Here is a 144,179-nt window from a genome sequence, read left to right on the forward strand (position 1 = left end):
AGAAGGAAAAGCCATATTTAATGTTTATTATTATTATTATTATTATTATTATTATTATTATTACTATTATTATTTCATACTGTAATTGCATGCCCAGAACCATAACAGCTACAATAAAAACAGGGTGCCATGTATTCCTATAATAACACTTCATGTATCGATGACTGGGACTGTTCTCCACAAAAACTTATGCCACAATGAAATGTAATCATATTTAAAGGTGCCATATGACTCTGTTGGCTTTCCCCACCCCCACCCCCGCTCCTGTGGGGTAGCTTTATTAATCTGCTGCAGTAAAAAAAGTGATCCCTTAATTCTCAGACCAAACAATGAGAAATTGCCCTCAATCATGAAATAACGGAAGTGCTTTAATTGGTAGGGCATGTAGCATAGACAAAATCCAAATAATACTATTTGTATACCAAGATGACTGAACAGGGAAATTAAGTTCGCTGATTCACTCTTTCCCAATATTTCAAACTGTCATTTCCGTTTGACCTATCAGAATGAGAGACAATTGCATCCTTTTTTAAACCAAAGTCTGCACCCTACAAGATGATAATAGTTATTATCAGCAGTAGTATTGCATACCGTTTTTAATATATATTAGCTATGGTTTTCCCAGTAGTGATGTATGGAAGTGAGGGCTGGACCATCAAGAAGGCTGATCGCCGAAGAATTGATGCTTTTGAATTATGGTGCTGGAGGAGACTCTTGAGAGTCCCATGGACTGCAAGAAGATCAAACCTATCCGTTCTTAAAGAAATCAGCCCTGAGTTCTCACTGGAAGGACAGATCCTGAAGCTGAGACTCCAATACTTTGGCCACCTCATGAGAAGAGAAGACTCCCTGGAAAAGCCCCTGATGTTGGGAAAGATGGAGGGCACAAGGAGAAGGGGACGACAGAGGACGAGATGGTTGGATTGTATTCTCGAAGCTACCAGCATGAGTTTGACTAAACTGCAGGAGGTAGTGGAAGACAGACGTGCCTGGCATGCTCTGGTCCATGGGGTCACGAAGTGTCGGACACGACTAAACAACTAAACAACAACATCACCATCATCACTGATTTATTAATTGTCTTCTAAATGAACGCCATAAGGTATACATGCATACATTGAACGAAATAAATTATTTCCAAATATAAACCAGCCAAGCCAACTACTATGAGCCCAAAAAGCCCTGAGCTGATGCAACAGAAAAACAAAGAACAATTAATGTTCATGCTATGATGTGAAATTTTTCACAAGCCCCTGGAAATGCTCATTTTTTAATAATAGGTTTATCTACCTATCTTTTTTTTTACTAATTCTAACGTCTGATCTGCACTGCAGTATGAAAGGATGTTTCGTTGTGAATCCTTTCACCTTATCTGTATTGTAGCATGAACAAAAATGTTCAAATCAAACGTGCTCTCTTATCTTTGATCCTCTTTTATATTTATTTTTATATTTATTCTTAGAACCATAGAATTGTAGAGCTGGAAGGGACCGCAAGTGTCATCTAGCCCAACCCCTTGCAATGCCCCAATAAAATTCATCTCAGAGGCCCTCCCTACAGAGATGGACAAGTGAGAAGACTTGCTTTTACATTCTAAGAACCCAAAGCATTGCAAATATTTTCTTTCTCCAATAATCATAATAATTTATTATTTATACTCTTCCCATCTAGCTGGGCTTCCCCAGCCACTCTGGGCGGCTTCCAACAAAATATTAAAATACAGTAATGCATCAAACATTAAAAGCTTCCCTAAACAGGGCTGCCTTCAGATGTCTTCTAAAAGTCTGGTAGTTGTTGTTCTCTTTGACATCTGGTTGGAGGGCGTTCCACAGGGTGGGTGCCACTACCAAGAAGGTCCAAGGCAAGATCTTACTGCCTTTTATGCAATTTCATAACAAAAATTGGGAAGCATGTGGAGATCCACAGCCGTTCTGATTTGTTACCACTTCCCATGATCTTTTTTTCTTTCTTGTGTTGGCTACACAGCAAACTGCAGCAGAGGACCGAGTACATATAAAATATAGATTTCAAGCTTTAGAAGAGAAGAATTCACAGACCTTTCACTGAAGATGCTGCTAATACAACATTGTTGCAGTGCAGCAGGAACATAATACAGTGGTACCTCTGGTTTACGAACTTAATTCGTTCCGGAAGTCTGTTCTTAACCTGAAACCGTTCTTAACCTGAGGTACCACTTTAGCTAATGGGGCCTCCCGCTGTTGCTGCGTGATTTCTGTTCTCATCCTGAAGCAAAGTTCTTAACCCGAGGTACTATTTCTGGGTTAGCAGAGTCTGTAACCTGAAGCGTATTTAACCTAAAGCATATGTAACCCGAGGTACCGCTGTATTCTTAAACACAGTTATACCTCAGGTTAAATGTGCTTCATGTTGAGTGTTTTCAGGTTATGCTCCACGGCGACCTGGAAGTGACGGAGTGTGTTACTTCCGGGTTTCACCGCTCGCACATGCACAGATGCTCAAAATGACATCACGTGCATGCACGGAAGTGGTGAATCGCAACCCACGCACACACAGATGCGGATTGTGTTCGCTTCAGGATGCGAATGGGGCTCCGGAACGGATCCCGTTTGCATGCAGAGGTACCACTGTACTTAACTACTTCAGTTGTAACCTGAAGCACCTGTAATCTGAAGCGCCTGTAACCCGAGGTACCACTGTAATACTGTAATACAGTGTAATACTGTAATACACTGTAATACAGTGGTACCTCTGGTTACAAACTTAATTCGTTCTGGAGGTCCGTTCTTAACCTGAAACCATTCTTAACCTGAGGTAACCTGAGCTAATGGGACCTCCTGCTGCCACCGCGCCATCACACAATTTCTGTTCTCATCCTGAAGCAAAATTCTTAACCCGAGGTACTATTTCTGGGTTAGCAAAATCTATTACCACTGTAACCTGATCTCTCTCTCTCTCTCTCTCTCTCTCTCACACACACACACACACACACACACACACACAGTATGCATGATCTACACTTTGACCACTAGGTCATACTACTGTGTTATCTGAGGGGCAAAGAGAAGAGAGAATGGACTGAAAGACCTATGACTCACAAATGCCCAGCTCACTATCCTGAGTGAGGACTCAGAATACTTATAAAAGTCATGTGAATTAATTTTCAGATCTGAACTAGCCTTAATCCACCTCCCTTGCAGAACATGCTGGGTGCATGCTGATGGGTCATAGAAAAGTTAATTTGCTGCTGTTGCTGTTGCTGCTGCTGCTGCTGACATTTAACAGAAGCAGAAGCTAGATAATAGTATTTGTATACAGGGATGATTAAACAGGAAAATCAAGATTGCAGTTCCACTCTTTCCCAATGTTCAGAACTGTCATTTCATTTGACTTGTCGGAATGTCAGGCAAGCACGTCCTCCTTTTAACCTATTTAAAACTGAAATGGCTTAACCTCTGTTCCTTTAGATCTGCTAATCCCACAGGGGAAATGCTACAAAGCCCAAAGCAAGCAGCACTAACAGGGAATGCTTACGTCATTTCCCTCCTGGAGGCAAGAGGATCCACTTGCAACACTGACGCCATGGGCTGAGCAACAGCAGTTAGTCATCAAGAAGTAAATGATTAAATGGAAGCCTCAGGGGTGATAGATAGATATATAAAAAAACACAGAACATATACTTTGTTAAACTACAGTACATTGTGCCCTGAATTCTACAACAGGAGCTGAAAGTGTGTTACTAATTTCATTAGCTTTTTGTAAACAGAATTTTCCATTCTGAGTTGTTGGCTCGCATTATTCTTATTTTTATTTGCAGTATTAGATAGATATTGCTTAATTAAGGGCGTGGGGAGGGAGGTGGAAAATAATATCGCGATGGAAAAGCCCTTTGGGTTGCCATTTTTATACACCAGCTAAACAGATAGTAAAACTGAGCCCAAGATTTCACTGAGATTACTTGACGTAATCATGGGTTCTGTTTCTTGCACAATCTTAGGATTTCTGACTGCTAGTATAGGTCTTCCCCAAGCCCTGATTGATATAATGGGCAGGAACTGTTGACAGTTTAGGAAGGTCACTGCCCTGGTAGCTCTAATATCCTTTCCTGATCTCATCTGTCTTCAGTGATTACCCAGACTTTAAATGCCCACTTAAAAAAACCAGGAACTGGTTCAAATTTGCAAGTGTTGTCAAGCCTAATTGGGGCTTGACAGGAAAAAAAATGACTTCATCTTCTGTAAATATTCACTTGAAAAAGCGATGTTTGGCCTACGGAGAGGCCTCAAACATTGGTTTTCCAAGATGTCTCACATAAAAGGATGTGAGTATGAGGGTTACTATAAACACATGTGTTGTTGTTGTATTTTTTTTAACCAGCCCTTAGCTAGAAGATGGTAGGGTGTGTTACAGCATATTGTTAGAGATTTGGGGTAAACCCTAGAAATTAATAAAGGCCAGGGATTTGATTATTTAAAAGCAAACAAACTGGTAACCACAGAACAATAATTCTATAAAGCACATTACAGGGAAGACACCAAAATCAATTTCTTCAATTTTCACGGTAAAGAGGTGCCTCTTCAACAACTGATGAAAGCTATAAAGAGATGGTGTCAGACACACCTCTATAGAAAGGGAGTTCCATATTTATTGAGTCACTCTCACAAGCTGCCGCTGCTACCACCGTCCACTGAGAGTGGCAGAACCACCATGAGGGCCTCCTTCACTGGGCTGGTTTGTATAGAAGGAGGCACTCTTTCAGCTAGTCTGACTTAAAACTGATATGAGAGCCTTAAGGCTTGGAATCTAATAGACAACCAGTGCAACTGCTTTAAATCAGGTGTTTGGTGCATTTTTGCAGCTGACCACCGCCAACAACCTAGCTGCTACATTCTGCAGCAGTTGCAGCTTCCAAACAGTCTTTAAGTGCAGCCTTGAACAGAGGTCATTGCAACGGTCTTGGAGCCAGCTTGAATGAACATCGATGCAAAACTACACTACAAAAGTTGGATTCCCACCCCCGGAAATTGTTTTCCTTCCCTTTCCAAATTGCCCCTTTGTACCTATGTGCTTCGGGGGACGCGGGTGGCGCTGTGGGTTAAACCACAGAGCCTAGGACTTGCCAATCAGAAGGTTGGCGGTTTGAATCCCCGTGACAGGGTGAGCTCCTGTTGCCTGGTCCCTGCTCCTGCCAACCTAGCAGTTCAAAAGCATGAAGTGCAAGCAGATAAATAGGTACCGCTCCGGCGGGAAGGTGAATGGCGTTTCCGTGCGCTGCTCTGGTTCGCCAGAAGCGGCTTAGTCATGCTGGCCACATGACCCGGAAGCTGTATGCCAGCTCCCTCGGCCAATAAAGCGAGATGAGCACCGCAACCCCAGAGTCGGCCACGACTGGACCTAATGGTCAGGGATCCCTTTTACCTTTACCTTTACCTATGTGCTTCACTTATAAATAAATAAATAAGAATCCCTTTTTGTTTTCACTTCTGTGACAGATGTTAAACTGGAGCCTAACAATCATGCCTAGATGTTCTGCAACATGACATAACATTTAGATAAAATAAGAAAAGATGCTAGGGGGGTTGGGAAGACCAGCACCGAGACAATGTGGTGGTGGGAGGGCATAAGTCTCATTATTGTCTACTCCCTTGGTCTTCCCTCAAAATGTACCTTAGAACAGAGAAACAGTCCACAGGGGGCTGTTGGCAGCAACCACTGAAGCATTGTGCAAAGTAGTTGTTTTATTCAGAATTTAAAGACATTGTGTAAAAGTGGGGAGGGACAAATTCCCTCAGGTGAGGCGTCAATTACAACATAAATAGGCAAACATAAAGGGAATAAAGCTGTCTGGAGAACAAAAAAATTAAAACTATTTTTTTTTCCCCTTAGGGACTGACTTCCCTTGAAAATTGCATCAACAGAAAACCACAGTGAGTCATGTTAAGGAACACAAGGCTGACCATAATCACGCAGTCGTGGCAAAATGGTTTTACCTTAAAACCAACTTGAAACAACATTGGACATGACTGGTCCTATCCCTATCACCAGAGTTGCTCTTTGCTGTTCTGATAAAAAGGGTTCCGCCACCCCCACCCCACACACAATGGTGCTTGTCAACTAGAGGTGTGTAAATAAGCCTTCTCCAAAAACCTGCTTGGAACAACAGAACTTCAAAGGTGGTTATTATTAAAATGCTAATATGGTGGAACAGCAAGCAGTGACACAGAGAGCACTGCCAAGGAGAAAAACAAGGTACTGAAAGTTTTGTTTTCCTCATTCAGGACTGGATCTGTCACTCTTGCATTAAGAGATGAACAAAATAAAAGGGCAACTCAGGAGCCCAAGCAATGCATGTAAGGAGCTTTTTCAGATTCTATCCCATTTGTCTCTACCCCAGATTACTCCACCTTATAACAAGCAAGAAACTGTGTAAGCAACCAAAGTAAAAACAAAACACAAAACCTGACTTGCATTATTTATTATTACAGTGGTAACCTCGGGTTAAGTACTTAATTCGTTCCAGAGGTCCATTCTTAACCTGAAACTGTTCTTAACCTGAAGCACCACTTTAGCTAATGGGGCCTCCTGCTGCTGCCACGCCACCAGAGCACGATTTCTGTTCTCATCCTGAAGCAAAGTTCTTAACCCGAGGTACTATTTCTGGGTTAGCGGAGTCTGTAACCTGAAGCGTATGTAACCTGAAGCATATGTAACCCGAGGTACCACTGTATTATTATTATTATTATTATTATTATTATTATTATTATTATTATTCTATTATTATTATTATTATTATTATTATTATTATTATTATTATTATAGTGCCCTTCACCTGAAGATCCCAGGCTGGTTCACAACAGAAAAATACAAAATGAGAATACAAAATACATCATAAAACAAAAACAAACCCAATAAACTCTCTCCCACAAACACATTTTAAAAGCCACAAAATGTTAATGAGCCAAACTCATGGTTGAAGAGAAACGTTTTCTCCTGATGCCTAAAGATACAGAATGAAGGCACCAAGTGAGCAGGGGCGTCATACCCATAGAGGCTAGTGGCATAGGGCGCCAGGAAAGAAACAGAGGCTGCACGCAGTGCCTCCTGGCATCGCCCCGCCAGCAGCGCCATCCTCCCTAAAAAAAGGTAAACAACTCGGGGAAACGGGGGGGGGGGGTTGGGCGCCGGAGGGAGCTTTGCACCACGGCAATGGATATGCTTAAGATGGCCCTGCAGGTGAGCCTCCCTGGGAAGAGTCTATCAAAACATTAAACTTGGGCTACAGGTTGCTAAAGTGATATAGTGGCATCTTGAGCAACATAGATTTCCAAAGACGCTCTGCTATAAATTGATTATATCACAAGGATTATGTTTGCACAGACACAATGAATGCTTTACTTCTCTCGTGACAGAAAGCTGAAGTCGAACAATAGGAAGGGAATAATTACAGGGCCTAAGCATGTATTGCAACTTCTGTTCAATACGGAGTTATGCTGAGGTGTGTCCTTGAAGTAATAGGCACACCCATGCTGCCAATTAATACTTTTACATGCTGCCAGCTTCCATGGTTGGTGAAAGAACTTCTAGGGACAGCATCACCTAGGTTTGTTTTCTTCAGGTGAGGGAGCACTGGAGACACATCAGGTGTGACTTCATAACAAACATACTGTAACACGCCACCCCACTCTCTGAGCAGTGTAAAATTCTGGAAGTCTTGGCACTTACCTAGAACTACATATTAGATTCAAAGTGATTTATATTCAGCCAGCTATCAGGCTTTCTTCTCTGTTTCTGCCCTAAACTACTATGCTTGAATACAATCTGCTATGCCTTTGTCTCAGGCCTCACCTCTGCAGGTAAATTGCCCCTTTTAGCAAACATCCATTAAGAAACATTAACATTCTTTTTAATCCAGGAAGTGAACAGCCAATTCACAGTAACCAGCAAAGTCAGTAAACTCTTATTGAAATGTTATCCCATTTCACTGTGCCATGAGGGGAGGCATTTTTTTAAAACACAATGAATGTTTCCTTTTAAATACTACAAAACATTGTAAATAAAACTCCAGAGGTATCAATAAATTGGAGGAAGATTTAGCAATTGACAAAACAGCCGTTGACTACTTTGCCATTGTCACCGTGTGACTTTGAAACTGAAAAACACAGATGCGAGGAGAAAGCAATCGGCTGTGTCAGGATAATAGCTCTCAAGACTTTTAACAGGTAGCTTATTACCTGGAACGTTTCCTGTTGTTGTTCTTTTCAGACAATGAAGAAAGCTAAAAGCAAATTATTAAACCATAGATCTTGAAAAGAGGTCACTTGGCTCATTGCTGTTTAATGCCCCTTTGGCATTCCTGAGCACAGAGCTGTAAACTTTGCCACCTATTTAAAATGAGAAACAGTTGCTATGGGGGTTTTCCTCTCATTTTTTTTATGTATAAAAGTCAGTGTTACAAAGTGGTCACATTGCCTTTCTGATGTACCCTTATATCACATAGATAATGTGTGGGCGTCAGATGGCCTAGTTTAAGCAGCAGTCTGTAACTACTGTCCACCAAAACAGGAAGAATGAGGGAATAATGCATTTTTCTTTTATTCTTCTTGAGATGCTGAGAAGAGCTATCTTCCTTCTGTGTGGGGACCCTGGTCTAAGTAGCTTCAGGATTTTGAGGGGTTCTCTGGCATGAAACCCCTGAACCTGGTAGAGACAGGACATGAACCCTGAGAATTCTCTTAAGTTGTATCTGATCTTCTAGAATGTTCTGTGCAAAGTGGAAATGGCAGCACTTTTAAGATAGTGGGACTTCTGATATTATTGTGACAAGTCCAGTCCAGCATTTGTCACCCTCTGGAGCTGGTCCTGGAGCTAAGTCTAATGTGTTGAGTGTTTCGGTTTACATTTTGTACGCAAGACAACTTATTTCATTTCTCATATACAAGTTTTTAACAGGATACTTTTCCTGTCAGGAGCTATCAGCTATTTAATGTGGGTGAAAATCAGCACCATCTGTTTAATTCTGAACATGCATGTGCCAACTTGCATGTCTCGTTCAAGAAGATTCGTCCAGTCAACTACAGTAGAGCTGGGGTTGAGGGATCAAAATAAATACATAAGCAGCCTTTAACACATTAATCCAAATGTCTCCACCGACGTCAGGAGGTGCTTCCTCGCGTAGCAGTGTGGCTGCCAAGCACTTATGTAAATACAGGTTTTTTTAATTAAATCCAATGATATAATAGCAAGAAACAATTAATAGTGTGAATAATGAATGTTTGTTTAATCATAACCTGTGCTTAGTGTATAATTCAATATTAATAGCATTAAAATGCAAGCTATATACAAAGTATTCCAGAGTAAACTAGATAGCCAGGGAGACAATCAGGACTCAAGAATGGGGCCAATAATATACTCACACTCATTTTTACTTTAAAATATATAAACTGAATATCTAAACACGTTCCCAAGGCTAAACACATTAACAATAAAAATGAGAAACATTATAAAATCAGTATACTAGAAACACAGAGACAAGTTTTTAAAAAAGAAATGGATAAAATATTTCACTCTCCTCAAGAGATCCAAAACACTAGTAGAGCAATGCTATAAGAGAGAAACCATTGTTTCCTTAGCCCTGGTCACGAGTGGCAGCTTGAATAAAATATGGGGGAGGCAGGTAAGCTCCACACTGCATAATCAATCACATGATGCAGTGCATGTCCACAATTTGAATGGTAACGCCCATCAACTTGGTGGGGCTGGACCCCCTCAAATACTTTTTTGGGGGCCCCAAAGACCCCTCAGCCTCTAGGAGTTGGCTCCTATGGCCCTGGTGAACTTGTGCCACCAGATTAGAAGGTGGAGGAAGCAGCTTTCCTCCCTGTTCCTATTTTTTAAAAACTTATTTAATCCTTTCTTTTAAAACAAAAAACAAAACACCCTCCCATAGGAGGAAAATTAACAATGCAAGAGGGAGGGACATTTTTAATTGGGAAAATGGTGCAAAACAGAAAGTCTTCAAAATAATCCTTCTCTAGCATTATGGTCTTATAGCTGCTACTAACTTTAAAACAAACAAAAACCCAAGGGACATCCTGCATGTTATCTCCTGCATCCCTAAGGAAGTGGCCTGGTGGGCCTTCTTGGGGAGAAAGTATTCTTAATGGTAGAGGTGCTCCTGGGAAGTCCCTGCTCAAAATCATGAAGTCTCTCACATCTTGCCTAAAACGGACCTGGGGGGGGGGTGAAATCCCTTCCCACCCAATCCTTGCACAGATGTTTCTCAAGTTTATGACCAGTGCAGGGCCAGGATGAATAAGTGTCGTGTCTTTATGAAGTGCTTGTTGCTGATAAGTGTTGCAGAACATCATGAAGAAAGGACATCTAACCCTAAACTCACTGTCTGTTCCTTCCGTATTTCATAACCAAAATATGTATTAGGAATCAATTTGTATGCTTCAAGCATACATGTGGGTGGAACTTGGTTATAACAATGGGTAAATGGGAAATTGTCAGAACTGTGCAAGGACTTGCAAATTTCTTAAATTAAACTGCAGAGAATCCTGTGATTCTCCTGTTTGAGACGTGCACTTAGACTTGAGTCTTGACTAGTCTTGTGTATTTCTCAATATTAGATGGGCAGTTCTGAGTACTGCCAAAGAGGTCATGCCACTAAGTGAGTAAGTCTATTAGGCAAGAAATATTCATAGAACTCTTTCAGGAAGAGCAGAACAGATGTTTCTTCAGAATTCCCTATGTCATAAAAAGTTTCCCACTTGTGACGTTCTTGGCTGCTAGTTGCATAGATTTTTGCATTGTTGTAGATGTTTCGCATTTCTGTCCCCTAGAAGAAAATACAAAAAACTACATTTCAAGACTCTATATATAACAATATTACTTAACATGATTTGAAACTATTTTTACGTATGAAAGTGTTTCTAAATGTTGTAATTTTTTTAAATATACAAAACTGTGATTGTTTTTATTGCAGATGTTTTTAATTGTGAAATTGCTTCTGGATATTTTATGGGAAGCAATTCATAAATGAAATAACTACCGTATATATGTAACTATATATTAGAAACTACCATAAGGCTAACATTCTGTGATGAATGGATGGGTCATGGACAGAGCCCGACAAAAAGCAGTGAAGCTTTTCAGATCATTCTCACGTGATTACCCATTTAAAAGACACAGTTTAAGCAAGAAAGAACACCCCTCCCCAAATTTTATAGCCATGTGTCCTTGTAATCCCTTAATCTGGTCCTGATTACAATGTAAACTGAAACAATGTTGTCCTCTGATCTAGTTCAGATAAAAACAGCAGCTGTAGAATGTGCATGTTCCTCCCATTCATGAAAGTTAACTTTGAAGTCCTGTTATTGCCTCTTATATGATAACGCTGTTAACTATCTCACAGCCCATATTTATATAATAACAAGCCAATTTATTAAGCAAGCAAGACACACCTGTTAAGTAAATCCTCCCTGTTACATTCCTTTGAAGGGGCATTCAGACTAAGTACACTCCTATATGCTTTACCTGATACAGATTGCACTGTTAAAGCCCCTTTAACAGAGCAGATCTTTCTGCAACCTAGATATTTTATTTTATTTTACAATTTACCCTTGAAACTAGCAAAAAGGCAAACTGAATGTATGCACATTTAATTCATTTAATATGTACAGTTATTAAATAATTACAAATCCTGGCAAATATACTAGGATTTTACACACACATACAAATATAAAACAAAAGAAGCATTGGAAATTGGTTTATTGTCAAAGTTGCCATTATTATTATTATTATTATTATTATTATTATTATTATTAGAATATATACACCACCCTATACCAGGTGGATTTGTTATATCATCTGTAAAGAAAGACATCGATAAAAATTCTGGGACCAGTGGTTAAACTCTCTGATTTCAACCTAGAAGGTTTAGGAATGTGAGCTAAAGCTAAGTGGTTTTAACAATCAATCCCTCTTAACAGGGGACTCTTGGGATTGTACTTCTGCATGGGAAACACTGTAGGGGCCTCAGACCAACTCTCAGCACCCTTCCGAAACTGCAGCTCCCAATATTCTTTGTTTAAAGTATATAGTGTGAATATGGCCTCAAAGAGGCTAGGCTAGCCTGCTTCAGTTTGCATCCTTGCTAGAGATTAAGTCCTATTGATCTTAACTGGGTTTACCAGAGCAGACATGTATAAGGTGAACACTTGCAGTGTGAGCAGTTTTTGCTTACTGTAAAGAGGCAGACCTAAAATTGTATTGAAAACTTCACACAAATCTTATCTTCAGCAATTGGTTGGCTAAACATATTTCAAGATTCTGAGATATCCATTATGAATTAAATACTGGTTGCTAATAACAGCAAAACATCTAATTCCCTAAACCTATAAGATCTAGAAGAAAAAGCAAAGTTACACTGAAAGGAAAGCTAAAAGATCAGATTTAGCTGTGGAAGCAGAGACACACATCTGCAGCATGCAGGTTTTGCTTTAATATCTGGTGTCCTTGCATGGGCAAGGTTCTTATCTTAAGTAAACTTTCTGGTCGGAGCACTTCTGACAATCCCTCCAAGTTAACACCACAAAGTTAATTAGAGTCACTTCTCAGTTGCTAAAATTCTGAACAAGGGTTACTTAGCTATTGGATTTGCTTGCAGTCAATTACAGTACTTTGCAAGAATCAGGTGAGATACCTTAGGGATTTTACATTGTCCAAGGCAGGCTATGCAATTCATTGCATAAATACCCTACATCATCAATTTCAAATTAGTGATCCATGGATCCCAGGGCCTCTGCATAACCCACCCAGGGGGTTTGTGACACAATTCACATTTAAAAAAACCTACCAGGGAGATATCAAATTTTTCGTAAGTAGGGGGTCCACGGCTTGGCTTTTGAAAAGCAGGGGGTCTGCAGTACTTAGCTATCTGGGAACCACTGTCCTACATGATGAAAATGTGCAATATTGATGTAGGTGAAAGTCTGCAAGCATAGCGTAGGGAAAAACCACCAACATTCAATATTGTAGCAAGTGGTTAAATTGAAGTGCAAGGTTGCAATTGCTTAAGCCTGGGAGTCATTCCATGGAGCTTCAACTCAGTAGGACTTACTTTCATGAAGAAGCACATAGGATAATGGTGGAAGGGCAGCCTATCCCAACCTGTTGCCCTCTAGAAGTTTTGTACTACAAATCCCATCATCCTGGTCATTAGCAGTGCTGACTGGGGCTGAAGGGAGTTGAAGTCCAAAATGTCTGGAAGGCATCAGGTTGGGGAAGGCTGGGATTTGTTCAGATATTAAGCCCCCCCACACACACACACATACTTAATAGGCATTAGGGGAGCCTAATATATAGAACACTCAATACACTTGTAGTGGCTGCCAAGTTTCAAGAGTGAGTACAAGTGTCTGTAGCTTCAAGGAGAGACTAACAAAGAGACCCAACTTTGGCACTGTTTGGGTCCTCAATAACAAGAAAATGCAAAGCTAATGCCAAAGTGAGCAAATGCTAAACTCTGTCCTTCCTGGGAGCACAGAGCAAGAGATAGCTAGAGGGAGGCTTCTGTAGTATTGAAACTAGTGGCCATTACAGGTGCATGGAGGCTCTCCCCATATAGTGCATCCTTAAGAGACTTAACATTCAGCATATCTGTCAGTGAATCAGCTCTAATATACAATATTTCATTCACATAACCTTCCCTAGCCTCCTGAAAGACAACAGCCTGACTCTAGATTCCTCAGCTGACAAGTCAGCTGTTGCACATAGATAGCAGGCTTTTTGAACGATATTCCACTGATATTTGTGTGCCAGTGGTGCAGTCTGCAATGATTTATATGATATTACTAAGTGCTCCACTTGCAGCCTGAAGAAGTACAAACCTTTCTGTGTTTTGCTGTCTGTCTTCCGTGCCATCGTCTCATCCCTCTTCTTTAAATCATCAGACCCATTCCTATTATGAGTTTGCACTATTGTCCCATGCAGAAATTTCACCCGGCCCATCTGAAGTCTCCCCATCTCCCATTTTTTCCACAATGTGCAGTGCATCAGACTCATCTGGCACACATCTCCTGAGGATGCAAATGCAATTGCACAAACTCAGTGTTGTTGTTTTAAAAACAAAACAAAACAAAAACCCTGAGCCAACATTGTCAAGTGGTGAAAGCATGTTTATATTCATAAGAACAAAAAGTGAAAGCGCTGCCTTGGATGCATCCAGAGTTTTAATATGTTTGGAGCCTCTTAACCTAATTTCAAAATTGTTTCTCAAACTTCTGTACACTTGGGCTGTGCAAAACTCTTAACGTTTGCTAGATGAACTTTGATATATTTGTTTTACATTAAGTGAGACATAGTTGGCTAGTGAGTAAGCCTTAGCTAAGGGCTCCAACGGCTGAAAAATTTAGAAAGCCTTATTTTGAAATACATATTTCCGCACAAGTCAAGAAAGAAATGACATTAAAATATCACAAATCTCCATATTTGTATACCTGGCATACACAACGATTAGATCCAGCATTAAATCTTGAAAAGTGGTATTCCTCAAGTCAAAGGGAGTATTTTTGGATAACATACTTCAAGCTTTTTGAGTACACAAACATTGTGCAAATGGTAGGGCTGCCATACATCTGAATTTCCCCAGACACTTCCAAGGTTTCAAAGGCGGAATTGATGTCTGAGGGGAATTTCCGAAAGGTGGTGTTTCATCCAGGATCTTAGGCAAGTCAACTGAAAAATTGTGGGGGTTTTTGGCGTTTTTGTAACATAAAGCTCAACAACTTTTGGGGTGTCCTGGTTTTTCCTTTTTGAAATATAGCAACCCTACAAATACAGTAGTTAATTAATTACAAAATCACCTTGGAATCACTTTATGTAGGCATATAGCCCAGATGAGGGCAGAACTTCGGTGCAAAGGCATGTCATAAAGCTGCATAAAGTCTACATATGCACATTTAGATGTATACACAATGTATATGTATAGATTGTCTCTGGGATAGTGAAATGCTAGATTCTGGGTGTTAGATGGTTTGTGTTTTATCAACACAATAGTTTGCAGTGCACACAGCTAAACTATAAGCAACTTTAAAAAAATTAATGCCACACTTGCAACTTACATTTTAAGTAGGTATTGTACCACTGTCATGGCTTCCCCCAAAGAATCCTGGGAACTGTAGTTTGTTAAGTGTGGCGAGAATTGTTAAGCAACTCCTATTCCCTTCACAGAGCTATAATTCTCAGAGTTCCCTGTGAAGAGGGATTGATGGTTAAAAGGCCAATTTGTGAGGCATGGAAAGGTGGGATTTAGAAGTTAGTCCCACTGCATTCAGTGGTCTTAGAAAGTGCATTTAAAGACTGTGGCCTAACAGCACAATCCTATAGATATTTTAGTATGGCTCACTCCCAAGTAAGTGTGTACAAGATTGCAGCCTAAACTTCACTCCGGTGTAATAAAATATTCACATAAAAGGTCTACATTTTATTTTCAAGTACTCCATTTTGCTGGCTACTGTGTTCATAGTGTTTATGAAAGATAAGAAATGCCCCATTTACAAGCTTCGGTTCTATAAATAATGGCAAAACTTCGTCTTCCTAGAAAACACAGCAGTTATGGTGTTTTGACAGAACTAATGAAGGCTTAAGTGGTGGCTACAACTTCTTCCAGCAAAAGAAACAAAAATTCTATTGCTTCCACAACAACAGAGACTTTAAAATACAAAACCAGAACGGCAGGGCTCCTATTTAAGGAACAATATCTAAACACTGGGCACAATTATATATTTTAAAATGGAATAGTAAACTGAACCTGTTGCTACATGCTAAATTACCTACATGCAGTCCACCAGACTTAAGCAATTATAGTTTTAAACAAATTCCTTGCCCTCTAATTTGTTTAATGATTTTCTGGTGGGGACACATTGTACCGAAAAAAACAAATTCGCATTTTTGATCCAGAGGGCTGAGGAATGTACAAGGTTTTTTTTAAAGGCTACAATCCTAGCCTGGTCCTCATGGCATGCTAAACCAAGCCTTGGCTGGACAACATACCTGTGGGCCCTTAGAAAGGAGCTTGCATCTGCTTCGCTGCTCCCAAGCCCTTTTGCCACCACACCATGATGTCATGAACTGGCTGGATGCAGAAGAGTGGTGGGAGGCACCAGCAGAGGAACCCCCAGGGGAAGAAGACTCAGAGCCAGGGGATTGGTGGAGGGACGATGATGAGTGGTCAGAAGGAGAAGACGGGGGGGGGGGGAGAGGTGTTGGAAGATGGAGGGGCAACAGGGTTTAGTGAGCAGGAAGAGTCTGTGGCTGAATGCAGTTCAAACTCTGAGGCAGAAGCAGAGGCTGGAGAGGAGGGGGTCAAGAGGCTCCTGAAGAATCCAGGGATTCTCCGCTTCCTGCAGTGCCAAGCTCCCCAAGAAGGCACAGAATAATGAGGAGAGCAGAACAGAGGTCAGAGGTGTGCAGACACCTCTGCAGTCACTGTTTGAGACTGTGTGGGGAAAACCCTGGAGGAGCCTTAGAGAGAGGTAGTGTTGTAAACAAAAATTGCCCTTTTCCCTTATGGGGTATCCAAGAGCCCATATAGAGCACTTACATAGGTTCCCTATTGGTAGGAGAAGATAACAGAGGCCAACCAGAGAATATTGAGAAGCAAAGCAGCTAGTAAGCTTGATCTTTATTGATCTGTTGCAACAGGGTGCTCCCCTCACCTGCAGGAGAGGAGGAAGAACCCTGAAAAATTGTGCACAAGGCCTTATAAAGACTTTTGAAATTGCCACCCTGTAGATCAAGACTACCCCCACAAACATCATACATACATCACAGAAAGGGTGTAACCTAAGACCACCCCTCAGATACACCATACCTACATCACAGAAAAGGCGATCTAAACAGAAATTTGAATGTTGTTTTTCTCCTGTCGTTGTTTATCTCCTGTCTGGCAGGTTACTTGATTGAATTGCCTGGGGAGCCTGGACATTCTTTTGTAGTGCTAAATACTTAGTTCCTGGGCCAGGTCACAGGCTCACACCCTATTCATATCTTAAATGTGCCCTTAAGACAGGATTTGTGAGGAAAGAGACATTGGGGAGATTTCCCACTTTGACCTTGCAGAGAAAACATTTCTCAGTTTAGGAGTCAAAATGGTTCCAGATCAGTCTTCTTGTGCTGATCTATGTACGTGCTTGGTTGGTACGCTTATGAACATTACCATATATCTAAGACCTCAAAGGACGCGGGTGGCGCTGTGGGTAAAAGCCTCAGCGCCTAGGGCTTGCCAATCGAAAGGTCGGCGGTTCGAATCCCTGCGGCGGGGTGCGCTCCCGTTGCTCGGTCCCAGCGCCTGCCAACCTAGCAGTTCGAAAGCACCCCCGGGGGCAAGTAGATAAATAGGGACCGCTTACTAGCGGGAAGGTAAACGGCGTTTCCGTGTGCGGCTCTGGCTCACCAGAGCAGCGATGTCACGCTGGCCACGTGACCCGGAAGTGTCTCCAGACAGCACTGGCACCTGGCCTCTTGAGTGAGATGGGCGCACAACCCCAGAGTCTGTCAAGACTGCCCCGTATGGGCAGGGGTACCTTTACCTTTACCTTTAAGACCTCAAAATTCCTATCACAGTAGGAAGGCGGGGCCCTTCAGTCCTCGCAACTATGTCATTGGGACAAGATTTCCAAGAAAGAGTTGCTGAGACTACAGGGCCTGATCTGTGGTTTGTTTCCATGGATAAAGATTTAACTTCACTGGCCCTGGGTGATTTATTGGTTTTGATTGCTGACCTACGCCTTCCTCAAGCCCTGACAGCTAAGTCAAGCTCAGAGGCAGATTTAAGAGCAGCATGACTGTCTTCCCCACACTGGGCACTGAGTCTAAGAGGCACTTCAGAGCACTGCAACTATGGCATAGTGAAGTGAACAGAATGGAAGGCCTGAGGCAGGACGGGGCGCCAAATTTTGGCCATGAACAGGGTGCCGCTTTAATTTGAAAGACCCAAGTCCGCCCCAGCTAAGCTATGGCTGAGCACATTATCCAAACCTGGGCTTATGGTTAAGCTGTGTCCTCACCAACTACAAGCCAAAGTTTGTTCTAGGTTGCACCTCAAAAAGTGACATCTTGTCTGATAAGGTCGGTTATAAGGATCTAGCAAAGTAAGACAAAGTGAAGATCCAGCTGTTGGTTTTTGGTGTACCTAAGGAGGGGAACCACTGATCCAAATTTGGCCCGGGAGGCAATTTTCCCAAACCACACCCAACTGCCCTACACTTTACATCATATGTGAACAGGGAGAGACACAGCTGGATTGGCTGCCCAGCCATTAGTCTTCCTAATGATGGCAGATTGATAGGTGAATTGTTACATCCAACTGTCCAAGTTGGCCCACCTTACACCATGTTCATATTTCCACGAAGACCGGTATGTAGTACAGGAAATAGACCAAGCTTTTCCCCAACCTTAGGGCATGAGCTTCTCCAGGGTGGCGGCAGTCTACCTTACAACCTAGAGGGTCAACAGAGTGAGATGCAAATGAGCTCCAGCAGTAGTCTAATATGCATTTATCATTTTATTCCCTGGAATAGCTTGTGAGGGCTGCTCCATGGAAACCCTTTTCACCTTTGGTGTGAACCCTCCACAAGAACGTTGCACAAGGAAAATAAACAAAACAACAGCAACACTGCATTGTATTTTGTGTAGCAGGTGTTTCACATGTTTAAAATACGATTAACCTCTCAAATCTAAGCCTAAAACCTGTGTGTATGGACACTTTGCTGGTGACCTTGGTGAGAGAAGACTCCTATCAAATGGTCTCCATTGTAAAAGTTCTTTGTATTCATTGTCTGACTTTTGAAGGTTAAATTGATCTCTTTTGTAGCCCTTATCATTGCACTTTCTGGCACCAGTGTGACTTTAACAATGCTCCCCTCCAGATGGGACCTCTCCAAATCAGATGCTAAAGTACTTTAGGAAATCCCTTTCTACAGACAAAACATGTTTCCAAAGCAGGATTCTAAGCCTTTTGTCCTGTTCTGAACAAAGTCATCCTGATTTGCAGCCATGGGACAAATGGACCACAGCAACTGCAGCCTGTTTTCAGTAAAAAAATAAATAAAATCAAGCGGTCTAGCAAGAAACACACATGATATAAACAGGGATGCAGCGCAATGGACACTTCTGCCTGTTCATTAAGCTTTTACTCTTTCAAAGTCAGTGAAAGTTTTAAAAAACGGTGCTCACTTCAGTACTTAGGAGAATTAAGGAGAAGTTGTCAGGAGGAATAAATCACAATGGCTGTAATCTAGCATGCAACTATGCATGATTCAGTCCCACTGATTGAAGTTTTTCTATCAATCTGAATGGGACTTAAGTGCGCATAATTGGATGCAAGGCTGCTTTCATCCTATTTCAATTCTAGGAAGTGTGGTGGTGGTGGTGGTGGTATCACTGTGTACACCTAAGACTGCAGCCCTATGCACATTTACGGTACTTGAACAGAGCAGAACTTCCTTCCTGGAAAATCAGCATGCTGGTCAGGCTGTGAACTGGATCCATTTCTCTTTCAGTTATCTCAGAGGCTGCGGACAGAGACCATACAATTAAAACACATTCCCAGCACCACTCAAAGAATCCTGGGAACTGTAGTTTAGCCCTCACAGAGCCACCATTCCAAGCACCCTTGACCAGTGCCTTTGTTTCTATTTTTAAAAAATGTACTCTCATTTTGACTCAAGAAAATCACCATTTTATAGTTCAAATCGGGGGAAATAAATACAGTAAATGGACAAAAGTACAAAAAACATGCATTACACAGGGAAAGGAAAGGAAGCCACCATCGGAGGTGGTAACAACGAAACTGACCAATCACCATGCTAGATTGCAACTCCTGCTTCACACATTAAATGCTCACTTCTGTCCAAGACTCAGGAAACACCCTCATAGGAAATGAGGCCACCATCGGGGGTGGCAACAGAACTGACAATTCACCATGCTAGAGAATAAACTATTTAAAAATAGATTCACAAAATGTTTAGGGGTATATGTACCCCTGCGTACCCCCAGAAAAAAACACTGCCCTTAACAGACTAGTTCTCAGGATTCTTCTTGCTCTCTGAGCACAGGTGTTATATGGTGACAAGACCTCACTCCTGTCAGCAATGGTGCTGCAGCATTCTTTGTTAAATAGCAGTTTCAGGGGTGCCTCAGACAGGAGGAGAGGGCTTAAAAACAGCAGCAGCAGCCTTCTCTGTGTTTCACAGATGTCCCAATCCTGACTAGATACTAATAGCAAACAGCAATGTTACCTGTAGTTTAGCCTTTGGAAGCCAGAGAACAAGGCTCCAGTGTCCTCCAGTGCTCCTGGACTATTCCCTCACAAGCAGAATAATCTTACATTAAAACACTAGCATCACAGAAACCATTCAAATGTGTTTATTTTTCCTGTAGTGGAATGTGAATAACCTGGCACAGGCTTTTGGAAACTGAGTACATGCAGCTCTGAAGGCTACCAACTTCAGCATGAACAATTCTCTGTGATTCTTCCTTTGTTTTAACCATTGTCTGTGCCATATGCCATTATCGTCACAGAGAGAGAGGCAGCCTTTTATCCTGGGAAGAAAATAGTGCAAAATAGTTCATCCAACTGTTTAAGACTTCATATTAAAAAGAAAACAAAAACCCTGGCAAGGAGAAATAGTACCTGACCCTGGAAGAATGGAGACAAACAGGATTATGCAACCATCTGTTGCAACCCGCCACCAAATCACACATCCTCCCTTTCTCAGTATGTGTATCAAATGCTGGAATGTACTGAATTTGTATTAAAACAGTAGCTGATTCCCCAAACGCAGCTATTGCTAGTAGTAATCTGCCATCTTCCTTTAACACCAGAACATAAATATTAGCTAGCACGTTAGTTGTCAAACAAACAAACAAAAACATGCAGAATTTCAAAACAAGGACAACAAAACATGGTGCTGATAATGCCAATGTTGCAGGTTCAATCCCCACATGGGACAACTGCATATTCCTGCATTGCAAAGTGTTGGACTAGATGATTCTCAGGGCCCCTTCCAACTCTACAATTCTAGGATTCTAACATTACACACAGTCCTGATTTCTCGAGATATTTCCAGTTTTGGGATAAGCACACTGATGTCTCCAAAAATATGTTCCATCTGCTTTTTTTCTTAGCTATCATCTATGCCTTTATATGGCAAATGTAAGAAGACTACATGACATAATAAACATTTGGGATTAAATTTGTAACCCCCATTGGGATTACATTCATAACACTCTTCCTGCCTTTATCCCAGATCTGAATAGAGTCACAGTAGTATATGGCTTCAGCTTCAGAGGAGGACCTGAGAGACCAGGGTTTAAATCCCCACTCGGCCATAAAGTTTGCTGGGTGACCTTGGGCCAATCATCTCTCAGTCTATAACCTACCTCAAAGAATTGTTGAGAAGAAGATTAAAAAATGGGGAGGGGAGAACCATGAATGTCCCCTTGAGAAGAGGAAAGCTACAAGCATAGACCATGAGTGGAGAAACTGCTCCTGGACCTGTAGAGGTTTGCACTCAGTGCATGGATGTCAAGGAAAGCAGCCAGGGAACTGCACACTTTCACAGCCAGCCACACTGCCCCTTTCACACAAGGGGGATTAAGCCCTCAGTCACAGGTTTGATACCAGAGAAAGGGCTTTAGGTGTGATTGCCACATCCCCAATGCACGAAGTGCAATGCTAGGAAAGCAAGGAGCTAGCCAGGCATGGGCACCTCTCACATATCCCTTGAACTCATGGAAGGGAGGGATGTCTTCCAAACTCCCTGAGATGAGTGCATGAAGGGAGCTAAACTGAATAGTTAAAATGTCACTAAATGATTAACTCTAAGCCTCTTTCAATGCCTGCTTACGGATACAGTGGAGATTTTTATCTGTACAGTATATGGAACAGCATGGAAACAGTAAATGATACGTAATATAAGAATTATGAAGTGTTTTGCACAATTAAAAAATGAACTATATAAATCACTCAATAATATATTTATTATTTCAGATTACTTTGAGAGTTACATTTGGAGGGATGGCATCAAGCATCAAGGGTTTGCCCTGCCCGATGTGCTGCACCAATGCCCATCTGAGATAGCCCCATGGTTGTCATGAAGGCCATGAAGTCTTTAAATATATACAATCAAATATAAGAGACTCTCTGCTTCAGACATTTGGCCAGCATCTTGTCGAGACTGACTGGTAATGGGCAAAGGAAGTACATTCATTCTAGCTGCCCCCACCACACATTTCCTTCACTGATATTTAGACTTTCAACGAAGAACAAATCAGGCATAAGGAAACTCCTGATTTCACCCACCTAAAACTAAATTCTGTGCCACCTAGCAAGTCACTTGGCTAAGCAGTGAGGATGGGAATCCTCTGATCCTCCAAACCAGCCTTCCCTCACCCAGTGCTCTCCAGTTGTTTCAAATTCCAGCACCCATCAATCCCAACCAGCATAGCTTAGATTTAGTAGTTCAAAACAGCTGAAGGTCACCAGCTTGGAGAAGGCTCGCCTCCAGAGGCTTATTTGATTTTTATCCCATATTTTCTGAAAGGAGCTCAATGTGGTATCCCCCCTCCAGAGGCTTATTTGATTTTTATCCCATCTTTCCTGACAGGAGCTCAATGTGGTTCCCCCCCCCACTTTATCCTAACAACAACCCTGTGAGGCAGGTCGTTGGACTCCAAATCCTATCAGCCCCAGCCAGCACGCATGGCCAATGGTCTGGGACAAGGGAGGTTGAAAGCCTCAACATCTGGAGAACCCCAGCCTCCCTAGCCCTGCAATATAAGAGCACAAGCCACACACACAGAGAGATATGCAGCCTCGTGGATCCAGATGTGGGGAGAAATAGCATCCTGGAGGAGAGCAAACACTGATGTGGGTAAACAGGCGGTACAGAGCACGGCCGCTGACAGCCCAGGGTACATAATGGTCCTACAGGTGACTCAACCCTAAGCGTCAATAATGATATAAACGCGCTTGAACGCCGCCTGCGCTGACGTCAGCGTGCTGCCCCGCCCCCCTCCTCTCCGGCTGACCTCGGGTAAGCCTCTTTCGCGCGGATCCCGGCTGGGGAAGCTTCGGCCAATCAGCGAGGCCGGCGGCGCGAGGCGTCTTCGCGCGAGGAGGGGGGCGTGGCGTGCGTGTCGCGGCCTGGCAGCGGGCCTGTCGCGTGGGGGGAAGAAAGGGGGCGTGGCTAAGGTGTGCGGAGAGGGAGGAGGAGGAGGAGAGGGAAGGGCGGCCGTTGCGCTGAGTGGGCGGGGTGCCGCGGCGGCGGCGGCGGCGCGGCGCTGGCGGCGTCTGCGCGCTGGCGGGCTTGGCTGGTACGTCAGCGGCAGGATGGCTGTAGCTGTTGACCCAGCAGCAGCAACAGTAGCAGGCTCCGGTGGCGGCTTGGCGGCCCCAGCGGTGGCAGTGGTGGCTGTGGGGCGGGAGGTGGCGGCGGCGGCGTTGGCGGCGGCTTGGTAAGATGGCGGCGCTGCAGGAAGGGGGCAGGTATGGCGTGTCCTGCGGCAGAGTCACCCAGGACAACATCACGGTGCTACATGTCAAGCTGACCGAGACCGCCTTCCGAGCGCTGGAGAGCTACCAGGGGAGCAAGGTGAGGGGCGCCCCGGGGTCGACGGTCGTCCTCACTCGCCCGGGCTGGGACGCCCGGGAAGGGAAGAGGGACAGGCAGCCGGCGCAAGGGGCGTGGAGGGGCTGCTTCCTCGAGGAATTCCACGCACCCCACTCATCCCAGGGCGTGAAATCTCGCCCCACACTCTGCTCTGGGTCCGGCTGAGGATCCCTTAGAAAAGTCTCCTCTTCTCCCCCCCCCCCCCTTTCCATGGGACCGTCTCTCCATATGGTTCGTGCCTATTTATAGGCATGGGGGTGGGAATAAGAATACTAATTCCACATTCTTCCTTCTCACCAACTTTTGATCCCCCTCTCTTTTTTCTTTCCCTTCCGCGTAAGAGAAGGGGGGAAAAAGTTTTGCGGGGCAACAAATGCCCCCAGCTGCCCTGTATGTATGTACCTCACGCAGAAGGGAGGAGGAGGAGGAGGTTGGCCGTGGCAGAGGGCGATCCTTTGAAAATGGCATTTACACAAGAAAGTCATTTTTCTCGGTGTCGGTGCCAGCTAGTGCCTCTGGAGCTGGCCGTGACCGGAGCCAGCCGTTCCCAGATGAGGCCGATTCTGCTGAGCTGTCATTTATTTATGGGCTTAGTTCTTCTGCCTGCTGATCTCGCTCGCTCTCCCTCCCCGGGGCAGGGAGAGAGGGATGGGCTGAGCTTTTCCCTAGGCCCAGCTTCTCAGCCTGCCCACCCCGAAAATGTGAAGTGGCCCTGGTTGTTTTTTTTAAGGGACAATGGCAACTATGACAGTTTTATTGTACATCTTTATCATGCTGTCAGGAAAACTGTTTCTCACTGTCTTCCTGTGTCCCCCACCACCAATACCTTGTCCCTCTCCCACCCCCATCCGTAACAGCTGCCTTGTGAGAAATCCTGATGGGGACAAGTTCCACAGCACATTCCAGTGGTAACAGCAGCTGTATAAATTGTTCAGCACATCGGGGATAATGTAGAAATATTTTAAATCGGTTTATATCTGGATTGTGTTCCCCTTTTCATTTATATTCTGGAGATATGTTGGATTCATGCAATGTTGTCTTTGTTTGGGGGTTTAACACCCTACACCCCCCAAAAAAAAAAAACAGCGTAAGGGAAGGGCATTTTAGACTCAGGGGAATGGGTCAGTTTAAAAGAACATATGATAGATCTCTGTCAGGCTTCACTTGCAAAAGTAGGGGACAGGAGAATTGATAGTCTTCTTTAGTTTTTCCTTACTGTAGCTTTCCATTGGAAACTTGAGCCTCCGCTTGTGTTTGTTCGGGGCACATTAAAAGTGGCTATATGTCCCAGCAAGGAGGATTAAGCTCTAATTAGCTGGTGTTTTAACATGGAATTTCAAATTAAATGTTGCTTGTCTCATTTTTTCCCCTAAGGCCCATTTGTTACTCTCTCCCCTCTCCCTTACTGTTCTGAGAAATCTTGGAGGATTGTTACTTTGAGTACAATGAATCCCAAGAAAAGGTGCTGATCGACTCTTCTTTTTTCTTTTCTTTAAAAAAATAAATAAATTCTATGTCTTTTGTAGTGCCAGCAGGCTTTCTTCCAAAAGATTTCCTTTGAAACAGTTCTAGGAGCAATTCTTAAAAGATAAGCCAGGAACATACTAAAACCAGACAGAATTTAAATAACAGGTTATTGACAGACAACAGTCTCTCTTCTCAGAGTCTCAGTGCTGCTTTCCTTATGTAGTTCTTCATGTAAAAAGATGACTCAGACATGGTTTTCCCAGAATTGACCTCCAAATTGTGCCTTTTCTTATGACTAATGGTTGTTTTTCATAATAAGTAGGTGAATCTAAAATAGAGTAAGCGAGTAAGCTTCCTTCACTGAGTTTGCCCCTTCTATTCTAGCGTGTCTGGGCCATCATTCTCTCTGCCCCTTAGCCATTGAACAGTGTATTATAGCCACTCTGGGTTTTGTACTGCACAATTATGCAGTACATCAGCTGTTTCCCTTGTTAAACCTGAGTGGAAATCATTACTTCTGCCAAATGATCCTTCGAAATCAACTTCAAATTGCAGCTTTCCACTGCATATGTTTCTTGAAGAACTGCAAACTCTTATTGCTATGTCAAGGCTGCTCAAAGGCTCATATTCTGGAATGTGATAGTTTTAAACACTATTGATTTCTTCTTTAAATGTAGAGAGTTGCTTGTGTTCCCCTCCCCCATCTTTTAATAATTAAGAAAAGTTAGAATTTTGGAGTAAGCAGCGTGTGGTTGGAGGTATAATTATTTTTCATACTCTGTGTTTTTTTAAAAATAAACTCATTAACTTGTCAACCAAACTGCTTATAAAGAAAGTTTTAGAGTAAATATCTTCAGAGGATTTTTTGTTGTTCAGACTTAACCTAATTAAAGTGAGATTGAGTTATAGCAGTTCTTTAATATAAAAAATTGAGTTGCATAGTATACCAATTTTATGTTCAGTTTTAAATATAATTCTTCTCCTGTCTTGAAACTAACTTCGGTCAATATTTAGAACATAAAAAGTAGTCATATTGAATAATTTTTGCCTATTTTGTAGAGTTTAAAGAAACCAAAGGCTTGTTGAGGCTGAAATTGCTAGCTTTTAAAATTCCGTAATGCTATAGGTCTCCATAATGTAAGACATATTACTTGTGGCACAGAATAAACTGTTTCTGAAGTTGTAATTGTAAAATACATAATTTTCACATCAACTTAATTTCTTATAAAATGTAAAATATATATAAAACTGTAGATTTGAGTTTAATTTTAAGCATTCTTCTGGAGTCTCTTATGAATAGGGTCTCATGTACGTAATACCTAATTTAACCTAAATGTAGTGACACTCTTGCATGTTACAACACATGACTATTTAAAATTTGTGCTGAGTTCAGCTAGTCTGCATTTTGTAGGTAAATGCATCATCAAGAAAGATAATTGCCCTAGCGTTGTAAAATCAAATGTGAGTAACTTAAAAACAGGAGCCTAGCTGCAACTTTTTTAGTGATTTAGAATGTGAAATATCAGTTACATAAGAATAAATATAATTTAATTTCCTGGAGTTTACTTTACATACAGAATTATTGTGTGTATACAGATGTTATTTACCTATAATTGAGATAAATAAAATTTGAAGTAACAAAGCTAGTTGCTGTTTCCTTGTCTGGTAAAATACTACTGTGCAAATATGTTCAAAGTCAGTTCTGCAATATGCAACATACCGGGAATTTGTAACGGAAGGGAACAGTACTTGCCCACCATTTGATCAGCTGCCTGCAGAGTCATAAAGTAGCTATTAAAGTGACAGTTTGATGAACAAAAGTCAGTTTGGCTTTTAGCTTGCCTGCATTGGTAATCTTCACCAGCTTTCCCTATGCCCATTTCCCTAATTAATTAAACAGCAAAACATCTCTAACTTGAACAGTTCTTCCAGCCGTCCAAAACACAGGGAAATTTGTAGTTAATTTCTTTTTATTTTTGCTATATCACAGTAGTTAGATATTATTGTCATTGAATTCATCCAAAAAGCACAGGGCAGTTTTACAATATGAAAACAAAACAATACTTGCCATAAAAACAAAAACAATAACAAGTGCACACACATACAGTTTAAAAAGCCATAGGTTGTTTAATTAGCTAAAGGCCTGGGAGAAGAGGAATGTTTTTGCCTGGCATTTAAAAATATGTAACATGCATGAATAGCCTCCTGAAAAATAAATTAATTAAAATATTGTAAGAAGCCATAGGCACTGTGTAAGGGATTTAAGAAATATTATCTTCAAATGCTTATAGTCATAAACATGATGTGGGTGCAAAGCATTTGCTGTGTAATGTATGTATCATTTATAGGTACTGTCAAAACGTTTAGCTAAGCCGAAACGTCATATATGCAATAAAATCTTATTATGGTAGAAACACATCTTGTACCTTTTTAATCAGATCATTCCAGCAGCCTGTCTTTTTATTTTATTTCTTTAGTTTGAATAGGAAATTCAGAATAGTTCATGAAGGGAGTTCTTCAGAGGACCAGATTGGCTCCTGCTGCAGATCGGTGATCAGACTTTGTATAACTGCTTACAAGCTGGCACTATTCTGAATGTGACCACTCTCTTGAAGGATGGCCTCACAACTAATACTGCAGGAATCTGATTTGTGTCAAGGCCAGCTTTTTATGTGCCCATAAATAACCAGTAGGAACTTTGGGGTCAGGGCAGGTGTTAATAGTTCTTCTAATCTACTAAAAGTCTGATCACTGTGCTAGTCCCTTTTTCTCTTCACATAACATTTTTAGAATTGTAACACTTTAATAATGTTGATGTCAAGCTTTGGTGCTTGTTGCTGATTATTTATTTATTATAAATGCTCCTAGGGTGCCCTTCATCTACAGAGATACCTGGATGGCGTACAAAGGTTAATTAAAAAAAATTAAAACAATACAATACTATGAAAGATAAAACAACAACATAAAAACAATGGAGACAGTTTTAAAAGAAAGCAACAGGCTGGATACTGATCAACTTTAAAACTTTGGACTTTAAATTGCCCAGGCAAATAAATGAGTTTTAACCTGGCGCCAAAATGATTGTACCATTGTGTCATGTAGATCCTTTGGGTTCAGGCAACTGGCTTATTAGTATATAAACTCTACATGCAGAAGTCTTAAGGTGACCCTTTTAATACAAGTTTGGGGGTGGTGTTGCACTTTGTAATATATATCGTTCTTCTAGGTTGATTATGGAGCACCTAAAAATATACTGAGAGCTTTACAAAAGGTAATACAGACAGACCTCTGCCCAAAGCAGCTTACAATCTAAAAATAAATAGGCAACAGAGTACAGGAAAATGAAGGGAATTGAGAACAATAGTATGGAGATTAAGGGGACACTTGGTTTAAAAGGTGCTTGGTTTTACTATACTATGAAGAGCTGTTTTTCATTTAATGCCTACCTATGTAACACAGTAAGAATACAGTAGTTTTAAGGCAACAGAATTAAGCAATCAAGCTGTGGCTGATTTTTATTGTATAGTTTTTCAATATTTAATATGTTGCTAATATGTAGGTAGTTTGACATTTCACACAGGTCAAGGTTTGCAAAATGTTTTCCCATTTCAACTCCTAGGCTGATGTCTTCATTTTTCTTAATCAAAAAGTTATTTGAGTTCCTAATCAACTCAAGTGATGTAACACACCCCTTGAAGCATCAAATATAATTACAGTTTATATTGTGAATCTGAATGGAATAGAGTCTGAAAACTCTAAACAAGCATACTTGAGTTGTCATTTCATATTTAACAAATATTTGAATATGCTTCATGAATTTAAGAATTATAACGAAAGTATATTTTGTATTGTTGTGCTTTCCTCAAAACATGCTCCACTGAACACAGTGAGCCTTATTTCTGAGTAAGCTCTAGTATTGCTTGTGTTGAAATTAAACATGCGTAGAAGAAGATTAGGAAAATGAAGGTGGAAGCAGGTACCTGCTTGACGCACAAGGCATTTAGCATCAGCTGTCTTAGCAAGCACATACATTTCTGGAAACAAATCTGCAATGCTTCAAGTCACTATGAAACTGATGCAGATATTGGTCTTGTTTGACTGTGACATTAAACTCCACATTAGTGTTATGCAAAAGAATCTTATTTCATCAAGTCTCTTGTACAGCAGGGAAAGGGGAGCCAAAGCTTTCATTTTGATTTTTAGATAAATACATTTTAGTGTTTGGTTGAATCTGGACAAACTCTGGTTAGCCAAGCTATGGTTTATGGAAATAAGCCAACTTCAAGCCATGGTTTATTAAGTTGACTTGTTTCAATAAAATATAGTTAAAAGATGAACTATAGCTTGAGGCTCAAACATAATTATAAAATGCCGTTAATTGAAAACTTCCCTGAAAGCTTCCAGTCTCCTTATGGCCACAGCATATATAATAGGGCAGTGCACACGCTTGAGGATTTTGAATTTCACATAAACCATAGTTTATGCATCCACACCAGAGCAATGAATAGTGAGGTGCTTGTTGAGGAATGCAAATATGTACAGAAGAGTTGCTCTTTTTAAAATGACTATTCCATGGCATAACCAACAGAACTGCAGAACTAGAACCTAAATTGTTTTGTCATATACAACCTAATTTCAGTTGTTGGCAGTGTTTGTTGAGGTGTCTTGGACTTGTCCACTGAGGTGCTTTTAGATTAAAGCTAAGGAGCTCTTTTCAGTTTGATGGCCACATTTCCTCCTAGTCAACCTCAAATATTTCTACACAACCCCCCCCCCCCCAAGCATATCCCTCCATCCATGCAACCAGGAGGTATTATCATCAAGCAGACAAAAGGGCTGAAATGAGTTAGGGCTTAAAGCAGAGCTGGCAAAGGGTGTAGCCCAGGAAAAGAGGGTGTAGCTTGGGGAGAGTTGCAAAGACCAGATAAAAAGGTCTAGAGGGCCACATTCAATCCTGGGCCTGAGTTTCCCCATTGGTGTTGCAAAAACAATTGCCTAAGCTGCTAAATTAGTTTGATGCAACATTGTCAAAACCAAATCTAGTTAGGTTTGGTTGTTGTTACAAAACATCAAATAGAAAGATCCAGCGGTAGGAACCATTTTGAGCAATTTGGGATTGGGCTGTAGAAATTCTTTTCTTCAGTTCCTCTGCCTTTTTATGGCCTAAAGCCGAGTATTGCAACAGTAAAGCTGTAATTCATCTTATATGAAGCACCATCAAATTAGATCTTTAACAATTAGTAAAGTATCACTGTTTTTGTCGCTTTCTGCAAAGCATGTTCAGTATCCTTACAATAAAGCCATTCATTCAATTTTATTGTATTTGGATAATTTCCAAAGGTTCCATTCGCAGTCGTAGGTTTTTCTTGTACCAAAACAAATTGGGAATAGCAGACGACTTTTTGTTTGTATATATTAAATAAGCCTGCTGAAAGGTAACAAACCATTCACTATTAAATGCTTTAAATGCTATTCATAGTCTGCCCCCCCCCCCCAATTAGTGGAAAGGGATATGTGTCCCACAGTTATGTCTTGTTTTAGTTTTTTGTGAAGAACTTTACCTGATTCATTCTGTTTTCATTTTTGTGGGATCTAATGCTTTCCCAGCTAAGTTAGCTGAATCAAATTACATTTGTGTTAGACCAGCTGAGATAAAGATAATGGGTGATGTTCAGTGTGGCTATTCTGCTAAGGAGAGAGAAGGCGAGGAAGTGCTTTTCTGCTGCAGACCCTGAAAGCCTATTCAGAGCAGTGGAGATGGTCGTGCAGGGGGCTTCAGAGGGCAGAAGGAATGACTGAGAACTGTTTTCCCTTCACTTACATTAGTTCCACTTGTTGCTGCAAGTGGAACAACATTGTTTCATTCAGAGCGCATACTATGGGTGTAATGCTAAGCCATGGTTTAGTACTACATGAATGAGCCATGGTGGGCTTCAGCCTTGCTCCCTCTTCTTCTTTCCATGAAGCTAGAAGGCGGACCCATGTTTTGAAGTTGCCTTTATTTCAAACTGACCATAGGTGGGGATAAACCATAATACTGGGTTTGAGTGTAGTGGAAGTCAGGGTTCAAGAAAACTATAAGTGAGTACTGCAGAAGTCCTCTTGACAGCATGGGAGGCAGGGATGGGCAGAATGCAGAAACCCAAGCCTTGCTGCAACTCATTCCTGTAACACTAAGCCATGGTTTGACATTGCATCTGACCCTAGCCAATGCCATTTCAGAGATCAGACTTAATGTGCATTAACCATTGATTCTTTGTACAATAATTACAAGCATGAACAAAATACTTAAGATGATTGTTGAAGTAGCTTTGATTTTTTTCTTTTCTTTGAGAGCTCATTGTTCCTTGTTCTTCTTTAGAATCTGGTTCCTTCTCGACCTTCCATCCAATTTCAAGGACTCCAAGGGGTGAGTATTTACTTTTTTTAAAAAATAACTTTTATCATGTTAACAAAAGCTTCTCTCTTCTGGCGTGTGTAGTGCCACCATAAACTGACTTTCTGGGATATGTGAGACGAGCACTCTCAGAACAGAGTGACATAAAACTTAACATGTGAACATGTTTGGAAGAAACAGGGAGGGGAGATATTAATATATGGAAAACTGAAATATGTGAAAGTGCATTTTTCATAGTTACCTAATATTTTTGCTATAATGTTTTTCATTTAACTTTTTTGGAAATGTGGAAGGATAGACTTGGGAGGGAAGATGTATAGAGGCTTTTCCTTAGTATGACAGAGAAGTTTTGAAGTCTAAGGCAAACAGGAAGGGACAGGGAGGAAAGCTTTTATAAGTAATCTTGCTCTTAATGATATTGAGTGTTAGACTTCTAAAAATGCATATTTAGTATACATTACTAAAGGCAAATCTGGGTCAGGTCAGTGCTTGGATTGGAACTTGGGAGCCTTAAGTGTGTCTTTCTGGACGAAAGGTGGAGTACATATACATGCAATCAATAAAGGTGTTTCCTGAAGTAAACTGGTCTTACGGTCAGTGTACTTACTATTCTAAACCACCAACATTGCTCTAAATGCCAGTTTGCTTTGGACTCTCCTAGTCAAGTGATGGAAGGGGAAAAAACTAAATTAAATAGGAAGGCAAGGCACAGGGAAGATTTAATAGGTGTGTTTGCTAGAATTCATGACACTCCAGTTTCAATATAAATTCTAGGCTGAGAAGTGACAGCTCAGCTGTTGGTTATTCAGTGCTTCGGGGTAGGGAGCATGGGGCCCTTCAGACATTGTTGGACAATAGCTCCCATCAACACTGCCAGCGGTAAGGAATGATGGGAGTTTTAGTCTAACAACATCTGGAGAGCACTATGATGGCTACCCCTGGATAAGTCAGGTGGCATTCTCTGATCTCTGGGACTGGTTGTTAACACAACAATACAGGCCATAATTTTAAACAGACTAGAGGGCATTCTTATATTGTGGTACCTTGGGTTACGAACTTCCAGAGTTCCGTTCTTAACCTGAAACTGTTCTTAACCTGAGGTGCGCTTTCGCTAATGGGGTCTCACACTGCCGCCGCACAATTTCCGTTCTCATACTGGGGCAAAGTTTGCAACCCAAGGTACTACTTCCAGATTAGCGAAGTTTGTAACCCAAAGTGTTTGTAACCCGAGGTGTTTGTAACCTGAGGGACCACTGTATTATAACTGTGGCTGCTTCATGTGATTACCTCTTATAATAGGTATGAACACTTGGAAAAATAAGGCAATACAAAATTGAATTCTTTGCTGGCAATATCTAGAAACTCTGTATGAAACTCTGTAGATTTTGTGAATTTGCATCTTAAATTTTAGCATGCAAAGCTAAAACTGCTCTGCTTCTCCATAAGCCACTAGACTGTTGGCAAGTATTTTCTTTCTTTAGTGCGTCTTATCTTAAATTTTGGATTGAGTCTGAAGTTGACTTTTCTGTCCGTCTCTCTGCTTGCACATCTGGTTACTGTTTAACCACATTGGTTGGTTAGCTGAACTAAGCAGGCCACAGTACCTAAATGCCTTCCTCAGAATCGGCAGACTTACTGATGATCTATTTACAAAGATGATGCCATCTGCTATTTTACAGCCTTCAGAGTTTCATTAGGTTTAAAGCCAGATTTTGAGGACTGGACTGCCCTGTATATACCCAAATATTGGAAGTCTAAGAACAACTGAAGAAGTTAAGTACAGTGGTACCTCTGCATGCAAACGGGATCCATTCCAGAGCCCCATTCGCATCCTGAAGCGAACGCAATCCGCATCTGTGTGTGCACGGGTCACGATTCACTGCTTCCGTGCATGTGCGTGATGTCATTTTGAGCACCTGCGCATGCGCGAGCAGTGAAACCCGGAAGTAACACGCTCCATTACTTCCAGGTCGCCGCGGAGCGTAACCTGAAAACACTCAACCTGAAGCACATTTAACCTGAGGCATGACTGTATTTAAGAATACAGTGGTACCTCGGGTTACATATGCTTCAGATTACATACACTTCAGGTTACAGACTCTGCTAACCCAGAAATAGTACCTTGGGTTAAGAACTTTGCTTCAGGATGAGAACAGAAATCGTGCTTTGGCGGCGCGGTGGCAGCACGAGGCCCCATTAGCTAAAGTGGTGCTTCAGGTTAAGAACAGTTTCAGGTTAAGAATGGACCTCCGGAATGAATTAAGTACTTAACCCGAGGTACCACTGTAGTAACTAGATACAGTTCCAATGTTGGTTCTGTTTCGACTGGCATGGATTCCTCTCAGTGGTAGATAAGATACATCTGAAGAATTACACATACTATTTGTGAGTCATACCAATTATTATATTTGGCAATGCCACTTCTAAAATGGTGGTAATGTATAAAGAAACTTCAAAAATTAAAAACTTTTTGAAAATTACACCTTCTGCTATAATTAAAGAAGTGACGTGTGAATCTCCCTTTAACGTGGTGACTAATAAACTACTTCATTTTTGCTGGTATGTCAGCCCCTAGCCATCCAGTTTATTGTGCCTGGCAGAAATATAAGGAATGTTGCCTTTCTCTTGCCAAAGGATATACTTCTGAAAATTTCTTAACCGACCTGAAACAGTCTGTAGCATATTCACGGCGTGTTGCTACCCCCTCCCTTTTTAAAATGAATATCAGTCTGTCTAGTGCAGCATTGTCTTCATTGACTAGCAGTGACTTTCCAGGGTCTCAAACAAGGTGGGATCTTCCTACAGATCTCCCTGGAAATGGAAATTTAGCATAACACACTCTGCCACTAAGCTGTGGCCTCTCCCCATCTCAACACAAGCCTGGATCTAGCCCTATATTTATCTACTTAGAAGTAAGTTGAGTACAGAGGGTCTTACTCCAATAAATGTATATAGGATTACAGTTATACATGGAAGGTTTCCATACTCTCTTCCTCCTATGCCATTTTGCATTTTTCAAGAGAACATACACACACACATATTCCTATGTAGATGTTATTCAGAGGGTTGCCGTGGGGATGAAGGAATGGAAAGCTTTCCTCCCTTATCATTGGATCCAAGCCATTGATATTAAAAGGGGCAATACATCAATTCAGTCATCGAAGCCCATTAATATCTACCATATTTTGCAAAGTTGTTCTTTTACTGTGCATTTGAACACCCCTTAAGGTGTCATAACCAAATTGTGCATGATGATTCCCAAGATCAAGGAGCAGGTTTTTGTCTCTGCTTGGATACAGTTGGGTACCATTTTGAATCAAAATGATGGACTGCACAATTGAAAACTCTACCGCCTTTAACCATTCATTAAACTGCACTGCACGAATAGTAGGAGTGTAGAATTCCAGTGCAACACTGGGTACAAAACTGCTAGTTCCAAATAAAAAATGCTTCCAAATGGTGTCTAGGTCTGGTCTTCAGCAAGTTACCTAGAGGACTGGGGCAAACAGGCACATAGAGTTCTTCTCTATATATTCAGTCCTTGTTGCATGGATGCTAATGCCTTAGAGTGCAGAGAATTACAGGAACTAGAAACATTTCCTTACATATGTTATGCCCAAACTGTATGGGAGTTTGTAAGCAAGCACATTTAGTTGCTACTTATTCTTCCTTGTTTTTGGAAGACTTCAGTGACTATGCAGAGAACTCGAACCTTTAGGAAAATACCTTAGGAAGCAAAAAGAAAAGAGGTCCTCGGAAAGAATTTTCCAAATATGCAAATTCTACACAATCATTTAAGTTACCTTAAAGCTAAATTTTATCACTTACAATGTCTTATTTTACACACACAATTTTTCCATTTGGTCGTAGTCATATCAAATGCCACTTTATATCATCTCTGATCTCCAGGAACACCTTTTGGGGAGGCAGAAGGAGCTTAATTAGGGAGGGGGCTGAAATGCCTTCATGTACTCATGGACTGTTGTGCCCTCCCCACCTTAATTAATTATTACATTTACATCCCATTTTCCTTGGAGGAAAAAGGAGGTCAAGGTGGCATACATGGTTTCTCTCATCTCACAATGTTATCCTCCGAAGAACCCTGTGAGGTATTTTAGGTTAAGACAGTGACTGGCGCGAGGTCACCCAGTGAGCATCCTGACTGGGTTGCAGCCAACACTCTAAGCAGTGCACCACATTGGCTGTCATCCATAATACTTTATAATTATAAATATTACAGGAGCAAAATCAGATTTAACCCCAAAGATCAATGTATTGAAGAACCTGTTTGAATGTAAACCAGTAGGTGCAACTATTTACTTATAAATCTGTTTATAAAGACATCTTTATACCACCTTTTGGTCCCATTAAAAAAACCCTGTTATCTTAAAGAGCAGTCTACAATAGTAATATTGAATGGAATTGAATCTAAAACACACATAGACTTTTTGGAAAAAGAACACACATGCAAGAAAAATATTTCAGTTGGGAATACTGCATAAAGGTTCCAAAATGAGGAGCCACAAACACAGAGAACTATGCAACCACTGTTGTAGTTATATTCTCATAGAGTAGTTTGAAGCTGACATTCAGAAGGCTCCCTGACCCTGCCTTCCGCTCCAATAAAAGCCCCAGCATATCTGCATTGTGAGGGGATTCTGGGTGAAGTCTTTTTGCCTGACACCCCAAAGAAGGGGTCTCACTCCACACCCAATTTCTGTTTCCCTTAAGAAGAGGAGCAGCCAGGGTGAACCTACTGTGGGTCTCCCTTCTCCTGCTTCTGTTTAGGGCACATGGTTGTGCACACTCTTCTTGCCAAGCTGTGCTTAAGTGTACAGGAAAACTGCTGGTGTGATACGCCAGGTATGGAAGAAACCCTAGATAGATCACTCTTGTTGGACATAGACATCATCTTTGAACTAGATCCCCTTTGCTTAATTTATTTAGACATTTTCTAGTGTTGCTTACCTATTCAAAAATACTTGCTCCATAAGATATGCCTTTGTATAGTGGGCCACATGACAGAGTGTCTCCCCCCCCCCCTTTTGTATACGTTATCTGTGCTTGCACAGTACAGTACTTTATAATCTCTACTAGAATACAGTATCAGTTGCAGTCAGTGGAACAGCACAGCTGCATTATGCTGGCCCCATTATGCTTTTGTACAAAAGCTGTTGATAGAAGTTGCTGGGTCCTCAGAGTGATTTTGAAGCCAACTTTAGTAGCAGGGTTACTTGTGAACCCACTGGAATGTTTGCTGTAGTGGGCAGGTATCAATGTTTGTATCGGCCTCATTTTCATTTCTTGAATCTCTTGCTGTTTACCTTTTGACAATAGCAACAGCTACAGAGCAAGAAAGAAGATGCAATTATAGTCCTCACCCCACTGAACTTCTGTTGGAAATACCTATCTAATTAGGCTTATAAATACTGAATGAAATACTGGCCTATAATTGTATGAAATGTACTGCATTAATGAAAAATATTTCAAAAATAAAGTACCGGTAATACTGTTGACATTTATGCTAGACAAGATTTGGACCATAGTTATCCCTATTTTATCCTAACTATATCTTCAGTTTTTATAAAGAAGAAAATCCTAGCAACTTTAGCTTGGCACCTGAGTGGACATATAATATGTCAAGTCCAAAATGGCCCTCTGGACCCAAATATAATACTCTGGGTTTGTAGATAATGCTGAGTGGCCAAGCTGCCTGGCATCGCTACTGCTGTGTCCTATAGCCAATAAATTTGGAAGAAGTCTGTTGTGCCTGCATTTATTCATTTATTTTTATTTGTTAAATTTGTATACCACCCTTCATCTGAAGATCTCAGGCAGTTCACAGCATAAACCTACATGATCAAAATACATAATAAAAACAAGAACAAAACAATTACACACACCCCACCCTTGTGTGTACACATGAGATTATTGAGACTTTAAATGTAAATGAATTATGTAAAGGTGCATTTAGGGCTACTATACCTTGCAAGAAATGTCTAGTTTGTTGTATGCCTTATTATGGATTAATAAACCAGTGAAAGGAAAATATATTGTGAACTCTAAAATATTTCTATGTGTAGCAATATTTTTGCTTGTGCTTTTGTGATTAGAATGCAGTTCTTTCTTAGACTCAGTGTGTGGGCTATAGTGTTATTCATACTCGGAATAAATCTATTGAAATCAGTGAACTTCAGTCCATTGATTTCGGAAGACCTACTCTATGACTTGGTTGGATATCACCCAGTGGGTGTCCCTTTGGCAAATTGTCATCTTTCAGTTGCATCTGTTACATGATAATAAGCGGCTGGCATTGCAGGTTTGCTGTATTATTCATTACAGTATTAATGATCAGATATGGTACTTTTCCATAAAGTAAGCATTTCTGAGTCTTTTTTTAATTGCTTTTTCAGCTTGTCAAGATTCCCAAAACTGATCTCCCAAATGAAGTGCATACCTTTAATTTCTATTTGTCAAATGTTGGCAAAGATAATCCTCAGGGAAGCTTTGACTGCGTCCAGCAAACTGTTTCAAGGTAATGTTTATGAAAGGGAAATGAAATTGTTTTTAATTGCTGCTATGATCAGAAGAGTAATTGCCATGAACTATTGATGAGGAATCCCTCTCCTAATTTAAACATTACTTTAAAATGTGCTACAATCTGCTGCAGAATGCAGTTACCTGTCTGTGGGAAATAATCTTGTTGAGACTTAGTGTTTGACAAAAAAATGCCACTTCTTCCCCTTCTGCTATTTGATATGAAGTGTCTTCCACTCTTTATCCTATAAATGTGCCAAAGTATCCTGCCCAATTTATATTAGCGAGTTTCTTTCTACCAGGCATACACGTGTGATGCTTAGAGATGATCCACGGTGCTCACACATTTAATAAAGAGCAGACAGAAAGAGCTGTTTACTTTTGTTACTCAGCCTGCTAAATATGGCAGATGCACCCAGGATACTACTGATGAATCATGCCTTTGCTATAGAATGGAATGAAAGGAATGTTAATATGTATTCTTGGCACAATTGCTTTGTGTGTATTATAGAAATTCAGTACAAATTTCTTTAAGGCTACAGCCTCTTAGAAACTACTTATTGTGGCCTCTTCTGTAGGCACCAGAATATTTAATCTAATAATCAGTGGGGATTGAGCAGATAAGTGTCTATTTACACACGTTTTGCCTTTTTGTAAATTCTTGATCTTGAAGCACCTGTAAATATTACTGTGATTTGGTGGAATATGGAGAAGTCTGCACTTCTAAGTTTACTAATTTCTGAGTAAAAATGTTTAGGATCATTTTTGTAAATTTTAAGTGTCAAATCTAGTTCTTAAGTCTGGCTCAAATGGCCTCTTCATAATGGGCAGCTAACTAAAAACATTGGCCCAGTTCTGCTAAACCATAGGTTAGCTATGTGCAGATCAGGGAGAAGCTGCTATGAGTCTTGGGCTCTGGCTCCCACTCTCCTCTCTTCATTCTATAAAGCCAAGTGGAAGAAGAGTTCCTCAACCCTGGCTTTCAGTCACCAGGGAGGAATGAGCATCGTGTGAGACCAAGACTCATGGTGAATCTATCCTCTTTATACACAGAGCACTTAACCATGGTTTAGCATTATGTACAAACTAGACCACTAAGAATTGTCTAGGATCAACAACAGGAGAGGACTTTTGTTTTCTAGCCCTGATTATGGGGTGTCCTGAGGCATCTGATTGGCCAAAACTGGATGTTAGACTGATTCAATTTTTGATCTGATCCATCAAGGCTGCTCTTAATTTTTTCACCATATTCATTGCTTTTGCTTTAAGAAATCACAATTCATTTCACTTCCCTGCTGCAGTATATTTGTATAAACCACTATGCTGTTTTATGTCGTTGCCTGAGTTCTCTGTTACAAAAACATCTATTACAGATTTATATACAAAACTGGCAAACAGATGAATATGTTACAGTCCATAACTTGGCTTTAAATGACCAGAAGGAAATAAAATAGTATCTTTTCATACTTAGCGTAATTATCGCTCTATAAGACGCACCAGACCACAAGACGCGCCTAGTTTTTGGAGGAGGAAAACAAGAAAAAAAATATTCTGAGTCTCAGAAGCCAGACGCAGTGAAAGCAGTGATCCCTCTTGCTGTTCTGGCTTCTGGGATAGCTGCGCAGCCTGCATTCGCTCCATAAGACGCACACACATTTCCCCTTACTTTTTAGGATGGAAAAAGTGAGTCTTATAGAGCAAAAAATACGGTAGTTTTGCTATATCTTTGTATCTACATCCAAATGTTTTAAATAAGGATTTTTTCCTCTCATTATTGCTTAGTACCGGATCTTCCCAGCTCAGTTGCTTGGGGTTTATACAGGACAAAATCACAGTATGTGCAACAAATGATTCTTACCAAATGACTAGAGAACGTATGACCCAAGCAGAAGAGGAGTCTCGCAATCGAAGTACAAAGGTCATAAAACCTGGTGGACCATATGTAGGTATGACTGTCATCTTCTTTTTTCTCCCCCTCTGTAACAGCCTGATGCTAACTGTTGTAATGGTTGAAGTATAACCTGTTGGTTTCAGTGAACCTTACTGCTATGTAAACATATATAGGACTGCAACATTCATACGTTGCCTTTTTTTGAAAGCATCCATATGGCACCAGAATACATTGTTTGAGAGGAAACGATGGTTGACATTTGTGCTATGGCAATGACTATCTGTTAGTGATGTATCTCTTGATCCTGATGGCATCATGTCAGGTTCATCTGAATTCTGCTGCTGAATTACCGTAGTTACTGAATTACCATAGTTACCGTTTGAACAATATTTTTAATTCATTTCAGGACTCTGCAGTAGATATAAGTTGCTGTTTTGATATCTTTCTGATTTTAAGGAGTAGAACATTAGTATCTTAAAATCATAGAACTGGATTTAGAAGGGATCTCAGAGGTTATTTAGTTCAGTGTCCAAATTTATGTTGGAGGCAGTATTTTAACAGGATTTTAGATGGCACTAGCAGCTACAGTGTACAGTGATGGAAGAGAGATATGAAGAAGAGAGATTAATTGAGACACCAGTTTTGCCAATTTATATTCTGTCAGATGTGTTACATAAGTTAAACCATAATATGCAGAGATACTTTGATCCAGACATTTCTGTGTGCATTAAATAAAAAAAAAGGATGTCCAGTGTCTGCAGAAGTTGTGCCAGCTGATGTTTTTGACAGCTGCAGCTGACATACCAAGTGCGTAGGTATTAAAGCTAGAATATTTATGCTGCTGAATATTTATGTCTGCTAGTTCTTATACCAGTGGTATCTACAGGATTGCTAATGATGGTAATTGTAATAATAGGTGGATTGGCATTCAGTTGTTGTGATATGGCTTCCTTCACAATCCAAAATAGGTCTATTCAGGAGTAAGACTTACTGAATTCAGTGGGGGTTGTTCTCAAGCAAGGGAGTATAGGATTTGTAGCCTGAGTAAAGGAAAATGGAGAGACTCCATATGTAATCTATACTATTTGATACTCTTTGGTTGTTGGGTAATGTGCCAGGGAAGGCTCAGCTTCCTGAAGAGCCATAGAGATAAGGTAGGACAGAGAAGGAAGAGTCCTTTTCTATCCTACCTTATCTCTATAGCTCTTCAGGAGTTTGAAGAAACACAGTAGTGAGGATTAAGGTGCATAGGATAATAGGAATCAACTGCAGTTAATTCATTTGGATTAGTTCTTTTAATTTTTTTTCTCTTTATGTGTCTATTTTAATGTTTTGTAGCAGGAATTCAAGTTGCTGCATGTTGTATATGAGCTTCAAGTTATCTTTTACTTTATTGACTTTAGAAACTTGGGTTGTACATGCTCAGAATGGCAATCTTTGTAATGCGCTGTCCTCTTGGCAAATCATTAAACGTCTTTTGGAAGAAAAGCTAAATTTTATAAAATTAGCCAAATAATTTTTTTGTAGCTCTCTTAATTTCTAGTTGCATTATTCTTCTTTTATTTTTTTCTTTGGCAATCTGTAAGGTAGATGGCTTTGATTCTCACTTCACAGATGGGCAAAGGATGCCAAAACTCCAGACTTGTTCATGCAAACATATTTTTGCCAAGTGAAACCTAGAGGAATAGTAATTTTCTAGCAGTTCTCAAGCAAGCTGTGTCATGATGTAAACAGATCATTTAATCTGTATTCACTATTAGCAGTAAACATTTAACTTCCAAAGAATGTTTTGGTTCTGGTGAATTTGTTGTTTGCAGTAGATTAGAATTAGAGAAGCATTTGGGTCTTTTTTGCAATAGTAAAATGCTAGACAAGTTGCCAATATATTTTATAATAACTGGGAAGCTATTATGTTAACTGGGAGGAAGCTGTTTCTAAAACAGGAAAATAACAACCTGATTTATGAGAGAATACCTACTGAAGTGTTATCACAGGATGGCTGAAATAAGATAATAGTTTCTTTAAATAACATAGGTTTTACCTGTGTTTGGTTAAAGTCTGTTAGATTTTCTATAAAAACTAACAAAGGTTTTAGTAAAGCAGTAATAAAACCATATAGTTTTCTGTCTTTTACCTTTAGTTGGCCTCCAAAGCAGTGAGTTTCCTAGTATAATCCAGTTCTACAAAACATTGTCACCCGCTTTCTCAGCCAGTCATCTCCTCACGACACCAAAGAACTCTTAAATAGCCATATTCCGAAGCATTAGTAGCTGTTGTTGAAACCACGTCATCCCTTGTTCAAATCTGGGATCTGTGTGTATATGGAATGAGTTCAGGTGGTTTTCATTAGAACTCCTCCTTCCACACAGTTACCAAGATTTACAGAAGGCATGAAGCCCTGCAGAACTTTTTTAAAAGACACAGCTCTTGCCAAATAATTTTGAATGCTTGTGGTGATGCAAAGCTCTTTTCCTGGAAAGATACAGCAAAGCTCCAGAACCAAAACATGCTAGTTGTGGGTTCTTCAGAGAAACTTCATAGCAACCATGTTGACTGGCTGTGGAAATAACTAGTCATATTGGATCCTGCAATATTAACCAGAAACATATTTGCTTATCATCTTTAGTGCTCTGTTGTAACTCTGTGTGGCATAGGTTAGAGTGAGCAATATCATAGCGGTCTTTTGTAGTAATATAGTTCACCACTTTGGGGGCCTTTGGACTAAAAACTGTATATAAATAAACCATATCCCACAATAAACTTGTTCAGAGCAACCGGGTGAGTTCAGCCATGCATAGCTTTGAATTTGGGTGTTTCACTGACATGGAAAACTCTTATTTCCTAGAAATAGCTTATTAGCATCTCCTTCTAGTGTAAAATGAAGCAGTTGAAAGTCTTTGAGGAGTATCTATCAGGTGTCAAAAGATCAATTATTTTATTTCTAGCTGCCAAGAAACTGCTAGTAAAATTAGATTATCTCTTCTACTAAATTTTGAATCCATTTTATTTAGAATTTGTAAAGCGCAATAGCAAGGGTACCAGTCAGTGATTCTTGGACTTAGTTTCATTAAAAAGAACAGTTGAGAGCAGAGGATATGCACACACACCAGAGAAAATTTAATACCAGCAGAAAATAATACCGACAAAAAAAAGAGAATGGTTCCATTTCATCAACTAGCACATAGTTGGACTCACCTAGTCTGTTCACTAGCAGGATGCCACAGTTAAATTTTACAGAATAAAAAGAGATGGGTTGATGATCACCCCTTCACACAAATTACATAGCCTTAACATTGACCAAACTTGCCCGTTGGAAATATATTGCAGGGATTTACTTGAGTCTTAATTTATAAGATAATGAAATTACATCCATTGTTACTGATATTAATGTAGGCTATCGGAACAAAGAAGGAACAAATCTCTAAAGCGGTTGGAAATCCTTTAAAAAAAAAAAAATCCCCAGTATGTCATAAAAACTTGAGTCAATGAATCTGTTTTCTCCAACAGTCAGTTTGGAAGTAAATTTTGGGTAACTCTTTTGTGTCTAAGGTGGAGAGAAATGAAAACGGTTGTTTATCTTGCATATAGGTAAAAGAGTACAAATTCGGAAAGCGCCACAAAGTATTCCAGATGCAGTGCCTGAGAGGAAAAGGTCCACTCCCATCAACCCAGCAAGTACAATACGCAAGACGCATACAAACAACAGTATTTCTCAGCGGCCATATAGGGATAGAGTGATTCACTTATTGGCACTGAAAACCTATAAAAAACCAGAGCTTCTTGCTCGCTTACTCAAAGATGGTGTTAGTCAAAAAGACAGGAATTCCCTTGCAATTATTCTTCAACAGGTGAGATTCTTTGTTTTACTCTCCTATCCTTTCTCATGTTTTTGTTTTCAGTGGTTATGGTATTGCCATGCTCAAACTAGCAAGCCTTCAAAGTGGGATGATGAAGTAATTCCATGTGTGTAAAAATGTAGACTCTTCTTTCTGCAGAAACTACAAGGTAGCTGAGAAGTATATTTCAGAAGTCTTGACTGAGTAGAATATCTGAAGTTAACTCCTACTGATGCAGCATTGTTGTATTCCTACTCTCACTGCCAGAGAGGCAACCTGGTTTTTAAGCTAAGCAGCAGTTTGCTTCTTCAGAAACTGCTGCGCCAAGAACAATAGCAAAGTTCCAGCTTCATGTGCAATTCACTTCTGCACATGCAGATCTTTTCTTTGGAATGTAGCCATTGTTTAGGTATCTGGGATAGACAGCTATACTTGATTGGTGTTTAAAAGTGATCGCATAAAATAGTGGAATAATTTCATATTCGGTTATCTTTTAAGCACTTACTCATATCACTCTAGACACTGGTGGAGGAAGGTGGGGGCGGGGGGGCACACTGCTCTGGGTGCCATCCTTGAGCAGGGGTGACATTCAGTGCTCCGCCTGCCCACAACTCGGGACTCCCATGCCTACCGCAAGCCATCGGGGAAGCTGCTGCGCCTCTTTGCAGGTTCCTTCCTCTCCTCTTCCCGCACGCCTGCCTCCTTCCCATCCTATCCCCTGCCTGCTTGCCTCCTCCAGCCAGGAGCGTGGCGCAGCAGCTCCCCCCTTCCTCTTCCCCTGACGGCTGGCGGTAGGTGCAGGAGTCATGGGCGGGCAGTGCGCCATTGCCCCGTGCTCCCAGCTGGAGGAGGCAGGCAGGCAGGGGAGAGGGCAGGAAGAAGGCAGGCGAGCGGCAAGGGGATTGGTGGGTGCGTGCACAGCTATCTTGTGCCTGGAAGGGTACCCTCCACACCCCTCAGGAACACACCCCCATGCCCCTCGGGAATGCGCCCGCCCTGGGCAGCACGGGCATATGCTCTGCCACTGACTCTAGAAAGTGAAAAGATTCCATTGTTTACATAGGTTTTACGAATCTGGAATGTTCTGATGGATGGTGCAGTGATTTAGGGAAGAAAGTAGAAATCTTAAGCCAGTTGAGAGATCAGTTGGGCTTAGCTAAAAATTCTGCTTTTTGTTATCTAGGAAGAATAAGGAGGGAAATAAATATATGTCTTAAAAAACAAGTGGGATAAACATAAGAAAGAACACCAGCTATTTTGCAGTAGTTTCAGTAACCAAAGCAATTTTGGAGGATAATTAGGTAATGTTCAGGTGTAGAGAAATGCAGGATTAGACTAATATGTTGAATTGTACAGGTTAATACATATGAAGGGAAAATGCAATGTTGGCCACCTCTTTTTCAGAATATATACATTCACACATATTTCAATACTGTGTGACCTAGGTATGTGATAATTTGAACCAAATTTGTGCTTAGGATGGAATCTGGATGTATTCAGTCATCATATCAGATCATATGTCTGTTTAACCATATTTAATCATGTGTATGTATATGTTTTGTATTTAAAACATTTCTATGGGCCTGTGTGCAAATACATACACTGAATAAGCAAAACTATTTTTAACATGGTATTTATATTCTCTTTAAACTCTTGGGATAAATCTATATGTAGCTGTTGTGGCTTTTACATCAGTCTTGCATGGTCTTACCCAAATCTTATCTGTAGCTTATTTCTTTAATAATATTTCTATACTACTTGCATGGTGATTTACACTTGCAAAGTGATTTACAAGAGTAAATAATACTGAGAAGCCCAATCACAGGAATAAAACTAGGAAGGGTGTAGTGCTACCAGTCAGGGAAAGTCTGATTAAGTGGGATTTTAGGAAGCAGTGGACAAACCCAACAGTCTGTGCCTCCCAAACATTGGAGTTGGGGGAAGGCGTTCTATAGAGTAGGCACCACTGTGGAGGAGACCTGCCTTCATGGATTAATGTGTTGAACACCAGGTTCTGTCAACTTGCTGATACTGTTTGTATTTTTATCTCTTTATCTGTAGGTAGCCAATTTGAATCCAAAGGACAACTCTTATACACTGAAAGACTATGTTTATAAGGAAGTTCAGAAAGACTGGCCTGGGTACAATGAAATAGATAAACAGTCGCTGGAATTAATACTCTCCCGGTAAGTTCAATCCCTTCTTTGTAATACGTTGACTTGAAAACAAAAGCTATTTGCTTCCTGCAAATAATAACTGCTAGAGCATCGTTAACTTGATATTCCTTGTAACCTGGAATGTGGGTGATCTTTACAGAAAACTCAATTCATCTCAGAATGTCACCAGCACCGGTCACTTGGAATCTCCTCTGGGTTCTCAAAAAGATGCTGCATCTGCTTCTCCTTCTCAGGTATTTTATTTGTCACTCTTTATACCCTGATTCATCCAATAAGGCAACACATGACAAATGCTGATGTATGTTTGGAAGCTTCAGTTGACTAGTGGGAAAGAGCCATGTCAGTGGTAGAGCACACTCACTTGGCATGCAAAAAGGTCCTAGGTTCAGTCCTGGCATCTTCTTGTCTGAAGTTCGAAAGAGCTGCTCCCAGTGTTGGAGCGTATGCCTGCGCTGTCTGGGGCAGGCAGGGCACAGAGTTCAGGATTGGAGAGGGGCGGGGAAGCTCCTGCCCATTCTCCTACTGCTCTCCGCCTCCGGGTCAGACGTGACTCGGCAGTGGAACTACTGCTGCCAGGCAGAAGGCACCTCGCAGCCAAGGAGGGTGGGTGGCAGCCGCTCTCCAGAAGTGACCCAGTGGCAGAGCTGCTGCTGCCAGGCGCAAGGTGTGCCTTGGAGGGTGGGCAGCAGCTCTTCCACCCACTTGCCTGCTCTCCTTCCCCCCAGGTCAGGCCTGACCCAGGGGGTGGAACTGCAACAGGCACAAGTGTTGATGCCAAGGCATAGCTTCTTCTGGCACGGAGCCAGGGTCTGATGAAGGAGCCTGCTGTGGGGCGCCTGTTTGTGCCCTTTCAAAATTGCACCCGGGGCCACGGCACCCACCACGCTACACCTCTGGCTGCTATACTAGCCACTATGGACAACACTGAACTAGAAGGTTGAGTGTTCCAGTTTGATATAAGGCAGCTTCTCTTTCTCTGAGTATTTCTATAGATATCTATATTATGGTAACACCTGTTTTGGAGAGGGAATTACAACAGTCTTCCAAAGTTGAAAATATTGCACTTATAGAGTGGCTTAAAATTCATAATAAGGGTTCCAAGAGAAAAAGAATCAGGAGCAGTTCTAATCTGCCTTAAGGAGGAAGAATGACTTTTTGTGCTTGCTTTTGGTCTGCTGGTTTCTGTCTCTTCTGTGCACTCTCTCTGACTCACATCTAATTTAAATCTGTTGTGTAGATTGGTGCTGAGCCCTTCTGGTAAGATTTCCTGCACTGTACTGAAACAGTCCATGTCCTCACAGATATGAGTCATTGGACACAACCCACTTGACTGCTTGAGCACACATACACCTGGCATTAGTTGCCTTTCCAGTTTGGCAGCCCCATGCCACCAAAGCGCATTTTAAGCTTTTCAGTTTCAAAATGTGGCTTCTTGTCTCCCCGGGAAAGTGCTGATTTGGCAAAGTAGCATCTAGCTTGGGTGTGTGCATGCGTGCTCTTGGGCATATATTCACTCTGTGTTTTTTAAAAAAACTGTCTGAAGAGTGTAGCAAAACTTAAAAAGTTGATTCTTTCATGGTAAGGAGTCACAATTTGATGCTTTGCTTCAGGCAGCAAAATATTTTGGGCCATGGCTGCATGTGGACACAAGAAATTAGGACAAGGAAAGTGTGTTTAGTGGTTTCAGAAAATATTTAGCACCAGTTGACATGTTAAGTACAAACATTGTTCCTTTAATATCTAAATTATCACAGTGTGAATTATTTGGTTTTCTTAAGATCTTATCAACGTCCAACAGAGAATTCCCATGGCACCATAAATAAAATCCATTGCAGGAGCTCCCTTCTGCTCACACAACTCTTCTTCTAAAGCTTGAAATAGTGTTCCTTTATCTTCTATATTTGCTATATAACTATTTCTAATTGTCATTTCTTAATAACTGCAAAAATAACAGTGCTGTTTGTGTGCCTCATTTTATTGCAGAAACGGCTTTTGGATTCTGATTTTATTGATCCTTTAATGAGCAAGAAACCAAGGATATCTCATCTTACCAATAGAGTTCAACCAACACTAAATGGTCACTTGACTGCTTCTGGTGAAAAGAATGCTGAAGCTTCTCAGCCTCCCCCTCCCCCTGCAGTTGCTGCAACACCAGCTGCTCTGCCACTTCCTCCAACTTGCCTTCCTGTTTCAAATCCTCCTCGGACTGTGAATTCTAACTCCAATTCCCCCAGCACTCCTGAAGGCCGGGGGACTCAAGACCTGCCTGTTGACACTTTGAGTCAGAATGGCAGCATTTATGGGGACCAGCATCAGAAATATACTTCTAGGACTCCGCTGGAAATCCCAGCACCTGCTGAAGATCTGTCAGTGTGCCCAAAGTCTACGGATGAGAAACACTCAGCGTTGCACAAAAAATCCAAGAAGAAGTCAAAGAAGCATAAGGAGAAGGACCAAATCAAAGACCACAACACTGGGAATGCTGCAGAGAAGGAGAGAGACTGTGAAAAGAAGGAAATTGTCAAACTGAAGAACTCCAGCCTGAAATTGATTGAAGGTATTGTCATTGCTTTTCACTTTGGACGACCAAGGCACCTATGCCCTATAATTACATTAGCACTGAAGCATGGGAGTTATTTGTCCACGGTAATACCTGCATACAGTAATACCTGCATACAGGTAGACAAGGGATAGTTGAATGAAGTGGTTACCTCCCATGCCAACCCCTCCCTTGTCTCCAGGATGCAGGCATTCCTGTTATTAGTGCAGGATGGGGCCAGCCCATAAGCAGTTAAACCCATGCAAATTTAATACATGGAAATTCCCTGTCTCTTTCCTTTTGCCTGAACTTGAAATCGGTTGCCAACGACCAATGCATATTCAGAGCCACATGAATGAAAGCTTTATACGGTGTATATATCTTGCCTCCGAACAATTTCTCTAATCAGCTGAAGTATCTATTTGTACGCCTGTTCTTGTAAGGTTGTTTTTCTCTTTATTAACTTGCATATACACAGTTTCAGGGCTGGAGAGAAGTAACAGCTGCAAAAAGCTGTGGGAATGTACTCTTGACCATCCTTTATTCTAACCTGCCCCACAGATTTCCTTTGTATTGATTTAATCTAATGGGTGGGACAGGAATAATATTTAAATCATTGACAGTAATGAACCCAGTATGCAGCAGTCTACAAATTTTGGCTGGCCTTGATTATCAGCCGCAAACTTACAGTCACCAGGGCACTGTCTCACCTCAGAATTGAGCTTTGAGAAGGTCTAGTGGGGTGTTGCTGAAATCACAATACTTAGAGATAAGCCCCAGCATGCTTGCAACTGAAGAATAGGGCTAGGGTTTGCTTTGTACTTCGAAGTGTCTCAAGAGCAGAGAGTCAAGGTGACAAGCCCCCACTCCCCATATGATATAGGCTGGAGCTATGCATAAACAGCCGAAAGGCACAAGTTTGTTATATTGACTACTGTGACCACACTTGTGGCCCAATTCAAGAACCACATCTCATAACTTTTCAGATAGCGAAAAATACAAACATGACTGATGGCTGTGGCATGATTAAGTTATTGTTGCACATTATTAAAGTACATAGGCATTCCATTAGTAAATAGCTAGAAATAATTATTCATACCATTCTTTCAATTTCTCAACTGTTAGATTTGACATTGTCTCAAGACACAGTATTTAGATACAGAGTTCCAGGCTTCCCCCAACAGTTGTAGTGAACTTGAGTTGTTATCCTGAAAGTTGACCACCTATCTGTTGCCTTCCCTATTTTAGAAAGGATACAAAGATGCTGTGGTTAAAAAAAACCCAGACAGGGAGGAAATGTAGCTGCTATTTTTAAAAAAAGTTATTGAATATCAGCAATGGCACTGTGATTTGTAACTTTTTCTAAAGGACCTCTGACACACTTTGTAGAACCAAATTTAGTTGTGAACTATTAAAGCTATTTTGTGAAGTTAAATAAAAAGTTGACTACATATTTGAACAAATTCCTGTTTAAATATTATTGCTGACTAGATACAATAGATTTCCAATTCACTGAGGCTCATGACTTGGTTGTCCTAGTCAGGGCCTGGGACAATATGAATTGTCTTTGTTTAGTTGCTTGGTCGCACAGGGTACTGCACAGGGTACTATCACAGATTCTTGGTCTTCTTTATCAGACTAAGTGCAGCTTAAGAAACACACATTTTAAAATTATATTTTTAGGAATACGAAATAAGTTTTTCCTTTTCTAATGTGTTAAATTGGATTATATATTGATATGAAATACATTAACCTGCCACTATATTTGATTGTGTGTGTTTGGCAGCATTTTAAGAAATCTATATATATATTGCCTCACATGTAAGTGCAAGTGCCTTCTGTTCATACAAGAAATTCTTTACATCCAAGCAATTATTTTTAACCCTGCCATTCTGATGACAGATAGATTCAACCCAGTAATTGCTTGTCATCTTATTTTATAGTAAATTATTTGATTATCTTTGCATATTCATAACTTTGTGTGAAGGGGAAGAATTAGCAGAAAGAAAAGCACTTTGGCATTCCACTCCATTGTTGTTTATTGTGCCCTAGTGAAAGCTGGATGTTGATGTAAAACTCCCATCTCCTTTTGTCCACCGACATCTGCCACAGAAATTCTTGAATTGCTGTGCAGATGCCACAACTTGTCTTGAAATAATAGAAGGCTGACCTTAGGTTAAGACTGGACTGCTTTTATTGTACAGAGACCAAAGTTTCTTTTGCATTTTAAGTTCCTGCCGTTGGCTGATTGAGAATTTGTCATGCAACTACTATTATAAATATTCAATAGGGTGGTTTGCTCTTAATTGTCTCTTAAAGCTAATGCCTTGAAAGGAACCCTCTGTGTAGGCACTTGAAAGTCAAATCCAGTTTGGTTTGGGAACAATCTCTTATCAAAGTGTGTAAACTTGTATTTCTTTATAGGTGTTGAAGAGACTTGCGCTTCCACCACAGATCCTTTGTCAACAAGTGAACTACCGGACTACTTTGTGTAAGTAGGATAATGCTGGCGAAAGTGGATAGAGTGGCAGGAAACAATTTATGCAGTGCTCCCTCAAAGTGAAAAAGCACTTAGTAACTAAGAAAGTTACTAAGTAAAGAGGGGAAAGCTGTCAGGAAATGTTGCTCTGTGTAAGATTTCAAGTAAGGTAAAGGGACCCCTGACTGTTAAGTCCAGTTGCAGACGACTAGGGTTGTGGCGCTCATCTCGCTTTACTGGCCAAGGGAACAGGCGTCTTGTCCGCAGACAGCTTCTGGGTCTTGTGGCCAGCATGACTAAGCTGCTTCTGGCGAACCAGAGCAGCGCACGGAAATGCTGTTTACCTTCCTGCTGGAGCGGTACCTATTTATCTACTTGCATTTTGACATCTTTTTGAAATGCTAGGTTGGCAGGAGCAGGGACCGAGCAAAGGGATCTCACCCCATCGTGGGGATTTGAACCGCCGACCTTCTGATCGGCAAGCCCTAGGCTCTGTAGTTTAGACCACAGTGCCACCTGCGTCCCATTTCAAGTCTATTTCAAGTAGACTTGCGTTATTGCAGCTCTGCCATGACTTTCCCTCCGATTCCCATGCTGAAGAGAAAAGTCTCTTAGTTGATATGCCATCTTGAGGAGTGGTTGTGAATAAAGTTCATGTTTACCTCACCTCTGGCTTTTTCATAAGAATAAAATAGTCAAAAGTACCTGTGTTCTTTGGATAGCTTGTCTGCCATCTTGATTCCTGGTATTGAGATCTGCCCGTTCATCCTTCCAGAAAGTGTAATCTGTTAAAAGAGTAACTCTCTTAGATGAGATAGCTGGCTGAATTCAAATTGTTCCCAGAAGTTTGGAGTCAAATGACTCTCAGCAACCTGCACAGGGGAAAGCTCAGGCAAATGGTAAGAGTTAACATTAAAGGGGTCCTGAACCACATATGATTCGGATCTCGCGAAGTAGTCTAAGCCAGCTCCTATGCAGTTCGCTCCCTTCTATGTATGTATCTTGGCTTTAGCATCAACTGTCACAGTGATAGAGCAAAGGTTTGACTTAATTAATTCATGGCATTTGTATGCTGCTTTTCCTACACTCAGAGAAGCTTGCAAAGTAAGTGTACTTACACATTTAAAAGTAGTAATAGAGAACAATCCTAAGCAACTCCTTGACAGGAGCAGCTTATCTTATGGAGCCCAGCAGCAGCAGGAGCCTCCCGACAGCAGGGCCACTTCCACTTACTGGGAGTGGGGAGGCGGTGGCAAGGTTGGGGCTGGTAGAGCTAATTCGCATTCCCAAAGGGGTGCGCACAGAACCGCAACCTCACCGCCATTTCACCCCTCGTAAGCAATAGTGATGCTTCTTCCTAGAGGCTGTTGCTGTGGCTCCACCCCACTCAGTGAGTCATGTCTGCTCCTTCACAGCTTTGTATTTTGCATTATAGTATCACTTCATCAGGGATGCGGGTGGCGCTGTGGGTTGAACCACAGAGCCTAGTACTTGCCAATCAGAAGGTCGGCGGTTCGAATCCCCGCAACAGGGTGAGCTCCTGTTGTCTGGTCCCTGCTCCTGCCAACCTAGCAGTTTGAAAGCACGTCAAAGTGCAAGTAGATAAATATGTTAGGGTTGACCCGGAAGCTGTACGCCGGCTCCCTCGGCCAATAAAGCGAGATGAGCGCCGCAACCCCAGAGTCGGTCACAACTGGACCTAATGGTCAGGGGTCCCTTTACCTTTACCTTTACCTATCACTTTATAGCTTTCTGTTGAAAAGCACTTCATATTTTCAGTGATGTCTGACACTATTTCTGAATTTATTGGTTTGGGGTTTTTTGTTTGGTATGTTCTGCATCCATTTTGTTCCCTTGGCAGCGGCTGATTATAAACACCATTTTTTCTCCTTTCCCTTTTCGCCTTTTAATTTGGCCATGGCAGCCCATGTGATTTTGTTGACAACGGCACACTGGTATGCCTTTCAATTTTGTGGCGCAGATGCAAACAAAATCGTGTGGGTCACCCTTGATAAATGGCATCGAAAGCAAAAGGGAGTGAAAAAGAATAATGGGACACAAAAGCCACTGCAGTCAAGGAAACAAATGGGCATCAAAACAACATGAATGTATGGCTGCATGAATATTCCTGTGGCCTAGCAGGCTACACCTGTTTTGAAAAAGCCATTGCAATGCAGACTGGGTTATGACTGTTTATAATAAAAACAGTCTCTGCTCCTCTTCCCCAGAATATGTCTGTGCTTCAAAATCATTGTTGTTTTTCTAAAAGTTGAAATAGGTCATGTGGAGTGTGTGTGCTTCCTAGATGAGATAGTGGTGGGGGAAGTAAAAAACAAAAATATTGTCCAATCAACTAAGCTCACTTATTTTTTTAAAAGCATTCCCACCCAGCTGTTCATCTGAAAAGGCTCCCAGAGTGCCTCACAAAGACCAGTGATAAGACAGTCTCTGCCCTCAGGCTTAAAAAGAGACACAAAAGAAAAAGAGATTAGGATGAAGGAAGGGGAGGGGGAGTTGGGCATTAGTTCTCAGTTAAGTTTTTCTAATGACCAGCTGAGAGAGAAATGGTTCAAGGAGAGGAGGAGCCAATAGTTGCTCTTCTTCTGCTTAAGTCTTGCTCTTTCCTGCAAGCTGATGGAATAGCTGCTGTCAGGTGATAGTGGAGGAAGCTGAAACATCTGGTGGAGCTGGCCTCTCAGCCGTGCCAGTGGTGTGGGACTGCAGCCTGCTTGGGGTGTAAACATTTCTACAACTAGAACTTTGCACTGTTCAGACATAACATCTCCTCTTGGTAGATGTCCAGTTTGCAGCAGTCACAGATTTAGCTATTAGCTAATTATTAACTAGTTAGTGCTATTGTAGAAATCCTGCTGAAAAGTAACTATTTTCAAACATCTGGTTGCTGATTTTCAGTATGTCCTGTTTGTAATTGTTTCTTGAGACAAAGAAAATGAAATGCACATTTTTATGAGTTACTTGAAATGCTTTTCCAACACCCCTATGTGTTGGAAAGAGATTTACTTCTCATTCTCTAACAAGATTTTTTTTTTAAAAAAAACATCTGTACTGGGGATTTAAATACATGCAGTAAACCTAATAACCCTTGGTGTAAAAAGAAAAAGAAAAAAAAGAGCAGTGTGTGCTTTTGAATGTTGTGAATCGAAATGCTGACACAACCTTGCCCAGTAGTGCTACTGTACAACACGGCGGTGAGAGTGCAATGACTCCAATCATGTTCACATGACCCTTGTCCCTGGAATCACGCTGCCTGCACATGTCTATCGCGTATCAGCTGTAACTGGCACAGAGCCCTGTTTTGTTCTACTTGGGCAACACACACTCCTTTTGTGCAGAAAAATCTGAGACGATGGTGTCTTGCATTCCTGTAGAAACTCACTTGACGGTGTGGCTAGCAATTTCTCTCCCAAAGGCACTGTTTGTTAGCAGTCATGCAGAAAACAGATAAAGGGTTGCAAGGCCAGTGGAATAATGTTTTTTTTTAATCTACAGTGCTGCCTATGTACATGGCGTTTTACAAAAAGAGAGAAAACGGGTCTTTAAGCACCTGCAGTCTAAAAATAGGCACAAGGGAAATAAAGGAAGTGGAGAATGATGGAGGCAGTAGTAAATAGAAGTAGAATGTACCATTATTTCTCATAAATGTACTTGGGTTTAGTTACAATCTGCTATCGGGACTGGGGGTTGTCCCAGACGCTTCATAACATGGCAAAAGCGGGTTTTGAGGAAGTACTTGAAGAGAGTAAACAACATGGAGGTGTTCAGGAAGACAGTTTTGGGTAGAAGGGGCAGCAAAGAGTGAAGTTATTTCAGGTAGGAGAAGACCTTCAGATAGTTGAGGAGGGTGGAGCTGTATGAGTAATAGCTATAGTTAGGGTTGTGTCAAGATACAAGAACTGAATATGGAAAGGCAAAGGCCACAGAGGGTTGCGAAGGTACGGATAAGAATCTTGTGCATGATCTAGGAGCAAACAGGAAGCCAGTTTAGGGAATTAAAGAGGGCTGTTGCATGGTCAGAGCAATGAAAAGGTGAATAATGATAAAGTGAAGGGTATAACGTAGGACAATGCAAGAACAGAAAGGAGACAATCTATAATATTGTTCCTTCTAATTCCCCTAACCCAGCAGAGAGGGAGGCTTGGAGATCTGTAGCAATAGGCAGCAATTAATTTGATTGCATAAAATGTATTTCCACTAAAACATCTTCAGTGAGGTGGAAGCTGTTTATCTTTCCTCCCACACAATCGTAGTTGATACAGTACTGTAACCATTTCTTAAGTCTTAGCCACCTGGGCTTTTTATTAACTTCTTTAGTCCACCCAAGTCATGAGATTTTGCCTGATATTTAAAAGGTCCTTCAGTTGTATTAATTGTAGGAAATATAAACTATAATCAGATTCACAGAAGAATTTTAAAAACCAGCAGTGTTTGATTTTAATATTCTTGGTTCCTATGTAAAAAATGCATGTCATTGTGAACATTTTTTTGAACAAAATAACCGGTAACCTGGAGATTGCAGAAACTAAATTCTGACTAGTTAAAAGGTGGTTAGATCACCATGACAGTGAAGGGGGAATTAAGTAATTTATACCTCTTAATAAGTTTTTAAGGAGAAGTGAATTATGGTAACCTTTAAAAAAATTACAATACCATGAATTTTAAATCTTGTTTATTTTATTTCTTCTTTTTTAAAAAAAAGAAAATACATAGCTATTATCTCTTATGAACAACGACAAAGTTACAAGGATGACTTCAACGCAGAATATGATGAATATAGAACCTTACATGCAAGGATGGAGAGTGTTACTAGAAGGTTTATGAAACTAGATGCACAGCGTAAGCTGGTTTCTCCAGGATCAAAAGAATATCAGGTAAAACTTGCTTTCCATCTTCCTCTGATGTTAATGTAGCTTTAACCTTCATCCAAGTATGCCTCATGATTTGGATTAGTATTGTTGGACGCACGTTACATCTGTTCCCCATGGTATGGCTATAATGTTAAGTTCTATAAGAACTTTTGACTGTACCTTGCATGTTCCAAATCCCTCCATGGAGGCCTTATAGAGAAGAACTTTTGGGAAATGTTCCACAATTGTGATCATTCCTGTCCTGCAGACTTGGCAGAGGCTGGTTCTATTTTGTAAACCCCGTCACATCTTTTTATTTTGGGAAGCGATGGATCTTTCCTTTCCTTGGCAAGGCTTAAACTAGTATTGGATTATTTTAGGAGAATTCTTTACATATCAATCATGAACTGATCCGCAGTGTTTACTCCCATTCTCTGGTTCAAACCAATATAGTGATTAGGGATGTAGGTTCATCAGTCTTGTGCCCTCAGATTACTTTAAGATAAATGAGAAGTAGTGCTTGCTGCTGGGTCTTAAAACCAATGATTAGTGATGACACAGAGTTGTGCAAGAGCAGGATGACGCTCATGTTGTGGTAGGATCAACAATATATTTGTATAAACTTGGTTCTTTTGTCCTAGCCTCTAACCCCTGGAGTGTTGCTTAGCACAAACACAACAGGAGGAGAGGAGACTTCCTAAAGTGTCTAGTTCGAAAGCTCTCTGATGCTGAAAGGCAATGCCCACATTCAGCATATCTTGGTTTAATAAACTGAGATGAACATTTGCTCACACTGCAAATGGAAGAGCAAAGGGGCTGTATGCATGCAGTGTAAACCAACCAACCAGAAAGCCGCTAATTAGCCATGGCTTCCTGTTTCTTTTTTTGTCAGTTTTATTGGTTTTCCAAATTTTAGCTTGATTATGAAAATTATACTAATTATTTCCAAATTAATACAATTTTGTTTAAGTGGCTTCCCACATGCCATTCTTGAGGCGTCTTTATCATCTACTAATACTGTGTTTCATACTCCTATTTACCTCTGGTTATATTCCATTTTATAAAATTATCACTTAGTCAACAGCTGCACTCCTAATGATTTCCATTCATTGTATTATATTATTTAACTTTTCATATAACATCAAGTGAGGAGCAATATTTCTTTTCTTTTCAATCCAGATGTGATCTGATAAATCCAGTTCTTGACATTCATTGGTCTTGTGTATCTGCCATTGATATATTAAACTGTATTCTTTGTTGGCTGGTCACAATACAGTGGTACCTCAGTTTAAGAACAGTCCTGTTTACGAACGATTCAGTTTATGAACTCTGCAAAACCAGAAGCAGTGTCCTGATTTGCAAATTTTACCTTGGTCTAAGAATGAAATCTGAACAGTGGAAGGGCACCGGTGGCGGGAGGCCTCACTAGGGAAAGCACGCCTCGGTTTAAGAACGGACTTCCAGAACGGATTAAGTTCGTAAACCGAGGTACCACTGTATTGTTGTTCCATTGTGATTGGGGTGGACAGCTGAAATCTCAAGGATAACTCCAATCTTCCTCTGCTCAGTTCCTGTCCCTTCCATCCCATAGTAGGAAGTTCCAAAGGAACTATAGTCTTCTCCTTTCAGTTGGTCAGCTAGATGAACAGGAAATTGCCATTTTCTTCCTCAGTCTGAAGTCAGGGTATTTTTCTCCAAGTATAGCTGACAAGTGGTGACCACCGTCCCGCTCCCATCAGAAGCATCTCCAGAGGCCCTGCACCGCTTCACACATACGTTGCAAAATTCCTCTCACCTCCACAGTGACTTTTTACTTTTTGGCCCATGTTCTTCCTCTTAAACATAAGTTGTACCTCAACATTGCTTTAAGTTCATAGTCCCCTTGGGGGGGGGGGTGTTTAAACTCTAGCCTCCAGTGACATCCATCAAAACAACAAAGCTCTCCCACAAATCATGGTTTCCTGTTTCATCCAAACTGGGATACTGTAGCTTCAGTATTCCATGGATACCAGCTCCAGAACAAGCCAAGACATTAAGCAACAGTTTGAAGTTGGTTTATAGTCTTATTCATATTTTGGCCTAGTAAGCTGAGATATGATTGTCTGAACTGGCTCAGTGACTCTTTGTTACTGACTGTTCTTCTCTATTAGTGAGCGATTCTTTTTCTCTGCAGAGAAGGCAGAAATGAGGGGCTCTACCAAATGGGTTTTCAAACTGTAATACCAAATTCACACCATCCCAATTCTTGAGGGGAGAGTGGGAGGTTTTGGTAAAATGAATGTGTGATCCAGGAATGTGTTAAGATGGATGTTCTTACTGTACAGGTGTAGTACAGTGTCTTCAGTTAATCTTAAGGTAATTGTTAATTGCTAGCTAATTGCTAGAGAGCCAGTGTGGTGTAGTGGTTAAGAGCGGTAGTCACGTAATCTGGGGAACCGGGTTCGCGTCTCCGCTCCTCCACATGCAGCTGCTGGGTGACCTTGGGCTAGTCACACTTCTTTGAAGTCTCTCAGCCCCATTCATCTCACAGAGTGTTTGCTGTGGGGGAGGAAGGGAAAGGAGATTGTTAGCCACTTTGAGACTCCTGAAGGGGAGTGAAAGGTGGGATATCAAATCCAAACTCTTCTTCTTCTAGCTGTACTTAGTAACCATAAATTTATCCTTAAACTTGTAGATCCTTCATGATGAAGTTTTACAAGAATATCGGAAGATCAAACAGGTTTGTATAACCTATACTTAATTATTGTGTATGGTGTATGTATAAAACAGTATGCCATGGCAGTTGAATAGGATTAATTAGAGCTCAGAGTTAATATCAAAAAGACCTAATTCCTGTACTCATACTGGCTTCACTGTATAGAATTCTAGCACTTCTAATTTTACAGTGAAATGGATTAAAACACATATTTAGGTGACATATATTTAAATACTGAAACCATGTTGGATCATTGCCTCTCGGATTCTCATTGCATTGGGCTTGCTTTTCAGTCTGGACAAATGCTTCTATTTGTCTGTTTTTAATACGTTTGTGGCAAGTGTTTCGTTTTGGCTTCTATGATCAATGTGAATTGTGAATCTTCATATGAGTGATACACATTTTTGTCCTGCCTTCTATAGCATTCCACTCTCCAACTGAATCCTCTAGCCATAGTGACAGCCAAGGCTTGGTATTGATCCCAGAAATTCAGAATTATAAATAGTGCTCTTAAAACAATGAGAATTTTAGAAATGTGACTTAGAAATGAGGCTCTAATTGACCATATGCCTCTTCTTATGTGCTCTCCCTCATTTGCTGCTTAAAACTGAAGGAGTAATTGCAAATGCGGTACTGAGCATCTGTATGCCTTATGTGGCTGCATCACTTTCTGAGTCAGGGCACATAACTTAGGAAGCAGAGCAGAGCTGGAAAGGGAAGTGACAGTCACTCAGGCCTTGGAAGAACCATCTGTTGAGGATTGGGGAGGAGCTTTCTGCCAGAGAGGCATGAACTGAGAAGGACATCAGCTGGTCCCATTGGCGGAGGTGGAGAGAGGCAGATGAGGGTGGTATAAACCCCACAACAAGTGTTTTTCACATGAGCAATCCAGATACATTAATGTCTGAATCCCACTAAAGTGCAAGAGGCTTCATCTTATCTCATGTAACTGTGTTCATTGGGCTCCCCTTGCACAGTAGGATTTAGAAGTACCTAGTATTCCCTGCATTGTACCTCCTGCTTCCAGAATTTTACAGAGTTCCTAAAAATTCTGGGTCAATTAATGTATGTTAAACCCATGTTAAAACTGTGAGAGTGACTGCAAGGACCCAGCAGTGTGGAGAAAGTAGTACATGATCTGGTTCAGCCATGGGTCCAAAGGCAAGAGCTGTGCTCAATTCTCTTTTGTGCGGTAACCATTTTTTCCAGTTACCACAGTGATCAAATTAGTTCTGGGAACCCATGGCTGTATTTGTGGACACGTCACACACTTTATATGCACTATGTCTCCAGAAGCACATCCTGGGTCCACATAAAGCACTTCACAGACATCTCAGCTGGTCCCGTTTTGAAACAAAATGGCACCTGTCCTTTCTACTGCAGTACGATATGCAGCCAACCTCCACTGTAACCACAAGGCCACGTTAGTATTGGAACATTGCTTGTTCCTATGTAGCATTAGTTAGATATGCCTTTTGAATACTGTGTATGTCAAGAGTTGTCTCAGGTTACACCATGGATTCTCTGAGAAGGAAGTACCCTCATTTTTTAAAACATGTGGTCGCTGCCAGATCTGTCACCAGCCTTAAGCAAAACACACAAGTTGCTTGATAGGCAGAGAACAGAATACAGTGAATTACACTGTATAATTGCGTAAGTTTTGTTAACTATCTGATTAATTATGGAAAATGCCAGGGCATGGGTTGCATAGCATACAAAGGGCAAAAAAAGGCTAACAAAAAACAACAACACCTGAAATCAAAAGTTTCCTCTATGGAATTTGATTGTCTGAATCTTCTCAGTCTTCTTTTCTATTCCAATTTTGTGACTGAAACATCCCTGACTGATCATAGACAGGGGAAGCATGTCCCTGATTATTGTGCAGGACCTCTCGGCATCAGTGCCAATGACCATGGTGTCCTCGTGAACTGTGTATCTGAGATGGGTTTAAGAGCCCAACTTTGTGATGGTTCCAATTCTTTCTGAATTGGTAGGTTTCAGGAGATGCTTGTGGCGGGGAGGGGGGCAAATTAGGTTGTTTTATCTGTGGTTTTACATGCTTGCATATTTCATTACTTTTTAGCATTGTTTTGTGGTTTATATACCCTCAGTGTCCGATAGGACGATGAGATATAAATATGCTAAATATATACTCTGTATATAGTGAGAATTTTACGTTTGTTTCTGTTGCAGTCTAGTCCTAACTACCATGAAGAAAAGTACAGATGTGAATATCTCCACAACAAGCTGGCTCACATTAAGAGACTTATAGGTGAATATGACCAACGGCACGCAGAGTCATGGCACTAGGGCTCTGGACCAGAAGATGTGAATAAACTAAAGATTATTTATTTAAAATTCCATATGACTTGCTCTAAGGTTTAAAAACAAAGTGAAATCTCTAATGCGGGAGTTTCAGCATTAGCAGGCCGAGTTGCTGTTTTTCTTGATGGTGAGGATGTTGCTTCCCTGCATAGTTGAAGCTGCTTTTTCCCCCGGTCCCTTTTTATCCTTAACATTTACTCGTTTATCCATGGAAATCATTTTACCATTGGGTACTGGGGATCCAGTCTCTGTAGTTCTGAGGTTGTGCACATTTTTAAAATATATATATATATAAATTGTAGCAGAAGCAGAGGCTTTTGGATGAATTACAAGCCTGTTTTCTTCCTGACTTTTTCTTGTTAATGCAAAAACGATTTGCCTTAAATGGTAGAAAGTTTAAAAATTTGCACAATAAAATAAACATTGTTTCTGGAGGGTTCAGAGGTGTGTATGTGTGAATGCCCACATGCACACACCTATCAACAAGAGTAACTTATTTCTGTGATTTCAACCCCCACTGCAATGATTGCCTTACATTGTTTGCTTATGTATCTGAATTGTACTTAATCCATTTCTCCATAAACACTGCTTCCCAGTACATTAAAATGGGAAGCACTACTGTGTCTGAAGTAAGTGTGTGTGTATGTCTGCGTGTGTGCATGAGAGAGAGCGAGAGGAGGGGGTTGTGTGCATACACAGTTGGGGGGGGGGGTAAATCTGCTATATAGGCCAAATGTTCAGGTTGACAACTGACAAGTGTTAATGCAGGGTTTTTTCCCAATAAAACTGCTGCATCTGTTCTGGAAGACAAATATTTCCATTTCAACAATTTCAACGATTTGTCAGCTTTCTTATCCAGGAAAAATTGATACTTTACAAAAAAAAATATTCTATAGTTTTGGGGCAAAATTATAAAATTAACATGTAGGTGACCTATTTATATACTGCTATAAAAGTATTTTTGAAGAGAATATGCAATGAAGCTATTGCCTACATGAAATGTATATTTAAAGATTTTTCTTCCTGTGTGTCAGGAATATAACAAAGATGTATTTAACTATAAAATACTGTGATCATCAAACAGCACAAACTTTCATTTCATGCAGTTAATTGGTTTAATTTAAGTTAAACCGTCACTTTATCATGTGGGAACATAAGTTATTTGGTCACAAAATTGACTTATACTTGTCTTTTCTTTTGTCTTAATATATTTCTTTCAAAAGTGCTGCCAATTGAAAAGGGAAGCATTATGTTTACAAGTCTGATTTTATTTTATTTTTTGGAATGTTTGCCAAAATTTTGGTAGTATCTTTAATAAACTTGTCTCCAGCATCAACTCAGTTGTTGTGTGTTGCTGTACAGCAGAACATAGTACATTTCATACAAATACTGTAAGCGTTATACACATATAACTCTGAAATTCTGGACTCAGATTTTAAAGACAAAAAATTATAATATCTGGAACATTTTTCACAAGAAACCATGTACCTCTTCACAGCCCATTTTTTTAGCCACAAAGCATAAATTTTCACAGCTTTTTAGTGTAGTCATTTGAACATATTATGACTTACTACAGTGAAACCTCTTCCTCAGGAGTACTTTTTTGGTGTATTGGCTTTCAAGGCTTAGTGTACTGATGCAGAAATTTCTGAATTGCATTTGGCAACATTCTTTTTTATGTTCATGTTATTTGCATAGAGGATCCAACAGTAATATCAAACTTGGTTTTTGACCAGTTGTCATATGTAGTTTTGTTACTTACGAGACTTGAGTGGGAAATCTCAATCTGCTGCAAGTGCATGGACGTCAGCCTGAGCGGCAGAGAAGCTTGGGTTTGTAACCTAACTCAGCCATAGCCTTGGGCAAATCACTTCCTCCATCTCATTTCCTCCCTGTAAAACCAGAATGATGGTTACTTAGCTCAAAAGTGGTGATACAGCTAATTGGCAGAGAGATTGTAAAGCACTAATGCTGCATTTGTAATACATCATAATGCAAAATAAATCCACCCGTGAAGTTGCATATACTTCATGATTTTACAAGTTTGTTTACAAGTAGCTGAAGAGCGATTATTTCTCTAAGGTTCCATCATTACATGCCTTGAAAGCTGACAACTACTTTAAATGAACTGTAATTTGAGAATTGCTGTAGCAGTATAGCTAAGTGATTTATGAACAAAAAGTTCTAACTTCAAATTTCAGTGCACCCATGAACCCACAGCATGGCCTTAGACAAGATACACCATCTGGCCCAGTGCATTATATTTAATATACATTTAAGTGTTAATTGAATGTACTTTTCACATTTCATTGCCATTGAACCCCCACCTTACATTTTCCCTCTTTCCATCCTCCTTGTGTATACGTTGACAGGATTTCTCAAAGCCTGTTGGACATAATGCATAATGACCTGAGAATGGACAAAATTCAGTCAATATATGTGTATTTACCAAGGCCAGTTGGAGACTACATATATTGTCTGAGAAATGTGCACAATTCCTTCTTTCTGGGCGGATTATGTGCACATTCTCCATGAGGCCTGGGAAATGTCCAGTTGTTCCACACACTAACCTCTCAATCCACATTCTCCTTAACATAATATTTCTGCAAACAAAATTCATTTCCCGCAGCTGGACAAAGCGAACTTCAGACTTCAAATGCATATGATTTTGTTATCATTTAAGTACTGTTTTTGCTTCAGAAGGTTAACATGGCAACTGCTCTGGAAACAAGAGTATTATAAATTGTTAAGGGTCACATATATTGACAGTGCCAAATTAATAATAGTGTTACAAAGCTGTGGCCAGGAACCAAAATGGCAGTGCACTGAGTCAATGAGATAACATCAGTAGTGTAATTCTGTTGCTAAAATTTTAAATACACACTCCTCTGAAACAGCACAGAATGTCCTTATGACCTCCCAGTAGATCAGGGGGGCAGGTAAGAATCACATTCAACAGGGTCACATCCACACTATATACATTGAAAGCACATGGTTTCCCCCAGAGAATCCTGTGTTCTCTTGATTTGTTAAGGGTGTTGGGAATTTTAGTTCTGTGTAGGGTAAACTATAGTTCCCAGGATTCTTTTGGGGAAGCCGTGTGCTTTCAAGGTATGGTATGCATATGACCTAAGACAGGAGGAACAGGAACTGTATTATCTAGTAGGTGAGGGCTGTTTCTTTTACTAAATGAGTTACAGTAAAAAACAAAAAAGGCATGTCCAAAGTAGTATTTAGCATACAAGTATGTCTGTCTACAATTAAAACTTTCATCCTGACAATCTATGGTGAACTCATCAGTTCCATTAACTAGGCAAACTTGGCCCTCCAGATGTTTTGGGACTACAACTCCCATCATCCCTAGCTAACAGGACCAGCAGTCAGGGATGATGGGAGTTGTAGTCCCAAAACATCTGGAGGGCCAAGTTTGCCTATGCCTGAACTAGATGGTTTATGCAGTTTCTCTCACTAACACTACTAATCAAACATTAGAAATATGAATTATAGGGCAGTAACTGGATATTTTCAAGTGTCTTGCCTATGAAACTGCTTTACTCTTAACTAAAATGCCCTTTTAAAAAAAACCAACCAGGCGGTTTTTTATTTTGTAATGGAAACATTACAAACATTTTTCACTCGGATCTGTTAACGTTGAAAACGGGGACTTCAGAGACTATGGGTTCTGTGGAAGGGTTTAATATAATAAACCAAGGTAAGAACAAAAGGCAGGATTTGTATCATGGATCTACGTCCGGTTGAATTAAATCGAGAGGCAGATCGAAACAAAAAACCTTTGGACATGACCTCCGAAGATCTCTGCACAGAACAGAACATGCTGCAAATAGACACAGTATGTACTGGCCGGCTTAAGACTGCTTCCTGCAGCATTTAAGGTCTCCCATCAGTCCTGCCGGGAAGATGATTATCCAGAATGTGGCACCTTTTAACTTAATATGTACTGAGCTAGCATCTTGGCCAAATGTCAACGTGGCAAGGCCTTGTACATCTGGAGATCCTTCCTTTAGAACGAGGCCTGAACGAATTTTAATGAGTCCTCATGGCTAATAGTCTATACAAACAAGCATTGTTCTCATCCTTTCCCCACCCTCTTGGCTAAGCAGACCAGCTTGCCAGATCAGGCCATGGCCCATCTAGTCCAGCATCCTGTTTCCAACCAGATGTTTGTGGGAAACATACATTAAAGGCACAGGGCATCCCCAGCAAAGAATCCTGGGAATCCTAATTTACCCCTCCCAGAGCCACAATTCCCAGCAGTCTTTGCAAACTACACTTCCCAGTATTCAGTGGGGTGGGGAGCAATGTGCTTTCAATGGACCTTAACATCTTAGTCTTGCACTGTAAATGTGAACGACTACTGAAACATCATTTATACTGTATTTTATGCTGTTTCTTGTTGCATCAATTAAGTGTTTTAAATTTGTTGTTAGCCGCCCTGAGCCTAGTTTTCTGAACCGGGAAGGCGGAGTATAAATAAAAAATTATTAATTAATAATAATATATTTATACCCCACCCATCTGGCTGAGTTTTCCCAGCCACTCTGGGTGGCTTCCAATCAAGTGTTAAAAACAATACAGCATTAAATATTAAAAACTTCCCTGAATAGGGCTGCCTATTATTTAAGAAGGGCTGCAATTGCCTAGGTAAAAAAACAACACATGAATACAACCTGCACATTTCCTCCGGCAGCAACTGGAAGAGTATAATGAAATGGCTTGCTTGTGTCAGGGCCAGATAAAACAACTCTGGCCCACCATGAGCATGCATGTTTCCAAACTCTAGCTTTCCCCCTAATAACCTTGAGCAAATGCAAGTCTTAATGTTTGTTTTTCTGCAATTTATCCAGGCTGTGGTGGTTTCACAAGAGTGCTTGTAGTGTTCTCGTCTACAGTCAACTTGGCATCATTTGTTTCTTAGGCTTTTAATAATCATGGCACAAGCACTGAGAGGTGAATATTGGAACACTTCCATCTGCTTTAGCAGAGATTCCTGCATTGCAGGGGGTTGGACTAGATGACCCTTGGGGTCCGTCCAACTTTACAATTCTATGATTCTACTTCATCCCTGAACAGGACCAGTGATAGGAGTACAGGGGTTTCACATGTACTTAGCCAGCAGAGACCTCAGACTCCTAAATTTTGTTTGTTTGTTTGTTTTAGTCAATCAGACATTTCTGAAAAAAGTTAGCACACCAAATGTGGAGGCAACTCTAAGACTTCAGCACCATTGCTAAGGACACTTAATCATTGTTGCGAAACAATCAAAGCAAAAAAGGCTGACCACTCCCACCAGGGTCTTGGAATGCCCCCCATACCAGCAAGAGTGGTGGCTGCTACTAGCCTGAAGCTAGACAGAGGTGGATCCTGGGAAATGGTTAAGCACTTTCCTCTACATTCAAATGATTTAATTCACTCCCTAAGAGCACTGCCTTTACAGAATAAAAGGCAACTTGGCTGACTTGGGTATGTGTTACTCAGAAGTAACTCACTTGAAATAAATAAAGCTTCCTTCCTACTTAGAAAAAAAAGATGCTATTGCAACATCCCTGGTGTTGATTGGTTTGTCATCACTGGGCTGTTATTTATGAATATGCAGCAACCATAAACAAAATAGAAAATGCAAAAGGAATCAGCAAACGCGTTCGGGTTGCAGCAAGCTAAAATTCCTATAGGCAATGCATTAACTCAATGATCCTTTTTTATTTCTCATAAAAGTTTTGTGTACGTGTTTTGCTGAGAGCTGTGACTTGTGCTCGTGGTTGTAGATTTGTATCTTGATTTTACTCCCAGGAGCTCCAGGCTGCATACATTGTCTTCACAACAGCCCTGAGAGGGAAGCTAGGCTGGGAGTCAGCAGTTCAGACACCCAAGGAGTGAAACCACACACACTTAAATGTGTGTGTGTGTGTGTGTGTGTGTGTGTGCACGCGCACTTATTTTTCCTTATCAGAGTTGTCCCTTTTCTTTTTCTTTTTTTCCTTGAAGGACTTCGAAATGTTGCGGTAAAGCAAGGGGACCAGTGTGAATGACATATATTTGCATTTTGCTTTTCCGCGAAGGAGCTCAAGGTTGTGTAAATTACCCAACCCCTTCTTCCGCTTTCAACTTTACAATAGGATCCAACCTATTCCTCTAACTAATGTGCTTTTTAAAAAAACCTTAAGGTGAAGGGTGGGCAAGAAATCAAATAATAATAATCACAAGTTAGGCTATGTTAATATATGTACATTAGCAGCAGTTCTTGCCAATGGATTGAGGGCCAGGGAGGTGCTATGCCTAGGAAATCCTGCTGACATCCCTCTCCAAAGCTTACTGGCACTGCCAGAGTCTCTTCTCCTCCGGCCCCACCCACTCCCCACAAAAAAACCCCATTTCTAGAGCATTTCGATAGGTATTTGAGCAATGAACATTGCAAAATTAGTTACTATTCCAGTTAGACTTGGGCAATGCTGAGCTACAAACAAATACCGCGAGTAGAAAGGCTGTCAGTTGCAAAAGCGGGTGGTTTGTTATGCCTACTGATACTTAAATGTTTCCTTCCTCTGTAAAAGGATCCCCTTTCCTTTCCTTTGACTGCTATCCCACATCGCGCCAGCTAGAGCATGGCTAATATTGTGGGTGGGCGCAATTGGAGTGAATGGGGGCTGTGTAAGCACATCCGGCAGCCCTGGGAATAAGTTATTTGGTAGTGCTAATGGAGGAAAGAGTTTCACCTGGATCAGGCCCATTGTTCAGCCTTACACAGAATTGTAGAATGCAGGAATCTCAGCTAAAGTACAGTGGTACCTCGGGTTACATAGGCTTCAGGTTACATATGCTTCAGGTTACAGACTCCGCTAACCCAGAAATAATACCTCGGGTTAAGAAGTTTGCTTCAGGATGAGAACAGAAATTGTGCTCCGGCAGCGCAGCAGCAGCAGGAGACCCCATTAGCTAAAGTGGTGCTTCAGATTAAGAACAGTTTCAGGTTAAGAACGGACCTCCAGAACAAATTAAGTACTTAACCCGAGGTACCACTGTATCTCATTGTTTTGGGAAGAGATTTTTTTTTTTAGGGCTTTCAAACTGTATTGTTATAAGAATTTTAAGATCTTATATATATAATAAATATTCATAAATGTATAAACCACATGTCTAAAACCCCACAGAAAAAGTCCTGAAACCATTTGTCTCTTCCAAATTGACCTCAAATATTTCTCTGCAAGGTCAAAGGAAACAGGGAGCCTCCCCATTGTCTCTTTACTCACAAATCCTGTCTCAAGGGCACATTTAATATTTGAATAGGGTAAGCCTGTGACCTGGATTCAGGAATTGAGTAGTTATCATAACAAAAGAGTGGCCAGGATGCCTGGGTAATCCAGTCAGGTAACCTGGCAGACAGGATAAAAACAACTCATGTACGTATGGTGTATTTGTGAGGTGCTCTTGGGCTACATCCCTTCTGTGATATATGTATGATGTATGGAGGGGTGGTCCTGAGCTACAGGGTGGGCAGTTCAAAAGTCTGTATAAGGGCTTGCACACCTTTGTCCTGGTTCCTCTTCCCCTCTCCTGCGTGTGGGGGCAGCACCCTGTTGCAACAGCTTTAATAAAGATCAGGCTTACTAGCTGCTTTGCTTCTCAATATTCTCTGGTTGGCCACTGTTATTTTCTCCTAGTGATGGAGAAGCTCTAAGGGCTCTCGTGTATCCCATAAGGGAAAAGGAGCAGTTTTTGTTTACAACAGAATGTACTCAGGTCTTACATTTGCTTTTAGCCATGCAACTCAGAAGTTTTTTATTTATGCCTGGTTGGAACTAGCATGTCCATTAAAATTTTTTAATATATCTGTTCTCTTTTCCTAGAGCATGACATTCAGTGTCCTATATCAGAGGAGTGGGGGACATAATGCATTATGCTTGAGGTGCAACACTGCCAGAATTACATGCACACCACACATGCAATGTGTAGATTCCTGCCCTACTTTTCAAATAATCATTCGCCACTTTTTACATTAAGGCCGAGTGCTGACCGTCCCCCCCTGTGATCAGAGGCGTTCTCTGCTACAGAAAACTTATTTTCATGGAAAGTTTTCTCTGAAACCAAGGTTTTATTCCATTACTCAGTGTTTTCCTGGAACGGCTGCCAAAACCTTTCACAAAGGTGCGACAGTATAAAATAGGTCAGCTGCTCTTCCAAGAGGTAGAGTGTGGTTTGTTGACTAGAGGTCAAAAGCAAACTTTGACAGCTTTCCGAACTTCACCTATTTGCATTTCAAAGCTCCAGTGATTGCCCGTAATAGATTTGAGAGGCAGAAACTCTTAATGTAAAAATGACCTTTTGTGCGGGCAGGTTAGGCCGAAAGAAAGGTAAACACAGCAGTCCCACTTTATAAATCTTGTGCCTTCATGACGGCAAGTGGCTTCCTGCAATCATCGCCATTATTTATAAGGCATCTAAATTTACTAAGCAACACGCAGTTTAAAAAAAGAAGAACAATATATTATTGCAAATGTGCAATCTCTAAAACACGGGTGGCAAGATCAGAATATACTGGTAGATCTCTGGGTGACTGGCAGTAAATTAACTAAGGACATTTGATTCCTAGTTACCCAACAACCGCAACAACTAAAAAGCATTTTCCCCTGCCCCAAATTACTGTAGGTTAGAGTGCATTTCATCTGAAACAATACGTGACCTTACTTCTAGTACGGATCACAAATCTGTGAGCTGAGCATATGCTAGAAGCACTCTGTTGTACCCTCTTGGTGTATGCCTGCCCTTGCTAAGCTACTATTTGGACCTGGCTCAGGCTGGTGGACCTCAGGGTTCTGGTAAGTAACAAATTAAATCCTGCAAGTCTGGGGCCTGCCCACCTGTAACCTAAAAGAGATAACACAGAAGAAAAAGGGGTGGAGGAGGGCAAAGGAAAACAAGCAAACTCAGGCACCACATCATGGTTAGTATGGCCATCTTGAATGAAGACAGTGCAGGGAGAGGAGGACCCAAAAGGCAGCTAGATTCTTCGCTGAGCTAATGGAGTGGGTCCTGCTATCTCAGCTGGGCTTCTGCTGCAGCCAGAAACTAATACAGTGGTACCTCAGGTTACATACGCTTCAGGTTACAGACTCCGCTAACCCAGAAATAGTGCTTCAGGTTAAGAACTTTGCTTCAGGATGAGAACAGAAATCGTGCTTTGGCGGCGCAGCAGCAGGAGGAGGCCCCACTAGCTAAAGTGGTGCTTCAGGTTAAGAATAGTTTCAGGTTAAGTACGGACCTCCGGAACGAATTAAGTACTTAACCTGAGGTACCACCGTACTGGGAACTTGTACGCAAGTGAAAGTCAGTAACTGTATATTACAATAAAGGACACGTTCCAAACATTGGAGTAAGGGTACAATGCAAGGCTAGTGAGGCACGTATGACAGGGGACAACCCCAGAGGCCTGACAGAGGGGCCTGAAGCGCCTCATTCAGTTCCTAGGCCTAAGGTTCCCCACCCTTGAATTACAGTAATCCAGTCCTGGAAGTAATTGAAGCATGGATGACTGGAGCCAAATTTGCCTTCTCCAGGTAATAATGGTCACATCTGGCATATCAGCTGAAGCTGATAAAAGCCCCTCCAAGCAACTGTAGCCACCTGAGCACAGGAAAAAGCTGACAGCTTCTGTTTCTGCAGCAGTTGCGCAGTTGGCTCTGCTGCTGGGTGTGTATGTTATGCTGACTTTGTTGTAGCCTGACCATAACACCCAAGCCTGTGATAGCCGGGGGATTGGCAGGCCAACCAGTTGTGGGTTATTCTGCTGGTTTCTGGCTTGTTATCAACACCAACCACCTGGCAAAGTACAGATCTATTGATATTAGTTCCTGGTTCTGAGCTTCTCTTTCAATCAGTCCTAATAATCCTTTGGTAAATTGTAGCAGGTCGTTTGCACAACCTTATTCCAATACTTGGCATTCCTCCCCTTTTTCTTTTATAATTGCAAGCTTGTTTTCGTTTGCTGTGTGTCCAATGAAGATGAGATACATTGGGGACAGGGGATATTCAACAAGCTTGGCGTCCATTATTTTGGACTTTTAATTAAGCAATAACTAACTTATAGTGAACCTGTGGATCCTGTATGTAGCCAAAAAAAAGCACCATCCACATAGCAGGGGGAGTTATTAGCAGGCTAGGAGGATCCCTGAGATTTGAAGAAGTGCAAAGAAAAATATTTCGGGGGTGGAATCTCAGGGGTGTAAGTAAAAAACAATCTATTGAGGACTAAGCACATGCCATGGGCATGTTATACTGACTGTTGGGGGCAGGAAGACAGAAAACTAGAGGAAGGAGAAATGGAATGGAGTTTCCTGAAAGAGGGCATGGCTGGCTCTTAGGTGTACTCTGCACTGCAAGATTTTGTTGCGGGTGCCACCTGTAATTTCTCCTGCTTGTGAGCTGTTTTCCTGCGCCTCTGAACAAATCATGGTATAGGAATAAAGGACAGAATGGTAGCTTCCCCCAAGGAGAAGTGGGGCAGGACAGAATCACAAGGCCTTTCAATTACCGCAATTAGTCAGGGCCTTGATCTTAGGTCTTATTATCCAGCCCTGTTTCTCTTCAAGTAGGAGGAAGCATGGCTCATCGCCATCATCGCTTCCTGCACTCACTTTGAAGCCCAGTTGCCAAGCAAGCTTGGCCGTGATGCAACTGATAGGAAGCACCAGAAGATGCAGGTGTTTATCTCAAGAGACATTTAAATATCATTATTAGCAGGTGAGCATTTGTAAGAATTTGAGAGGAAGGTCTCATAAAGTGATTCTGACGCAAGAAAACAAGGCATTTCTTATATAGCTTACACATTAATATGGTTTATGAAGTTCCTTCAGTGTAGAGGCTGTTCTACAAAGTAAAATACTGTTACAGTTTTTCCTGACATTTCGTCAGAATCCCCCTTCATGTAGGAATTGGTTCAATTCCTAACCTCCAGAGCAGGAGAAAACAAGCTTGTTCCCTCTTCCATCAGATATTGGAAGATGGCTATCATATCTACTTTCAGTTGCCTTTTTCCAGGTTAAACATGCCCAACGTTGATGGTCTGGTCTTCCATATACCAAAGATATGCTTGCAGATGACACTGCGTGTCTCCCTGTCATATCAAAATGCACAGATCACAGGTGAGGTTCTTGTGAGCAACTCTCCACAGAAAAGATACCCATTTGTAAGTTGAGTATGCATTCTGGGCTGTTATGTGTGGTTGTAAATGTGTAGAGGAAACCTGAAATTCTTTGAAATCCAGGAGAACTTCACTCATAGGCCATATGACTAAATGGACTGTGGGTGGTGGTTCCTTCCTCAGTAAGCACTACTTCATGTCTGACTGTCTTTGCCGCCCGTCACCTCCTAGGGAGGAGTCACTCCGGGTTGAGCCGCCAGCTCATTAAAAACAAAGAATCACAACCGATGCAAAGGAAGCTGATGACAAACCCTTGAGCAAAAGGGCTTATTAAAAACCCAGCCTCATCTAGCTATTTAGCACTATAGTAGTAGGTCAGGAAATTTCACTGAATGGGTGGGTGAAGGTATATAGCCTGTTTGTAATTAGCAAACCAGATTGCATTCAGCCGAAACTCTGAATCTTCCTGGGCCAGGCAATTATAATTCCTTTTTATAGCGTCAACTTCCTATGAACCAAGGTGTATCGATGGAACAAAATGTTGGATGGATCTGAAGGAGACACAGGAAGGTTTAATTTCTACTTCAAGCAGTGAAACATCGTCAGCTTTCATTCTTTCTCTACCTCTGCCTCCAGCCCAGGCTACTGTGATTAAGAGTGGCTACCAAATTTCACAGGAAGGAAGATTTGAAGGGATTTTTAACAATAAGTCAATCAAGGAAACTAACATAGTTTTTCCATAAATTGGTCTCAGGACAGGCAGAAAATGAATATGTAGGTTGTGAACAAAACTTTATTGTCCCCCGCCTCTCACCAGCATCAGAACACTTAAATATGAATTTGAAGGACCTGGTGAAGAAACTCCATTTCCAAAGGAGTTAATGAGAAACTGCCCCCCCCCCCAAAGTAACTTGGAATGAAATTCTCGTCACCCTGTGGGTCTGTGTCAGGGGTTCCCTACAGTTTCGCAAGTGCCTCTGTCCTCTTGAAATGGCTCAGCCCCTGAGGGCATCCTATTGCGTCAGCCTGAATAATTCCTTTGACAAAAATGCCAACTTTCGAAAGCAGCTATAGCAAGCACAGTGAAAAGCAAAAGTTCAGCCGACGAAAATGGAACATAACTCTGTTTATTATTATCGTTCGAGTGGGGAGGTGTTGCTTCTTAAAAATCCTGGAGTAGATGAAAGTTTATCTTTCAGTGCTTGGTATTATATGCTGCTGTAATCAATTCCTGGCAATTGGAAGAGATGATAACCTGGAATGGCTGTGTCAAACCTATATGGCCTGTGTTTTTAAATATAAACAAGCTGGGAGGGTGCCCAGCGGGGGGCAGGGGAGGCGACAACAGGGAGGAATTCAACATTGCACTTAGTTAATTGTTCCATCAGTGTAAGCATTTCAGCTTGCTAGATGGAATTATCTGCTCTTTCCTTTCTTTGTGTGCAGTTCTGGGGGGTTTCCTCTACCACTCAAGCCAATTTTGGAGGTTGTGTAGAGGGTGCAGGGGGGCAGAGAGTGGGGAGAGAATCATTGCACAAGTGACAGACTTTATTAGGTGAATCAGACCCATAATTGTGTGCCAAAGAAATTGAGATTCTCCTCTCAGAATTAATAATTCATTATGTGCTTTGGTATTCAGCTGAATATCGTAACTTTTATTAAATGTGTTTTAAAGGTCCAGCTCCGCGAGACTTCTGGTGGTTCCCTCAATGTGAGAAGTTACAGGGAACCTGGCAGAAGGCCTTCCCAGTAGTGGTGCTTGGCGCGCTCTCTGTGGAATGCCCTCCTGTCAGATGTCAATCAGATAAAGAACTATCTGACTTTTGGAAGATATCTGATGACAGCCCCGTATAGTGAAGTTTTTAATGTATGATGTTTTATTGTGTTTTTATATTTTGCTGGAAGCTGCCCAGAGTAGCTGGGGCAGCCCAGTCAGATGGGCTGCATATAACTAATAAAATTATTCCTTTTGTCCCACCTTTCCTCTGAAGAAGGACAGTATGGTTCTCCCTTTACCCCCCCCCCCCATTTCAGGTAAGTTAGGCTGGGACTGAGACAGTGACGGGGCCCCAAATCTCCTGAAGAGCCTGTGCGATAGAGTGGAAGTTTGAACCCGAATCTCCCCACTCACACACCAACCAATATAACCACTTTACATCATTATCCAAATTCTTATTCCTTGAGAATCTGAGGGCAGGTAAGATGACTAAGCAGATGATAAAGAGACAGGAAGCAAGACACAGATTGTGAACAAGGAATTAGGAGGGACAGAAAACAGTCTGTCAAACTGGGACAGGAAGTTGTGTGATGCAGTGATAGTTGTTTGAAGCCGGTCCTGCCTTGTGGATACTAGAAATTTGCTAGAGAGAGCAGCTGGGGGAAATGTTTGGGATTTAGAGGCTGATTGCCTAAACATTTGTGTCCTGAATTTTACTTCTAGAAATATGGTAACCCTAAATTAAGAACTCCAGGTTCTGGAATCCAAATACAGTCGTACCTCAGAAGTCAAACGGAATCCGTTCCGGAAGTCCGTTCAACTTCCAAAACGTTCGGAAACCAAAGCACGGCTTCTGATTGGCTGCAGGGAGCTCCTGCAGCCAATCGGTACCTGCGGAAGCCCCGTCGGACGTTTGGGATCCAAAGAACGTTCGCAAACACTCACTTCCGGGTTTGCAGCGTTCTGGAGCCAAAACGTCCGAGTACCAAGGCGTTCAGGATCCAAGGTACGACTGTAGCTTCCTCTAGCAGTCCTCCTTCCCCCAACCTGTCTTCAAGAGCAGCCCCACTGAGAGTGCATTACAGTGGTACCTCAGGTTAAGTACTTAATTCGTTCCGGAGGTCCATTCTTAACCTGAAACTGTTCTTAACCTGAAGCACCACTTTAGCTAATGGGGCCTCCTGTTGCTGTTGTGCCACCGGAGCACGATTTCTGTTCTCATCCTGAAGCAAAGTTCTTAGCCCGAGGTAATATTTCTGGGTTAGCAGAGTCTGTAACCTGAAGCGCATGTAACCTGAAGCGTATGTAACCCGAGGTACCACTGTACAGTATTCCAAGCTGGAGGTTACCAGAACATGGATTACTGTGGCTAGCTTTGTGCAGGAATGCCCACAGACAGTGAAGCAGCCATAGCTGGAACTACCAGGCACTTGCTCCTAGCTATGGAGGCCCCATGGACTTCCAGTAACAGGTCTGGATGAACGAGTACCTCTAAACAATGTCCCTGGTCTTTCAACAGGTATGCAGCCCTATCAAGCACAGGCCATCTCTCCAGCTCCCAGACTCAGGAAGTACCTCCTGTCTTTTCTGGAAGGTAGCCAATGCAGCACTAGCTTTTTAACTAAGCACTAGAGCAATTAAGAAGCAAGTTCTGAGCTCGATCTGTTCAGCAAAGCAAATTGTAAGGATTTATACCGTGCCAAAGGTGTGTGGCAAGCCTTCTTTGAAAAGCACTTTGAAAAGTCTTTGGTCTGCTGCCAGCAGTCTGCTATCTAAATTGGATGCACAGCAGCAACAAGGCTAATATTTTAAAATAACAATTCTTTATTATTTCTGTCTGCCTGGCCCTAATTAGCTCCTACTTTGGTGAAGAGAAAAATCAAATAAATTGTCATTTACATTTCCCTGATTCATTTCTAGCCAGCACCACACCTGCTGTTGGAGTAAACTATGCAGTTGGTCATTGTAGCCAAGCAAGAGAATTCTGAGTCAGCTGCTGAACCACAAGTCTCAGAAACCAGCCAAAATTGCACAACAGAGCCAGGAGTGGAAGGTGTTGTTGTGAGAAGTAATGCACTCAAATGCATAAGTCAGAGGTCAGCAAACTTTTTCAGCAGGGGGCCAGTCCACTGTCCCTCAGACCTTTTGGGGGGCCGGACTATATTTTGGGGGGGAAATAGTGAATGAATTCCTATGCCCCACAGATAACCCAGAGATGCATTTTAAATACGTAAAAGAACACATTCCACTCATGTAAAAACACACTGATTCCCGGACCATCCGTGGGCTGGATTGAGAAGGCGATTGGGCCAGATCCAGCCCCCGGGCCTTAGTTTGCCTACCCATGGCATAGGTCCTATTCTGCAGTAATGGGCTGATAATAAACTACACTTATATATTTGAGGGGCAGAGAAGGATCTTTTTTGGGCTGCTATTTCAAAACAAAACAAAACTGCCCACATAATGCAGGTTAAATATTGTGGCTCCATCACTTTCATATCCTAATCTTAAAGCCTGCTAGCCATTACAAAGACAAAAATACTGGTCTTTTGACACATCCACTTACACGTTACTCTGACATGACAGAGCTTTGGTGCAAAACTCTTATAGTTCCCTGTCACTGCCTTAATAGCAACAAAAGAATGATGTCAACAGCCTCCCTGTGAAGTACAAATGGTGATGGATTAGCTGCTATGTGGTAGCCAGTAAGAAGTAAGATGCTTCTCTGGGGCAGCTCAACCCATTTTGCCACCTGAGGCGAAATGGGATGGTGCTTCCCCTGCCCACCATGTCACTTACCGGCTGGCCTTTCATGGAACTCTCTCACAATATCTTCCCAGAAGCTGCCGCCTCACCACACTTCTCTGGCGATGGCAGCCTCTGTGCCCCTCATGGGCCTTGTCCAAGAGTGTCTGTTACAGGGTGGGCTTATTGGTTTAAAAATGTGCTGGAGGTGGGAATTATACATGTTGTTGTTTAGTTGTTTAGTCGTGTCCGACTCTTCGTGACCCCATGGACCAGAGCACGCCAGGCACTCCTGTCTTCCACTGCCTCCCGCAGTTTGGTCAAACTCATGCTGGTAGCTTCGAGAACACTATCCAACCATCTCATCCTCTGTCGTCCCCTTCTCCTTGTGCCCTCCATCTTTCCCAACATCAGGGTCTTTTCCAGGGAGTCTTCTCTTCTCATGAGGTGGCCAAAGTATTGGAGCCTCAGCTTCACAATCTGATTTCCTTCAGAATGGATAGGTTTGATCTTCTTGCAGTCCATGGGACTCTCAAGAGTCTCCTCCAGCACCATAATTCAAAAGCATCAATTCTTTGGCAATCAGCTTTCTTTATGGTCCAGCTCTCACTTCAATACATCACTACTGTGAAAACCATAGCTTTAACTATACGGACCTTTGTTGGCAGGAATTATACATAGTGCTAGTCATTTGCACCAGCCTTTCCCATCTACTGGTGCCTAGCAGAGTTTGGACTAAAAACTCCATACCCTCCAACATTTCTCCGAGGAAAAGAGGGGTTTCCTATTCAATAATAATAATATTTATACCCTGCCCATCTGACTGGGTTGCCCCAGCCACTCTGGACAGCTTCCAACACATATAAAAACATAATAAAACATTAAACATTTTTAAACTTCCCTACTATACATGGCTGCCTTCAGATGTCCTCTTAAGTTTAATAGTTACTTATCTCCTCGGCTCGTGAGTCACATAATGCCATACCCTCCAACAATTCTCTGGTGAAAATAGGGGTATCCTAAGGCATGGGTGAAACTAGGCTTTATTTCTCACAGGTCTAAGGCCCAGTTTGACACACACACACCCACAGGCTGGGAACCTCAATGGTACCCCTCTGGAGGCTTCACCTGGGGCAAAAAAACCAGCTAGCCCTGCTGCAGCTACGGCTCTGCCTAAGGACATTCCAGGATCAAATCAGAAACCGGGGCGGCTTCTGTAAATCGGGAACTGTCTCTGGAAAATAGGGACACTTGGAGGGTCTGTTATTGGTTTTATAATGTGCTAGAGGTGGGAATTATACATAGTGCTTCTGATTTACACCAGCCTTCCCCAAACTAAAACTCTCATCATCCCCTGACTACTGGTCATGCTGGCTGGGCTAATGAGAATTGTAGTCCCAAACAGCTGGAAGGCACCTGGTTGGAAAAAGTCACTTTACACCCTGTGCTTTATAGAATTACACAAAAGTTCCCAGCCTTAGGAGCATACATTCTACATTTAGATCAGTGTTTGCACTGCTTTTCCTATTCATATATGCTTAAGCCACTTCCAAACAGATGCAGAAACAATTTGTCGCAGGATTCCTACATTTATGGGATGATGTCTCATCTCCAGGTTATGCTTGTTCAGACTTCCATCTTATTTGCATATTTAGAAATACCACACCTAACGCTTTCTTCTTCTATAGAAGAGACAGTGTTCCCAGGAGGAGAACCCAGATGCGATGTAAAAATGCCAATTTAATGCGCATCTACACAGCTGTGCCTGCTCACGGGAATAGGGTTATATGTGTTTTCCAGACTATTCAGATTCAATACCCACATTGCCAGGAACCGTCGTGCAAATTAGCAACACTTGTTTAGCACATTACATGCTGCATTAATCGTATTCCGAAGTTTTGAGAGAAAAAAGCTGTTACACACACATCTGCACAAGCCCTTGTTGGTATCAAATCCTCAATGGGGTTTAATGGAAATGGGGTTATTTTTATCAACATCCCCTCCTGACTTTGAATGTGTTTGTGAGTTGCTTATTTGATTTAGGAGAGATGGCTTCCATGCTCAAGTGAGGTCACAGTGTTAAAAGTTTTGGTAACAAAAGATGTAGTGACAAAAAAAATATATGCTAGTACAGTGGTGCCTCGGGTTACACACGCTTCAGGTTACATACGCTTCAGGTTACAGACTCTGCTAACCCAGAAATAGTACCTCGGGTTAAGAACTTTGCTTCAGGATGAGAACAGAAATCGTGCTGTGGCGGCGCGGCAGCAGCGGGAGGCCCCATTAGCTAAAGTGTTGCTTCAGGTTAAGAACAGTTTCAGATTAAGAACAGACCTCCGGAACGAATTAAGTACTTAACGCGAAGTACCACTGTAGAGGTTGGTCAATATGGGCCCTGCCTCACTAACCTGTCTCTACCCTCCAGTCCAGAAGGTGGCGCTGTCTGACAACCTCTCCACTTTAGTCTCAGCATTGCCCTTGTAGAACTGAGCGAAGAGGAGGATGGGGATAAAAGTAGACTTAGTTTGCGTGTCGTTGGCTCTGGCTTCACCTCCTATTGGTCTATCCATCTTGTGCCCTAAAAGATCTTTGGATAATTTGGTGGTTAAGAAAGACACAAGGGGAAAGATGACTAACCCCAAGCAGTGGCCATCAGTAGCTGATGAGTGCAAACAGCACCCCACTATTGATGACTGGTTCAGTGGGGACTTTTAGCTAAAAGAAACCTCCACACTTCCACAAGCACAGGGCAAAAGTAAAAAAAAGAGCAAAGCATTCGTAATGGAGCTCAGGGAGGATGTGCCAGTCAAAGTAAGGGTGCAAGTTGTTCCACTAAAATTGGCACCAGAGATTCACACAGGGCAATACATGTACAAAGGGAGAAACCATGTGCACACTGCGGTCAGATGTGTGCCACTAAGAGCGTCCATCTTCATATGTTGTCCCTTCCTGCCTCATAGCCCTTATCCCTTGCACACAAAGGGAACATAAACACTGAACGTGTATGTGAACATATTCTCATCCAGGGAAGAAGGATTTAGTTTTCTTCCTTCATGAGTTCGTATGGGGTGTCAGGGGAGAGGTAGCACCTCTGGTTGGGGGTGGGGAGAACATCATGCTCCTTCTGGGGTAGCTTGTTCACCTTGAGTCCCCCACCCTTGAAACGCCCTGCAGAGCCAGAGGACACATAGGAGTTCAGATACGCAGGAATTTCAAAGAAAGATGCCCAAACTTCCATAGTGATCAGGTATAACAATTTATCAAGGAAGGTACAAACTTACAGCAAAGGTCCAATGTCTTCCTCCTTGCCCCTGCTCACAGCACTCACGTGGGACGGACTCCACAGCCAGGAGATGCCTTGTCCATACCCAAGTAAAGAGACACACAACCTTTATAGGCCCAGGCAGGTCACATCACATGGGAACACCGGGAGCTGGTCTTAACCATTACCTCCTCCTCTAGCTTGGCCTGGGGCCTGTGGATACATCAAACTGTGAGGTGAGAGAGACTTTCTGCTGGCCATCAGGCAATGGCTTTTCCCACCTGCTTTGCCCCACCCTCTCCAGCCCCGGGAGCCTTTCCCAGAAGAGCAGAAGCAGCTGGGAAGAGAGAAGAGGAGTTCAGGGATATTAAAAAAAAAAAAAAAGTTTTCTAAATTGTGTGTCTTTGCTTCTCAGTTTTATATTGTGTTATTTCTATGCACTGTGACTTGCTGTTATTTTTATTGGTTACAGTTTAGAAATTATTTGTTGCGATTTTAAAGAATAAATTTCTGTTTAATTATTCTTTGCTGATATTTAATTTTATTGTGTTCTATTATATGCTGATGGATGTTACTTTATTCGATATAAGTTGTTTATTTTAAAGCTATGTTTTTATTGTGACATTTCTGTGTTGGATCAGCTTGTTATAAGGTGTACGATATTTGTTGTTTCTTCAGCTTGCAAAGCACCTTGTGTATAGTAATATAGAAAGGTGGTGTACAAATTAAATTAAATGAAATGAAATGAAATGGGGGGGAGGGAAAGCTTGTGAAACACATACGAGCTCAGCACTACAGGTGTTATCGATTAGGCAGGGGTCATCTTGATCATCAATATGCTGCAAGCAGGGCTTCCAGACCAGCTTGCCTTTTGGGTCAACACAACTCTCACCTGTAGCTCCTAGAAGCTGTCAATATGCAACAGCAGTCAAACCCTGGAATAGCTTTGGCTGACCAGCTAAACCAGGTGAGGGTAGCCGATGCGCCTCAAACCCTTGGGGAGTTAGAGACTTCTCCTGTCCAACGCTGAAGAAGGCAGCTTCCGCATGTGCTGAATTTGAAGGATATGGGTGAGCCATTAGTTGCTCATACAAAGTTCAATTAGAGTTGGACCAGAGTCACTGACCATTGATCAATGATTCACTGACCCATGATGGCCAACAGCTGTACTCTCTGGGACTGCAAATCTCGGGGAGGTAGAATTTATGCATATCACAAGCGAGATATCAATAGTCCTTCGGGAAAAAGCGATTCTCAAAGCTGATTGCAAGCAGCGATTCTTTCTGCTGTTTAATAAAATGGAAATGTGGTGCAATGATACAATGCTGCCACCTAGTGGATAATCAGCATATTGTATGCACCTTTGAATATATAACACCATGAGAAAATACTTCTTTGAACAAACTCATAAAGCCAGCGGGAGGAGGAGACTTAGACAACTGTGGGAAGTCGGGGACCTTCAGTCCACACAAATGCTTCATAGGGGCAAGATTTACCCGGACGAGTTGCTGTGCTCATTAGGCCTGGCTTCCTGAGCCAACCCAGTTTCCTTGAATAAAGAGTTAACCTCATTGACGCCGTGTGATTTATTGCTGCCCTGCTCCTGACATCCTTCTTCAGCTGCGAGTAACAGCTGCTGCCACCATCCCAGTCAGCCCCTGAGGGGAGAGGGTCCCTCTGCTGCCACCTTGGAACTGGAACTGGCTCTGAAGGCCCCCCCAAGGGCCCACACCTACTGCCCTTGTTGCTCACTGCTGCTGCCACTCAGCGGTGAAGCATATGGCTGTGCTGCCTAGGGTGGGCCGCACTCCTGAGGGGGCCGGGGCGTGGATAGCAGCTCAGGTGCACGGAGTGGTGTGAGCGCCCTGCAGCCAGGGGCAGAACGAGCCGCCCACGGGGGTGGAGCGAGCCGCCGATGGCAGACATTTGGCACCAGGCCCAGATGGGGGGGGGCATATGGGCCACTTGGCCCAGGTCTCCGATTCCAAAGGGGGCGTCAGTCAGCATATTCACAATCGCAGGGGATGCACTGGGACGAACACGGAGGCGGTGGGCGGATTCCCTGGGGCCATGGCTGGCAGCGCAAGAGAAAAGCTTCCCCGGTGTCCGGGGCGGGGCCTGCAATCGGCTCCTCAGAGGAGCGCAGAATGGGTGGGTGTATTTTTAAAAAGCACTATTGTATATCTATATTTTCCATTTTGTCCTTATATGCAGATACGGTTCAAGCCTTGAAATAAAATTATTTGTCAGCATAACTTTTGTGAAAATTATTTATATACTTACTTATTTATAAGACTTCGGTTATCCCCAGGGTAAAAAAAAGGGGGGCCCCACATTATCTACCTGGCCCGGGCCTCTGCCTGGCTCTGCAAGGCCCTGTTTGGTGCACCGCCCGCCCGCAATTCCCAAGCCTCCCCCAGCTGTAAAAACAAAGAGGGAAGGGGGGCAAAGCGGCGCAGCTCCCCCCTTCCCCCGACAGCTCGGGGTAGTCTTGGGAGTCGCGGGTGAGCTGCATGCCAAATGTCACCCCCCTAAGCGAAGACACCAGGGGGCCGCCCCCACTGCACCCCCTTCCTCCACCCCTGCTGCCACCTGCTCCTCTCCTCTTGACACCTTATGTCAACACTAAACTGCTCTTAAACTTAAATGCCTCCATTCCAGCAAGTGAAAAATGCAAGGCAAATCTTTAAAAATGTAGTATAAACATTGACAACTGGGGAACACTGGCCTGCAAGTGCTCCAATTGGAGAACAGCCTTTACCAAAGGTGCCATGAGCTTTGAAGACGCTCAAACTCAGGACGCAAGGGAGAAACATGCCAAGAGGAAGGCACGCTTGGCAAATCCACACCGTGATCAACTACCGCCCGGAAACCAATGTCCCCACTGTGGAAGGATGTGTGGATCCAGAATGGGCCTCCACAGTCACTTACGAACTCACTTTTAAAACTGTGTTTATGGAAGACAATCTTACTAGGCTACGAGGGATCACCAAAGAAGAAGAAGAAGAAAAAGAAGAAGACTCTTAAACATAAATGACCCAAACCAGCAAGTGCAGAAGTAAGTTTTGGGCATGCCTTTTTGAATTGGCTTCTGAGATGGGACAGTCAGTGACCAAAATTAAATGGGATAGCTTCTACAATTTCCAATGTAGGAGCCAATGTAGGTCTTTCAGGAGAAAGGTCTCAGAATGTCACCATCACCAGCTTAGTACCACGGCTTAAACGTGTATTTCATTATCTTAATTTCCCTGAAAAACAAACAAACCCTATTTCTGCTCTCAGGATGTATATCTTACACTTTCCCCCCCTTCCCCAGTCACAAGCGGTTGTTATAGCAACAAGACAGCTGTATACACCTACTTTTGCCTCACAGCCCAGAGTTATTTATAGCTGCTGTAATTCCTCATGGTACTTTAGTAATGGAAGCCACAGCAAGCTAAAATTGCACAATTGATAGACTGGCATCTTAATCTAGTCTCCGTGCTTGCTGAAATTATCCACACCTCATGCTCCAGTTCCATATTCATCCCTCCAAAATGAAGCAAGGCGACATGGCAGGGTGTAGGAAGGAGCAGACTATTGATATTCATGCCTGTCCAAGTCATCCTTAATAGCAACACCTCAGGAATATGTTTTATTATTGTTGTTACATGAACTTGAAATGCCTTCACCGTCTCCTCAACCACAATGAATAAACCTAGGGATGAAATAGTTTATCTATGATAATCTTAGAATAAAATAAGCAATCAACCAACCACTTTTTAAAAGGTCAGCTCTGTTGAAATTAGGTACATTATGGCACTTTGTGTGCACCAATAGGCTTGTGTTTTCTTTTTCATTTTCCTTACTCCCAGGGATATCAAAATAATGAAGTTATTTTCTGATGTGCTAGAATCTGAAAAGTGGGGTAAGTATAGTTTAAGATGCCACAACATGAAGAAAAATCTGAAAATTGAACATTTGTATACCTCTCCCCCCCCTCAAAATGCAGGACCCGAAGTGCACACCCAAATTATTTAGGGTTCAAGTTGTTCCAGGTGACACAGATTTTGGTGCCACAGCCATGCATGCTGCATGGCGCGCACAGCTCCGGGTACCCATGGTCGCATCCTGATCTCTGTCACACAAAAAGTTCGTGTTATACCCCAAAATAAGTAAGCTACTTCCATAGTAGATAGAAAGCAGTAACTTGGCACGCCCATAGTTCGAAGCATGTTTGAACATTTGCATGCCTTGTCCCCAAGTAGAATATACTATTACAGGTCACCCGAATCCCTGCCAAGCCATGCACGGGATTCCAGGGTCTGTGCATAGGCTAACCCAGGAATTCCTCTGCAGATTGTATATTCCCTTCAAATCCCAAATAATCAAAATCCTACCATTTCTTAATTTCTAGTGTTTAGAGGTTCCCCCCCCCAAAAAAACACAACCTATAACAATACTCTCACGTCACTTATGAAGCTGGCACACGTCTAGAGAAAGGCACTCTGGTTACAAGTCTGAAAACGGGACTTTCAAAGATGTAGCAATCCAAACGGAAAACGTGACATTTACCGCTTATTCTGAAATGGCCCTCAGCCCAGCAAAGGAGTTCCTGTATGGGGCAGAATGCTGGGCTGTGGGAGTTCCATTTCCTCTTCACACACTTTAAGCTGCCTTGGAAGAACTTCCCGTAACAGCTAGAAATGTGCGTTTCTACTCTCAGAAAGGAAGTGCAAGCTGGGTTCATTCCTTTCCTTCCTTTAAATTGCTCACACCCTGCCTTGCGGTTACAAACACTTTAAATGCTGCTTGCAAGACAGAAAGAAATAATTAAAATGCTGGAAAGAGAGAAACTACGAAACCACCTTAAAATGGCGAAACAGACAAAATGACAGCAGAATCTGAAAGAGCAAAGCAGCAAGATTAATAAAGTTTTGAATGAATTAGTGTGCAGATATATAACTATAGCCAAATAGGAATAATATTCAGCATTTGAAACAGAAGACCCTCCAAGTGTCCCTATTTTCCAGGGACAATCCAGGATTTACAGAAGCCATCCTGGTTTCTGATTTGATCTAAGAATGTCACCGCTTTTCCTTAGGGCGTCCCGATTTTCATCAGAAAAATGTTGGAGGGTATGGAGTTATGCTACCCCCAAGCCAAGGAAATAAGTAACTACTTAACCTTTGGAAGATATCTGAAGGAAGCCTGTATAGGGAAGTTTTTAAAATGTTCAATGTTCTATTATGTTTTTATATAAGTTGGAAGCCGCCCAGAGTGGCTGGGGCAACCCAGTCAGATGGGCGGGCTACATTATTATTATTATTATTATTATTATTATTATTATTATTATTATCTTCCCTATTTTCATTGGCTAAATGTTGGCGGGTACAGAACAGTAATGCCACCCACCACAAATATTAATGCTACTTCCTTAGCAAACTGAGAGGTAGTATGGAGTAGCAGTTAGAGGGTCAGAGTAGGATTGAGATGGTTTGAATACCTGCTGAGCTCTGGATCTGACCAGATGATGTTTGGCTAGTAACAATCTCTCCATTCAGCATATAACAGAGGTGTGATGAGGAAGGAGGGGAACAATTAATGCCACCCTGAGCTCCTTGGAAGAAGGGCGGCATAAAATTGTAATTGATTAAAATAAACAAACCCTTGTGTGATTCCGGGACACTGCACAGCACCCTGGAATCTGTTTTCTGTTTGTGTGTGCTTTTTGCAGGCTCCTCTGTTCATTTCAGTGGCAGGAACAGTACCTATTCAAGGAGACCCATGGGGTTTAAGAGGACCTAAATCAAGAGCACATCTCTAGTCTCCTAGATGCAGTGGTGTAGCGTGGGGGGTGCAGGGGGGGCCGGCCGCACCGGGCGCAACATCTGGGGGGGGGGGCGTGCTCGCACTCGCAGCTCTCTGCCCCTACTAAAATCCACGGGTTAGGGGGCGCAAATTACTTGCCTTGCCCCGGGTGCTGACAACCCACGCTACGCCACTGCCTAGATGTGTTTTCTGTATAAGGCACATGGGTGCTAAATATTGCAGATGATGAATAGATCACAGTCAAAATGCAACTTGGCATCCATAGGTTTGTGCCATGACACAATTTTAAAAATTGGTTGCAATCAGCTTAATCCCTCCTGAGGGTTGAGTCTGCAGGCTTGAAAGGCTGAATAGGCAATAACACAGCCAATGTAATCCTTGTGATTTCTGTGCCAGAGCATATTATTGTATTTGTTATCCTTCTTAATAACATTTTTTTTTTAATTAATGCAAAGTTAGACAAGTCAATCCAAAATGATAGCTCAGGATTCCCGAGTGCTTTAATAAAAACTCACTCCAGGCAATGATATTTTTAAAAATTCAATAACAAAAACAAAACAAAACAAAACAAAATCTCCATATGGTAAGAAATTTCAGGGTTCCCATGTAGGCTGGTCAAACTACGTATCAATTTAAAGTCACAGGGTAAAATCAATGTCAGTAAGAAAGTAAGTCTTTTTCTTGATTCAGAGTACAGTGGTACCTCGGGTTAAGCACCTAATTCGTTCCAGAGGTCCGTTCTTAACCTGAAACTGTTCTTAACCTGAAGCACCACTTTAGCTAATGGGGCCTCCTGCTGCTGCTGCACCGCCGGAGCACGATTTCTGTTCTCATCCTAAAGCAACGTTCTTAACCCGAGGTACTATTTCTGGGTTAGCAGAGTCTGTAACCTGAAGTGTATGTAACCTGAAGCGTATGTAACCCGAGGTACCACTATAAGGCACTTTGCTTTGGAAAAACTGAAAACTTCAATCTATGATGAATATTCTTGGCATTTAGTTTCAGGGCAGTAAGAAAACTCAGCCCTGCATTGCTCCCAAAAGACTCTATATAATGGGTTGCCAATGTGTAAGTGTGCTTGCTAGTACCTACTGTGAAAGGTCCAAGTCAATATCAGCTCAAAAATCCACAATGGGTGAGAGATTATTTGCTCTTCCTGTTCAGTTCCTGTTTGCCCAGGCTTGTCATCTCCTACAGGCCCTCAAGGCAGCATTTTCTGACTGGCACCGTCTACAATTCCTCAGAATTCCCTGTGTGCTCCCTCACTGACCCAAGTAGCTTCGCCACTCATCCTCTAGATTTTGCACGTAGATATGAGAGGCGTTCCAGTGTCCTCTTCTTAAAAGATTTCTGCTGATGAGAAGTGCCTAATCCACACGTGGAACAGCTTCAAACATAATGTCTGCAACATGTGGAGAGACTCAGAGTGGCCTTCAGATGGTGGCCAAAGCTTATAAATCTGGGTTAAAATATGGACCCTGATATCACTTTATCAGCACACATGCTTGTATCCCATTTCAATCAAGCTGATTGTGGAGAGGCAGGTAGCTCAGTTGGTAGAGCATGAGATTCCTAATCTCAGGGTTGTGGGTTTGAGCCCCACATTGGGCAAAGAATTCCTGCATAGCAGGGGGTTGGACTAGATGACCCTCGTGGTCCCTTCCAACTCCACAGTTCTAGGCTTCTGTGATCCCTAATTTATCCTACACTGGCTCCCAGGACGTTTCCGAGCACAATTCAAAGTGTTGGGGCTGACCTTTAAAGCCCTAAACGGCCTCGGTCCAGTATACCTGAAGGAGCGTCTCCACCCCCATCGTTCAGCCCAGACACTGAGGTCCAGCGCCGAGGGCCTTCTGGTGCTTCCCTCGCTATGAGAAGCCAGGTTACAGGGAACCAGGCAGAGGGCCTTCTCGGTAGTGGCACCTACCCTGTGGAACGCCCTCCCACCAGATGTCAAAGAGAAAAATAACTACCAAACTTTTAGAAGACATCTGAAAGCAGTCCTGTTTAGGGAAGCTTTTAATGTTTCATAGGTTATTGTATTTTAGTGTTCTGTTGGAAGCTGCCCAGAGTGGCTGGGGAGGCCCAGCCAGATGGCCAAGGCATAAATAATCAATTATTATTATTATTATCCTCATGACAAGTGAGTTAGGTTAAACTGAGAGCATTGACTAGTTCAGGGAAGCCACGTGGCCCCAGCTGATAGCGATGTGCCATCTCCACAGCCGGGAAAACCTATGTCCCCACTGTGGAAGGACGTGTGGATCCAGAACTGGCCTCCACAGTCACTTACGGACTCATTGTTAAAACCGTGTTTATGGAAGACAATCTTACTTGGCTACGAGTGATCGCCAAAGAAGAAGTAGTACATGACAAACATGGGACTGCAAGTATGACAGGCAATGACAGTCCAGAGTTATTCGCCGACTTTGTGGCTTGTTTACCGGCAACATACAGATGTGACACAGCTTTCCTAACATGGCTGTGGAGATGACACTGTTGCTAAAACTTGGCAATATGCCAAGTTTCTTGACACTGCATTTCAAAAAGGGTTTTGCAATAGTCTCACAAGAGCTGCAGTTGTCACATGTGAGGAGTCTTAGTCAATCAGGGAGTCAGAACAATGCATCATTCATTCATCCCAATATCCTGTACTGCAATACACAGATCAGAGGTTGTGTCCTAAATGGGACAATCCTTTTCCTGCTATCCAGTTTGGTGCTTTAACGAAATGGGCAGCTTACCTAACTGATAATCTTATAATCATGTTGATAGATTTATATAATAGTTTTCAGCTCAAGCATGCTACTCCTTCCGGAGGCAAGGAGTTCCTCAGGTCACCTGTGTGAAATGCACTGTGAAAATGTCGTTGTCTTTGGGTTGTCTCCAATGGTGTGTTTACTCAGAGTAAACCCACTGAAATTAATGAAGATGATCAACTTAGATCTTTTAATTTCAGTGGGTCTGCTCTGAGGAAAACTAACAATGGATGCAATCCTTTTCATTTAAAATCTGTTGCAGGGTAACTCAATTTTTAATGTATTTTTATTATAATATTAAGAGAAGTTATTTCCTCTGTTTCTCCAGACTCCTTCCTTCCTTCCTGCCATGTTTTTAGAGAGAGAGAAATCCAATCTCTGTGTTAGAAGTTACACCCTTTTTGATCTGAAAGTATTCTCAGAATATCCTACTTCATATGATCGTGGGAGGATACAACAGGAGAAGCCCTTGCAATCTGGGCAAAACCAGTTGTGTGCACCCAGCTCAGTCAGATGAGGGAAATCCTAGGCAGGTGAAAATCTGAAGCTTCTAGCTCTCAGTGAGACTTTTGATCTATTCTTTTGTTCCTCCATGCATAGTATAAGAGGTTGTGTGCGTCCAATTATACCTGACGAGAAAAAGAAACAGATGAAAATGTGATAAATACATAAATCTGGAGGCCAAGGTGGGTGTCCCTCCCCCATTTCCAGGATCTGAGGAGTGCAGTCCCATATATGTCTACTCCAAAGTAAATTCCACTGTGTTCAATGAGGCTTCCTGCTTAGCTTGGTTTATGGCATTTACTTTACTGTATATTTTGTTGTAATAACATGTTCACTATGGGAACCTTTGGGCCAAAGATAAGTATATAAACACACTGTATGATGAATTATTATTATTATTATTATTATTATTATTATTATTATTATTTTATTTTCTACACAGGAGTCCTGTCTTCTTTTGCATCTGGCCACTCTAGTTTCGGATTTCAGTCTTGGAAAGTGCATTGTATCAAGGCACCTGTTGCTTCTAGCTCTGTGGCTATTTTGTCACACGAACAAGCCCAGCAGAGCCAGTAAATACAATGCCAATGTCACCAGGAAAGAAGAGGCATGACTTTCTGTTGCAGACCAAACTTTTCACTTGGTTGGTTAGACCACGCTGCTGATAATGCCAAGGTTGCAGGTTCGATTCCCCCTGCATTGCAGGGGCTTGGACTAGATGATCATCAGTGTCCCTTCCGAGTCCATTAGAGGGATTTCTAGCCTGCCTTTCAATCCCACAGAAAACTGTGCATATTTACTTGGAAGTTGGTCTCACGCCGTTCTGTAGGAGTTGCACCTCAGGAAGCAAGTTTGACTGCTGCAAGGAAGACTCTTCTATCCAAAACAAACAAAGGCCATGCAGATGCTATGAAGCAAACAATTTCCGTTCAAAATGGACTAAGGGCGCGCCAGCAAATTATTTACCACGCGGCTTGTGTAGGGAATACAGACCATAACACTTCCACTGGGCAACTGTTCATAGTCCTTTCTGACATTTTTTTTTTAAAAAAAGAAACAAGAAAGCCGCAGATAAGAGAGGGCGAGGGCTCCTCCTACAGGGTGTTGTCCCTTAAAGGAGGAGCGACGGCTGTAACTCATAAAATAGTGCACAGCGCGGCGGGAGCTGCTGCAATCTTCCAGTTGCGCGAGGCTGCTTGTGGAGAGGCGGCAAAGGTCCCAGAATGGCTCAGCAATTCGTCAACAGCAAGCTGAAAGCTGATAAGGTGGTTGTATTCGGCAAGTCGAGCTGTCCTTACTGCCACGACGCTGTCAAGCTCCTGGAAGGACTTCATCTCAAGCCTGGGCACTTCGAGTATGTGGATCTCACCACCCGAAGCGACATGTCTGCTATCCAGGACTATCTTTTGGAGATAACGGGGGCCAGAACAGTGAGTTCCCTTTCAATAATCCTAATTCTTGCGCGCGAGGGAGAAGGAAAGCAATATTTTTTTTTCTGCTTTCTAGCCGTGCATTTCTCTGTAGATTCCTCCACCCTACCGTAGGAAGTGGCTCCCCCCCCCCCATGACATCAACTGGAAAAAGCTCTCCAACTTGTGGACAGCGCTGGAAGTCTTTTTACGCATGGCTCAGGAAATGACCCCGCCTTGAGCGCCTACAGCAAAGTTCTGAGCAAAGGTTCTGAGCTCTCAATGGATCTCTGGGGCTACTTTGTGCGGAAACGAGCATCTGTCTTTGGATACCGTTGCGCTCAGTGCTGCTGCGATGTAATGACGAGAGGATTGCGGGAATCTTGCGTTAACGCCCATCCATCCCCACCTGAGTCACTTTCTGTGAGAAGCAGGATACTGGACTGTAGAGACTTTTGGTCTGGTCCATAGGGCGTTTTGTGTTTGCTACCTACCTCACAGGGTTGTTGTGTGAATACAGTGGGGGCCTTAAGCTCCAACTGGGGGTGAGGATAGGATAGAAACAAAGCTGGGTAGTGGAGGTGGCCCTTATAACTTAAGGGCCACTTCTGCTACCCAGCTTTGCAAAGATCTCTGTTCTTCCAGGGCAGCTCAGGACCACGTTGCCCTTCATATGCCCTTGTGAGGTATTTTTTTGCTTGTAGCTCACCTGAAATCAGGGGGTGAGCTACTGTGGGAGGTGCTGAGAGTTGTTAGGAAGCCCCTGTTCCCCTCACAGAGATGCAACCAATCCCTCTTCCCCGGGAACTCTAGAAACTGTTAACTCTATGAGAACAGGTGTCTCCCAAAAATTATCAACAGCCTTAAAAAACTATGGTTTCCAGGATTCTTGAGGAGAAGCCATCACTGTTCAATAGAGGTTTCAAACCACTTTAAATGTGTAGTGCAGAAGGGTTCAAAGTCATGCTCATTTAGGCTATGGTGGGATTAGCAAGCTAGCACACCATCCTGCTCTACTTTTTTCCATTGTGGGATTTAACAGAGTCCAACCAGCCCTTAAAAAAAAAAAAAGACATGTAGGCACATGTAAACTGCTTTGTTTTCTTACAATCAAGCAGTATATATAAATGGTGGTGGTGGTGATGAGAGCAAGTGTCACATGAGATGTGATGGGTAAGATAAATCATTCTTGACACTCACAGCAAGAATGTGCATCTTCTGGAACAGTTTCCAGAATTCTTCTATAGGTGAGAAAGATTTTTGTAAGACACAATGTAAGTCTTTTGAAACATAACTATTAAGAAGCGGGTCTTTTGAAACGTTGTACCTAGTAAGACGTGAGTCTTTTGAAACATATCTAGTAAGGTGTGAATCTTTTGAAATATATTGTAACTAGAGTACACAGAAATTGAAACATTTCAGTATTTTAAGCACTGTACTTAAAACCAATCCCTCCAGGGGTGGACCAGACTAGCAGCCTGATAGATCACTCCTGTAAAACCTTGTACTATTTCCAAAGGAACATGTGGCAACTATAATGTAAGTTAAGCCATAACCAGCTCATTCTCATTTTGCAATAGAGAAGCCATAAGGTCTGCCTTCCCGTGCCACTTCTTCCCTTTGTGAAACTTAACGCAACTTCTTCCTTCAAACTTTTCTAGATGAGCAACATGCCTGGAGCAGGGACGCTTTAGGGAATTCAGATTTCTTAACAGGGCAGGGTGTTGGGCAAGGGAGGTAAATCCCTTTTGGAATTCTCAATTAGTCAGGCTTCCATTTAGTTATGCACTGCAGGGCGAAGAGCCTGTGAGTTTTGTGTTCAGGCTATACCCTTGCGTATATGAAGCTGGCTTCTCTGACCACAGGTTTTCAGAATTTCTACTTCAGCGGCTCTCCTTTTGTTACTGGAGTCCATCTCCCATCATCCTTGACCATCAGCTAGGCTGGCTAGACCTGATGGGAATTTAGACTCCCAACAGCTTCTTGGAGCCACCCCAGTTGTAAATGAGGCGCATGGTGTCTCAGCCATGATGATAATTGGCACAGTCCGTTGGTGGGTTGCCAACATTTCTGCTGGCCCTGCCCTTGTCTCTTGAATGGCTGCCTATAATGCATAAAGTTAATGGGCAGCACTTCTGTTTCCCCTTTCCGAGCTGGATGTAAAACAAAGGAACAGCTGCACTTAACTGCATGTCATAATAACGCTATACAAATCTGTGGGGCAGCAGGGTATACTGTATACAGTCTTGGTTGCCTCATCAAAAAAGGGGGGGAGATGCTGTAGAAATGGAGAAAGGTTCAAAGAAAGAGGAACTCACCATGAGGAAAGGTTACAAGCTTTGGGGGGCTTTTAGCTTAGAAAAAAAAGTTTATCTCCTTCTCTCTGGGGTCATCCAGTGGAGATGAATGTTGGAAGATTCAGGACAGGCAACTGGGTGCACTACTTCACATAGTGCATAACTGGAATTGGCTACCAACTTGAATTGCTTTAAAAGGGGATTAGATAAATTTATAGATAGAGCTTTTGGTGGCTATCATTCAGGATGGGGTATATATTACCTCTATGGGACTTCCCATAGGTGGGCCACTATGGCAGAATAATCCTGAAGGACGTTTCTTCCGATTTCAGAGGTTTCTTCTTGGAGAGCCGGTAGAAGCCAAATCCCCTGGGAATTCCCTGTTTGCAAGTCCCACCGAAATGAACAGAACCTGCATAGAAGTATGGTTGGGTGGTTGCCCATCCCATTCACCTCAATGGGATTTGCACCACAGAACTTCAGAAGGAACGAGGGACTGTGCCTGTTGTATTGTGGGGACCTATATCTAATTAAACTTAACATTATTGCACTGAGAACAGCACCTCCGATTAAAATCCACAGCTTAATGCCGCAAAACAGGGCTTCATGTGAGGAGCTTCGTACTGTGCTGGTGAGCAACAGATAAGAGATGTTGAGTAAAACCTCCTGATACATTAGCTTCAGGCCAAGAATGACGGCAGGCACATATCACTGGTCTTCAAATGTTCTGGATAGGGGCCTTCTGAGAGTTACTGCAAGCTGCAACAAGAATCCTTAGTGCTAAGAAGGCACTTCCTCCTTGGCAAAAGCAAGTTATGCAAATCTAGGCGATGAAGTCCAAGGCCTATGGCACAGTGACCTTTGCAGTAGTGCATGGGAGGGTAAATCACACCTGCTCCTGATGGAAATTTGTCATGTGCAAATTTCCTGTTACCTGAGATTCAGCTGCAATAGTTCTTGTTACAACAGTCTTTTCTGCATCCTGAAGAGATGAGCTGCCTCTAGCATTGCTTGCCCTGAAATTTACAGCATCACACACAGCAAGAACTTGTCTTTATGGCCTGCAAGATACAGATGTGACCTTGTGGTATTTTGGGCCTGCTTTTCTGTTCCATTTGCTTGCCACTCTATCCCATGGTTCACAACACGGAAGAGAAGCAGATTGAAGGAATTATTGGAAGAGGTGCCATCACTGTATACCGTCTTGGGAACTTCCAGCACCCTAAGTGAGGGGGAAGAGTCTTCAGATTTGTACCTGGAAATCCTGTTCACTCCAGGAGTGAGGAAGGTCTGATCCACAGGCTTAATTAGGCCTGGCATGGGTCTCAATTTACCCTGGGAGGCTGTATTTTTTTTCTTCTCCCCACGCCAACTTGCTGCACGCAGGGGCGTTCTGAGAGGGGGGCGGGGGGGGCGCACCGGGTACCGTTCCAAAGGAAGGATGACAAAATGCACCCCCCAGGATGCGCACCACACCCCCTGGAACAAGCACTGCTCCGGGTACTGGATCAGATTGCTTCACCGCTAGCTGCATGCACCTGACATCACATACAGTGTCAGGTGAGGGGCAGGTGGGGGTGTGGCTGCCAATGCCCAGTTGGGAACCTTAAAACGCACTCCTGATTGTGCATTGGCAAGGGAGGCATGTTGTCACTGTGAGTCAGCTGACTGAGAGTGAGAGCGAACCAGCTGACAACGACTGCCTTACGGAGTTCTCCATAGGGAACGCAGGAGAAAAGCAGAACTTCAAGTAAGTGCCTGTCAGCCTCTCAGACCTTGCGCTTCAAGGTCTCTGGGATCAGCTGTTTGGGAGCTCCATGAGGAACTCTGTAGCCAGCCAGGACTTTCAAAGAGCCTTTTTCTGCACCTTGAACTCTGACTATCAGCTACCTGGCACTTCAAAGCACCACACAGGATTCTATGTAAGCCGGTACTATTGTCGGTACTTCAAAGCACCCCATCACCAAATGTCATTGTGACATTGGGTGATTGGCAGGTGTCTGGCCACACCCAACTGTCAAATTTCACCCATAAAGGTAGGGGAGATAAGGATCAGGTCTGCTGGCCAGATCCAGTTCTCCAGCCCTGCACTACCCTTATTCCTCTAACTTAGCAGTCAAGCTGCCACCTCTCTCTTTCTTACCATTTATCTTTTGCTGTCATTCTTATAGCTCTGTTTTAAGCTCCTGCCTCCCTAGGAGACTATGCTCCTAAAATCCATTTTTCTTTGCCGAGTAATCCTAACTAACAACTTTAACCACTTCTTCCAGGTCCCTCGTGTCTTTATTGGAGAAAAGTGTATAGGTGGTTTTACAGACCTGGACACTCTATATAGGAGTGGAGAACTTAAATCCATTTTGCAGAAGATTGGAGCCTTGTGAAGGTAAGTGTTTGGATATGCTATCCCGCCAACTTGAGAATGAGGAAGAAATGCAGATGCAGCCCTGTGTGCCAAACTATGTGTTATATTCAATACGTAAGAGCAGTACATCTAGTGTTTCGTTTTGCTTAATACTAAGTGGTCTGTGGCAGCGTTCAAAATTCACCAGCTATTGGCCACTTGTGACCAAACGAAGACAACCAGGATAACACCTGACATCTCCAAGATCTGGAGGAGCCTGCCTGGAGGTCCTTGGATCTTGCCTGTTTTCACACACTAACAACATATCCTTTATAATTCTATCCATGGTATTTTATCTGCACCATCAGAACGAATTTAAGGAACCAAAACGTTCTATTGAAAAAGACAGCCTTCTGAGCCGTCTGGCCCCCAAATGGCGACTAGACATTCTGTTTTGGCGACTGTAACCCTGGTTTAAGGAGCCATTTGGTGCCTAGCTTATATATATCTGAGTTTCTAACACCGGGGTGGGTGGAATCGTATTAGGTAGCACATAGGGAGAGGAGGTTTGAACCTTCCCTCCCTTGCTGCAATTGCATCCGCATATAACCATTAGCCGCAGCTGGGTGCTTTTTAATAAAGCAAGTGGCTGTGACAGGAAGGGACTCTGGTCATGATCCTGGTGGTGGACGGAAGGTTTAAACTTCATTTCCCCATGCATTGTGGTACTCATTACAATTCCCTCATGCTTCATATTAATAAAAATTCGTAGCTGCATGCTTTGCATAGCATGTTGTTTGACTCCAATAAAAGTAATGTTGTTGTTGGCCGCGCTGGCTGGAGTTGTAGCATTTTTCCATCTCCGCCAAGCTAAGCAGTTGGCTCCTTATCTCTCTCGCCCTGACCTAGCCACTGTGATCCACGCAACGGTCACCTCCAGACTGGATTATTGTAACTCGTTCTACGTGGGGCTGCCCTTGAGACTGACCCAGAAACTCCAGCGGGTGCAGAATGCCGCAGCGAGACTCCTTATGGGGTCTTCGCTGCGAGATCACATTCACCCAGTGCTATACCAGCTGCACTGGCTCCCGGTGGAGTACAGGATCAGGTTTAAGGTGCTGGTTTTAACCTTTAAAGCCCTATACGGCCTAGGACCCTCGTACCTACGGGACCGCCTCTCCTGGTATGCCCCACAGAGAAACTTACGGTCTTCAAATAAAAACATCTTGAAGGTCCCAGGCCACAGAGAAGTTAGGCTGGCCTCAACTAGAGCCAGGGCTTTTTTGGCCGTGGCTCCGATCTGGTGGAACACTCTGTCACAAGAGACCAGGGCCCTGCAGGACTTGACATCTTTCCGCAGGGCCTGCAAGACAGAGCTGTTCCACCAGGCCTTTGGTCAGGGCACAGCCTGACTCCCTCCCTCGGAAATCTTCGCGGAGCTCTGGCCCAATGGTTGCCAGTGGCTTGAATTAATTAATTTTATAATGAATGATTTTAGAGTGTTGTTTGTGCTGTACTTTTGTACTGTTTTATTGTTGTTAGCCGCCCTGAGCCCGGCTTCAGCTGGGGAGGGCGGGATATAAATAAAATTTATTATTATTAGTAGTAGTAGTAGTAAAACAACAACCCACAAACAAAAAAACATCAGCAAGGCACCAGGTTGAGGAAGATGAGCATAGCTCAAGTAGTTGCCAGTGCAACTCCTTGCACACAAAGCAGAAACGTGTGACGGGCTGCTCCCACAAACAGCAGAAAGGATTCCTGATCTGCACAGAGGTTTATTTTGAGAAAAGCTTGCTCCAAAAGTATTTTTAAAATGTACAGAGGAATCTTGCTGCAGGAATGAGGAGGCAACTTTAAAATGGCAAGAACGTATGTTGGCATCTCATGCTGCATCAGATGAAGAGAAACGAGGCTTGCCAGCATCTTGCTTGCAGCTAGATATTGTAGGGCGGTCGATTTCCTGAATTGTATTAGTTGAAAAGAGGCATACCAGAGGCGGGGGGGGGGGCGGGGGGAGATACTTTTTCTAGGCCAAGCACACAGCTCTTCCGAAGGCCTAGACACTTGAAATAATAGGGTTGGAAACATGCAAGGGTTTGCAAATGCCTGATCTCTGGAAATGAACAGCTGCTTCACAGGTCAGTTGCCCTTGGAAGCATTCTCGATGTCCTTCTGTCTGGGAGCCTGGCTTGGAACGCTGGAAGCAACAGCTGGAGAAAGGAGCTTTTCAATATGTTCTGCAGAGCCTGTTAACCTTTCTCATTCCCACAGAGCAGTGACTTCAACCTCCAAGTCAGCTAGAGGTAGCTTATGCTAACCCTGTGCCGCAGAATAAGTGCCAGTCCTTGCCAACTGTAGTCATTGCCTCAGTTCAAGTTGCACTTACATCCACGCCATATAATTAAAGCAACAGCTTTTCCCAAAGATTCCTGGGCCTTGTAGCTTACCCTTCACAGAGATACAGTTCCCCAGTACCGTTAACAAACTACATTTCCCAGGATACTTTGCTGGAAGCAATGTGCTTTAAGTGCATGGTGTGGTTGTAACCTTTAAGCCTCTGCTTTTAACAGAGGGGCATCACTCACTGGAGGAGGCAATAGGAAGTGCAACAACTAAAATTGCTGTTCCTACTGTGCAAAGAAGTGAGAGCCTTATAATGGTGTGCAACCATCTCGGTACACTTTTGCACCAACAGAGAGAGTGCAGAAAACATAGTTTGGATAGGTTTGCACAGTCCAGGGCAGTTATTGGTCACTTAATATTCTTTTTTCAACTATAGTGGTACCTCGGTTTTTGAACGTAATCCGTTCCAGAAGACCGTTCGAGTTCCGAAACATTCAAAAACCAAAAATTAAATAGCCAATAGCTTGGCCCCAGGATCTTGCACTCAGCAGAAGCTGCATGGCATGTTTGACTTCTGAGGTGTGTTCGAAAACTCAGGCATTTACTTCTGGGTTTACAGCGTTCAAAAACCGAAATGTTCATCAATGGAGACGTTCAAAAACCGAGGTACCACTGTATTGCATTTCCAGTATAATCATCTCAGGGGTTTCTTTTTTGAAACCAAGCTTTCTCCCAAAGTACTGCTCAGGATCTTCATATCTGCCGAATGTCATTTCACGGAAACCTTCCAGTGTTCATAATGTGTCCCTTTTTTTTAATTTTCAGAGCAGCAATGGACTGGAGGACAGCACTACCTCATGCTACTGCACTATCTTCTGGAAATGAAATCGCAGCTGCCTGCCTCTCGCTTTATCCTGCATCTACTATGTTGCTTATGGTGCGTTTCAATGTAGAGTAATGATGGCGGAAGGCTTTGGTCACTGTCTGGTTTTGCTGAGCATGTGGCTGTAACTTCTGGCATGTTTTAGTATGCACCATCTCTGCTAGTTTACATGGGGACGGTCAGAACCTGATGCAGTGGAATAAAATGCTTGTACTAAGGAGGAGTTTTATTATATAATTTATATGCATATATACACTGGTAGCAATCTTCATTCTCCAAGAGCTGGTCCTTGCCTAGCCCAGACAGCACTATCCATGCACATAGGGGAGGCATCAGTGGTTTTGAGAGAACCACAAAGTTTGCAGATTGGGGGGGGGGCACTCTTAAAGGGAGCCACAGAAAACATCCCAGGGAGGTTTGAGCATGCTGCATGAGGCACAGAACTCAAGATAATTTGTGGAGAGTAGGAATGAAAAACCACCAGGAGAGGGAATGCAATGTCTGGGGTTCTGAGTATATTCTGAGAATATACTGCACCATTTTGTTGTAGGTCGTACTTCTCCTCCTCATACAACCAATATCATTAGCTTTGTTCACTTCCTTCCAACATGGGTGAGTCCATACATTGACACCTGGCTTTTTCCACCTTGTAGAAATTTGGTTCCATTTATCTGTGTCCTGCCCTCCTTCAATCACTTCTCAAAGTTAGCTGGTCCTTCTTCAGGCTGAGAATAACAGAGCCCTTTGTATCTGCCCATCTTCATACATTATTGGGCAGTCCATCATAAAAGGGTACAAGGCAGGGTATCTCCCTCTCAGTCATCAATCCCTGCCTCAAAATTAGGACCATTCTTATTTGCTACAGCTGCATCCTAAAGCACCCTTTTGGGACTCTTGTCTCCTGTGCATTTGGGCATTGTGGGGCATCAGTCAGCATACTTCAATTTTTACGACTCTCCATTCTCCCTTCTAGTGAGCCCTAGATTGTTAGGCCTCTGGGCAGGGGATCTGTACAATGCCTGCCCACAAAAGTTAATGTTTAGATTTAGTAGTACTTAATGGCAAAGCACTTGGCAGCTGTTCTCTTGACCTTCACAATTACTTTCTGGGGGGAAAGTTTCGTCTCTGTATACAATACGCTGGTGGAATTTAGAGGATGCAGTCACTTAACTCCATGCCACCCAGGAATGCAACAGCAGAGAAGGAACTTAAATCCTGTGCTTTTAAGGGCTGTGATCAGTCAACTTGTTGCCTCCTATGCTTTGTACAGGGGTAGCACTGTCCAGCAAGGTGATGAGTTTGGTGTCAGAATATTTCCCTGTATTTGAGAACAACAGCACCCTCAAACTGATATGCCACTAATTCCCCACACAGCTAATTTTCCTACAGAACAGGTGGCACTGTGGTCTAAATCACTGAACCTCTTGGGATTGCCGATCAGAAGGTTGGTGGTTCAAATCCACGTGATGGGGTGAGCTCCTGTTGCTCTGTCCCAGCTTCTTCCAACCTAGCAGTTTGAAAGCAAGCCAGCACAAGTAGATAAATAGGTACAGCTGTGGTGGGAAGGTAAAGAGTGTTTGTGTGCTCTGGCTTCTGACAGTGTCCCATTCCACCAGAAGCAGTTTGGTCATGCTGGCCACATGTCCCAGAAAGCTGTCTGTGGACAAACGCCGGCTCCCTTGGCCTGAAGCGAGATGAACGCCACACCCCATAGTCACCCTTGACTGGACTTAACCGTCCAGGGGGCATTTATCTTACCTTTACTTCTGCTATGGTAATTTGAGAGTACAAATCGGTACAGGGGAGACTTGGATTCCAGTCCCCACTGAGCTCACAGACTGAGCTTGAGCCAGTCACTGTGTCTTAGCCAACCCTTCATCAACCTACCCAGAGATGCCGCAGATTGAGCCTAGAACATTCCACAGCCCTTCACCTGAGATGCCTTTTGATGCTGTTGTTGTAACTGACAAAGAACTGAGTGGGAAGACACAGGATCCATCCCTTGGGGCATGTGCATGGATCCTGAGGAGCATACACTGCCACCAAAGTCTAGCTCTGGAATGCTCTACACATGCTTTCCCAAATATAAGCCTACACTGGGACCTCACAGAGGCACTGTGCTCTTGCGCATGTATACCTTTGAGTCATGCATTGTTAAGTTATTGGAAAGTGCTAGCAAATATCAGGTGCCTCTGATGAAAGTGTGACACACCTTGGTGGAAATCTATTTTCTTGTCAGCCGTACAATATGCAAGGTGACTTAATTTTTCCACCCATGAATGCCATTGAGGTTTGTGCTTTGTTGTCAAAGGGAGAGGCCCTTCTTCTGTGAACGCTGCTAATTTGTGCAATTGCAGATTATTTTTTTGAAGTTGCTGTCTTCAGGTACAATTATATGTGTTTTAACATAATTGAAGCTCTTATATGTTAGCACATAACATAATGGTTGTATAATAGCCTTTGGTATGAACAAGGCTGTTTCGTTTCATCTTGGGCCATTTCCATCTGCAGAACTAAAACAGGGCTTTGAAGGCTGATTGCTGTGTTATGTTGCAAGTCATTCTTGTGATGAAAATCATAGAAAGAACCTACCTACAAACCGTAAGGTCCCAAGGCAGGTTACAACATTTGAAACAGTTGAAAACCACAAAACAGTTTGTAAATTATAAAAAATGGGAAGTAAAACAATTCTCAATGCAGCAAGTATACATGATTGGTCCCCCCAAAATACTTTAAACTGTCAAATGTATAGGTATGTCTTTAGCACAGTGAAAACTGAATAATTATGGTGTTCAATGCACCTCTGCAGGGAGCAAGTTCTGCAACTTAGGGGCTGCCACTGAGAAGGCCCCTCTCCTGCATTGCCATTGTCTCTACTTCTGAGGTTGGTGAAACTGCCAATCTTAACACCCAAGAGGATCTGTAGGAACGGAGGCGGTCTTTCAGATATTTCGGTCATTTATGACTTTAAACACCAATGTGAGTGTGTGAATTAGGCCTAGAAACAAACTGGCGACCAGTGCGGTCATTTTAAAATAAGGGTTATATGAATTCTAAATGGAATCCCAGATAGTCATCAGGCTGCTGCATTTTGGACCCTGGAAGTTTCTGAAATGTCTTCAAAGGCAGCCCCATGTAAAGCACATTGCAGTAATCCAATCTGGAGGTTACCAGAGCAAGTACGGCAGGTGAGGCTATCCATTTTGCTTTGGTTAAGACCTTAATCCTTCGGAGGTGAGTGCATTGTCTTGGAAGTTTTGTTTTAATCCAGTGCACACTCCTAGTATGCGGCACAATGAAGTATCAATATAATACAAATTTACTGTGGAATATGTTAGACTTCATCTAGCATGAAACTGATTTTTTTTTTTTTTTCATTTCTAAAGATCAAATACACACTGAGTATAGTTTGAACTATAGCTATTTAATGGATAAATAAGCACATGAGATGAACACTTAGTAGAAACATTTTATTGAGTTAAATATTAAATTTAAAATCTTGTAAATTTTAAGCACCAGCTAACGTGTGAAATTATTATTACATATCCAACACATGCCATAATAAAATAAGTGTTTCTTTGAGCTACAAACACTCTCATCCATGTGACAAGACTACAACAAAGATTCTTGTATCTTAAGGTTGGCTCTCTATACATCTCCATGCTGGCTTGACATTAGCCCATGTTCATAATTTCACTTTAAGAAATTATAACAGTCTGTTATCAGAAATTATTATTATTTAAATAAAAATAGACATCGAAGTAATCCCTTCAGTGTGAACTCTCTTGAATGCTACTTACAATACCTGCTTATTAATTAATAATTGTATAATTAGAAATGTGAAATCTACTAGTTGTCTTCTAAAATAGACTTACATCATTTCCCCCATGAAACCAGTGTAGGAAACTTTAGGAAAGTTACAAGTTGCTATCATGTGTTTGCAGATGGGAGGGCAGGATTTGACTATCTGGGCAGGGATTATGGTACAATGCATGTGCCTGTAAGGGAATCTGGAAGCTTTTCTGCCTTTTTGTGGTTCATTCGGCAGATCAAGCTACCCAGGAGTTTCTCGATTTATTTATATATTAAAACCAAATCATGGCTTGCTAATTTTCAAGCTAAACTAATTCATACATGTTCATACTAATTCTAAACTGATTCAACTATGCATTCTTCCTAATCCAGCTAGGGCCGTACACCATCTGCATGAGCATCGAGGAACACAAACAGGTGCACCATATGTGGTTTCTAATCCTAAAAAACTAACTAGTTCCCCTCAGTTCCAGGAAGCTTCTTAAATTGCTATACTTGCCATATTACAGTAATACTAGTGCTCTGTTTTTTCTCTCACACAGTTCTATCCAATTACTGCTGTATACAGCGTTGCACCATAGCAGGCCAGAATTGGGCCTTAGGGGTGTAAAATTTTTGATTGCACAATGCACATCTATAGCAAACTCCTATGTGTGGCTATCCTCTTTCAGGTGAAGAAATTGTTTACAATACATCTTAATTTTAAACATGTTCAAGCCCAGGCGGAATTCATTGACTGAGTCACATTAGTGGAAGCCCTACACAAAAGCCTTGCACAATGGGGCTTTTCCTCTTCTCCTGCCTCCCACTCCATGCCCCCCAAATTTACTTGTGAGAACCCCTGGAGAAGCACACAGGGAAAGGAGGGGGGTACCATTTTGTCTGGCAAGCCAAAATGGCAAAACTATCGCCTTAGCACAAAGATGAATTCCTCCCATTATTCCCAAGGTTACTTGTCAACATCACCGCAACAAATTCTCAAATCCCTTTGAGTTGCTGTGCTTGTTTGTAGTATGCAATGTTGTATCTAATGCATGCAAGTACAGAGTGCAAGTAAGGAATTACAACCTATTTTGTGTGCTTGCATACTTAGCAAATCATTAGACATTTAGAAGGGAAACTGTCATGCTTGCCCTGCTGACCTGCGGAAAATGTATTGCAAAATGCAACAAGTGTGTGTGTGTGTTTTTAATTGGTCTCCATAAAAACCACACTGCTGGATATTAGTTTCTAGTAAGAGATCCACCAATGCTTCAATTTTTTAAAAAAGGTTAAAAACCTAATAGAAAACACTATTTACAAGGGCCACTGAAATGCATGTGGGCTGTAAGGGAGGAATGCTTGGTGTAAATCTCATCTGTGGTGACATCAAAAGGATCCTACACCTACAACATGTTTGCACATGTGGAAGGTACAATGTGGCAGCCTCTGGATGTGCACACAGGTGTTGAGGATAGGTGAGGAAATACAGGCACACACACACACACATATATATATATATAGCCTCATATGCACACAAAAGCAGACAATAGTCTCAGCAGGGACATGCCACTGAAAACCAATGGGAGGCAGCTCCTGCTTTCCAGGAGGGCATGCAGCCCTCTGGATCCTGGCCAGTCCAGGCATGCAGACTGGATGCGGGGTGACTACATGCAGGGCCTCTCTGACAAAGGACAGGAGAATCTTGCTGGGACATCATACGTCTGGAGATGTGTAAAAAGGAAAAGCCAGGGCTTGTGAATTAAACTTTGGTGACTGGGAGACTGGGGTGGCAGTCTGAATGCAATAGCATGCCTGGATCCCCTGGAATCTGCAATGTCTAGCTCCAAAGTGGCCAAAGCCGATCTGTCCAGCTGCCTCTGGGACATCAAAATATAAGCAACAAGCCCTGGTCAGGGTTTTCAAAGACTACACCTGGCTGCTGAGTGTCACCTTGCTCCATAAGCTTTGCCTTGCAGATTTCCAACCCTTGCATTTTCATGCCCTTGGCTAAGCGCCGAATGCAATGTACTTTGGAAAAGCCTTTCTGTCACATGCCCCCTTTAGGGAGAATTTTCCTGGAGAAATTCATGTGGACTGAATTTGTCATCTACTCAGGAAGAGCTGGCAAAAATGCAGTAGCGTTACATGGTTGTGACAATGTTTTGGTTTTTCTCCACATGGAAACACATTTGTAGAGGATATATACACACACCAGAAACAATGTGGAAGAATGCTTATTACTTGATCCTTTCTTTTGCATTGCAGGATAATGACCAGCAAATAAATGGCACTGTTTTAGATATATTAGTGAGGGGAAAACATAAATCAATATTTTCTAGAAAGGTAGTGATGTATTTTACACCATAACATAGGAATTTAATGATGCTAATAGGAAGTACATTTTTCTAATTACCAGTGCAGAAACATAATACTCTATGTTTTTACAAAATTCTTAAAAGGCCCAAAAATAAATTACAGAAATCCTTAACAGAGTAACTAGCAAACAAAATTAGGTTCTACAGTTTCCAGACAAAGAGAACCTACAAACATTTAATGAATTTGGAATCTCCTTCAGACTCTTAAAATCCCAATCATGGGCTGACATGATTTCCAGGCTCTGAATAAGTCTAAACTCCACTAAAAACCTGAAATAATATGACATGAATTGATGTCTCTATACAAGGAAATTAGACCCAGCAGCAGAATTGGGAAACATCCTGGTTAAATGCTTATGCTTTTCTAAATTTTGTTTCACATGCTTTTAAAAAAATACAGTAGTTATTCATTAGCAAGTGCAGTATTAGATCATGGTTTCACAGCATGTAAGCTCAGCATTTGCTTTCAGTCTTGTGAAGATTCCTGAAGCAATTGACTTTCTTCTCTTCATAACTAAGGATGGATCAGCTTTCAGTTTACATTACTACGCAATGGCATTTTCGAGAATGAATGTAGTTCCTGTACTCTGCAAGCTGTTTCAGGTACATACTAGAAGGCCATCTATGCATCTCGACAAAATTGCGTTCTTCCACTAAAATGAAAAAAAAGGAAATGTATTTATCAGGTTAAAAGATTGCTCTGTCCAGCGTGGTATTTCTAAACAACGTCATAAGCTTTTTCTCTCTAAGCTAAAAAATCTGTAAAGTTCTACCTTGTACCAGATCTGAACAGCAGTTTCATATGTTCTGCACTCAACTTGGGTTGGAAACAGACAGGGTAAAAAGATTCTAACACACTACGGATTTGAAAACGATATGTGACCTACTTTCATCTAACACCATGTTTAATGGACTTGGTAGAAATGAATTGTCAATATATTTTGTTACTATAGAAGATAAACTGAAATACAGGGAAATGATAAATTTTGAGGGGAAGGGGGCACTGCCAATCAGTGGGGTATCACAGATCCTTGCTAAAAGTTGATAGATCCTGCCCAGGATCTTCTGAGGGCACAGCAGAAAAAGAATCATAGAATCATAGAGTTGGATGAGACCACAAGGGCCATCGAGTCCAACCCCCTGCCAAGCAGGAAACACCATCAGAGCACCCCTGACATATGGTTGTCAAGCCTCTGCTTAAAGACCTCCAAAGAAGGAGACTCCACCGCACTCCTTGGCAGCAAATTCCACTGTCGAACAGCTCTTACTGAGGACAAGGGAATCCATAAAGCTGCCCTAGCTTTTGCTTCCAAAGCTCTCTTATGGAGGGAAGCTTTCTTTTACCCATTGGTAAAATGTTTTAGCCATGAATACATGTTATTCTTCAAAGTGCCCTTCTTCCTTTCTCTAGATACAATACTAGTTATGGCATCCCAATATAATCTGGCTCTTTTTAAGGCTGCAGAGAAAATGGATGTACATTCAAAAGGTGCTACTCTGTACAACTTTTAGAACCCAAAGGCTCACATTTTACAGTGCCTCGACCACCAAATCCCTACTCAGAAGTTTTACTTATGTGATCTCCAAGCTCATGAATGGGGTCGCGCAAACGAGCCCTGCCCCCAATATCATGTGCGCTAATCCTGCCCATTGATGACTGCACATACAATGCAAAAACATCTGCAGGGATGCAGTCTTCACAGGTACTATTATAAGCACAAAGGCCTGCACACAAACTGGAACCCTGTGTAATCTGGGTTCCAGAAGCTGTGGAAGTCTTTACACAAACAGCTATTCCTGGTATGAGATACTGACTTACAGAACTTTTGGATTTCACATAAGAGTGTTATAGGTGTTCCAGATAATTTTGTTTCTCATGAAAAATAAAGTGGTATAAGGAGCTGGACTGTAAAGCATTTAGAAAGCTAGCTATTGTAATTTGCTTTGCTTGGGTGTGGAAGCAGATAGTGGACAACACAGGCCTCTTCCAAATTTGGTTTCTATCTTCCATCTAGACCTGGGCCTCCTTCTTTCTCCTCCGGATGCAAAACTTGGCACCTGATAATAAAGTGCATAGATTGATTTTCCTCCAGACTCAAAGTTCTTGGAGGCTGTTCCAGGCTTTCCCTGCTGTACGAATTCTTTGAAGGTTTTCCCCCTATCATTGGATCCTTGCTGGAAGGGAGATTTTTATGAGTCTCAGCTTTCTCCTCCCACAAATGCTACTCTCAGAATTCTTTGCTACGTTTCCCTCATCTTGGGATACTTGTTTGAGTAAAATGAAGCTGGAACCACAAATGTTTATAGTATTACCCTTGATAATGTAACAAGTGAGTGGGGGGTAGGTTTGTATGAACAAGTTATGCACCAACCTCTATTTTTCTTTACATCTGTAAATTTCTTGAATTAAGTCGTCATAATTCCTCTTCATAATTTTGTGTCATGAATGTCCACAGTGTGGCATATCAACAATTACAGATATGTTGTCCCCCTGATGCATTCATGAAACTACCTGTTTGTCTGACAAAGCTCCATCAATTCCATAGTAAAGTTGGAATGGCAGATTCTAGGTGATTTAAAGGTTGGTGGGCAAGATATCATCCTATCACTGCTAAAATAACACCAGTGACAGTGTGCACTCATGTTGATAATGAGCTGGATCCAGACCTCATCATGCTTAGAGTACACCTACTGAAATCAATGTGACTAAGCATGACTGAGTTGCTCCAATCCACCCTAGCATTAGTCGAAACATCAACTTCTTTGTGGTTAGGAAGCAAACTGGTAAATTACCCGAAAGGTCTTCAAATTCAGGTTTTTGACTGAAGATTAAGTAGTTAGAAGCAATAAAATGAAGCAGCCAGTTTGAAAGGCAATCAGAGTTGTGAAACTGCAAGAAATGGAAATAAAATACAGAGGTACTCGAATATTATAGAAAAACACATTTTGGCAAAAGCATTAACTAAAATGGGTAGACGTTTATCTAGAAATGTCATCTCTTTGCTGTGACTGGAACACCCAGTTACCCCGTCTATGTGACACTAATAGAAACTGCTTATTACTCCAGTGTCCGCCTTTTATACGCGCACATGCATATGCTTCATTTTGCCTGTTGCAATGAGCTGTATCCAACTATGTCCTACTCAAAGTAAACCCTGTGCTGTTAATGGACCCAAGTTAGTTGTCTCTACTAATTGTAATAATGAGTCTACTATGAGTACAACTAACACTGGCTACAACCTAGATATACATTCTTCCTGCACTTAGCTACCCCTACTTTGTGGTATTAATATTTGAAGTAGGTATCATTTCCTGATAGCTCTTTCACTGTTGTAAGGTAAAGGTAAAGGGACCCCTGACGATTAGGTCAAGTCGTGGCCAACTCTGGGGTTGCAGTGCTCATCTCGCTTTATTGGCCGAGGGAGCCGGCGTACAGCTTCCGAATCATGTGGCCAGCATGACTAAGCCGCTTCTGGCGAACCAGAGCAGCACACGGAAACACCATTTACCTTCCCGCCGGAGCGGTACCTATTTATCTACTTGCACTTTGACGTGCTTTCGAACTGCTAGGTTGGCAGGAGCAGGGACCGAGCAACGGGAGCTCACCCCGTTGCGGGGATTCGAACCGCCGACTTTCTAATCGGCAAGTCCTAGGCTCTGTGGTTTAACCCACAGCGCCACCCGCGTCCCTCCTTCACTGTTGTAGCTGACCATTTAACAGATGCTATGCTTAGCTCAATTCTGGAAAAAGACTAATCTGCTAATTTCTTCAAGCCATTGCTAAAGGGACAGGAGCAGCCCTGGCAATTTGTTGCTGTTATTGTTGTTTACTGCCAGGTGGCAACCATGAAATATAAAATGATACTTTGGAACACCGCAGCTTTCGCTGGCAAGGGGAAAGCATTGATTGAAGGAAATGTGCATGTATTTGATGCTTAGCACTTACCTTTGCTTTCCGAAGCAAGCTGACAACACTCAGGCTTGTTGATGCCAATTCCCTACTAGGCATACTCTGGAGCTGTGTGATGATATACAGCTCACAGATGTGCTGGAGCCTTGACACCTGGTACATCTCAGCACAAATCAAGAGCGACATAGCTTGCAGAATGCTGGCTGGTAAGAATATCAAACCTGAGTTAGATTACTGACCACTTGAACGCAACCCTTACATGTCTGTTACTGGTGCTCTTCTATGCTCCCTAATTCAAATAGGTCAGTGGTCATTTTTAAGCCGCTCTTCCTCTACACATAATCGACTAGTTTACTAGCTATGAGTCCAAAATGGCTATGCCAAGAGCTATCAGAAGAGTCCCCTTCCATTTACCAATCACAAAGCATCCTTCTTGAGATAAATGGTGGTTCTAAAGGAGATCTGTCCACAATCTACTTTAGCTGAAGTATGATTTAATCTCACCGGCGTCTATAGAACTAAATAAACTTAAATCCTACTATTTGTATTTAACTGGGTAGTGAATATGTCTCTTGGGAGACTCATTTTACTAAGTGCAAGGTATGACCCATGCTGCAGAGTCCTGCATAATCAAGGAGCTCCTGTTGCTGGCTGTAGAAAGGGCCACCCCAATGAGTACACAAGGTCCTTTCTTTTCCTGTAGCTGCCAACTGGGAAACCCCATGACACACACTGACAGCAGCATAGCTATAGTTTCAGAATATTTTAGTGCCTGCTTCCTCAAATGGCAGAAAGAAACTAAAGAAAAGAGGGTGAAATGAATAAAAAGAGAGAGACGTGATTTCTTTCTTTTAAAGTGCTGTTTCTTTTCCCTTTGGGGGGATATAATTTTAGGGATTGCCACTGCAATCTACAATATAGTTATCAAATCAACACCCAGTAGTTTTCAAGGTCATACCATAAAATATTCACATTAACATGCCCTATTTAACAAGAAATCAACCTGAAACATTTCTTTTGAGGAGTTTTTTTATGAGAACGTATGTTAACCATTATTATTATTAATAAAAGTTAATTTATAGAAGTTAGTACAAACTCAATTTCAGTGTTGATTCTGACACAAAAAGGGAGATCTTTTGTTAGTCTGCTGTCTCTTTACAATGGGGTCAGGGAGACCGAGTGAGTACACAGCTGGGTGTGTCTGGTAAACAACTATTTAATGAGATCTGAAGCGAGGAATGAGTCAGCTGGGAATGGGGCAGTGTGGGTAGAGGAAATTCCCTGAGTAACAAATAAAGGTGTGGGTGGCATGTCACATATTGATTGGCTATAAATTATCAACCCGCAAATTTCTACTTGCACAATGCTGGATAGAAATTTGCGGGTTGGGTATTCCTCTCACAGTGAGACACATGGATATTAGTGGTTTGAGAAATGTGGAGATTTTGAAGTGTAGCTATCTATATTCTATGTTGTAGTTGTTTTTTTTTTCCAGCCTTTTATTCTTATTTGTTTTCATTAGCTCTGAGCCAAAAAAAATCTGAACGGTGTACTTGGTTGTCTATTTGTATTGGGGGTATAGATATTACACTCATTCACGTTTTACAAGTCATCCAACATGATGACATCATTCAATTATTGCTATCTTATATTTCTCTGTGGTTCTCTTGTCTTTTCTCAGACCGCAGAAAGTCTTTTTTTTTCAGAGGAACAGAAGAGCAGCACAATCTCTCCAGGTGAAAATAAACGCCTTTTGCATTACCATTCCGCCTTCTTTAAAGTTTTTTTAATGTGGACAGTGACATACTAAGAAAGAGGACCTATCACAGCTCAGCAGGCATTTATTATAAAATTTGCAATGAGTGCCATTTTACGGCCCATTTCTTTTTAAAAAATCAACCTCTTAATTATCACTAGAACACTTTTCTGACTGTTTTTTAAAATGAAAGGGAGGCACGGTACTATAAGTCTATGGTGGTTTTTTTATTATTTAAACAATCCCTACCCCTTTCTGGTCACACCACTATTAACCATGTCGCTAAAACGAGGAGAAAGCTTAAAAATATATTTAACATTATTGCATTATAGTATTACAGCACCATAATAGATTAACGTTATAACATTTTGGTGATAATGATGTTAAACCCTTCTCTCTCTTGGGCTAGAAAAACACTTTACCAATAATTGAAATACTGATTAAAAAAGGAAAGATCATAAAAAGGTGCCCACCACAAAGTAAATGTATGCTAAGGTTCAACTGTCCCCCATATACAACAACTATGCCACACTGTTGTGGACAAAACATGGAGTGAGAATAGAAAAACCATCATACTCCTGGGAGTGTGAAAAGTCAATTACGATTCTGCCTGTAGCTTCCAACAAAAGAGCAGTGACTGAGTAGCACTAGGAGTCACTCATATTGAAGCTGGCCTGAACTGAGCCTTTAAAATGTAATACAGGAATGCCCAGAAATATTTTCACCCAATATAAAAAAATCCAAGGTTAAGAACCAGAAAATTCAAAAGCTACAACACTATGCAAAATGTACTCAGCAGCAACAACTATACTTAGGATTACAGCTGTGCAGAGTATATGCAAGTATACTCGGAAGTAAGTTCCATGGTGTTAAATGGAATTTACTGTATTTTTCCGTGTATAAGACTAGTTTCTTCTAACCAAAAAATTAGGTTTAAAATTGGGGTTTGTCTTATACACAGATAGTGCTGAGGAGTGTTTTCTTAATCTGGAGCCCCCCAAAATAGGGGGCATCTTATACATGGGGGCGTCTTATACACGGAAAAATACGTGAAGTCTGCACAGGATTGCAGCCTTGCTCAGCTGTAGAAGAAAAATGATATGATGGTATCTACTTCTGTTCCCTCTTCCTTCACCAATGGAGCAACCAGAGCACCAGAAGTATATGAATATACAAAAAAAGCTTAATATTTGTTTACCTGGACAACAGGAATCCGTATACAGATACTCTAGAAAGGACAAGAAAGTGTCTTTGGAAATGCCATAAACTGGAACCAGAAAACTATTGGATTCTGCATAGTTACCGTTGAACATAGCCGCCATTACCTCACAGCGAGCCACGAGGACTGCTCTGTGAGCGGGCACTGTAGCACCTGCAAGAAGAGGGGTGGGGGAGAGAAAGAAAACCAAGGCAATGATTTCAACATTTTTGTGCTGAAATGTATTTAAGTTAGGGATGCGGAATCTGTGGCACTCTAGATGCTATTGGACTACAGGGTTGATGGCAGTTACAAGTATAATAACACACAAAGGGCCACAGTTTCTCATTCCTAATTTAAGAGCGATGTTTTCTTATATTGAGCACTGGTGTTTCAGGAAAAATCTGCCATGGTTAACAAATTTTACAATATAAAACAATATGAAGTGACAGGATTTATAGTGATGCCTTCACTTAATGGGATCTGAACCCACTGTCCATTTAGGATGAAATATTTGGTTTCTGGATCTACTCTGGTTGCCTTCAGTACACCTAAGTTTACAATCCTCAACACATTTACTGTGGGAATCAGTCCAATTTAATTCAGTAGGTTTTACTTTTGAGTAAATATGCTTAAAATTATATGGCACACTGGCCTGAACCCAAATTCCGTAATTTATTGCACCAGCAAAGAAAAAGACTGTGTGTGTGTGTGTGTGTGTTTCTATTAATGCTGCCCACTGAAACTTTGTGATCTGTTGCACCAATCTGTAAATATGGAATCCATGTGTATAACGCAAATGTCTGCAAGAGGCTTCCACATCATCTGCAACCCTAACTATTCAGGGTTCCATATAGTATAGAAGGCTTTGTGCACTCAGCTATTTGAGTAAAGATTCCCACCCAGCCAATGTGTGTCCTGTAGACAGAGGTGCCTGAGAGCAGGGCTACTCAGCACTGGTATCAGGGGCAGAGTTATGTTCTTGTTTGCTGCAGCCCCACTCTTTCCTCACATCAGTTTTGAATAAAATGCCTGAATAGGGCTTAATTCTTTGAAAAAAGCACTGATAGAAGCAAAGTGACATTTGCTCTGCAATAGAAAGACTTCTAAATGGCTCCAGCATTTCACATTTCTAATACATTGATCTGCAGCAGTATGAGAGAAATAATGCACTGGTGAGGCATTTACCCATAATTTTATTCATCTCTAGGCCTAACTCATGAGTATTTAAGTATTTAAAATGCACAATCAGAGGCTCATTTTTTAAAATAACAGTTCCAGGATCAAAACTGTCTTAGTGCCATGCTCTATAACTTGGAACTATTGGTTTAATGCTTGGGATCCTTCAGTATGGAAGGAATAGGACTTTTCACATCCTCAGAGGTACTCCTATTATTACTGGAATTAAAAAGTCTTAGGGACTGATCTGCGTGTCCTGACAAAAATCTGGATGCAATCTGGTAGACACAACAGCACTCTTTTGTGCAGTACATTCTTAAATTAGGTGTTTTTAGCTCTAAAGACAAAACACTTTAAAAAGTACAAATTCATTTTCATTGTGTTCTGTTTGTAATATATGGTTGCACTCTTGTTAATATGAATATATTCCTCTGTGGCATTTGTTTGAGACAAGCAATGAAACCTATTGTTCCCTCAACTTCCTACAAGAATTGTCCAAAGAGTAGCCCTTAGAACTGAGCTGTCTGTCTCACCAAGCTGTGCATTTGTATTTTGTTCTCCTTTCAAAGGACTGTTTGTTTTCTCTGAAGGCGGCATCTAGAAAAGAATTCCCTTGTACGCATGTGCCTAGTTCATAGAGATTCAGACTTGGCTGTGGCTTTTCAAAGCTGAAAGCAAAATAATTAAACAACTCTTTAATCCTGTGCAAGCAGAAGTTTGAAGTTGATCAAAAATACTTGCCACTACTTGCAGCAAAAACTGCAAGGTTTTTAGCGGAGGCAACTAGAATAATATCTATTATTTGATTAGTGATGTAAACCTCCAAAATGTATTTGGTATAGTTAAGTTTTTACCTCTTTCTTCAGTAGATTTTATTTTATTGCTATGGCTAGTGGCTGATGCAAATAAAGATTCTTCTGATTCTTGCCACTACTCCTGTCTGTGTATAGGCATAGAAGTAGTTAAGGCTTGCAATTCTGTACAAAATCCTGCTTAAATCCCACTGAAGTCAATGAGATTAGACACTGTTAATAGTACACAGGACAGCAAATAAAGGTCCATGACTGGCAAGGCAAAAATGAAGAAATGCCAGTATCATCTTGTATAGGCAGCTGTGTTGGCGTATAAGAAAATTAGGCCAATATATAGGCCAACCAAAATAGCACAAGTTAGAATTGCAAGTTTTTGAGTTTTACAGAACTGTTCATCAAGCTAGATGGTAAACAGAGCAATGTGGGGACAGGTGGGTGATTTCTTTTTTATTGTTTGGTTGATGTTGAAAACATGGAGTTTGCATCTGGTCATAGTCTTACAATGGAATGGGGGAAGAGGCACTAACAGACATTAACATGACGCGGGTGGCGCTGTGGGTTAAAGCCTCAGTGCCTAGGGCTTGCCGATCAAGAGGTCGGCGGTTCGAATCCCCGCGGCGGGGTGCGCTCCCGTTGTTCGGTCCCAGCGCCTGCCAACCTAGCAGTTCGAAAGCACCCCTGGGTGCAAGTAGATAAATAGGGACCGCTTACTAGCGGGAAGGTAAACGGCGTTTCCGTGTGCGGCTCTGGCTCGCCAGAGCAGCGATGTCACGCTGGCCACGTGACCCGGAAGTGTCTTCGGACAGCGCTGGCCCCTGGCCTCTTTGAGTGAGATGGGCGCACAACCCTAGAGTCTGTCAAGACTGGCCCGTACGGGCAGGGGTACCTTTACCTTATTTAGGTGCTATGTGGCTCTCACCTTCACTAATATAAGGCCTGCGTCCTGGCCGAGAAGTGGTGCCAGGATAGGTGCTGATTTCCTGCGAGATCTCAGCAAAGTCTTAAAAGATGTCTAGGAGTGCAAAATATCTCTTGAGATCTGAGAGAGATCTTGCAAGCTCTTTCACGGACCAATGCTACCACTGCTTCTCCACAAGCGGTGACACAGCTGGTGGTACAGCTGCAGTGCCACCAGTAGGTGGCTAAGTGGTGGTGAGTGTCCCACTGGTGGTGTGGCAGAACAGTGTGGCACTTCCTGTTTTGCCTTAAGAGGCAAAACCCCTGATCTCAGGATTCCAGAACTTACAGCTGTCAGCTCTGAGGGAAGGCAGGCAAGGACCCACAGTCCAGGTGGGGCTCGCTAGCTCAGGGAGGAGGTGTGTGATTCCTCGGCTGGAGAAGGCTCAGGTGAGGGGCAGATGCCTTGTCAAGCCCAGAAGCTATAACAGGCCTGCGTCGTGGTTTCCACCTACTAAGAAACCTGTGTGTTTTGCCCAAGGTTGGAGACAAACCTGTATAACAGACAATTCTTGAGTTTTGAGAGATCAGGAATCAGCCACATTTATGATTCTTTTTCCCAGCTGGCCCCTAACCATTCTCATACTACCTCCTTCCCCATTGTTTTGAGATTTTGATCAGATACAGTGGAACCTCGGTTGTCGAAAGCTTCTGAAGCAGAAAGTTTCAGTTTTCAAACTCTGACAACCTGGTAATGAATGCTTCCGTTTTCGAATGCGCCTCAGATGTCGAATGGCCTCCGGGGTGCGTTTCTCCATTTTTTTCAATGGGTTTTGCCAACTGGCAATTGCACCTTGGTTGTCGAATGTTTCAGAAGTCCAATGGTCTTCCAGAATGGATTACATTTGACAACCGTGGTTCAACGGTACAGGCTCCATGACTTTAAAATCAGCTTTAAAAAATGTTTCCTCCTTCCCATATCCCACTTCTCTGTTTTTACCATCTAGGCTGCTGAAAAGTTCTGGGAGACCTGGAAGCTTTGAAACTATTTTGTGATTATTTTAGACAGCCTACTAAAGGCACTGCTGTAATTGGGATTTTGCAGTATAATCAAATATCAAATGAGATTCCCCCCTCTCCTATCATACATTCGGCTTTGAAACATTTTCGCAACACTATAATAAATATTGCTGGAAACCACAGGAGGGAAGAGTGCTCTTGTGCTCGAATCCCGCTTGCAAGTCTTTCACAGGCATCTAGTTGGCAGTGGCGTAGCGTGGGGGGTGCAGGGGGGGCCGGCCGCACCGGGCGCAACATCTGGGGGGGGGGCACTCGCACTCGCAGCTCTCTGCCCCTACCTGGCTCACTCACTCTCTCTCACTGCAGTGCTGGCTGTGCGAATCCGATCAGAGCCGCCGGGTCACCACCCACTGTGGAGGGGAGGGTGCCAGGCGTGCGGTGCGGTGTGGAGAGAGAGCGAGGGACTATCTTGGGAAGGGACAGTGCAGCGGGGGGGGGGGGGGCGCAAATTACTTGCCTTGCCCCGGGTGCTGACAACCCACGCTACGTCACTGCTAGTTGGTCATTGTGGGAACAGGATGCTGGACTAGATGGGCCATTGGCCAGCAGGCTCTTCTTATGATAGGCTCTTACATATTGAATTCTCCCTCATATTATAGATCATGAAAGCATATTGATGGTGCCCCTCATTTTTATTGAAATAGTTATTCAATTTATCACCAGGAGGTATTTTATCATTGTTTGACTATTTAAAGGGAAAAGGGGGGGAAACAAATGAGATCAGCTTAATACCTTGTATTTTGAACATGACATCCGCTAATACAGTTGTGTTAAAGAAGAGCCTGAGAGAGCTGTTACATAACTGCAGGGGCCTTTTTGACAAATATGATCTGCAATTTCTTGAGTTGTTAACCTGAAAAAGGAAAAGACAGAGGAACGTGTGAGTGCCAATGCTTTTTAAGTGCCTCCCTTTGTTCCTGCTTTTGTAGCAAATATAAAACCACTGAGCCTGGTTTTTTCACTTAGTTCACAACTGATCAGCAACATCTGTTGCGTACTTTCAAAAACCCTTCCTCCATTTGCATTTCTACTACCATAAATAGGGATCTCACAATGGTTCTTACTCTAAATATGTAGCCTGCCATTGTAAGCTCCCCGCCCCCCGGGATGCATATAGCGTCCCACAGACCATAATTGTGACACAGGGTAGTAATCAATATTTCCTTGCCAGTAGCAGACCCTAGCCCCTCACCTTTTGGGATGTTCCTCTAGCTGGACACCTAACACTGGGAAGATCAAGGGGGGAGGTTGCAAAAAGAAAGGTAACATTCTCCTATGCATACATAGAATCCTGAACACGACACTTTGTTTCTGACCGGGGGGTGCAATCCATCACAAAGTTATCCTGCACTTGTTGAAATAAACAGGAGTTGTGCAAAAGACCAGCCTTGCACATTGTGTCCCAGCCTTGGGTCAGATGCGTGTGTCTCTCTTAAAGGTATCCAAAAGCTGGCAGCCTGAGACAGCTACTTCACCTAGTGAGACGGCAGCTTCTGCATCAACATTCATAAACAAAATAAAGTAATGCTCCCTTATATGAACCAAATATTTTCCCCTTTGAAACCTGACACTTGTTAGCATTTAAGCTTCCCATAGCTGCATTTTAAACTCTTTCATTGTTAGGAAGAATATTAATAAAGAAATGATTGTTGAATAAGGATTGTTTTTGAATACTCTGTCATTATCTCCCCTGAGTTATTAAATCCACATATTCAAAAAGTTTATAATCTTTCCAGTTGCTGAATTCACCATCTTCCCCTGTTTCTATAGCCTAAGTAATACTGAACTTAATGGTGAGTCATTTGGACGTAACACCCTTTACTGATAAATATTGTATCTAAGGGATCCAAACCACTCCATCTGGTCCTTTTGCAATCCAATAAGTGCAATTGAAAGATAAAATAATGTGGCTTACCTTTCCTGGAATTTTCAAGATACATTTTACTCTCTCAAGAACAAGCTCAACGTTCCCAAGATCCTTCAGCTTCTTTTTGATATGTTCTTCTAATAGTTCCCATTGGAAAGCACCTGTGGAGATGAGATAAACAATACTTCTAGGCTATGGCTCCTCTCAGACTATCAGTTTTTTAGCTCCAGAAATGCAGTTATTACCAATATGTGCTGCACACAACCCAAGCATCTTCTCAGGGGGTGGCATTTCTGCCGCAGGGACACTGCATTTTTATATCACTGAAAGAACTATATTTGGTACCTGGGAAAAGGAAAATCTCGCCTCTCCACATGCCCAAATAGCAACGTCACTGTTATTGTGCTTGATGTTAGTAATGTGGGTGTCATCGGCACTAATAAGACATCCCTAGGGTGTGAATGACAAGAAGTGACAAAACTACCTCCCCAGTTCCTGACTTTTAAATAAAGAAATAATTAGAACTGGAGAGAAGGAATCTGTTTGCCCTTGAACAACTGGCCTTGCAAAGGTTGTGAAGTTGTATCCTTCAATGCACACATACACAACAACAACATTTCAGCATCTGACTTGGAAGAAAATATACATTTAGACATGCCACCTAGATTCAGAGTTCTGCATGTGTTTTGATGCATAAACAGATTTCCTGGAGAATATGGCAGCCCCACCCAGTGCAATAAACCCAATAGGCATGTGACTGGAATTGTCCTCAAACACACTGAAAGGAACAGTCCTTTCAAGAGCAAGAACTCCATGTGTAGACAGGAGCACACAAGTTTAAGGACTCTTAGGGCAGTAAAATTGGGTACAATCCACCAAACAGTGCCACTGCACTATTTCCATTTTGTTTGTTTGTTTCCTTCTTCAAAGGCTCTTGACTGCAATAGCTTGGTGGATTGCTTTATTGCACCTCCTTAGTAGAGTAACCAAGTGCCAAAGTCTATCATCTCCAAGTTTGGTCATCAATATCACTCCATCACCACTATTCAGCAAAAGTTCTTAAAATATGTAACAATCAGAAAACAACAAAAATGACTTGAACGAGATAGTCTGGTGCCCAACCAACTTAAATTTTGAAAACAAAAGTTCTGGCAACATTTACACTTCCCACTGAAATCTCCTTCATTAAAAAAAAATCCCTACATAAAAGAACACCAGACATTTGGAAGAAAAGTTTTCAGATAGTCTACTCCCTGACGTGCTAGTAATCTGTATGCATCTACTTCAAGTCTGAAGTGGTTAAGTTCAGGTGCAGATTTATTACAACAACGAGAACTAGGCCTCTAGCGAGATTGTATGCAGCCCCATTGCAGTAGGTTAGCTCTTTCTTGCTAAAAGACAAAAAACAGCCAGAACCATTCTGACAGGATACCTGAGTAAATGAAGTGCAGAATGTCTGACAAACAAGAACAGAAGAAAGAGTCTTTAACAATGACTCTTACTGGTGAGTTGCATGATGAGTTGTGGTTTAAAACAGGAAGCACAGCTTGCCGGTTTGCTGCAAAGAGGGTCTGCGCAGTTCGAATGATGGAGGAATCCTGAATGTCTGCTGGACTCTTCACATTAAAAAGTAACATGAACACATGGCTAACAGAGCACAAAACAATCCTGTGAGCTTCTGCTACTTCCTTCAAGTCTTCAGAATAAAATACCACATCTGCACACTGGCAACAGAACAGCAGGTTATGTAAATCGGAGTCATAATGCGAGGCTTCACCTTTTAAGATTGGCATTTTTTCTAAAACAAAACCAAAAAAATAGAAATCATGAATAAACTGTTTGTAACTCCAAATTTGCACTAAGCACAATGCAAACAAAAGCATTTTTATTCCCTGGGACTGGATTAAATGAGGACATAACAGTGTTTTCCTAACTGCCCTAAATACATTTCTCTTTACTACACTTTGGCCATCAAAGGAAGCCCAATTTCTCTAACTTCTCCGGTTAATACAAACTGTAAAAACATTTACTAAAAAATTAATGTTTCTGAAATTAATAATTGGAGAATTGCTTGAACTTCAGTTGTTTTAAACGATATAGCCAAAGGACTGTGAAGATAAAAGGCTGCATACTCACAAAGGCCAAACTACGTTTTATACTGAACATCACCAGCAACTGCTTGTAATAGTGAAAAAAATGCAGAACATTCTGATGTCAGGGTAAATTGTACTAGATGCCAGAGGAGTCTGAGGAGCTACACAGCATTTTTGACAGCAGCCATGCACTTAACGTAATCAGAGTTCAAAAAACTCACCTGATTCCTCATTATGGGCCAGGGCTCTTTTGCCATCTGGCCAGTAGAGGATGGTGGGGTGGGGTGGAAAATAATACCAGTGAAGCATGAATAACAAAAGCTGTTAGGTGCCAGAGAACTTACAGCTGGCATCTATTCAGAGCCTGGCACCAGTGCTATAATTATTTGTTGTAGCTCATACTTTCCTCTAGGCCCTGAAGCCCCTCTGCTACAGCAAGCCTGCCAGGAGTTACCGTAGTCCCAAAACAGGGCATTCCAGGCATAGGGCAGCCTATGGTCTACCAGAGCCCTCCATCCCCCTGAGTGATCCTAAGATCAGACCCATCAACTACACAAGTATAGAGCTACTGTGTTAGTTTCTCTTCCATTGAAATGGGAGGGTTTGTCAAAAACACACTCAAAAGAACCATAAAAAGAAGCCCCCCACCCCTGACAGCACAGGCCAGCAGGGCTTTAAAATTGATAAAATTCTCCCTCCATCTGCTGTCACTTAGATGTGCTCTGTTGGAAATTATACCTGGCTGATCAAGTTGAGGTGGCTTAACTCCATGGCACTTATGGCTTTTTTTCCTTTTCTTCATTTTTTCAGATGATTTCTGATTCAAGCTTTGTATCATAAAATATTCCAGCTAAAATAAAATATACACATATATATTTACTTAACCTTCTTAGATTTATTTAAGAAGCCACTGCAGATCAATTATGGTTAAATGCTGACTGGACACTTTAATCAATTAGAAAGATAACAAATTTCTTATGTACCTTTTCATACAAAAGCAGGAGCACTGAACATTTAGAAGATATTAAGCAAAGCAGAAAGGATGACTCCTATGTTAGTGGAGTTAGTTTGATGTTAGTGGCAGGGAGTTTGGCTGTTTCAGAACTGACCAGAACTGACCAAGAGTCCAAATCTCCATGTGGTTTTTTACCCTTTCTCCCATTAAATTAGCCTCATCTGCCGAGTACAAGAAACAGGGCATTTCCTCCAGCAGCCTCTATGTCTATTATGGAATTCCCTGCTAGTGGAAATGAAGTAAGCCTCCTGCTCTTTGAAATTTTAAAGATTCTTTGAAAACGTTTTGTAGGAAGGCCTTTTATGTAAAGGGTGTATAGGGTGCCCAATGCAAGAGAGGACTATTCTGGCTCCCGCCCAAGACCAAACCACAGAGGCATTTACTTGCAAGTAAAGAAGTAAAATTTGATACAAAGTTAGCAACTAAGAAAGAACATAATCTAGTCCATAGATTTGCATACACTGGACAGGCTGCAGAGCTGGCCCTCTCTGTATGGAAGTAGACTCTAGAGCTCACAGGTACATGCCAGTCCCTGTGCCCATGCTTATGAGTGCCTTGCCATAGTTCTGCTAGGTGCTGTATTGTGCACTGAGCCTCCTTGGTGCAGCAATGGGGGCCTCATAAGCCTCTCTGAAGGAAGAACATGAAAATCATCCAAACTTGATGAAGTGAGATATTGTTTATTATACCAACCAATCTTTAAAAGATCAGCCTTTATCATTCCTACTTCAAAATAACACTAATAGAAATTAGTACAAGGAAGGAACACCATGCCCAAAGTGCTTATAGAATAAATTTAGTAGGCAAAGCCAAGCAAATGAGGACAGCTCTCACAGATGTTAATTTAAAAACAATAACAAATCAACATAATATGTATTCAATTAGCTCCCTCACAGCTAAATTACTACTTTGCACATTAACTATCCTGTTTTCCATGGGAGAAACTGAACGTCTATTGAAGTTCATTTTTAAAGTAGCTGATTCAACAGACAAACTAAAGTGCCTACTGACTGCAAACCAAACTGCAGAAATCTTAAAACAGGCTCACTTCCAATACACAATTAAGATTGGCAAATCCATTAATGGCACTAAATATTGTTTCCCAGAAATAATTTGGAATCTATTGCTACTGTTTTCAAGACAGTGATTCATTTGAGAATGTCATTTGCTCTATGATCTTGGGTGTAATCTGTATCCATTCAAACCATTTCTTTAAAAAAATCTGATATGGCTAGCCAATGGCTAATGTAATTAATGAACTGAAATGAACTATTTATCACTTTAGAGACCTTTTAAATTAATAGCCCAATTCTCTGAATGTCTACTCAGAAGAAAGCCTTCCGTGAGATTAATTACCAGGAAAATGTGCATATAACTGCAGCCTAAATCATTTTTAAACTAGTTGTGGCATGTGAGGGAATTGCCACTGTACCAGCCTCAAAGCTGCTGTTTGCCAAGACTGGGATGAGAAAGGACAGGTTGGTGATGCACATGTGCTTAGGCCCACTGCTACCAGAGGTGTACCTAGGCTCCTTTGTGACCTTGGCAAGGAGATGTATCAGCACCACCCCTCTGAAGAGATATATTGAGGAGATATCTCTCTGAAGCAAGGAGAGACCATGGACCCAAAATTCAAAAACTTTGCTTTTCATCACCTATTGCACTCTGCCAGTTGTTTCCTCCTTGGCCACTGGAGTTGGGTCTGCTCTGCACCACCTCCCCTCCTCCTCCATTGGTCCATCTGCCTGCTTTCCTCCCTCCCTCTGGTTCCTGCTTTCCCTTCTGCCTTCTTCCACCCTCCCTTCCTTTTTCCTCCTCCTGCAACTCTCACCCTGCCTCTTCTCTTTCTTCCATCTGAGCCCTCACACTTCTAATAGCACCACCACCCACTGGGGATGGCCCGCCAGCAAGTGACTGGGTTCTATTGCAAAGGCTCCCAGAGGAGCCTGCAGGTCTTGCCCAGACACTCAGAAAAGAGAGCACAGATGGGCTCTGACAGGGCCGTCTTAAGCATATCTGGTGCAAAAATACCTACGGTGCGCAGCCCCCCTCCATTTCCCAGAGTTGTTGACCTTTTCCCAAGCCTCTGTGGGGATCGCTCTCCTCCCACGGAGGCTTGGGAGGCAAGCTGCATGCCCGCCAGCCATATGATTGATGGGGCACAGCTGGCGGGTGTGCAGGGAAAGGGGAGGCCGCCGGCAAAGCCGCACAGCTCCCCCACTCACTGGGGCGCCCCCGAGAGGCCAGCGCCCTAGCGCAACGCGCCAGTAAGTCCAATACTAATCAGCATCAGCGTTGCCCCAGCTAGGAGTATGCAACAACAGCACTTCTTACATATTGCAACTGTACGAAATGGGTCCAGATTAAGGGCGTAATACTATACTCACATACTAGGAGCAAGTCCCACTGAACTCAAATGCACTTGTGTTTCAGAAAGCACGTTCACGATAGCGCTCAAAAACTTTTGCTGCATTTCAATTTAATTTAGTTCCACTCCTCCAAGTACTATTCATTACAGTGGTACCTCGGGTTAAGAACTTAATTCGTTCTGGAGGTCCGTTCTTAACCTGAAACTGTTCTTAACCTGAGGTACCACTTTAGCTAATGGGGCCTCCCGCTGCTGCCACGCCGCCACCGCACAATTTCTGTTCTCATCCTGAAGCAAAGTTCTTAACCTGAGGTACTATATCTGGGTTAGCTGAGTCTGTAACTTGAAGCGTCTGTAACCTGAAGCATCTGTAACCCGAGGTACCACTGTACATGTAGACTTTCTCCTTCCAAAATAGTGGACTTTGAACAATGAAGGAGGTGGCCTTAAAAATGGCTTGGAGAAGAGGCAGTGCAAGACTGTTGTCAGTGAAAATATCCCCACTTCCTAATACGATTTCCTGTGGTATCTTGAGCAAAATGTTCCAATTACACCGTTTATTTCACTTATACAATTTACCCTTGCAACAACTCTGTCCAATAGCTTTAAGCTAAAGTTTAATCTGTCATAATGAGTTGCCACATTTATATCCCATCTTTCCTTCAAGGAGCTCAAGGTGTCATACAAGATTCTCCCCCTTCCCATTTTATCCTCTTAATAACCTTGTGAAGCATATTAGGCTAAGAGGGAGTGACTGACCCAGCTTCACAGCTGGGTGGCGATTTGAACTCTCTTCTCCCTGGTCCTAATACAACACTTTAACCACTACACCATGTTGGCTCTTTGTGGGGATAGTGTACGAAACAGATATATATATATATTTGACCTATGTCATCCAGTGGACTTCAGGTCTGAGGAGCAGAGGCTGTGATCCTGAGTAGCCAATGTCCATATCCGTCCAAAAAAAATCATAGTCCAAATTTCAAAAGATATTTGAAATCTTACCATGTGATCATTCTGAGATTCTTTTCTACTTACCACTCCTCCAAAATATTTTCCTATGTAGAAATCATTGAGACTGTGCAGTTCCAAATAAGTAGCTCCAAGTTCTTTAGCAAGCTGAATCCCTTCAGAAGCTGTAACACAGCTCCCTCTGTCTGAGATGCACAAAGGACAAGTGCAGGGAACTTCTGAGAAAACAAATTATGCAAAATATTTTAATTACATTGGCTCTTCTTCAGTAGCTTCAAAATTATACTAAGGAATTAATAGCGTGTTCAACAAAAGGTAAGATTTTTAAATCTATTAACAGCATAAATAATGCAACTACAAATGCAGAGCTACTCTAACAAGAATTAAACAAGAACTTTCATGTAAATTATATCTTACTTTTCTTATTGCAAGCTATTTTTGAACATGGGCTGTATTCAACTAAATCCTACTCAGCGTAGATCCACTGAAATTAATGAACCTAGCAATGTACATTTACTTCAACAGGTCTACTCTGAGTAGGACTAGCACTGAATACTACCCCTTATCTTGTTATTCGCTGTTTGTCTGATGTATAACAGCTAAGGTTGCATCAAGGCTTTCTACAAAGATCCCTCCTGAAATGCAAATATGGCTTGCCAAAATGATTAATGTGCATGACACAGTATTCCCCCCTCCAAAATGAAATTAAGCGTCTTGTTATTTTCACTTCACTTTTCAATTTATCAAAAGTTTCAAAAATTTAAGGCAAGTTTCAATGGTAGGCCATTATAAATCATAAGGCAAATAATGAGGAAAGCTTGTAACACTTTGCAAGGACATTTGCCAGACCACAATGTCCTCTAAATTGCAGTCAGCATGATATTACACAAGAATTCTGCATTCCTTACTAAGCAGTGTCAGTAGAACCACAGACAGAGTAAACAAGGCACTGCAGACAGCATTATCTGTTATTTTCATTGTTAACTGAAGGAAAAAGGTTCCCATAGAAAACAAACTTGTGCTGTTATAAATAAAAATATTTAAGTGCATTATTATATTGTATTATCAGTGTACATGGGACTGATATTCAAAAAGACAAGATCTTCTTGCCCCCTAAATTTAATCTCTAGTATGCTCTAGGATATATCAAATTGCCTATGAACCACATCAGATAATATTTCATGAAAGAGAAGACTGCTATCTACTGACAGTTCTTACTGTAAAAGCAGTGGTGCAGTCACACTGAAATAATCTCTCTTGGGTCATTTATATACTGATTATCAACTACTCCAAATAAGTTATTGCCTTGCAAAAGCATGACAAAAATGACAAATATAAGGTTGGATGAAATGGTAGGCATAGTCAAAGCAGACCCACTGAAATTAATGGACATGACTAACTTGGGTCCAATAATTTTAATGGGTCTATTCTGAGTATAATTCAGTTTGATAGAACATAGATCTGTATATATAAATGCAGAGAGAGAGAAATTTGAGACATCAATACATTTTCACCAAGCATCATTACCTATGGATAATTTTCAAGGTTTACTTCATAGAGTTTGGCTAACATGCAACACAACCTTTTTTATACTTTTAGTGTTAACTGCCCACAAGTATTCCAGTAAAGAAATTTCAATTGGGAATCAGGTATTACATCAATGAGGATAAATTGCAGCCTTTTAAATAATAAGTATGATGAATATCAAACTGGTTCATATTATTACAATCTTACTATGGTAGAAACTATTGTTGAATATGATGGCATGTTTTCAGATAAAGTGGAATAGCCTGTTTATTAACAGTGTGACCATACCAAGAAGTTTCATTCTTGTACATGTTCTCCTTTTTTACACAAATTTAATCTGGAAAAGTTTTCCCTTTTCCTTCATGTTGCTGTTCAGTACAGTGGCATCATAGTTTTAATTAAAAAGCATTTCAAATAGTCTACCATATGGAAATGGTCTGCAAGGTATTGGGACCCATAATGCAACAAAGCTTAAGAATTCAGTGGACTGCATTACAACAACTATATTTTAAAAAAACACTTAAAAGTAGCTGCAACTTACAATAATATAATGGACAAAAACATGGCAATGTATTAAGTAATTGTATAATGAATAAACTTTTAAACAAATGCTTCCCAATAAGAAATTACAGACTACGGTACTCTGATGCTACTACTTTCCAATAATCACATTAGCTTGGAAGGTACCAGAAGTAAGGAAGAAACAAAAACTTTTTTTTCATTTTTTTACACTGTATCAGATTTCACACAAATAATGCCTTCATCAGAATTCATTAAACATCATTAAAACTAAAAGTGCATAGCTCATAAACGCCCAAACAACATTCTAGGGGGCAGGAACGCTAATATGCCTGTCACTATGCCACAATAAATACATTATGTTAAAATTTCAATTTTCCTGTCAACCTGAAATACACTCAAAGATGCTACCCACTATGCCTCTGCCTGAATAAATGCTCTAGACAAGCCTCCTTCAGTTTCCTCTGAGAGCAGGGTAATTTTGCCACAGATGTGTTTGGATCATTCAGTTGCTCATGATACAGATGCACAGCAAAATTACCCATGAGGCATACCAAAATGGAGACATAAAGTAACACTACTCTGGGCCATGCTGAGTAAACCGTTTCATGAGTAAGGGCTCAAATCTGTATCTCAGCTATTAGAAGCTTGAGAAACAATGGCACAGCTAAAGTTATGACAATGGACTCTGCTCATGCAAAAGCTAAGGGCGATGAGATTCAGAACAGATCTTCACATACATGAGAGAGAGCTGTAGAAATCAAATGTGCAAAATCATTTTTTACCATGTTTACCAATTTTTCAGAAGATGGCATTCATTGTTTCATCAGCCAGAGCATAAATTTCACCTAACAAATTTGTGCAGTGGGATAATAGGCAGGGATTTGCCCAGAGCTTCATAGCTCAAAAGGGATTAAAGCCTCAGTCCAAGTTCAAGTCGAACACATCAGGCACCCTTTAAATAACTTGTTCACGAGTGGCTCCCACTTGGGCAGCAAATAATATTTTCGGTTCTAACCAGAGAAGTATCAGGAGAGGATGCCAATTTCATGGGGCAGGCACTTTTGATCAGCCCTGCTGGATCATTTTAATGTAATTGCAACTGTGCAGGATCCACTCAAATAAGTTAAGCTCCTACACAGTCTGTGGGAACCCAGCAGACCACACACCTGACAGGTACCAATGTGGCTTCGGCACAGACAATACAGCCTGCATGACTTCAACTTCTGAATGCAAAGGTGACAGAGGTATGCCCTTTTAATGGAATCCCTTAGCTACTGGGATTGACCTACAGTATGTAAAGTCTATACTAAGGAAAGGAAATGATGTTAGGAAGTTACCTGTTACACACAGAACTGATACTGTGAAAGAGTAGGCAAATGTTTGGCAAGTAATGCTAACAATGTAAAGAATTTTCCAAGCTGATGACTGATATGCAATGTCAATAAGCATTTTAATGTTGCAATCTTACCCACACTTACTAAGGTATAAGCCCCACTGAACACTCTGGGGCTTACTTTCAAGTCAATGTGCACAGGAGTCTGCTGAAACATATCAAAAGCGGCAATTCTGAAACCAACTAAATTTGGCAAACTTGCATTTCCTGGCTTAGCCCCAGTAACAGCACAAGAGTACACAAACCTAAGTGCTTTACCAACCATGTAGAAGTGCAATTCTGGAACAAGTCTCTTGACTATAACAAATCTAACCAACAGTACAAATGTTTTGTGACCAAACATTAAGCGTATCATGATTGAACTAACAGCACAGTTTTCCCCCACCATGATTAACCCAACACTTAGTCTCATATCGATACCTCAGCTGTTTATAAGATGAGCTCCAGCACATACCGTTTTGTCTTGCACCAACAGCAGAAATTATGACAGGAATTGAACAGTGGTTTAATGCTTTTTTTATCAGTGGTGCATAAATGTCCTTTACTTCTTGAAATGAAGACTTGTCATTTACAGAGTATTTAATCACAATGATATCTGCTTCTCCAATAAGGTTCCGAGATGTGTACCAGTCACTGTCAAAAATATCCTATACAAAACAAAAAGATGGAGCTAAATTCCATTTTCTATGGATCAAGAGCAACTGGCAAAACAGTCCTCCACACAAAAGTAATACGAAAGAGTGATTTTTTATGATGAACTGAATGGTTGCTAAAGTCAAGAACAGAATTTGTAGTCACAGTTTTGTTTGTTTTTACTTTAAAGCTATTTGCATAGAGATACCCAGAATTAACAAATTCATTACTATGAAAAATTACCTCTAAACTTCATCTCATTCATTTTTGCAGTAACCCTGTCTTCGATATTTCCACTTTAGTGATAGGGAACTGAGTGCATGACACTAATTGGTGAGTTAATAGGTGCACAGCAATTTGGATCTAGACCTCCCAACTCAAAGACCAACATTCAGTATGGTTTTAGAACCTCTGGTTGTTGTGTTTACTGGTGGATTAATTATAAGGAATCTTTATGCAGCAAAATTGTTTTTAATTTCTAGTAAATTGTAGCTACAACAATCTGTTCACAGGTACGAATATAACAAAAACACATGAGGTTCGTTTTTTAAAATGCTGCCTTTTAAAGAAATTAATGGGAAGGTATAATTCAAAGTCACCTGCACTACTGAGAGCTTAATCTAGGCATAATATCCCTGGCATGGTTGTACCGTATGAATACTAATCATAATTTAAATAAATGTGTCTTCTTTTCTGAATATCAGTAACATTTGTAGCCATAAAAATGGGAGAAATCATTCAAATCCAAATGAAGTACTTACTAATTTTTTAATGTATGCCCAAACTTTCTTTTAATAAAGAACTAACCAACTATAGTGTTATAGAAGAGAACTTGGCTTATTTTTCCTCTGTGAGATACTTTACTATTATTTGAGCTTGTTCCAGCCTACACATTCCCAGCATACAATAATCTGCATTCCAGTACTTCCTTTGACTGGCACTTTCCCCCATTCTCTTATTTCAATTATTATAATAAAATTCTGAATGCCCAAGTATGGAGAATGACAATCTTTTGTTTATTCTTACAAGCAGAGGCCACCGGATATTCTACATTTGTTTCTCCAGTTGTATTCTGGAAAGTTCACTACTAGAGAATGGAAAGGCCAGTCCAATGTCCTTGCTTCTTATGCAATGTATACTTATTACTAGCTGATGAAAGGCTTTCAGAGTAATCTCCTGCTCTCCTTATTTTTCAGTTTGTAAAATTCCAGTCTGCAGAAGTGCAGAAATAGCACAACAATTTGAGATTAGCATTAGACTTCCCAACATTGTAAATAACACTAGACAAAATAGAGAAGGAGATAAATTCAGAATGTTTAGATCTGTGGGAAGTAAACGCAGGACGGGAACAGAACAGAAAACTACATTCAAAGGAGAAGGAATAGAGAAATGTGAAAATCGAAGACACAGAAAACAAGACCTGGAAGATTAATAAAACCAAAATTAATGCATTAAAACTTGATTAGTGAATGAATGTACTGAGAAGTGTTAATTCACAGGCATATCTCTGTACATTCTTCACCCCACCATTCTAAATGTTGACCAAATATTTGCCCAATTAGAGAGCAACTATGCTGAAATCCCAGACTTCTGCAGGCACATTAGGAACCTTAACATACTTCTTAGGCCATGATAGTTAGGTCCATCTAGATATCAATTCCCTCCATTTCAGAAGTTCAGAGATAGATGTGGATCCTTGTGCAGCCAAAGCAGCACCATCCATACACAAGGAAGAGGGAAACGGCAAGATTTGCAAAAGTGCAAAAGCAAAACAAAACAAAAAACCACAACTTTAGGGGGAAACCCCAAGGGAGGGAACCCCAAAAATAGTCCAGTGAGGACTGAGCATGCTCAGTGCAACAGAATGTTGACTGGGTGGAAGAGGGAGAGAAAGTGTTCCCTGGCAAAGGGCATGAGTAACTGACTGAACACTAAACAGGCACAATTAATGCTGCAATGGTCTGTTACAGGTCTCACTTGTTTGCTTTACTTGCAAAACAAGTTAACAACAATGGAAGTATTTTATATCTAAAAAGTACCTCTTACCCATAGGATTTGGAGCTATTGTTGCTACTCTTGCACAACATTAATTATCCTATGTGTGCCAATATTTCTACCGCATTGTACTAGAGCTAGACTGATCAACATGGCAATTTTGGGAGTTGCTGCCTGACTTGTAAGTATCTGGAAAGCTCAGATAAATTGCTGCAAAAAACATTATGCCTGAAGAAAGCTGACACTGCAATTGTATACCTACACACCTAAGAGTTAGTTTATTTCTAAGTAGACACATATAGGAATGTGCTGTTTAGTCAAACAATTTGAGATGTGCATAAAATACTAGTTTTCAACACTAATAATAAATAGCAGAAGTAAGCCAACTTGATGACACTATGTTCCAGACAGTAAATGCAAGGTCAGATGAATCAATAATGTTGACTGTCAGTTGTCTCTGCATGTTTCCATACACAAACATATGTATGCATATACTAATCATTGCACAGCACAGATTGAGAAAGGATAAAGGTAAAGGGACCCCTGACCATTAGGTCCAGTCGCGGACGACTCTGGGGTTGTGGCGCTGATCTCACTTTATTGGCCGAGGGAGTCGGCGTACAGCTTCCGGGTCATGTGACCAGCATGACTAAGCCGCTTCTGGCGAACCAGAGCAGCGCATGGAAACACTGTTTACCTTCCCACCGGAGTGGTACCTATTCATCTACTTGCACTTTGTGCTTTTGAACTCCTGGGTTGGCAGGAGCAGGGACCGAGCAACAGGAGCTCACCCCATCGCAGAGATTCGAACCGCCGACCTTCTGATTGGCAAGTCCTAGGCTCTGTGGTTTAACCCACAGCACCACCTGCATCCCGCAATGGTAAAGGTAATGGTAAACGGACCCCTGACTATTAGGTCCAGTCGCGGATGACTCTCAGATTGAGAAAGGGTAATGATCTTAAATCACTGTTCTGCACATATGATCAGGAAAAACTACAAACTATGAATGTTTTGTGTGAAGCTGTTCAATCTATTTCATGTTTTTAACTGTGGGTATAGGTCCAGACCATGTTATTCATTCTTGATTTAATAGTTCAGAATGAATTTTTAAACATTGTCCTGAGGATTTGTCATGAGGTAGGAGATATCTTAACACTATTTGTAATTATTCACTTTTTAAATCTGTAAATTCTCCAGAATTATCTTAAGCAATAGGATTTTTAACACAACGAAAGTTCTTCCTAGACAATATTGTTTTGGGCACGTGGTATGCATATGCCAGGGATACAGGGGACCTTTTTCATCTACTGCACCAGTTCACGGATTTGAATGTTCCCTAAAATAAAGCTTCATTACTGAGTTACTATGAAAATTCAGTTTCTCCCCTACAACAGCAACTATTGCACTGAAGTTATATGATCATGGTTTCTCTACTTAATAATGCTTACAACAATGTAGTGAAGAGTAACACAATAGTAACTCCTCACTCTACCCGTGCCACTTTGTACTTTAAATGCCCTGTCATTTAAATTATTTTTTGTTTTTCCTGGTTTCCATATACTCTCTTCAGATACTGTGCACTTCTGCTATACAACACCTATCCCAATATGTTGAAAATGGCTATGGCTCAGCAACAAGATTACCCCTCTTCCATTCCAAGGGGTTGCAAATATAATGGCACTAGAGAGGGTGGGTATCAAAATTATAAGCTGCTTTTTGGAAAAGGCCCAAAGAATGTGCTCCATATCCATCAGATAATTTCAGGGAATAGATTCTTGTTAACAATCTACTGTATGTTACATCTTTAGATACCAGTCAACTCCAAAATAACCAACCATTCAGTCACTCGAAAGATTTTCCTTGATGTACACCATCTCAAAACATTTAGGAATTTCTAAAGAACCACAGTCTTCACCCATTTCAGACATGGCCCCCATGTTTAAATTTTAAACTGCATAGGTCTGTCTTTCTTCCCCTCTCTTTCATTTTACTCACATCACATTGTTCCTATTAAATGCATACACAAACACTCCAAAAATGGTGGTGGTGCTTTCGATGCAGCCCAAGTGTGGTTGGGAAGCAATGATTTTTTATAGAATATCTGTAAATGAAGATGTTGCATACAAGGATTGAGGGTAGGGAGGAAATCTCTTTAAGTGAAAATAAATGAAATTTACTAACAGAACCATAAGTTGATCCAATAGAATTTACCCAAGGTCTTATCAAAAAGTTATAAATATGATTCCTGATAAGTGACCCTATCACTAACTCCAGAAACACTATTAAGAGCCAAATTGGTATATGGTCAACTTATTACAAAAATAAATAACATGCACTCTTTTCAAAACTTTGTAATCATGCAACTGTCAATCAAATTCAAAGCTGAAAGCCTCATAGAAAATTAGTTGCTTAAACTGCTTTAGTGTTCTATTAGTTCCAGCTAAATGTCTGCATTAATACAGTTTTTCAACCCACCAAGATGTGTTTATTCTCTGAAACACATGACTTCCATATCGGAACAGCAGGTGATGGTCCTCTTTCTTTTGATCTTTTCACATTTCTTCAAGGAATGAACTTATTCAAATGGCAGTAATTTACAGAAGATAGAATTTTCAGTTCTCTTTTTCTATGAAGCTATATTCTAAGAACCTTATACTGGTTTAGAAGTTGACCAAACTAAGGCAGCAATCCTAATTCCACTTACCTGGGAGTAAGCCCCACTGAATTCAATAGGACTTACTTCAGAAGACATGATTAGGATTGCACTGAAAAGCTACAATATTAGCATAATTACAAGGAAGTAAACCCCTTGGAACTCAATTAGACCCCTGTGTAAATACATTTAAGATGGCTCTGTTAATTTCATATTACAGTCTCTTACCCAGAGAGGACAGTCATGTACCACCAATCTGACATTTCCAAACACACAGGCTTGATATTCGGTGAATGCAGGATTTCTAACATAGTTGGCAGAGTTTAACAACAAGCTGCTGTCAGTCTCTGAAACCAGAGCACTTCTCCCAAGATAGGTCCAAATCAGACTCCGCTGCTGATCATCCTCGGAAAAGCCACCTCTTTCATTTCCAAAAGCTACAACGTGAACGGACCTACAAATAAACAATGTTTTTAATCTGCTGGTATCAAACATCTATTATGACAAAATGAAGAGAATGTGGGAAGGGGAGAAGGGGGGGGGGAGCAAATGATGTTTTTCAAGTGACGACAAGAATCATCATTATTTTCTCAAGGCACACGGGGTTTTTTGTTTTTGTTTTTGCCAGAGACAGGAAATACTCAAGGAACAAATAACACAACCCACGTACATGATCTTAAATCCAAAAGCAGGAGAGCAAGGTGACTGTGGATCCTGCAAAAGCTGCTTGCATTATAAATCCAAAGCTGCTTGGGTTTATTCTTTCTCCATTTCCTGAGGTTGTTTCATTCACCCCGTCGACGGCCGTGGGGTGCTTCCGCCACCGTCCTCCTCCTATTCAGCGATCCCTTCTCTGCAAGTGGAAAATGAGCGTTAGCTCTCTGTGACAACAGCTCGCTGCTGCCGAAGGTGAAACCGGCACGTAAACTCAGCAGCTCCCAGCTTCGAGCTCAGCCATTTGCCTCGTGACGTCAGTAAACCCTACCAACAAAGGGTATTAGCACCCGCAAAGGGAAGAGCGGCTCGACATTTCTGCAGAGCCAACATAATACGGTCAGGTCAGCAGAGGGAGAGAGAAAAACAAAGTGTGGCGTTGGGAACAGCAGCATCTCACCGAACGGAAGGAGCCTACGTGGTACATTGCTGTTGCTGCTACTAGCGGGAAAGAGATCCATAAATACATGAGCTCACTGGCAGCCAATCCACTTCCAGTCATTCCCATATGCGGGAAGGCGGGCAGCCCGAGCTGGGGCAGAGGCGTCCACACTCAAGAAAGAAATGCCCTCAATTTGAAACATTTGCTTTCAGACCTTTCACTGGCACAACAGTGTCATTGTTTTGGGGAAGAAAAAAAAGGCGTTTCAGATGCTGCATCCTGCTTTGTTATTAATAGGAAGGTTAAATTGCATCTTATATTTAATTGTAAATATACATGATTTTTTTTTAAAGGTGTGGTCTCTAAATAAAGTATATTTTGTTCAGTAAGAATTTGTTCACTATGTCTTTTACCTTTTTAAAAGAGAAATAGGTATTTTATGAGGCTCTTAATTAAAAAACCCTGCTCCTAGCAATGCCACTGCAAATCAATTTCGCTATATAAAAAAGGAATTCTTAACAGTAATAATATTAACAGAATATGCATGGCCTCCAACTTAAGTTGCAGACCCACTGAAAGCAATGGACTTTTACTTAGATGGATGCAACAATATGGGCTGTCACCAATGCCTGTTATACTCAAGAGTAGATCCATTAGAAGTAATTGACATGGCTTAGGCATTAGTTTAAATGGGTTAACTCTTAGAAGAACTTAGTTGGATACCATGGTATGTCTACCAAATATGGGGATGGGAGAATAAAAACAACAAAGAGAGCTTCAGACAAGTTTGCTCTGGATCTTGTAGCACATATTTATTACAAGGACTAAACAGAAATCTTAATTTTATTTACAGTAAAACGTTTTGGCTTCCACCTTCATGAGCTGCTCTGATAAAAATGATGTTTTTTCACAGGTGCTAGTTAAGAGACCTTTGAGGATGCTCAAAAAGCCTTCATTCCCTCAAGGGTACTGGTACCACCCACTAGGCTGAGGTCATGTGGTGTTAATGTGTCCTGCATGTACAGCCAAAAGTTCTCCCTTTTTTGCTAACACTGCTGGATCTGTTGGCATATGTCTAGAATTACTATTGCTAATTCCATCAGGTCGCATTTCTCAGAAGTGTTTGGCAAACGCTTTGTCAAAATTGCCGATCTGTGGTTTCTAAAACCACGCCTAGCTTGTAGCTTTACCTACATACAGTTGAGACACAAAACACGAGAGGAGCCTTCTTGTTTGCTTTGCTTTTAATCCTTAATAAATGCAGCAAGGCAGGAGGCATTGAAATACTACTTCTGGGTTGTTCAATGTGTTGCTTTCCAAAATAAAATATGCAATTAATTCCTATAAAAACATACGGGCTGCAGACACAGACGTTGCCAGGATTTTTGTTGGGGGAGGGCCGGCTTTGTTGGGGGGGGGGGAAGAATCTCAGTTAAGTATTTTTATTGATGGGGGGGGGGGCAGCTGCCACCCTGCCCACCACCTTTGGCTACGCCCATGAGTCTTCTCTTGTATGTATGTATTCACATGTAAAAAAATACGAGTGACCTTATTTATACTGTGGAACTATTCTCAGCATGCTTCATTAGGCCGATAGCAGAAAGAGATGGGGCGGAGGTGTTCAATACATTGGCTTGCTGCTCCTTAAAATAACAAGGTTTGCCCTCATGTTGGAAAACTGGTTTTAGGTGTGGGGAAGGAGCCCTTCCAAGTCATTTATTTTGCACCTTCTTCCATAAAATGGGTCCCACTCTGGGACAGATTTAGGTTTGATGAGGCCCAAGCTACTGAAGGTAATGGGGCCCTTTATATATCCAGCTGCCCTTTGTCAACAACAAATTGTCACTGTTTTTTGTGTTGAACATATGCTATATGGTAATTTATCGACCTAATAGGTATCTAAAGCCATTTGCACATAACAAAATATGTATTTTATCAAAGTAATTATTGAACTGAAATAAAATTAAAAAGAAGTATATTAATAGTGAAATACAACCCTATATATAGAAATGAGCAAACCAGTGGTATTTTAGGGACCAGGCTAGCAGGCGGGGCCCATTAGTTACATCATAGGCGCCTACACAACACAAAACACTGTTGCTGTATGTAGGTTTTATTTTATTTGTTTTTTATCTTCTATTTTGGAAATTTACATCCAGTTGTGTTTTTTTCTTTAAATTTTTAAAGCTATAGCTTGTTTAGTTTATACGTAAATCCGGCACTGTAAGGTAAAACGGGTGACCTAGAAACATACACCGACCGAGGTGGAATAAAATATGAGGCGGGGGAGAAGCTCTACCCCCCCCCCAACCCCAAGAAGAAGAAAAGAGCACGAGACGAGGGGGCCATGAGGGAGACTCAAGGAACAAGGCCGCCTCAGCGCTCGCCCGCGCCGCCTCTGCAGAAGAGCAACGGCCTCTCGCGCTCCGTCGCGTTGCCCTGGTTACCGCCCGAGCGCCCCCCCCCACCCGCCGCGGCCGTTTGCCGCCATTCTAAGAAGCGCGTGCCGGCGAGGATCGTTTGGCGCCTGCTCTGCTCCGCCTGCTCCCCCCCTCCTCAACGTAACATGCACCGAGCGAGGCCACGGTGGGGCGCCGCGGCCCTGTGGAGCAGCGCGGCCAGGAGCCGCCGCTACTGGAGGACCGTGGGGCAGCTGGAAGGCATCGTGTCGGAGCAGGACACGGACCATCACTTCGTGCACCGGAGCACCATTCCTACCATGCACTTCCAGCCCAGCTTGCCCAGGTTCCCCCGCGTCGCCGTTGCTCCAGACTTGCAGGGGGTGGGTGGTGGGTGTGAGGGAGAAAGAGGAGCTGAGGAGGAAGCGGGAAGGCGAGCAGGTCCCTCGGGCCTTCTTCTTCCTCCTGCTCTTCCCAAAAAGCCACTCGTTCCAGTTCCCACAGGGGTTATATATGCACAGTTGGTTGCACTTAAGAGCAAACGCAACGAGGCACCTCAAGTGAAAGCCGGCCCGCTTGTTGGGCAGAGTGCTTGGGGCTGATCCTACCTGAGTGAGCTCCTCCTTCCACCCTGAAGTGCAAAATATAAGTAAGATTTATTTGACCACGTTGTATGTTTGCATTGTGAGTCGTCTCAGGACCATTTTAAAAAGCTCTCGTCTTAAAAAGCTGCAGTTACCACCTGCAGAAACTTATGCTGTGCAGTATATTGGGTTGTGATCCTATGGCCACTTACTTTAGGGCAAGTTGGTTGAGCTTTCTGGAAGTACATTTTCTGGTAAACAGATAGGATTGTGCTCTTAGGCGTCAAGGCACCACAAGACTCTTTTTGTGCATGCCAGCTTAACACTAGGATCCATTGTGGGTACACCATGCAGAGATGGAACACTGATAAGGGACGCTAGCAAAGCCCAGAGCTTTCCAAGCTTTTCATGTTGGTGACACACTTTTTAGACGTGCATCATTTTTTGACACTGTAATTCAGTTTTGCTAGCAAACCAGAGGTTAAACTAGCCTGTTTCCAGCTTCTGGAGGACTGCAGGGAGCATTCACACAACACACTTACAAACTGCAGCCAATGCTCTCATGCATGTCCTGGCAGAAGAAGGACCTGAGAAGGATTCCTTCATTGATTGATTTATAAATAATATTTATTGACATTGTGTGCACATCTGTCCACCTAACATTTGTTCTATTAAAACTAATCTCATATCAGTTTTCCTGGTAAACCTAAACATTAATTAAGACTAGTTACGCCTTAATATGTCTAGTTTAACTGGAATAGTTGCACCCTGTTCAATGGCTGCTCACGATCCATAAATGGATGTAGTACACAGGTGGAAAGTGTGCAGCATTTAATAACTGTTTAATCATCCTGATTATACTGCAGGATTGTAGGAAGCATTAAGCTGCTTGAAATAAGATGCTTTTTGTAGGAGACAAGTGTCTCAGCACTTCTGACCCTCACAGGACAAAATTCTGTTGTGTATCTGCATGCATGTTTCTGTGAGCATGGGGATAGCTCATACTGGTCCTCACCTGCTGACATTGCAGATATAAATCAGTATGAGAGGGGCACTGCTGGTTTGCTACTGTAGGGGGTCCGTGATAAGTGATTTATTTTGCTTCCTCTGATTTTCATTGTGCATTATATCCTTTAAATCTTAGAAGGCATAAAGATTCAGTGTGAATGTATCATTGTGGAAACAGAACTAGTAGTCTTTCCACTCTTACTGTTTTTAACATTTCTAGAGAAGAGGGTTTGGTGTCTTCATCATTTAAGTTGTCTTTAATTTTTTAAAATAATACTTGTGGCAAGTAAGAATCACCTCTGGGTTATCAGACAACAAAGGCTTTGCAAATTAAAAGAGTATTTATTCTCCCCCACTCCAGGTAATCTATAAATTATGTGTCTATGTGCCATAAATTATTAATTTAAATATGAATGAACAGGTGGGCTGGTATATTGAAGGGGAGGTAGTAATCTCTGAGGATTTATGTGCCGGATCTATAATTTGTCATATCCCTTTGTAGATTGCCTATTCCAAAACTGGAGGATACTATTAATAGATATTTAGCTGCCCAGAAGCCACTATTGAATGAAGAAGAGTACAGGTACAAGAAATGACACTTGCAATTATTTCAATATGTCAAATGTAAACACAAAAATTAACATTTGCTCTCCAGCTCTATCACCAGCAGCTGCTTAAACAACTACTCTCTTGTATGGCTCTGTATGTGTTTTCTATTGGTGCCCCTTGCCAATAGGAAGAGCTGTAGCACAGTACATGCTTGGCATACTGATTGTCCCAGGTTCAATCTTCAGCATCTTGTCTGAAACCCTGCAGAGATGCTATTATTTAGTGTAGAAATAAGATAGAGGCTGTGTACACACTAACCTATTTGTAGCACAAAAATGTAACTTTTCTCAATCAAGAATTTTTAATGCCTGTTCTCAACAAGCTGCTTTCAGTCTTGATGCGCTGGTTATCTCCCACTTGGACTACTTTGATGCCCTCTATGTGGGACTACCCTTGAAGGTGACTCGAAACTACAGTTAATCCAGAATGCGGGAGCTAAATTGGTGACTGGGAGCAGCTGCTGAGACCACATAACACCTGTCCTGAAAAAGCTACATTGGCTCCCAGTACATTTCCGAGCACAATTCAAAGTGCTGGTGCTGACCTTTAAAGCCCTAAACAGCCTCAGCCCTGTATACCTGAAGGAACGTCATCACCCCCATTATTCAGCCCAAGGCCCTTCTGGCGGTCCTCACACTGCGAGAAGTGAGATTACAGGGAACCAGGCAGAGGGCCTTCTCAGTTGTGGCATCCACCCACCAGATGTTAAGGAGATGAGTAATTATATAACATTTAGGAAACATCTGAAGGCAGCCATGTATAGAGAAGCTTTTTAAGGTTTAATGTTTTATTTTGTTTTTCTATATGCTGGAAGCCACCCAGAATGCCTGGGGCAACCCAGTTAGATGGGCAGGGTACAAATTAATAATGATGATGATGATATTAATATTGATTCTAGATCCTGCCATCCACAAGGTTCCGTTTGGTTACTTAGTACCCATTTGAAAACCCATGCCTTGTTTAGCTTATCCATGACTTTTCCTCCCTGCGCATGTCCCAGATGAATGAAGAAGGAAGTGGTGATTGTGATCTTGATATAAGCCCACCTACAAAATTATTGAGCAGTTGTGGATACACACACATTGCCAGGACCGCCTATATCTTGTTTTTGTCTTTTTTCAAATGGACACATTACTGTTGTGTATACATAGCCTGAACCAGCTGGACATATTCTCTGACTCAATGTAAAATAGCTTCTTATATTTACTGGTAACTCCTTCCCAGAACAAATGTATGGTGCCCCTTCCCGCTCCTCAGAAACCACAATTTCTGTGAAACCTTTGACTTAAAAGCATAGTTTGCATCCCTAGCTGAATGAAAACAATCTAAGATGCAATCCTTTGCACACTTACTTGGGACATATATGTTGATGGTGCTGTTTCACTAATAATTAGGGGTCCAGCCCTTGTTTTTGGTTGGCAGTGCACTTCCTCTCCCCCTTTCCTCAAATTCTTTGGTGTGTGCAGATTATGCAAGGAGTGGTATGCTCTACCACTCACTTCTTGCTCGGCTTTGGAGAATCAGAAGTGGCACAATATACTAGGGATGGACTTCTGCTTCTTCTGCCTTCTTTTGCTGAAGGAACCAGGGAGAGGGGTTCTGGTGTGACTTCATACTGGGTCTGAGAGGTGGCAGAAACAGCCCAAGTCCTTTTGCTGCTTCTGCTTCTTTAAAACTTAGCTGCTAAGGCCCCTGATAAGAGAGACCAGTCCCACCTCAGGTTCTTTCCACATGCACAGTAGAAGACTCTTCTGAGTTCTCTGGAATTTGTAGACACCATAGGGGACCTGGAATTTGTGTTGATAATCCAGGTCAATGATTCATGCAACAAGTTCAGGAAGACCTGTCATAGCAAACTGACTTTATGGACTCCTAAATAGAATTCATATAAACATTTACTTCCTCAAAAACTCCAAGCCTGGAATTACAACAATTTCTATTTACAGTATTTGTTAGCCTTGACTTTGATTAAGGAGCATACCTAAATCGACTCTTTTCAGAGTCATATTTACTTAATCCATTCATTTCATATAATGTTTATTTAATGTGTGATTCGTTGAAACACTACTCCTGCACAACCTACATTTATGTCCAGGTGCGTAAGGATGGCACTATATATTGCATATATGTGTTACATAAAAGGAAATTATATTAACTAAATATTATAATTTATTATAGTAAATACTATTGAAAGCCAGTGCTAAGATGAATAACACTTTTTCAATTTCTAGAAATACTGAAAAAATTGCTAGAAAGTTTGAAGCTGGAGAAGGGAGGTTAATACATCGTGATCTTCTGGAACATGATAGACTTAATAAGCATACAAGTTATATAGCAGGTTGGTTTTTAATTTTCTTGCAATTAAAAAAATGCCCATGAACTTTCTTACTGTTATTGATGTTTATTCCAGAGACAGTTTAGGAATTATTTTTCAACAACCATGCTCTCTCGTTATGCGCTGATTGTTTTCCCCCACCAGATTATATGTTTGTGATAAAGTAGTCATGTAAGAATTTCACTTCATGTGGAGACTGCAGTTGAATGCTCTATCTCAAAACCTAAAAAGCTGATTGCACAATGACTAGTTCACTCAAGATATCTAGGTGAATAACAGAATTGTCACATGATCACTTTCTATTTTCAAATTGCAGACAAAACATAATTCAAGCAGAAAAACTAAGCACTCAAAATGGTCAGCTGAATGAACTCTGTACCTCTGCTGAAGCTTTCTGTCTGGTAGAATACACATTATCCTGTATCTTTTGGTCCTCAGAAGCATATATAGTATGACCAGTCTTGACTTCTATTACTCTCCACACACAAAAAATAATTGTTATCTTCAGTGTTTTTCAAAGTTCTTAAATCACTGGTTTTGTTTCAAGTTTTGGAACAGTCAAGTCTCTGTGTTGCATATTCTCCAGGTAATATCCTTATTTAGTATTCATTAGCTTAATGAATTCCTGCCAACCTAGCAGTTTGAAAGCACACAGTGCAAGTAGATAAATAGGTACTGCTCTGGCGGGAAGGTAAACTGGCGTTTCAGTGCACTGCTCTGGTTTCGCCAGAAGTGGCTTAGTCATGCTGGCCACATGACCCGGAAAACTGTCTGCGGAAGCAGACAAACGCTGGTTCCCTCAGCCTTTAAAGCGAGATGAGCGCCGCAACCCCAGAGTCACTCATGACTGGACTAAATTGTCAGGGGTCCCTTTACCCTTTACCTTTAGCTTAATGAATACACATATTCTGTTAGTATTAGGTGAATAAATATTGACCAATATAAGAAGAGCTTATTGGATCAGACCAAAAGCCGGTATAGTTGAGCACTCTGTTGCTGTTGACTAAGTAAATATCTATGGGAATCCCATAAGCAGGACATAAGCACAATAGCACTCTCCCACTTAAGATTCCCAGCAACTATCATTTAGAGGCATACTTCTGATATTGGAGGGAATATATAGCCATCATTGATAGGTTTATCCTCCATAAATTCATCTAATCCCCCTGTAGAGCTGATTAAGTTATCAGCCATCACTACATCACATGGTAGCAAAATTCCATAGTTTACCAATACCCTGCATGAAATACGTTATTTCTATTTCTCTGTCCTGAATCTCCCTGAAATTCAGCTTCAACTGATTACTCTGGGGTACTGAATTTTTCAACACCACACATACTTTTGTACATGTCTCTCATGTTCCCTTATGTCTGCTTTTTTTCTAAGCTAAAAAAAATAAGTTGCTCCAGTCCCTTGATCGTTTTGTGAACTGCACATCTTCCAGCTCTACAACATCCTTTTTGAGGGTGTGTGTGTGTGTGTGTGTGTGACCAAAACTGTTCTTATTTGGGTAAGACTTCAACTTTCTTAAGGTAGACTTTTTTTCTTTAATGGCACATGTGACATTGTTATCCAACTGGTGACCTCTTGGATTTGATTGTGCAACTATCTTTGATATATCAAAGAGCCAAATGTGCATTTTATTAACTGGATTGTTTTTGTTTTTGTAGGGCCCTGGTATGATATGTATCTTTCTGCAAGAGATCCAATTGTTTTCAACTACAACCCTTTCATTACTTTAAATCCTGATCCAAAACCGGAATACAACAGGCAAATAGTGAGAGCAACAAATCTGGTTGTATCATCATTAAAATTTCTTAACAGCCTGAAGAATAACTATTTGCGGCCAGATATATATTATGTCAATCGCAAATGGGGTCAGAGTAAAGTATTCAAACATTTTATCCGCATTCTTCCACCTAGTATATCCTGGTATGGAGCGTATTTGGTGAATGCATATCCTTTAGACATGTCACAATATAAGTCACTCTTCAACAGCACCAGAATTCCTAATTTAAGCAAAGATGCATTGTTCACAAGTGAATTTGCAAGACATTTGTTGGTGATGAGAAATGGACATCTCTATGTTTTTGAAGTATTGGATGCTTTTGGTAACATTCTACACCCATCTGAAATCCTGGCTCATTTAACACAAATAATACACGATGCTGATCGGTTGCCTAAGTTTGAACTTTGCTACCTGACAACTGAAGATAGAAATACCTGGGCAACACTAAGACAGGAACTTGTTCAAAAAGGTAACGAAGAAAACCTCAAGAAAATTGACAGTGCCGTATTTTGTCTTTGCTTAGATAGAGCTTCCCCCCAAAATGAACTTGAACTCACTCATTGTTTTCTTCATGGATATGGTTTCAATCGCTGGTTTGACAAATCTTTTAGTCTGATTGTCACTAGTGATGGTACTGCAGGAATAAATTTTGAACACTCTTGGGGAGATGGAATTGCAATTCTGCGTTTTATTAATGAAGTCTATAGAGACAGCACAGAGCACCCGGCTCTTGTACCACAAGCCAGTCCAGCTCTATTTGTTACATCATGTGACAAGCTTGAATTTAATATGGATCACACAATAACATCTGCTATAAGTGCTGCACGTCAGAAATTTGATCAAAAAAGGGGAATGTTCTGTGTTAGAACGCTTAAGTATAAAAAGTTTGGAAAACAATATTTAATAAATCAAAATTTGAGCCCTGATGCTGTGTTTCAGCTTGCATGCCAGATGGCTGTCTATCACCAGTATGGAAAACTTCTTCCTTCTTACGAAGCATGTAGTACTGCAGCTTTTAAGCATGGTCGCACTGAAACAATTCGACCAACATCTGTGTATACAAAAAAATGCACAGTTGCATTTATTGATCAACGAGGGAAGCATAGCACTGAAGATATGAGAAACATGATTGACGAATGTTCGAAGTACCATAGACGCTTGCAGCTGGAGGCTACATTAGGTTAGGCCTTTTCAACATTTTCTCATACATATTGGATTTCTGTTGTTTGACTTGTCTTACAGAAAGGGTAATGTTTTCTAGGAGTTTTCACATGGAGATACATTCATTCTGGCTTTTCTTCATTTAACTAAAGACCTTGCTGAGAGATAGATAGTGCAGTAATATTTTTCATACTTTATTTCATTTATATATCCCCCTTCCTCTGAGGAGCTCAAGGCATTATACGTCATTCTCCCATGCCCATTTTATCCTCACAACAACCCTGTGAGGTAAGTTAGGCTGACAGATTGACAGCACAATCCTATCCATGTCTGCTCAAGATTAAGTTAATTGAATTCAATGGGACTTGCTTATTGCTAGGTAACAGTGCAAAAGATTGCAGCAGCCTTTGTGACTAGCCTGAGATTTATGGCTGAATGGGGCTTTGAACTCCAGTGGCCTTAGCCCTGATCTGATCACTACACCATACTGGTTCTTATGAGGAGAAAAATGCCCTTTCTCTAGTATATTTATAATGTTAACCTCTCACCACATGCCTTTTAAAATAAAAGCTCTCTAAATGAAGAGTACAAAGCATGTTGAAATGAAGATATGTGACTTTTTAAAAAGTCTCTTCTTTGAAGGATTCTCTGTAATTCAAAATTGGCTAGATTTGCAATTATGAAGAGCTATTTGCATTTTGGTTATTATAGGTCCAGTTCTGTCCCCCTAGAGGAGCTATTTGTATTAAACCCACCAGCAACATCTATTCTTTACGGTGTCTGCATTCTAAAACCTTGTATCTTTTGTTATTCTAGCCGAACTTGATAGGTAGCATCACCCCAGTGATACAGCATTAGGGCTTTTTCCCCCTTTTGGTCTGATAAAAAATTCTGAATCATTCAAAAGCCAGCTTTATTCATTTATTTTATTTATTTATTAAATTTGTATACCGCCCTTCATCCGTAGATCTCAGGGCAGTTCACAACAAAAATACAAGCTGAAAACATCATACAAACATGAACAACAACAAAAAAACATTTCAACATTTAAAACACAAACTGACAT

General features: G+C 41.7%; 4 protein-coding genes and 2 long non-coding RNA genes across 12 annotated transcripts in view; 3 read left to right on the forward strand and 3 right to left on the reverse strand.

Annotated features, from left to right (window-relative positions):
• Window positions 1-9,902: 9,902 nt before the first annotated feature.
• Window positions 9,903-23,062, reverse strand: LOC310660119. Its single transcript, XR_014503211.1, has 3 exons — window positions 22,842-23,062; window positions 19,469-19,556; window positions 9,903-10,819 (listed from the first exon to the last, which is right to left on the reverse strand). It is a non-coding gene; the product is annotated as an uncharacterized lncRNA (long non-coding RNA).
• On the reverse strand, window positions 20,394-22,597 carry LOC310660204. The gene is made up of 2 exons (XR_014503304.1): window positions 22,349-22,597; window positions 20,394-20,586 (listed from the first exon to the last, which is right to left on the reverse strand). It is a non-coding gene; the product is annotated as an uncharacterized lncRNA (long non-coding RNA).
• A 36-nt stretch (window positions 23,063-23,098) lies between the features above and the next one.
• Window positions 23,099-62,201, forward strand: ELL2 (elongation factor for RNA polymerase II 2). Its single transcript, XM_083404005.1, has 12 exons — window positions 23,099-23,639; window positions 31,486-31,533; window positions 37,935-38,056; window positions 39,841-40,004; window positions 43,538-43,797; window positions 45,847-45,971; window positions 46,102-46,195; window positions 47,946-48,519; window positions 50,926-50,992; window positions 55,698-55,869; window positions 58,520-58,564; window positions 60,734-62,201. The coding sequence occupies exons 1-12, from the start codon at window positions 23,508-23,510 to the stop codon at window positions 60,848-60,850; spliced, it is 1,920 nt and encodes a 639-aa protein (XP_083260131.1). The 5' UTR covers window positions 23,099-23,507; the 3' UTR covers window positions 60,851-62,201.
• Window positions 62,202-89,970: 27,769 nt separating this feature from the next.
• GLRX (glutaredoxin) lies at window positions 89,971-98,309 on the forward strand. The gene is made up of 3 exons (XM_083404465.1): window positions 89,971-90,245; window positions 94,792-94,904; window positions 98,034-98,309. The coding sequence occupies exons 1-2, from the start codon at window positions 90,039-90,041 to the stop codon at window positions 94,900-94,902; spliced, it is 318 nt and encodes a 105-aa protein (XP_083260591.1). The 5' UTR covers window positions 89,971-90,038; the 3' UTR covers window positions 94,903-94,904; window positions 98,034-98,309.
• Window positions 98,310-101,547: 3,238 nt separating this feature from the next.
• Window positions 101,548-135,608, reverse strand: RHOBTB3 (Rho related BTB domain containing 3). 6 transcript variants are annotated; one of them, XM_083404044.1, is made up of 13 exons: window positions 135,483-135,608; window positions 132,803-132,985; window positions 132,361-132,586; window positions 127,305-127,497; window positions 123,475-123,626; window positions 119,792-119,903; window positions 118,393-118,758; window positions 117,009-117,121; window positions 115,826-115,946; window positions 111,126-111,299; window positions 108,208-108,374; window positions 107,055-107,151; window positions 101,548-104,914 (listed from the first exon to the last, which is right to left on the reverse strand). In XM_083404044.1, coding segments are annotated over exons 2-13 (1,839 nt in total). In that variant the 5' UTR covers window positions 132,805-132,985; window positions 135,483-135,608; the 3' UTR covers window positions 101,548-104,798. The 6 variants fall into 6 exon arrangements, with proteins under 6 accessions (XP_083260170.1, XP_083260171.1, XP_083260169.1 ...); XM_083404045.1 differs by having other exon boundaries at window positions 135,489-135,607; XM_083404043.1 differs by lacking the exon at window positions 135,483-135,608 and adding an exon at window positions 135,295-135,378.
• LOC310659879 (carnitine O-palmitoyltransferase 2, mitochondrial-like) overlaps window positions 135,576-144,179 on the forward strand; it is a gene marked incomplete at its 5' end in the record, with an annotated part of 10,668 nt that continues 2,064 nt past the window's right edge. The window contains 4 exons of one of the 2 annotated variants that reach the window (XM_083403946.1): window positions 135,576-135,973; window positions 137,722-137,802; window positions 140,060-140,166; window positions 141,834-143,132. In XM_083403946.1, coding sequence (XP_083260072.1) covers window positions 135,576-135,973; window positions 137,722-137,802; window positions 140,060-140,166; window positions 141,834-143,132 — 1,885 coding nt within the window. The remainder of the gene's footprint in view (window positions 135,974-137,721; window positions 137,803-140,059; window positions 140,167-141,833; window positions 143,133-144,179) is intronic. The other variant, XM_083403947.1, reaches the window with a different exon arrangement.

The sequence above is a fragment of the Podarcis tiliguerta genome (assembly GCF_965153285.1).
Source record: "Podarcis tiliguerta genome assembly, chromosome: 11".
NCBI classification, from domain to species: Eukaryota; Metazoa; Chordata; class Lepidosauria; order Squamata; family Lacertidae; genus Podarcis; species Podarcis tiliguerta.

Bases quoted from the DNA above. Each gene is read 5' to 3' on its own strand.
- ELL2 (XM_083404005.1), top strand. From the start codon at position 23,508: ATGGCGGCGCTGCAGGAAGGGGGCAGGTATGGCGTGTCCTGCGGCAGA. The intron at 38,057-39,840 runs GTAATGTTTATG...ATTATTGCTTAG, and splicing joins GTCCAGCAAACTGTTTCAAG to TACCGGATCTTCCCAGCTCA. The intron at 55,870-58,519 runs GTAAAACTTGCT...TTAAACTTGTAG, and splicing joins CAGGATCAAAAGAATATCAG to ATCCTTCATGATGAAGTTTT.
- GLRX (XM_083404465.1), top strand. From the start codon at position 90,039: ATGGCTCAGCAATTCGTCAACAGCAAGCTGAAAGCTGATAAGGTGGTT. The intron at 90,246-94,791 runs GTGAGTTCCCTT...CACTTCTTCCAG, and splicing joins AGATAACGGGGGCCAGAACA to GTCCCTCGTGTCTTTATTGG.
- RHOBTB3 (XM_083404044.1), bottom strand. The intron at 118,759-119,791 runs GTATAATTTCCA...GTTTTGTTTTAG, and splicing joins ACCTCAACTTGATCAGCCAG to AAAAAATGCCAATCTTAAAA. The intron at 107,152-108,207 runs GTAAGTGCTAAG...CATTTCTTGCAG, and splicing joins GCTTGCTTCGGAAAGCAAAG to TTTCACAACTCTGATTGCCT.